The following is a 143,497-nucleotide window of genomic DNA, read 5'->3' as shown; positions in this document are numbered from 1 at the left end:
TACAACCTGAAATCTGGCATTGTGATGCCCCCAGATATGGTTTTCTTTTTTAAAATTCCCCTGGCTATTCGGGGTCTTTTCTGATTCCACACAAATCTTAAAATAATTTGTTCCAATTCTCTGAAGAAAGTCCATGGTATTTTGATAGGGATTGCATTAAACATGTAAATTGCCCTGGGTAACATTGACATTTTCACAATATTAATTCTGCCAATCCATGAGCATGGAATAATTTTCCATCTCTTTGTGGCTTCCTCAATTTCTTTCAGAAGTGTTCTGTAGTTTTTAGGCTATAGATCCTTTACCTCTATTATACCTAGGTTATTCCTAGGTATCTTACACTTATGCAATTGTAAATGGGATAGACTCCTTAATTTCTCTTTCTTCAGGCTCATTGTTAGTGTATAGAAATACCACTGATTTCTGGGCATTGATTTTGTATCCTGCCACACTGCCAAATTGCTGTGTGAGTTCTAGCAATGTTGGGGTGGAGTCTTTTGGGTTTTCTATGTACAGTACCATATCATCGGCAAAGAGGGAGAGTTTGACTTCTTATTTGCCAATTTGAATGTGTTTTATTTCTTTTTGTTGTCTGATTACTGAGGCTAGGACTTCCAGTACTATGTTGAATAGCAGTGGTGAGAGTGGACATCCCTGTCTTGTTCCTGATCTTAGGGGAAAGGCTCCCAGTGTTTCCCCATTGAGAATGATACTTGCTGTGGGCTTTTCGTATGTGGCTTTTAAGAAGCTGAGGAAAGTTCCCTCTATCCCTACACTCTGAAGAGTTTTGATCAGAAATGGAAGCTGTATTCTATCAAATGCTTTCTCTGCATCTATTGAAAGGATCATATGGTTCTTGTTTTTTCTCTTGCTGATATGATCAATCACATTGATTGTTCTACAATTCAGTGTTGAACTAGCCTTGCATCCCGGGGATAAATCCTACTTGGTCATGATGAATAATCTTCTTAATGTACTGTTGTATCCTATTGGCTAGTATCTTGTTGAGAATTTTTGCATCCATGTTCATCAGGGATATTGGCCTATAATTCTCCTTTTTGGTGGGGTCTTTGTCTGGTTTTGGAATTAAGGTGATGCTGGCCTCATGGAACGAATTTGGAAGTACTTCATCTCTTTCTATCTTTCCAAACAGCTTTAGGAGAATAGGTATGGTTGCTTCTTTAAACGTTTGATAGAATTCCCCTGGGAAGCCATCTGGCCCTGGACTTTTGTGTCTTGGGAGGTTTTTGATGACTGCTTCAGTTTCCTTCCTGGTCATTGGCCTGTTCAGGTTTTCTGTTTCTTCCTGTTCCAGGTTTGGTAGTTTGTGGCTTTCCCGGAATGCATCCATTTCTTCTAGATTGCCTAATTTATTGGCGTATTGGCGTTCATAATATGTTTTTAAAATCGTTTGTATTTCCTTGGTGTTGGTAGTGATCTCTCCTTTCTCATTCATGATTTTATTAATTTGAGTCTTCTCTCTCTTCTTTTTAATAAGGCTGGCTAATGGTTTATCTATCTTATTAATTCTTTCAAAGAACCAACTGCTGGTTCTGTTGATCTGTTCCACAGTTCTTCTGGTCTCGATTTCGTTGAGTTCTGCTCAAATTTTAATTAACTCTCTTCTTCTGTTGGGTGTAGGATCTATCTGCTGTTTTTTCTCTAGCTCCTTTATGTGTAAGCTTAGCTTTTGTACTTGAGTTCTTTCCAGTTTTCGAATGGATGCTTGTATTGCGATGTATTTCCCCCTTAGGACTGCTTTTGCTGCATCCCAAAGATTTTGAACGGTTGTATCTTCATTCTCATTAGTTTCCATGAATCTTTTTAATTCTTCCTTAATTTCCTGGTTGACCCTTTCATCTTATAGCAGGATGGTCCTTAACCTCCACGTGTTTGAGGTCTTTCAAACTTCTTGTTATGATTTAGTTCTAATTTCAAGGCATTATGGTCTGAGAATATGCAGGGGACGATCCCAGTCTTTTGGTATCGGTTCAGACCTGATTTGTGACCCAGTATGCGGTCTATTCTGGAGAAAGTTCCATGTTCACTTGAGAAGAATGTGTATTCAGTTGAGTTTGGATGTAAAGTTCTGTAGATATCTGTGAAATCCATCTGGTCCAGTGTATCATTTAAAGCTCTTGTTTCTTTGGAGATGTTGTGCTTAGAAGAACTATCGAGTGTAGAAAGTGCTAGATTGAAGTCACCAAGTATAAGTGTATTATTATCTAAGTATGTCTTAACTTTGGTTATTAATTGATTGATATATTTGGCAGCTCCCACATCGGGGCATATATATTGATGATGGTTAAGTCCTCTTGTTGGATAGATCCTTTAAGTATGATATAGTGTCCCTCTTCATCTCTCACTATATTCTTCGGGATAAACTTTAGTTTATCTGATCTAAGAACGGCTACCCCAGCTTTCTTTTGAGGACCATTTGAATGGTAAATGGTTCTACAACCTTTTATTTTCAGGCTGTAGGTGTTCCTATGTCTAAGATGAGTCTCTTGTAGACAGCAAATAGATGGGTCCTGCTTTTTTATCCAGTCGGTCTGAAACCCTGCGTCTTTTGATGGGGTCATTAAGCCCGTTCACGTTCAGAGTTACTATTGAAAGGTATGAGTTTAGGGTCATCATGATATCTATTCAGTCCTTGTTTTTGTGGATTGTTCCACTGGACTTCTTCTTAAAGGGGAATTTTAAGAGTCCCCCTTAAAATTTCTTGCAGAGCTGGTTTGGAGGTCACATATTCTTTCAGTTCCTGCCTGTCTTGGAAGCTCTTTATCTCTCCTTCCATTTTGAGTGAGAGCCTTGCTGGATAAAGTATTCTTGGTTGCATGTTCTTCTCTTTTAGGACCCTGAATATATCCTGCCAGCCCTTTCTGGCCTGCCAGGTCTCTTGGAGAGGTCTGCTGTTACCCTAATACTCCTCCCCATAAAAGTCAGGGATCTTGTCTCTTGCTGCTTTAAGGATCTTCTCTTTATCTTTGGAATTTGCAAGCTTCACTATTAAATGTCGAGGTGTTGAACGGTTTTTATTGATTTTAGAGGGAGGGATCTCTCTATTTCCTGGATCTGAATGCCTGTTTCCCTTCACAGATTAGGAAAGTTTTCAGCTATGATTTGTTCAAATACATATTCTGGCCCTCTGGCCCTTTCGGCGCCCTAGGGGACCCCAATTAAACATAGATTTTTCTTCCTCCGCTTGTCACTTTTTTCCCTTAATCTATCCTCATGATCTTTTAATTGTCTCTTTTTTCCTCAGTTTCCCTCTTTGCCCTCAAATTGTCTTCTATGTCACTCGTTCTTGTACCTCGTTTACTCTTGTCGTTAAGACCTCTAGGTTGGATTGCATCTCATTCAGTTGATTTATAATTTCTGCCTGATTAGATCTAAATTGTGCAGTCATGAAGTCTCTTGAGTCCTTTATGCTTTTTTCTAGAGCCACTAGTAGCTTTTTAATTGTGCCTCTGAATTGGCTTTCTGACTTTGAATTGTACTCCAAATTCTGTAACTCTGTGGGCGAGGGGACTGTTTCTGATTCTTTCTTTTGAGGTGAGTTTTTCGTTCAAGTCATTTTGCTCAGTGCACAGTGGCCAAAAACAAGTTGTATTGGGAAAAGGAGAAAAAGAGAGAAGAGAAAGAAGAAAAGAAAAAGAAAAAAGAATAAGAAGGAAAAAAGAGAAGAAAAGAGAAAAAAGGGGGGTGGGGGGCAAACAGAAGTCAAAAAACGAAAAACAAGGGGGAGTATCCTCTGGTTCTGTATACTGTAAGTCCCTCGACTTCTCCTGGAACTTTCCAGTGCTGTTTGGTCAATAATTTGTTTTTCCCCTGTCCCTCTAGCTGGTCTTTTGTGGAGGGGCCTGTTGTGCTGATTTTCAGGTGTTAGCACTTGGGGGAGCTGCTCTGCCCCCTGCCTGGTGCAGGGCTCAGTGGGGGTTGTTTACCCCCTGAGGCCGCAGGAGGAACAACCGCAGTGGCGGGGCCAGCTCTGGAGCCCTGGAGTCAGCCCCCGCAGTAGCTCCGGAGCTCTCCGTCTGCAGGGCCTGGAGGCTCGGGGCGGGGCTGCTGATCTGCTCAGCTCGGGGCAGGAGCGTCCTCGCTGTCCTGGGCCCTCCCGGCCTCTGCCTGTCCCGGGGGAGGCGGGATCCTGGGCTGTGTCCCCGCGCCCTGTGCCCCGGGGCCTGCGCTGTTGGATTCTCTCCCGCCCCGCAGCCCCCTCCGCGGAGCCGCCCCCGAGCCCCCCGAGCTGCTCCCGCCCCGCAGCCCCCTCCGCGGAGCCGCCCCCGAGCCCCCCGAGCTGCTCCCGCCCCGCAGCCTCCTCCGGGGAGCCGCCCCCGGGCCCCCCCCGAGCTGCTCCCCCCCGCAGCCCCCTCCCCGGAGCCGCCCCCGAGCCCCCCCGAGCTGCTCCCGCCCCGCAGCCCCTCCGCGGAGCCGCCCCCGAGCCCCCCGAGCTGCTCCCGCCCCGCAGCCCCCTCTGTAGAGCCGCCCCTGAGCCCCCCCGAGCGCCCCCCGTGCTGCTCCCTCCCCCGAGCCCCCCGAGCTGCTCCCGCTCCGCAGCCCGCGTAGCCGCCCCCGAGGCCCCCCGAGCTGCTCCCGCCCCGCAGCCCCCTCCGCGGAGCCGCCCCCGAGCCCCCCGAGCTGCTCCGGGTCCCCCCGTGCGCGCTGCAGCCCTTAGGGAGCTCGGCGCACTCTCCCGGGGCGCAGGTGTCTGTTACTGTCCCGGGAGCCCGAGGGCATCCCCGCCCTCCTGGGTCCTGCTCCACCTCCCTGGAGCCCCTTTCCCCCGGGAAGGTCGGTGCAGCTCCTGCTCCTCCGGGACGGGGCTCTCCTGTCCTGGGGACACTCGCCCCGGCCTCAGCCCGGCTCCTCGCGGGCCCCTCCCCCTTGGAGGCCTTTTGTTTCTTTATTTCTTTTTCCCCGTCTTCCTACCTTGATAGAAGCGCGAACTCTTCTCACTGTAGCATTCCAGCTGGTCTCTCTTAAATCTCATCCGAATTCGTCGATTTTCAGGATGATTTGAAGGTTATCTAGGTAATTTGGTGGGGACAGGTGATTGGGGACCCTACTCTTCCGCCATCTTGCCCCTCCTCCCCTCAGGAGCTTTTAAAATGTTCATTGCCTTGGGGAGCCTGAGTGGCTCAGTGGGTGAAGGGTCTGCATTCAGCTCAGGTTATGATCTCAGGGTCTGGGGAATCAAGCTCATCCGGCTCCCTGCTCAGCAGGGAGTCTGCATCCCACCCCCCTTTGGAAATTCTGCCACTCCCCCTGCTTGTTCTCTCCCTCTCTCTCTCTCATAAATAAAAAATCTTTAAAAATAAAATAAAATGCTCATTCCAGCTCCACACTCAGATCCACAGAATGGGGGTTCACAGAGAAGCAAATGGGCTACGTCTTTACCAAGTTTGCAGGGCTACTCTGATGAGCAGCCACCACAAAAACCAAGAATGACCCTGGAAGCTCTTGTGCTCTTGAGGCCCCACCCACACCCCAGTGCCTCAGTGCTGACAGGACACTACAAGCACCGAATCAGCCAGGGGACTCTCTTCCTGGTCCTGATACAGCCTATGATCCTGAGGCTTCCTTTCCCTCAAGGTCACCAGCTCTGAGACCCCCCCCGCCCCCCGCCATGTCCAACAAGAACCTGCCATGAGCCCACCCTGAAAGCTGTGCCCCCGCCCCACTCTCCAGTCATATCTCCTTGTGTGGAAATAAACAAGACCATCCAAATGAGAACAAGCAAAACCTACTTTTTCAGAACTTTTGAAAGCAAGGGAGGTCAGCCACCATCTCCTGCCCATGGCAGATAGTGGAACACAGGTTGTGGGAGAGGTATATGACAGGGAAGAGAGGGGAGGTTTGGGGTTGGTCTGCAGGGCAGGCAGATGACTCGATGTAGGGCAACCCACGTGACTGGTTAGGGAAGCATATCTGCTTTCTTGTCTGGTTGATGCTAAGTTGGATACAAGGACACGAATTAGGGAAGTGGGCAGTTATTGACCAAACCTGACTGTTGGGCCAAGTGCTACAGAGGTTGTGGTCTGGCTTCCTGGGCTGGTGTTGCAAGTGTGGGGTCAGGATTCTATTGTCACGTACAGTCTGGCCACCATCTGTTATGTGTATGCATCTCTCACTGGGATCACCTCCATGATATGCTGAGTACCCTCCAACCTTTGTCTCAGGGTCTATCCCAGGGGACTCAGCATAAGACCTTCCCTGAAAGACAAGGATGAAGCCTGAGTGGTTTCTGAGACAGTGAGCTGGAGGCAAGCCCCCAGTGGGTGCCACCTTGCAGGCCACAAGGGGGCTTGTCCAGTGGGGGGTCGGCCCTAAGTATGGCAGCAATGAAAGGAGGTCTTCCCCTTCCTGACACACCCTGTGGCTAACAGGGCAATGGCCCCCAGAGATGCCCAGGCCCTGACAGTGAGACTAGTTAATATGGCCCTTCCAGGGCAAAAGGGATTTGCAGATGTGATTCAAGATGGTGACGTGGGGGAGGGGAGTGGCCCTGGTTACCCAGGTGAGCCTTCAGTGTAATCACACTCGTCCTTAAGGAGCAGAGAATCTGGCTTTGGTCAGAGAGACGTGAGGGGGAAGACAGGTCAGAGACACGCCTTCCTCAGCAGGCAGCAGTTCCCAGGGACATGGGCTGCACTGGGCTCTAGACCCTGAGGCCTCTGGCCTTGTGCCTTTTCCTCCTCATCCTCTCTGGTACCAGCCTCTTCCAGGGATTGCCCAGAGTTCCACCTCCAAGCCCCAGAGAAGAGACTACCCTGGCAGTCCCTGCTCATGAGAGCTTGATTTAACGAGCTGTAGCTCACGGGGGCATCTCAGCAGGGTGGGTAGGGGACAATTTAGGGTGACCACACAACATCAATGTCTACACATGGCCCTTGGCTCTCCCAGGGCCAGGCCACAGGTCACACTACTGTCACTGTTCTGCAGGGTGAGGCTTGAATGGCCTTGCCAATGACTATATAAAACTAAGTTCACTCTCAACAGCACCACTTGCTCCCCCAGGGTCAGGCAGCTCCAAGAATGATCCCAAGATCCAGGACCACATGATGAGGCCTGCACTGGCCTCCACTGTTCCCAGCTGTAGCCACATGGAAGCAGCGTGACCTGTCCTAACAAGGAGCACCCCAACACCTGCACACCATGCCCTTGCTGGTGCTCTGCCATAAGCTCTTACCCTTTTCTCCTCCTTCCAAGAAAACTCCCACCTAATCATCAGAACCCAACTTCAATATCCCTTCCAGGGAGATAGTACATCCCACCTGGTACGGAGGAGTCTTCTGGGGAGCAAATGAGGTGGCGCTGGGTGAGCAGGAGCCTGCTGGGGAGTGAGGATAGTTGGAACTCAGGAGGAGCAATGGGCGTGCAGTGTCTGCCATGAACCAAGTGGACTCAGGCCACCCTGGGAAAGGGTGTGACCCTGGCGCAGGTGGCTCTGTGCAGCCAAGGACAACCCTCCTGGGGCTGGGTGAGTGAGTACCTTGGTCCCGCCTGGGGGCCCAGTGGTATCCTCCCCCGTCCCTAGCAGCCGAAGCACAGTGAGCAACTCCACCCTCTGCTCTCACCAGCTATCCAAGTGACACCTGCTCTCCCCTCCGCTGAGTTCTTTATGACCAAACCTGGGCCTCGGACATCCCTCAGGACAGGCACAGAGAGCTCTGCAGACACAGCTCTGGTCTCCAGACACCCACCTCGATCCGACTGAGGGTCTGCTGCCTTCTTCAAAAGGCTCACAAATAACATAATGTCATGAGTAATTGTCATAGTGACAAAGCCAGGTGAGGAGTCCAGTCCCCGCACAGGTGAGCATGCATCAGGGCTTCCGAGGATATTTACCCACAAAACATAAGTGTGAAAGGAGCTCATCCTGTCAGGACCAGGCTCTGTTCCTGCTCTGCTGACCAACCCATAACCCTGGGGCTGACCCACCAGGACTTTGGGCTCCAAATCCCCAAGCTGAGAGCTCCCCCATTCCACACAGAACAATCACGTGTAAAGACTGGCAACTCTGTCCCACAAAGTTCACCAGGCTACTGACAGGTAAGGGTTGCCAGATTTGGCAAGTAAAATACAGAAAACCCAAGGAAATCTGAATTTCAGATAACGAATAACTTAGTCCAAGCACGTCCCATGTAATATTTAGGATATACTGACAATTCACTTGTTGTTTCTCTGAAATTCAAATTTAGCCCTATATTTTAAGTGGCAACCTTAGGTAATGGGAGTTAGAAGACATGCCATGCCTTAAAGTCACCTCCACGCAGATGCCACAGCACTGACCACGGGGAAGACATGTGTCAAGCCTCCAAGAACCAATCCACTTCAGTGCACTGAAAATTGACTGTTCTTGTGGTGCCTGAATTCAGTTTCACCCTTCGATCTAGGCTTCCATCACCACTGGCAAGCTTCTCAGTCCTCCTGGTGAACAGCATTACTACCTTCTGCACACTCCCTGATCAGCTGACCACTGCAAGTACATACCCTTGATACTGACCCAGCCACAAACCTGTTTCCCATTTGTGTCAGTTGGGGCCCTTTTACATTAGGGGGAAAAATAAAGAAAAAAACCCTTGAAAATCCAACTTGAATGGTCTTACAAAGTAAGGCTTTTATGGGAACTGATAACTGGAAAATCTAGCAGTACATGAGCTTCAGGATGCGTTTCATCAAAGGGTTGCCACAGCTGAATCTTTGTAATTCTCTACCCTCTTCTGGCTTCCTCCGCAGCCTGTCTTCACGTAGCAAGACACCTTCTAGCTCTGGGGGCTACATACTTCTTTATTCACCCACGGGAGAAAGAGAGAAGGAAGGAGAGAAAGCAGGATGGAGGAATGAGAAATAGCTTTTCCTCCCTCAGTTAAAGAAAATAAGCCCTTCACTGGACTCTGATGGAGCCACCTTCAGTCACTTGCCCACCTGAACCAACAGAGTTGACATCGACCAATCAGAACCCCTTCCATGAGCTGGGGTGGTGGTAGCCCCTCCGAACCACTTGGCTACAAGGCCAGCGTGCCTCCTGCCCCACTGCTCCACCCAGGCCATGCCCAGCATGATGGCAACAGACAGCACCTTCACTGGGTGGATAAAGTCAGGGAGACAGGGGCCTTTCAAAAAGGTTTGGACCTGAATTCTTTCTGGACACACTTGAGGCAGATAACTTGCCCACATCCATGTCCCCACTCCCACATGCTTTTCTTTTTTTTTTTTTTTTTAATTTTATTATGAATTCATAAACACTGACCTCACTGACTCGTCAGTGCATAGCTTAAGTTTCATTAGGTTTTAGTTGTAATCACCCACATGCTTTTCTTATGATGTGACAGTAACACTGTGTCACTGAAAGGTGGAACTGAGTTTGTTTCCTACCCTTTGAGTCTAGGTGGCAGAAGTAACACTACGCTCATTCCTTGGATCACAGCGCCAGCATGTGGATAAAATTCTCCTCACACTCCCAGCAGCCCTGGAGAAATGTATAAACTGCATCCTTTGTGAACAGAGAAATAAGACAAAACAAGTGTCTTATGGGCTCACCACTCAGATAACCACCATTGACTCTGAAAAAGAAAGTATAAGCAGGACATAAAGGTATGAGAAACAAGCAAACAAACAAAAAGAAAAAAACTACAATGGCAAAGAACATAAAGGTATCAGAGGCCCAGCAGATAATCCTCTCCAGGGGCAACCAGTTTTTGTTTCTGCCATTCCTTGTTTATGTTCCCCCCCCAAATATCTCTCACTCGCACAGCACACCAAAACTCCCAAGGCCACTGCTCCCTGCTCTACAAGGCCCTGTGACTTTTCTGCTTACCATCATTTGGAACCACCTGCCCTTTGAATCTGTCTCGGTGCACTGGGCCACCATCAGAGACCCCCATTGACAAACTGGTGTCTGCGCTGACCAGAGCCTAGGAGTCAGTGCCCGCTCATCCCAGCCAGGCACAGATCCTCAAGGGCCAGGCAGTGGGCCCAGCAGGGGAAGGAAGAGGAGAGCAGCAAGTACCCAGAAGCCACAGCCATACTGCCAGGGCCTATGCCCCTGCTCTGGTCTTCCTGCAACTTCTCACCCTCCCCGTGCCTCAGTTTCCTGCCTGTACAGAGAAGACAGGGATTAACTGAGATAGTACCTAGCGCACAGTAAATGCTTTCCACATCACCTTCTCACCATTACATTTCCACCACTCACCAAAGGAGCCCAGAGACCTGGCTGTGGCCGAGACAGGCAGCACAAGGCAAGGCTGCTTGGGATCTGGAAAAACAGCAGGACAGTTCAGATGTCCCTTTGGCTTCTCAGCTGCGTGTCTAAGAATCTGGGGACAGCGCAGTGTTACAATGGGATGGTTCAGGTCAGCTGAGCCACACTAGGCACAAACAAGCTGGGTCTGGGACAGGTACTCGGCCGTGAAGCCAGGACCCTCCACCACTGCCCGGGTCTCCCCAGCCCCTCAGAAAGAAATTAAAAATCAATTGAATGAGATGCAATCCAAACGAGAAGTCCTAAGGACGAGGGTTAACGACGTGGAAGAACGAGTGAGTGACATAGAAGACAAGTTAATGGCAAAGAGGGAAACTGAGGGAAAAGGAGACAATTAAAAGACTATGAAGATAGATTAAGGGAAATAAACGACAGCCTGAGGAAGAAAAACCTATGTTTAATTGGGGTTCCCGAGGGCGCCGAAAGGGACAGAGGGCCAGAATATGTATTTGAACAAATCATAGCTGAAAACTTTCCTAATCTGGGAAGGGAAACAGGCATTCAGATCCAAGAAATAGAGAGATTCCCCCCCCAAAATCAATAAAAACCGTTCAACACCTCGACATTTAATAGTGAAGCTTGCAAATTCCAAAGATAAAGAGAAGATCCTTAAAGCAGCAAGAGACAAGAAATCCCTGACTTTTATGGGGAGGAGTATTAGGGTAACAGCAGACCTCTCCACAGAGACCTGGCAGGCCAGAAAGGGCTGGCAGGATATATTCAGGGTCCTAAATGAGAAGAACATGCGACCAAGATTACTTTATCCAGCAAGGCTCTCATTCAGAATGGAAGGAGAGATAAAGAGCTTCCAAGACAGGCAGGAACTGAAAGAATATGTGACCTCCAAACCAGCTCTGCAAGAAATTTTAAGGGGACTCTTAAAATTCCCCTTTAAGTCCAGTGGAACAATCCACAAAAACAAGGACTGAATAGATATCATGATGACACTAAACTCATATCTGTCAATAGTAACTCTGAACATGAATGGGCTTAATGACCCCATCAAAAGGCGCAGGGTTTCAGACTGGATAAAAAAGCAGGACCCATCTATTTGCTGTCTACAAGAGACTCATCTTAGACAGAAGGACACCTACAGCCTGAAAATAAAAGGTTGGAGAATCATTTACCATTCAAATGGTCCTCAAAGAAAGCAGGGGTAGCCATCCTTATATCAGATAAACTAAAATTTACCCCGAAAACTGTAGTGAGAGATGAAGAGGGACACTATATCATACTTAAAGGATCTATCCAACAAGAGGACTTAACAATCCTCAATATATATGCCCCGAATATGGGAGCTGCCAAATATTTAAACCAATTAATAACCAAAGCGAAGAAATACTTAGATAATAATACACTTATACTTGGTGACTTCAATCTGGCTCTTTCTACCCTTGATAGGTCTTCTAAGCACAACATCTTCAAAGAAATGAGAGCTTTAAATGATACACTGGACCAGATGGATTTCACAGATATCTACAGAACTTTACATCCAAACTCAACTGAATACACATTTTTCTCAAGTGAACATGGAACTTTCTCCAGAATAGACCACATACTGGGTCACAAATCAGGTCTGAACTGATACCAAGAGATAGGGATCGTCCCCTGCATATTCTCAGACCATAATGCCTTGAAATTAGAACTAAATCATAACAAGAAGTTTGGAAGGACCTCAAACACGTGGAGGTTAAGGACCATCCTGCTAAAAGATGAAAGGGTCAACCAGGAAATTAAGGAAGAATTAAAAAGATTCATGGAAACTAATGAGAATGAAGATACAACCGTTCAAAATCTTTGGGATGCAGCAAAAGCAGTCCTAAGGGGGAAATACATCGCAATACAAGCATCCATTCAAAAACTGGAAAGAACTCAAGTACAAAAGCTAACCTTACACATAAAGGAGCTAGAGAAAAAACAGCTAATAGATCCTACACCCAGCAGAAGAAGAGAGTTAATAAAGATTCGAGCAGAACTCAACGAAATCGAGACCAGAAGAACTGTGGAACAGATCAACAGAACCAGGAGTTGGTTCTTTGAAAGAATTAATAAGATAGATAAACCATTAGCCAGCCTTATTAAAAAGAAGAGAGAGAAGACTCAAATTAATAAAATCATGAATGAGAAAGGAGAGATCACTACCAACACCAAGGAAATACAAACGATTTTAAAAACATATTATGAACAGCTATACGCCAATAAATTAGGCAATCTAGAAGAAATGGACGCATTCCGGGAAAGCCACAAACTACCAAAACTGGAACAGGAAGAAATAGAAAACCTGAACAGGCCAATAACCAGGGAGGAAATTGAAGCAGTCATCAAAAACCTCCCAAGACACAAGAGTCCAGGGCCAGATGGCTTCCCAGGGGAATTCTATCAAACGTTTAAAGAAGAAATCATACCTATTCTACTAAAGCTGTTCGGAAAGTTAGAAAGAGATGAAGTACTTCCAAATTCGTTCTATGAGGCCAGCATCACCTTAATTCCAAAACCAGACAAAGACCCCACCAAAAAGGAGAATTACAGACCAATATCCCTGATGAACATGGATGCAAAAATTCTCAACAAGATACTGGCCAATAGGATCCAACAATACATTAAGAAAATTATTCACCATGACCAAGTAGGATTTATTCCCGGGACACAAGGCTGGTTTAACACTCGTAAAAACAATCAATGTGATTCATCATATCAGCAAGAGAAAAACCAAGAACCATATGATCCTCTCATTAGATGCAGAGAAAGCATTTGACAGAATACAGCATCCATCCCTGATCAAAACTCTTCAGAGTGTAGGGATAGAGGGAACATTCCTCGACATCTTAAAAGCCATCTACGAAAAGCCCACAGCAAGTATCATTCTCAATGGGGAAGCACTGGGAGCCTTTCCCCTAAGATCAGGAACAAGACAGGGATGTCCACTCTCACCACTGCTATTCAACATAGTACTGGAAGTCCTAGCCTCAGCAATCAGACAACAAAAAGACATAAAAGGCATTCAAATTGGCAAATAAGAAGTCAAACTCTCCCTCTTCGCCGATGACATGATACTCTACATAGAAAACCCAAAAGTCTCCGCCCCAGGATTGCTAGAACTCATACAGCAATTCGGCAGTGTGGCAGGATACAAAATCAATGCCCAGAAGTCAGTGGCATTTCTATACACTAACAATGAGGCTGAAGAAAGAGAAATTAAGGAGTCAATCCCATTTACAATCGCACCCAAAAGCATAAGATACCTAGGAATAAACCTAACCAAGGAGCTAAAGGATCTGTACCCTAAAAACTATAGAACACTTCTGAAAGAAATTGAGGAAGACACAAAGAGATGGAAAAATATTCCATGCTCATGGATTGGAAGAATTAATATTGGGAAAACGTCAATGTTACCCAGGGCAATTTACACGTTTAATGCAATCCCTATCAAAATACCATGGACTTTCTTCAGAGAGTTGGAACAAATTATTTTAAGAATTGTGTGGAATCAGAAAAGACCCCGAATAGCCAGGGGAATTTTAAAAAAGAAAACCATATCTGGGGGCATCACAATGCCAGATTTCAGGTTATACTACAAAGCTGTGGTCATCAAGACAGTGTGGTACTGGCACAAAAACAGACACATAGATCAGTGGAACAGAATAGAGAACCCAGAAGTGGACCCTGAACTTTATGGTCAACTAATATTCGATAAAGGAGGAAAGACTATCCACTGGAAGAAAGACAGTCTCTTCAATAGATGGTGCTGGGAAAATTGGACATCCACCTTCAGAAGAATGAAACTAGACCATTCTCTTGCACCATACACAAAGATAAACTCAAAATGGATGAAAGATCTAAATGTGAGACAAGATTCCATCAGAATCCTAGAGGAGAACACAGGCAACACCCTTTTTGAACTTGGCCACAGTAACTTCTTGCAAGATACATCCACGAAGGCAAGAGAAACAAAAGCAAAAATGAACTATTGGGACTTCATCAAGATAAGAAGCTTTTGCACAGCAAAGGATACAGTCAACAAAACTAAAAGACAACCTACAGAATGGGAGAAGATATTTGCAAATGACATATCAGATAAAGGCTAGTTTCCAAGATCTATAAAGAACTTATTAAACTCAACACCCAAGAAACAAACAATCCAATCATGAAATGGGCAAAAGACATGAACAGAAATCTCACAGAGGAAGACATAGACATGGCCAACATGCATATGAGAAAATGCTCCGCATCACTTGCCATCAGGGAAATACAAATCAAAACCACAATGAGATACCACCTCACACCAGTGAGAATGGGGAAAATTAACAAGGCAGGAAACACAAATGTTGGACAGGATGTGGAGAAGGGGGAACCCTCTTACACTGTTGGTGGGAATGTGAACTGGTGCAGCCACTCTGGAAAACTGTGTGGAGGTTCCTCAAAGAGTTAAAAATAGACCTGCCCTATGACCCAGCAATTGCACTGTTGGGGATTTACCCCAATGATTCAGATGCAATGAATCGCCGGGACACCTGCACCCCAATGTTTATAGCAGCAATGTCCACAATAGCCAACTGTGGAAGGAGCCTCGGTGTCCAACGAAAGATGAATGGATAAAGATGTGGTCTATGTATACACTGGAATATTACTCAGACATTAGAAACAACAAATACCCACCATCTGCTTCAACGTGGATGGAACTGGAGGGTATTATGCTGAGTGAAGTAAGTCAATCGGAGAAGGACAGACATTATATGTTCTCATTCATTTGGGGAATATAAACAATAGTGAAAGGGAGTAGAAGGGAAGGGAGAAGAAATGTGTGGGAAATATCAGAAAGGGAGACAGAACATAAAGACTCCTAACTCTGGGAAAGGAACTAGGGGTGGTGGAAGGGGAGGAGGGCGGGGGGCGGGGGTTAATGGGTGACGGGCACTGAGGGGGGCACTTGAGGGGATGAGCACTGGGTGTTATTCTGTATGTTGGTAAATTGAACACCAATAAAAAATAAATTTATTAAAAAATAATAATAATAAAAATAAAAAAATAAAAAATAAAAGAATTGCGGATGACAGTTTCTCACTGGCTGACTTGCTGGGGCAGTAGATTTCTCACAGGAGATGCAGGGGTATCTTGTCCCTCTTGGGGCCTGTAATTGCTTTTTCCTGCTGAGGACTCTTCCGTGGGGGTCTGTATTTGATAACTCCTCCTGTAACTGGTGGTGAGTGAAGGGCTCCCCCTTCTATGCCCCCACTCCACTTCAGTGAGGTTTCCTTTATTGATTTTCAGTCTAGACCTCAGGCTGAGCCTCAGAGCTGGTGTCAAGCCCAGCATTAGAATACCATGTGACTTCCCTTCCCTGAACCTCAGTCTTCTCAGCTGTAAAGGGGGGACACTGACACCCATCTTAAATACAATACCCATCTTAGGACGGCAATTAACTGAGCCCGTTTGCTAATGTGCATGCAAGAAGTGAGCAATAAACATCAGCTCTTTTGATTATTTCCATCCACTGAACACAGCAACGCCAGGCACTCTCAGACCTTTTCTGCCTCAGCCTGGCACCCCCATCCTCCATAGCTCTGGATCAGCTGGCCTCCCACAGTGTTGGGAGAAGGCCACTCAGCTACTAGTCTAGCAAGTATTGGCAAACAAACCTTTGCCCTGTTTTTCAAGGGTTGTGGCTTTTACAACCTTGTAAGTGTCCAGCAGGCACTGTCTCCTCTACCCTCCCACAGATGCTATGAGGCGCATGTTGCATTGCCATCTGTCTGCAGGTAAGGTAGACCTAAGTTCCAATAGGCCTCAGGTCTACCTTCACACATGCTGAGATTGGAATCTCATGAATCACAAAGAGCCCAGCTTGTGCCCTTTGAGCACCTGAGATTCTCAAGGCTGAGAGAGCCTGAAGTCATTTTTTAGGACATTCTCACTCCCTTGCTGGCTTTAAGGAGGCCAGTGGCCAGGTGGGAAGGCCGACATGGCTAAGACCTGAGGATAGAGAAGGAGCACATGAGCTTGAAAGAGGATCATTCCCCAGTTGTGCCTTCAAATGGGACTCTGGAGGGTATTATGCTGAGTGAAGTAAGTCAATCGGAGAAGGACAAACATTATATGGTCTCATTCATTTGGGGAACATAAAAAATAGTGAAAGGGAATAAAGGAGAAAAAATAAGTGGGAAATATCAGAAAGGGAGACAGAACATGAAAGACTCCTAACTCTGGGAAACAAACTAGGGGTGTTGGAAGGGGAGGAGGGCGGGGGGTGGGGGTGACTGGGTGACCGGCACTGAGGGGGGCGCTTGACGGGATGAGCACTGGGTGTTATTCTGTATGTTGAAAAATTGAACACCAATAAAAAATAAATTTATTAAACAAACAAACAAATGGGACTCAGCCCCAGATGGCACCTGCATCGTAGCCTGGGGAAGCCCTGAAGCAGAGAACCCAGCCAAGCTGTGCCCAATCCTGACCCACAATTATTGTGAGACAGTACAGCAGATGTTTCAATTTGCTAACTTTGTAAGTGTTCGTTTATGCAGCAATAGATAACTAATCCAATAACTAGAGGCATGTCATTGGATTTTTTTCTTGCAAACTGCAAAGAAAGCCACAGCGCTGAGAGCAGGGTCTGTTGGGAAGTTCACACTGTCTGTGTCACGACAGACCATCTGAGTAAAATTCAGTGTGTTTGAATTGGCTGTGAGGCTGCCAACTGTGTCCCAAGTGCTGCAGAAGCTGAGGTGGCAGGATAGAGGAACATCAGAGTCAGGGAACCAGGCCACCCAGGGACCATTCCACCTCCCTCTTTCTTACCCCAATGGGGGGCAGGGAAGAGCTCCCAGGAGATCCTGGGAGAGAAGGAGCCAAACCTAGGTCTCCACCAATGTCTGCAATTCCTCAAATTAGACAGACAGCACTTCCTATCCACTCAACCAAAGATACGAGGCTCCCAGCTGGGCAGGCTGGGCCTCACAAGTCCTGGCTCAAAGGCTCAACATCTAACAAAACTAGATTCCATGGCTTCATGCCCAGCAGAAGGATAGATCTGGGTGTGCAGCCACATCTATTTGAAGGAAGAACACCAGTCTGGGCTTCACCAAGCCAGGCTTCCCTAGCCTGCCCTATGTCCCTCCGACACCCATTCACACCAGAGAACTTATGTAGGAGCTCTGCTTTGTGACCAGTTGGTGGGCAAAGCTGTGTTCTTCACATGGTGGTATAGTGCACAGCCAAGGCCAGCAACAGGTGTCGTGGAAGCCAGAGGGTGTCATGCATGCCAATGAGACAGAAGGGAGAACAAAATGCGTTCAATCAGCACTTCCTGGACATTAGGGACCAAAAATTCTCCGAGAGCTTGTGAAAACAGATTCCTGGGCCACACTCACAGAGAATCTGATTCAGAAGGTCTGGGGAGGGGCCTGAGCATCTATCTCCATTTCTCTCAGATTCCCAGTATCTCCAGTTGCAGGCAGCACACTTCCAGCAGTAAGGGGTTGAAGGATGGATGAATGATGAATGGATGAACAGGACTCAGCAGAGAGCCTCTCACCCCTGCAGCAGTTCAGGCAGGCCTCAGATGGGACAGGAATAGTGCGTGCAATACACATGCACACAGAGACACATATGTATACAAAGCCTTTCACCCAGACTCACAGAAACACACACAGACACATGAACATGTAGACGTGCAAGCACAGACACAGACATACAAACAATACACACACACAGACACACACACAGAGACACCTGTAGGTATAGACATGTACACAAATGTATCAGGGTTCTCCAGAGAAACAGAACCAATAGGATCGGAGGTGCAGGTGTTTGTGTCCATGTGTGTAAAGAGATTTATTGTTAAGGAATTGGCTCGGGGTGCTTGAGTGGCTCAGTCAGTTGGGTGTCTGCCTTCAGCTCAAGTCATGATCCTGGGATCCTGGAATCCTGGAATTGAGCCCTGCATCAGGCCCCCTGCTCAGTGGGCAGCCTGTTTCTCCCTCTGCCTCTGCCCCTCCTCACACTTGTGCCCTCTGGCACTCTTGTTTTCTCTCTCTCTCTCACTCAAATAAATAAATATCTTTTTTTTTTTTTTTAAAGAAGGAAATGGGCTATATGATTATGGAGACTAAAAAATCCAGACCCAGGAAAGCTGGTGGTATAATTTCCAGTTGAAATCTGAATCCTAATGCAGGAGAGGACTAATGCCCCAGCTTGAAGACAGTCACACAAATAGAAAATTCTTTCTTCCTCAGCCTTTTATTCTACTCAAGCCTTCAGTTGATTACACAAGGCCCACCACATTGTGGAACACAATCTGCTTTACTCAGTCTACTGGTTCAAAAGCTAATCACATCCAGAAACACCTCCACAGAGACATGCAGAAATAACATTTAACGAAATATCTGGGCACCCTGTGACCCAGTCAAGTTGACACATAAAATTAACCATCACAACATATATACACAAACACACACACACACTCCAACAGACTTACACACTTGCACACAAGCACATGCACACTTTCTTTTTGTGCACTATCAGAATATACTTATGCACATTCATACCTAAACATATGCAAAGACTGAAATAAAGGCAGACTTAACACACACACATACACACAGAGGACAAACAGACACGACAAACACATTTACACACACACACACTTTTCCCCAGAGAACCCTGAAACAATGCTGCTGTCAAATAGCTCTCTCCTGCTGTGGCACTTTGTGATTTAAGAGGGCCCCCTTGTGCCTTGCCCAGAGGTACCAGCCTGGTGACCATCACCACATTCATAGATGGAAGGGCCGAGGCCCAGAGAAGATGCAATAAATGGGGGCAAGTCTCCAAACCACTCTGAGCTTCCCTTAGTGCTTCTGAAAGGGAGAATAGACCACAACACTAACAATAAGCAGTTACAGTGGTTACCTGCCACTTGAGTTGAGCAAAGACACCAATACCATGACACCCACCTCTCCTCTAGCCAGGCCCCTGCTGAGGATGAATACTGAACATGGCACACGTGATCCGGGCACAGAGTCTGGCAAGGAGACGCCACCCTTGAGCCCCTGTGTCATGGCCATAGACAGCCAGAGGGTGAGTGTCCAGGGCCCGCACAGCAGACCCAGCAGAACATGAGGGTACATACATACAACAGCCACTATTTATTGACTGCCACCGGCTAGCTACCATTGTACCAAATGTGCTTTGCTAATTACAGCTCTCATGACAAATCTCTGAGTAGCCAGGAAACTGGGAGGTCTCAAGAGTTTACGTGGCTAGTCTAAGTCACACAAACCTGGATCTCCTTTGCCAAAAGCTGGTATGTCCCAGCAGGGCTCATCTTCAGTCCTGAAGTCTGGGGGGGTGCACAAATCACCCTGAAGCTAAAGCCATACAATGGGTCCTATCCCCATCCTGATCATTTACATTGAAGAAGTTCCCAAGCCCTCGTCACAACCATCAGAGGGAAACTGAGGCACAGAGAGGCCATTCCTCACCTAAATCACCCAGGTGTTAAGAGGCAGAGCGACAGGAACACAACAGGGATATCCACTCTCACCACTGCTATTTAACGTAGTACTAGAAGCCCTAGCCTCAGCAATCAGACAACAAAAAGAAATAAAATGCATTCAAATTGGCAAAGAAGAAGCCAAACTCTCCCTCTTCACAGGTGACATGATACTGTATGTCGAAAACCCAAATGACTCCACCCCAAGATTGCTAGAACTCATACAGCAATTCAGAGCAATTCGGCAGTGTGGCAGGATACAAAATCAATGCCCAGAAATCAGTGGCATTTCTGTACACTAATAATGTATACAATGTATACAATGTATACACAATGTATACATTGTTTATGTATACAATGGAATATTACTCAGCCATTAGAAATGACAATAATAATGAGACTGAAGAAAGAGAAATTAAGGAGTCAATCCCATTTACAATTGTACCCGAAAGCATGAGATACTGAGGAATAAACCTAACCAAAGAGGTAAAGGATCTATACCCTAAAAACTACAGAACACTTCTGAAGGAAATGGAGGAAGACACAAAGAGATGGAAAAACATTCCATGCTCATGGATTGGGAGAATTAATATTGGGAAAATGTCAATGTTACCCAGGGCAATTTACACATTTAATGCGATCCCTATCAAAATACCATGGACTTTCTTCAGAGAGTTGGAACAAATCATCTTAAGATTTGTGTGGAATCAGAAAAGACCCCGAATAGCCAGGGGAATGTTAAAAAAGAAAACCAATGCTGAAGGCATCACAATGCCAGATTTCAGGCTGTACTACAAAGCTGTGGTCATCAAGACAGTGTGGTCCTGGCACAAAAACAGACACAGAGATCAATGGAACAGAATAGAGAACCCAGAAGTGGGCTCTCAACTCTATGGTCAACTAATATTTGACAAAGCAGGCAAGACTATCCACTGGAAAAAGGACAGTCTCTTCAATAGATGGTGCTGGGAAAATTGGACATCCACATGCAGAAGAATGAAACTGACCATTCTCTTACACCAGACACAAAGATAAAATCAAAGTAGATGGAAGATCTAAATGTGAGACAAGAATCCATCAAAATCGTAGAAGAGAACACAGGCAACACCCTTTTTGAAGTTGGCCACAGCAACTTCTTGCAAGACACAGCTATAAAGGCAAGGGAAACAAAAGCAAAAATGAACATTTGGGACTTAAGATAAAAAGCTTCTGTACAGCAAAAGGAACAGTCAACAAAACTACAAGACAACCTACAGAATGGAAGAAGATATTTGCAAATGACCTATCAGATAAAGGGCTAGTTTCCAAGATCTATAAAGAACTTATTAAACTCAACACCCAAGAAACAAACAATCCAATCATGAAATGGGCAAAAGACATGAAGAGAAATCTCACAGAGGAAGACATAGACGTGGCCAACACGCACATGAGAAAATGCTCTGCATCACTTGCCATCAGGGAAATACAAATCAAAACCACAATGAGATCCTACCTCACACCAGTGAGAATGGGGAAAACTAACAAGACTGGAAACCACAAATGTTGGAGAGGATGTGGAGAAAAGGGAACCCCCTTGCACTGTTGGTGGGAATGTGAACTGGTGCAGCCACTCTGGAAAACTGTGTGGAGGTTCCTCAAAGAGTTAAAAATAGACCTGCCCTACCACCCAGCAATTGCACTGCTGGGGATTTACCTCAAAATTCAGATGCAATGAAACGCCGGGACACCTGCACCCCGATGTTTCTAGCAGCAATGTCCACAATAGCCAAACTGTGGAAGGAGCCTCGGTGTCCATCGAAAGATGAATGGATAAAGAAGATGTGGTCTATGTATACACTGGAATATTACTCAATCATTAGAAATGACAAATCCCCACCATTTGCTTCGACGTGGATGGAACTGGAGGGTATTATGCTGAGTGAAGTAAGTCAATCGGAGAAGGACAAACATATGGTTTCATTCATACAGGGAATATAAGAAATAGTGAAAGGGATTATAAGTGAAAGAAGACAAAATGAGTGGGAAATATCAGAGAGGGTGAGGGAACATGAGACTCCTAACTCTGGGAAATGAACAAAGGGTAGTGGAAAGGGAGGTGGGCAGGGGATGGGGTGACTGGGTGATGGGCACTGAGGGGGGCACTTGGCAGGATGAGCACTGGGTGTTATGCTGTATGTTGGCAAATTGAACTCCAGTGAAAAAACAAAACAAAAAAAGAAAAGAGGCAGAGCCAAATCCAAACAAATTGAAGCCAGGTGCTCCAGAGCCCCTACTCTAAACGCTGGGCTAGGCACGCAAAGGGAAACCTGATTCTGAAAAATCTGTTCTTCCCCCTGTTTTGCCAGAGTGGAGCTGAAGCTGGGAAGTAATCAAATACTGAACCAACCAACACTTTTGTATGCCAGTGTCCAGGTGCAGACGTCACCCAGAGGGCGCATGTTTCCTGGCAATGTCTATTCTCTGAGAGTGCAGTCTGCACCCCCACTTTCCTGCCCACTTCTAGGGGGGTGGTGCCCCTCACACCAGCAAAGGACAGTCCCTGGTGGGGGCCACCCAGCATGCCCCTGGGAAGTGTGTCCTTTGAAGGAAACCCAGATGATTCTGTTTCTGAAAATCCCTGCTAATTTTTTTTAATGCAATGTCTACTTCATGTATATTTTGAGGGTAGAAAATTGCAGAGGTTCTGTTCACCGTTCTCATTTCTGTTCCTCCTCCTCCCCTGGCAAATGCATAATCGCTGTTTGGAAACTTTTATAAAGGAAGCGGTTGACTTTGCAGCCCATACAAGTGCAGGTGACAAGAGCTTCTGGTCAAAATGATTCAGCAAGAAACCATCCCGACCCGCACCTCCCCCATCAACCCGCCCCCGCCCCCGCCCCCGCCCCCGCGCAGCACCCAGCCCGGCGCGGCGGCCCCTCCCGCTCTCCAGCACAGCCCTGGCCGCAGGCCCCAGCACCCACCCGACCCGTGGACCTCGGCTCGCAGCCATGCGGCAGGACGGGCAGCTGCTGCTAGCCTTGTGCGGCCTGCTCTGGAGCACCACCACCGGGGGCCCTCCTGCAGGTAAGAGCAGGCTCTCCCCGGGGCGCTCCGCGCGGGGCTCCCAAGGCAACGTCCCCAGGTAGCCAGTGGTGGGGCGTGGCCTGAGCCTCCTGCCTGGGTCCCCAAGGCACACTGCTGGCTGGCCTGCCCCAGGTGACCTCGCTGTGGCAGGGGCAGTTGCCTGTGCGGGGCCCAGGGAAGGGCCTGTGGGACCTGCCTGGTGGCAGGGGTGACAGAAGCCTACTGTCTCCCCACCCCAGCCCTGTTCCCGAGGCTTACACAGGGCCCGGGAACCTTTGGTCCCAGGAAGGCTCCCCTGTGGCCCCCCCATGCCGAGGGCTCTGGGAGGCCCGCGGTTTGTCAGTCTCTATCTGATGTCTGCCCTTCCTGCCCACAGACGGCTGTCCTGTGACTTAGGCTAAGTCCCCAGAGCCTAAGGATCAGATGCTTCCTGCCCACCCACCCAAAGCTGGGGGACAAGGGGAGGGAGGGTGCTGTGGCTGTGCTCCAGGAAACTGAGGCACAAGGACACTGGGTGACATGCCCAAGTTAGAAACCCAGGAACACCTGTCCTCACTAGAGCACAGAGGGGCAAGTGATGCCCCCCCATCACTGGGATCACAGGTGGTGGTTGCTGGTGGAGATGTAGAGAACCCCACCCCACCTCCTTGAACCTCTCAGCTGCTAGAGGGGTCACATGCTCTCATGGAGACACTTGCCTCTGGGCCCTGGATTGTCCCGAGTGGGTGCTGCACTTGGCCATCACAGGGAAAGGACACCTGCCTCCTCTCTCTCCCCAACCCTCATTCTTTACTCTCATTGTGAAGATACCCCTTCCCTGCCTCCTGGAGGCCTCTCTTCAGGATACCACTGTCTTCCTGTGCCCACCCCCATACCCATCCCAGGGGGACAAGTCAGGGGAAGAAGCTGGATGTTCAGAACAGAAAAGCACACTCCTCAAAACCTTAGTGAAGGCTCTCCTGGACACATGTGGAGCCTGCCATCATAACGGCACGGAATTTAATTATTAACACTCACTGTCAACTGCTTTGCCCAGTTCCTTCTGTTTGTCTCTGTTTCCTCACCAGAGTGGGAACTGCATGGGGAATACAGAGACAGGTGGCACTGGACAACGGTTAGTGTCCTCTCAAGGGCAGGGCTGCCTCCCTCTGCGGCCACCTACTGCTGGACCAAACCCTCTCCAGTCCATGCCCACATCAGAGCACCTGCCCCATCGGAAGGTGGCGGAGACAGGCTCTCCCGAGGCAGCAGCCCTCCCCTGCTGCTCTCAGACCTGCTCTCTGCCACTGAGAACCAGCTACAGAGTCCAGGGCCCACATTCACATGCAGAGACCCTTGGGGTACCACAGACTCCTCAAATCTACTAGCTGTGGAACCTGCAGCCTCCCTTAGCTGCAGGGTCCTCATCCATGAGATGATGGACGGTCCTCAGCACCCTTGGGCCTTGAAGAGGTCTGCAGGCAGTGGCCTATAGAAAGCATTCTTGCTGGGCTCGGGGTGCTTGGGAGCCACTTGCCCACATCCCTGCTCCAAGTATCTGCCACACTGGTAGCCTTCCCCCACACCCTACCTCTGCCCCTCCGAGGCAATCCCTTCTGGTGCTTCCTTCATTTGACAGATGCGGACCCCAGCAAGGGCCTGAGAAAGAGGGGCTTAGAGGCCTCTCTGGTGGTTGGAAAGAGATGGGAGCTCAGCCCAGAGCCAACTCTGTCCCCATGGCTCCCACAGCCTTTCCCTTCCCTCCTCTGAGAAGAGACCCCAGTGCCTTCCCGTGGTAGGGGGGCAACAGAGCCCCTGATAGTGGTGCCCTCTGGGCATATGAACCTCCCCATGCCCAGATGCTAAACTGCACTTATCTAAATGCAGAGCCCCTTGGCATCTTCCCTCCCTAAGCCCGTCGGGATTTCGGAAGTTGCCACATCAGTGTCCTCAGCCCTTTTATGTTCGTTGAAACCTTAAAGTCCTTCTTTCTCAACCTGTTACCTTCCCTGGGAAGCTCCACTGGGCTGTCCTGTCACACTCTGCCCCCTTCCCCTGCCCCCAGCCAATCTTGCAGTGGCCCATCTTCTCATTACAGGCCTTTACAATTAGTTGAACCTGGTTTAAACTCACCCTGCACTCTTCTGGGGTCCCAGTGTCTCCCCTGTAGAATGGGGATGCACACTTCCCCAAGAGTAGTGACAAGAAAGGAACAGCTCTAACTGTCCTGCTCCCCAGACTTCCACTGTGCAGCACATGCCCCAGATCACTCCCTCCTCCATCCCTGAGGACAGCCCACGCCCCCCTAGTGGGGTTGGGACTGACCCCTGGCAGGGTCCCTGGGCCAACCAGCCCATGGTGTCTGCTCAGCACCCACTTGGTGGCTTCCATTCTTCCCTGAAGGAGCTTCTTTGGGATGTTTATTCTCCAAGAGAAGGCTTTCCCTGCTGATTTCTCTTGAAGAATCCTAAAAATAGATTTTTTTTTTTTTTTTCTAAAAATAGATTTGACTTCCAACTTTTTAAAAAAATTAACAGTGGAGCTTTTATTGTTTTTTAGACAACTGCACGGATGAAGCTTTACTGACATGAAGCCCCATTTTAGGAAAACATGTAGTCAGATAAAAATAAACCAACTTAAGTATTTTCCCTAAACTTTTGGTAACATTATTAAAATCCTTAGGAAGTGACATGGGTTCCAACGAGATACGCATCTGAGATTCAGCCTCACCTACTTTCACTTCATTTTTTTAAAAGATTTTATTTATTTATTCATGAGACACACAGAGAGAGGCAGAGACACAGACAGAGGGAGAAGCGGGCTCCCTGCAGGAAGCCTGATGTGGGACTCAATCTCAGGACCCTGGGGTCATGCCCTAAGTCCAAGGCAGACGCTCAACCACTGAGTCACCCAGGTGCCCCCCTTTTTTGAAAAAGAGACTGTGGGAGGGGCTAAGGGAGAGCAAGAGAACACCAAGCAGAATCCCCCTTCAGCAGGGAGCCCAAGTTGGGGCTCCTTCTCATGACCTGAGCTGAAACCAAGAGTCAAATGCTTAACCAACTGAGCCACCCAGGCTCCCCTTTCATTTCATTTTTAATCTTGTTCAATTCAAGCTAAATCACATTTAATACATTTTATTTTAAAAGTCATCAACAGTGGTTACTAAGAGTGATTTCTAATTTGGGATACTAAGAGTGATAACTAATTTTGTTTATACTTTTCTGTATTTCTCAGATCTCCTACCAAAACAGGTAAGCTTATAATCAGAAAAACCAATAAAGGTAATTTATACAAAGCAAAAAATAAAAGCTATTTTGATCCCCAGTAGGGAAAGGGGGGGATCCTCTACTCTGACAGCAGGAATACACTAGAGGCCCCATCCCTTCTGTGAAGGTGGCTTCTTTCTTCTCTGCCATCACTACAGTGAGGAGCAGAAACCAAGCTTGCAGTTGTTTGTCCAGATGGTTTTTTTTTTCTCAACTACAAATCACACTCATCTTGGTGTGGCAAGCGGGCACAGGTGCTGGAGGAGCAGCCCTTGGGCCGGCCCCTCACTCCTCATGTTAAGGCATCTGTGCACCAAGGCCAGGAGACCCCCGCACCCCCACTTACATCAGAGCCACGTGAGTAGTTGGGGAAATGCAGGTTCCAGGGCCCAACCCATCCCAAGAGCCCAGCTGCTAGCACTCAAGGAACACAAGCAGCTTTCCTTGTTTCCATCTCTGGAGACTCTGAGCAAAGACTCTCCCAGGAGGGATGGACTCTCACACAGGAGAATCCCAGTGCTGGTCAGGGACAGAGCTGTGAGGGAAACCAGCAGATAGCCATGACTGCCCATGTTGAAAAGGGTACCAACAATATGCTGTTTTCATTGGGGACAGAGGACCAGGTCATGGGGCTGTTGAAGCTGAGGGAGGCTTGCCGAAGAATCATGAGCTTAGTCTTGATGTTTTGGCTTTGAGCCCAAGGAACCAGCTGGGGGAGACCCATTTGCCATGTAGGGCCCTGCTGGGTCAGGCTGTCCCTCCCCAGACCGCAGGACACCCTCCAGGGTCAAAGAACGCACACAGACCCATGCCTTCTCTACCCACTCTCGGTGCTCCGTCTGCTGTACCACACACAGGGGACACAAGACCACCCAGCCAGGTGCCCCCTGGCTCTGTCCTGGTTCTCACCATAGCAGGGGCACGGCACACAAGGCGCCACCCTGCTAGGCAGTTCCCTAGCCTTGCCAGCCCTATCTGACCCTACACCCCATACCAGTGAGGGGTATTTCCCTCAGCCCCCTCTGTCAGCCCCCATGAGTAGGGGATTCCTTGTCCCCAGTGGGACATCCCAGTGCAGGTTCTGTTAAAGCTTTCATGTCCTGTTGAATTCATGCTGCCAGCTTCTTCCCCTAAAGTGGAGATTTCTTCCCCAGGAACAGCTGGTATCTTGCCTCCTCCAAAGCCTGCATGCTTGTCACCTTTACTTTCCACCCCCCAGACAGACTGGGGTGTCTCTCAGGAGGGGACAGGGCAGGGTGGGCACAAGTCAGCACCAGTATTCTCCCCTTACATACGCTCAGCCCGGAAGCCAGGTTACGACTGCCGCTACCCACACACCCCGAGTCTCCACTTCCTGCTGCCTCAGCACCTCTGCCTTGTGCTAAACCCAGACTGAACACTGATGCCTGCATAAAAGTACTCCCTCACAGCAGAAGGAAGCAGAGAGAAGTCCCAGGGCAGTGCAGTCCCATGGGGCCCTCTGCAAGGACAAGGCGTCCCTACCTGCACTGGCCGCCACGACCACGAGTGGCTCCCGAGCACCTGGGATGGGCCGTGCCACTGAGGACCTTGCCCTTCACATTGTTTTAGTTAATGAAATAAAGCGGCTCAGCTCTGGATCAACTCTGGCACGCTAACGTTTCAGGAACATCTGGGAGAATGTCTTCATCAAGAGAAGCAGTTTACAAATCTAAAAACCCTCTTCCCCTTCTCTCTCCCCCCAGTTTAATTCCTCCCTCCAAAACTTTGACTTTTTGTTATTTTTTAAAAGATTTTATTTATTTATTTGAGACAGAGACAGAGCACAAGCAGGGAGAGGAGGAGAGGGAGAAGCAGGGCTCGAAAACAGGACTCTGGGATCATAAGCTGAAGGCATACGCCTAATGGGCTGAGCCATCCAGGTGCCCCTCTTTTTATGTTAATACATCAGTTGTCTACTGTAGAAAAACTGACAGAAACGTAAATTCACCATGAGTCTCCAACCAGAGAAGGCCATCATTCACTTGTTGCTATGTGGGAAAGTGGGGCTTTTCGCATTCCTGTTTTCTTACTTCATCTGCTGCTCTGGGGTTTGTCTGGCCTATTTCTTTACTGGAACATGAGCTCCAGCGAACATAGGCCTCTACACCCCCTGAGCCTGCAGGATGAGGGGGGCTCCCGAAGTGCCAGTGAGTGAGCTGGACAGAGGAATGAAGTCAGGTTCTCCTTCAGGGGGCCTTGGGGTGTGACCAGACTCTGCTTCTCTGGGGCCTGGGAGCAGAGAGTGTGGAGGGAAGAGAAGGGTATGAGGAACCCTGGTTCTGCCTGGCTCTGTCAGACACTGGAGGACCCAAGTGCTGGGAAAGAGGGCCCTCATGTTGCTGACCCAGCTTTTATCCAAATATGGGCCTCCTCCGAATAGGGAGAGCATGGAAGGATGAAAGAGAGCCACTCATCCCTCTGTCCACCACGTGCCAGCTCTGCCATGGAGCTGTGCGGGCTGAAGTTGCCCAGGCCTGACCCCCATACTCATACTTGCACCCAGAACAGCATGGAAGGAGTCAGCACGTGAGGGGCATAAGGTGCTTTACTGCTGCCAGGTGCTGGGGCCTCCTGCAAGGGTGTCCCTGGGAGCTGGGGCCCCCTGGAAGGCCAACCTAGAGCCTGGAAGCTGGGTGGATTCTGACAAGAACCACTGAAGCAGAGGACGGCACCAGCATGCTCACAGTGAGAGGGCAGGATGGGCCTCTGGGCTCTTCTGCATGGCCCACTCATTGAGGCCACACTGACGGGCTGGGTCCGGATGACAGCAGCCTCAAAGGCCAACCGGGGTGCCTTCCTCCAACCCTTGGAGCTGCATCCTATCCAGAGGCTCCACCACCTGAAGACATGTTCAGGTTTTCTTTAACACGTTAGAAATGACCCTGGGTTCCGAAAAAGACTATGTGGTAGGCACAGTAAGATGGGACTATGCAATTCATCACTGTACCACCCGCTGTGCCTTGTCCCCAGCTCTTAGTAGGGAGCAATCATGGGGAGGCACAACAAAGACACTGTGGGGTGTGGGACATGGGCTGGCTGGTTGAGAGGTAGGGCGATGGCCAGCGGCCATACCGGGAGCAGGAGAACCAAGGTGTGAGGTGCAACCTGCTAAAAGCAACGTTCTTGTCTGGTTCTGTGCTTCTCTGTTTCAGAGTTTTGTTCCCAGATCCTTAGCTCTGATGTGAAGCCAGGATTTCCCAAAACAATAAATCCTCATGATCCCGGAGTCCTCCAAGCAGCCAGACACAGCGTTGAAAGGTTCAACAACTGTACAAATGACATCTTCTTGTTCAAGGAGTCCCACATCAGCAGGGCCCTGGTCCAGGTGAGGGCCAGGGACACCCCTAGAGGCCAGGCTGCAGTGGCTCCCGTCTTACCAGGGACCAACCCACTTAGTGCCCATCCACCTAGGACTCAGGCCCAGGCTGGGATGGTGACAGCAGCGGCCACAAACAGTCCACGAGTGGCCAGAGCCAGAGGCACCCAGGGCACATCTAGAAGGTCCTGAGCCACCTCTTAGGAAAGCATGCCTCTCCCGGGCCATCAGCACACCTGGAACTGAACCCAGGAGGGCAGGGCAGGAGAGGGCCTCTGCAGCTGGGTGAGCTGTGGGCGGGGATGGGGGAGGGAGTGGGGTGGGGAAGCAGCATGCTGGCCCACAGGAACCCCTGGCACCGCCTGTCAAAGTCCCCACCCTGCACCGCAGCCACGAAGGACCTCTTGCCGTTCTCCGTCTGGGCCCCATCATCAGAGCTTTGCCCAGACCTCTCCCCCTTCCCCACATAACCCCCCCAGGAAAGATGGGTGAGGTGTCCCATTCTAATGCTAATAATTTTTACACATACTGATATTGGTTACCTCTGTAACAGGATTATTGGAAATTCTTATAATCCTTATTCTTTTCAAAAACTGCAAACTTTTTTAAGAGCAGCCTATTTTTATGATTAGGCAGCATGTTGTAGAAAGGCAGGCTGGTGTGTGTGAGCTTGAAAAGCCTATTTCCCAGGGAAATCGCCAGTGTCCTGTCTCCAGGGACTCAGCCCCAGGGGCCATGGGATGGTCCAGAGCCAGGTTTGCACATCCTGCAGGAACACAAGCCCCTGATGCTGTGCCAGGGCTCAAGGGCCAATGAGCAGGGAGGGTAGGGTGTTACCCCTCAGTGATACTGGGGATTACTTTATTTCATCTGGTACTTGTACAGTCGAGGCTTTATTGAGAGACCACAAATGACAATGAACCAGGTTGCTGGTTCCACATGCAAGTGGAAAAGGTCTATTCTGAAACTGGGAGAAAAACAACCGACCACCGTTGGGGGGTAGGGTGGGGCAAGGGAGCAGGGCAGGGGGTACGGCAGGGCAGCACAAGCCACAGGTGGGTGTTGGGCCTGGAGGGAACATCACCTCACCCTGGTGAGGCACAGGGGCCGGCCCTGCTCATGGAGAATTCTGGGTGGGAAGGAAATGTCCTGAGGACAGACACAGAGCCCCAGGCTCACCTGGGGACCAAGAACTGGAGCCATGAGCAGGAAGGACATGAGTGGGTAAGAAAGGAAGGGGGGACCGGGGACCCAGCAGCGGCTTCCCTCCCGGTTCTCTAAGTCCCAGACAGGCCTCCACACCCTCGGCCCATGGGGGGGATATCCCAGCATCTCTGTCCCCTGCCTCCATGCCTCCTCCTGCTGGTGGAGGAGCAGCCACCCTAGCCACCCTGCTGTCCTGGACCAAGTAACACAGGTAGGGCCCTTTCTCCCCTTAGATCGTGAAGGGCCTGAGGTACATGCTGGACATGAAGATTGGCAGAACTTCTTGCAAGAAGACCCAGCACCCTAGTCTAGACAACTGTGACTTCCAGACCAACCGAACTTTAAAACAGGTAAAGCAAAGGGGTCTCACCTCCCTACACCCACTCCCCAGGGCTTTAGGAGACATCCCGTTATCACCTCCCTGCCTGCAAGGTTCCAGGTCTCACCGACAGCATCCGCGCAGTACCCACGGACCAGGGGCACACCCTACATGCTGGGATGCGGCAGGGGACGTTAGAACAAAAACAGCTTCCAGAGAGTTCAGAAGCTACAGACACACAGACACACTCAGGGAGAGAGCAATGCGACAAAGCTTAGTTTGCAAATGAAAGTGAAAAGCATATATTCCCAGATCTCTCTCTCTCAACTTCTCTATAGAGGTGAAATTTTCCAAAATACCAACTTGGGGTGGGAGGGCCATCATCAGGAAGAGGTGCATGCACACAGGCCCCAGCAGCGGCTCAGGGGACTCAGCCCCTGCAGAGCGGGGCAGGAGGGCCGCAGCAACAGAAGGGTCTTAGCGTGCCCCTCTTTGTTTCAGACTTTCAGTTGCTACACTGAAGTGTGGGTCATCCCCTGGCTCCAGAGGTTCGAGGTGCCCCTGCTCCACTGTCACTGACTCCTGCCTCTCAGCCAGGGGCACCTGTGCTCTGGACCATGCTCCGTCATAGCCCCGCCCTGGCTATCACAGGCCCTCGGACTTTCTGGAAGTGGTATCTCCCCAGGGAGCAGAATGGAAGTGCCCATGGATACATTGCAGAACAGCTGGGGTGGAAGACCGACACTGCCTGGGGTTATGTTATGTATTTCACTTTTCTTCTAAATCTAATTTTACTAATGCTTTGATGGGAATTTATCAGATTCCGGACCCCTGAGGGAGGCGTTTTCCTGTGCCCTCCCACCTGACTACCCGGTGGTCCCACATACAGCAGTGAAAGCCCAGAGATCTACAGCACTGGGCAGGGGGACCAGGTCAGCTGTTACGCATCTGGACTTTTGGGGATGAATAAAATTATGAATAAATATGAAGAACTGACCAATCTCAAAGCAACAGCTATTGCTTTTGCCTGTTAAAGGACAGTCGGGAAGGCAAGGTGAGTGTTGTGAGGGGTCCCCCTCACTGAGTGGTCTAATGACTCCCATAAAGCCCCTTGGAGGCTTTTCCAGCCTTTCACTGCTAGCTAAAAGATACTAAAGACAGAACACCAGAAATAGGCCAGCCTGTGTTCACATCATGAACTGGTGGGGCAGGGAGCACCCCACCCAGAAGGCACTCACCTCCAGCTAGGCTTTCTTCTCACCAGGAGCCATACACTCAAGTTCTCTCCACTGCCTCTGAGGCTCAGCATGTGCAGAGATGTCCCCAGGCAGGTGGGGTAAAGCAGAGTGCTAGGACCACCCCCCCACAGCCCCTCAGGAAGGGGGGGCCCAGGTTTCAGCTGTACGTGCCGTGCCTGGGAAGAGGATGAGGAGACTACTGTGGGCTGGCAGGCACTAGCATCCTTGTAAAAGACAGCGCTCGAGCTGGTATTGTTAACAGTGCAAGGCTGGGCCACGGACATGCCCAGGAACCTACAGACAGAGATGGGCTTCACTCAGAGAAGACACTCGGCCTGCTACTGCTCCAGTAGGCCTGGGTTTGAATGTGGAGCCTCTCACTTTGGACTTCTTCCTCTCCAGGCCTCTTCAAACTATAGATTAGTACAAAATCCACTGTTGCCTTTTAAAAATGTATGGACTTGGGGCACCTGGGTGGCTTAGTCGGTTAAGCCTCTGACTCTTGATTTCGGCTCAGGTCATGATCTTAGGGTCGTGAGATGGAGCCCAGCTCCACACTCAGCAGGGACTCTGCTTCAGATTCTCTCTCTCCCTTTCTCCCTCCTCCCTTCCTCTTTCTGTCTCTCTAAAATAAATAAGTCTTTAAAAAATATGGTCTTGATAATTCATAGGAAACAAAATCAGTATTAATATGTATAACAATTTAGTATGCAGTTGTAAACTTGATCAGTATGTACAAGCCAAAATGAATTACCCTTTGGCTTCCTTCAGTGAAGAGAGAGCTTTAATTCCAAATATATTCGTTCATTTTTGCTGGCTCGAAAAATTTCCTCGTCATTTAATTCAGGGACATTGGTGACAACTATGCCAACTAGGCCACAAGAACTTTACTTGATGATTCTAAAGGCCATCCTTTCATTACGATAAATGAGTTCACCCAGCACTGTTGATCCCATACACACATACACAAGGTGACAGGAGCACCAGGAGTTAGAGCTTCAGAGTCAGATGGGCCTGGGACACAGCTGAAGAGGCAAGACTATGCAGCCAATGAAGGATGGAACCCATGCTAACTCCCAGTCAGTGCTCATTAACATTTCAATACAGCCCAGAGCACAGGAAGGCCAGGCCTCTCCTTAAAACTTACTTAGGCCTCCAGGCCTGTGAGGCCCATTTGGCCTCACCTGGCCTCAAGGTCAGAAATGAGAATGCACACACAGGTGTGGGGGAGGGTAGCCTCACCGCATTTCTGCTCTGAGCTGAGTTGCATATGAACTCCCCCTTTGCCCAGCCAGGAGCTACGGCTGACCTTCCCTCTGGGGACAGAGAGGGAAACCTCAAATATGAATCTCAAAAATCTCAGTTTTCAACTGTAAATTATGCCCACAATATTCAAAACATCATTTGGGGTCAGGTATCTAAAATCTCTTCCTATAATGTAAACAGAAATCTTAGAACTAAGGCTAACCAGCTACTGCAGAAGCCAGTTGACCATGTGTCCCCCAATCTCAGGCTTCTGCAAATCTTCTCTACATGGAGGCCTCGGGCCCTGAACTCTACTTTAAAATACATCAGCTGCTTTATTATTCCCAATCTGCTTTATGTACTATACCTCACAGATGACAATGCTGGACTTTAAATAACTCTTATACCAACCAGTGACACCAGAAGGAAAGGAGCTGAGCCAGTGAGCAAGGGTGGGGCTACTCTGATTTGTGGAAGCCAACAGCTGATGTGCCCTGTCCTCCACTGAGACACATCTACCAACCACACTACCACAGACGTTTTGCTACAGCTTCCTATAGAGCAGGTCCTGTGGGCACGCTGCTTGTTCTATCAATGTTAACTTTGCTCCCCGTGAAAGACTGCTCTCCAGACTGAGCACACCAAAATCCAATCTGACTGGCCAGATAGCCACCTTGTAGGATTCAAACAGATGAAACAAAATGCCCACATGGTGATGGTATAACTTACCTAGGTAGCAGATATCAACCAGTGACCTGAAGTCTAGCATTGCCAACCCAATTTTACCTATTTTAAACTTAGAGCTTCACCCGGACTCAGAGGGAATGACTCTGACCCAGAAGGAAGCTGTGACATCACCTAATGTTAGTCTCACTGAGAAAATGTAAAAGTTAAGTACCCAGGATTCTAAGACCTACCAGAATCAGGACTGAAGAGAAAAAATAATAAAGGTCTCAAAAACTGAGCAAAACCAGTCAAAATTCTAACAGTCTTGCCCAGAGTGCTCTAGAGCTTTCCCTGGCCATGTCCCACACCTCCTCACTAGCTATACACAGACCCTCAGGGATTCAGCTCTACTGCCCTCCTACAGGTATCCACCCAGCTTAGCCCCTCTTTAGGGTACAAGTGGGCCCCAACAGTGATGAGTGCCCCACCACTGCCACAGGGACCACTTGTGAAGCTTAAAACCACAATGATGCCAGGCCACTCCAGAAGACTGGGAACCCCAGAGGACTTTTTTTTTTTTTTTAAGATTTTATTTATTTATTCATGAGAGACACAGATTGTGAGGCAGAGACATAGGCAGAGGGAGAAGCAGGCTCCCTGCAGGGAGCCCAATGCAGGACTCAAAACCAGGACCCAAGGGTTGCGCCCTGAGCCAAATGCAGAGCTCAACTGCTAGCCAGGTGTCCCACTCCAGGGGACTTGGATGTGCAGCCAAGGTCCAACCCCTGGGCTGGGCAGTGATCACCACAGAGCCGGGTCCTGGGAACACCACCCTGCCTCATCTCCCAGCTTCCCCAGCAGATTCTGAAGTCAGAGTATGGGTCCTGACTCAGCAGTGTGCCGGCACTGTGTGCCCAGGGAGTCACCCTCACCCCCAGCCTCAGTTCCCCCCTGTAAAACAAGTTTATCTCCTCCCATCAGTAAGAGGTCAGTGTCTGTGAAAACACTTTCTAAACTACTCTGCTAATGTATGTTGATGATAAACATCTTAAAACGGCAGTACCTGAGTTCCACTGGAGTTTTTGTAATAGATAATAAAGAAGCACACAATGAATGAATCACTTGATTTAATTTTAAAAGCATGTTAGTAATTCACATTAGAACAAATCTGCATGATGTTTACAACAAAAGCATATCACATATTTAAACCTAATAAGGCTATACTTTGCCCCTCACCATGGCAAATTACCAGATAAAACATAGGAAATGACACTGAGACAGAAAATCAACATCTAAGTAAAAATCAAGACTCCTTTGCTGAACACTGTGAAAAGCAACTTACCAGCTTCTTTGCATTGGTAAAAAGCAAGCACTAAAAGCAAAGCACTTTGTTCTCAATCAAAAAGTCAACTTATATATGCTCCACACGCTTTAAATCGTTTTTTATGACAAAATGATCAGGTTTTACCTTATTCCTGGACAGCTAATAAATGGGTTGCAACATTATCTATTAAAAAGTATTTAATAATCTATACTCAACTTTTTTTCCTCTAAAGTAACATAAGTAACATTGAGTCATCCACCTAATACATTCTGGGTCACATCAACTGGACTGAAGCTGATCTGAGTCTGTCCTACTGCTACTGCAAAATAAAGGCATCCCTGAGCAGGCAAAACAACAAAATGAGCCAACTTCCAGATCCCGACTCTTTCCCCTAAAATGAGGCCAGATCAGCACGGGGGAGGGGGATGGCCACTGTTGGGAAAGGAAGCAGAGGGGATGCTGCCAGCCAGTGCAACCTGACACACACAATGCAGATGTTACCACAGCTATCAATCTTCTCCCAACTGTAGTATCATTACCTACGTAAAATATTTCCTTATCAAGTAACTGAAAACCATTCCAGACACAGGGTCTTCTGGGCTCTCACAAACACCCAGGACAGAGAGGAACAGATACCAGCCCCATTCTGTAGGCTGGAACAGGAACACAATATAGTATCAACTTGCCCAAGGGCGAGCACTGCCAGGAGGTGATGGCCAGAGGTGGCTGCCCTGTGAGGGACCCTGAGCAAGCCAGATGGACTGAACTGCTTGTCCCTAAGCAAGGTCCTGGTCAAAATGATCCTCTCATATCAGCCCTCAATGGAATCAAACTCCAGTCACAATTAATATAATTACATTACAGGCAACACCATCCAAAGAGGGTAATGACCAAGTCAATTTAATTATCATTATTATATGAGTCCCCTGACAAAATTAGGACCAGTGTGTAGACATACTTATCAGAAAATACAGCAAACTTCAAGCTTGTGACACTCTAGCAAATGACATTAACATGTGCACCGTTCACCTGTTGGTCTAGAGGTAAAGAGCAAAGGTGTGTCAACAGGACTCCCCTAGATTCTGCCCTGTAGTACCCAGCTGCTGGGTGGTAGATTGTTCAACAGAGAGAAGTCCGGCAGGTCCTCTCTGAGCTGATGGGATCAACATGCTTCTTTGTTTTTTTTTTTAAGATTTTATTTATTTATTTATTTATTTATTTATTTATTTATTTATTCATTCATTCATTCATTCATTCATTCATTCGAGACACAGAGAGAGAGACAGAGACACAGGCAGAGGGAGAAGCAGGCTCCATGCAGGGAGCCCAAAGAAGGACTCGATCCAGGACCCTGGGATCACACCCTGAGCAGAAGGCAGACGCTCAATCACCCAGGCGTCCCAATCAACATGCTTCTATGCACTTACTCAGGTCCTTGCCTTTAAATGGTTGATAGGGACTCAGGAGTCTTGAAAACCCTCTGGTTCAAAGTGGGGCTGAACTGGAGTAAGCTGGAGGGTATGAGCTACGGAAGGGAATGTCCATGTCCCACATAACTCTGGAGAATACAGCTCTATCACTTGCACAGCTCCACCCACTGGCCTAGACACATTTCTGCACTGAGCTCTCCTTGCCCTTACTGTGCCACTCCCCCCAAAGACCAGTATTACCCCATTTTATAGTAAAGATACTGAGGATGGCAGGACAGGCCAGTAGCAAAAACAAAATCCCTGGACATCTCATCTACTGCTCTATTTACCAAACCCTGAGGCCTATTATAAGTGCATGGAGTCTCCTAAGTCCTAGAGAATCACTGTACTTAGATTTTTTTTTAAAGGGAAAATGGTTTAACATGTACTTATTATCCTTGTGGCATATTATGCTTCCATCTAAATGCAATATCCAACCCAAGTGAGGGGTATCCTATAGGAGCCCAGATATCCACAGGGTCTCACCATCCACTTCCAAGGACCAACAGGTGCAGGTAGAAAGGGCTGTGTGCATGGTATCTCCTGGACCAAGAGTGGTGCCCAGTGTGAGGACTCCTGGCACAGCCATGGTCAAGGCTGCTAGACAGACTGGAGGCTGAGTCTGCAGAGGAAGGGGGCCCTGAAGGAGCCCAGGTATAGGTGCCCGTTGTACTCGTGCACTTCGCTGACGTAGGAGGCCACCTGCCCAGTGGGATCGTGCAAGCTTCTCCGGAAGGCCCCGCTGTTGCTGAGTTCTAGTACGAGGCTGTACCGTGGTACAAACTTCATCACAGTCTCCTGACTAAACAGCTGGGAGGGAAGCACAGTGTGAGGAGAGGTTAATTTCTGACCAAGAGAGCAGCGTGAGCAGATCAGGCCTTTACTCAGTTGAATTTTGTTTTTCACAGATGCCATATCCCCTCACCATCTTGTAAGGACCCAGCTCCTCCAGTGACAGGAAAGCTGCACAGAACAGAGCCAGGTTAAACCAGCTCCCTGCCCCTGGCAGAGGGCCTGTTGCTCTGCAGGCCTCTCCCACTTCTGCCCCCAGGCAGAGCAGGCCAAGGAGACTCCTGTCACCTGCATCCAGAGCAAGGCAAGCCCAGCACAAACTTTCCAACAGTCCTCTCCATGGTGCCTACCAGACCCAATGCAGTGCCACTCTGGATGACCTGGCTGAACTGAGAGAAGGATTTAGGGCTCCTCACATCCAAGGAAAACATAACATTGAAGCCAAGGCCACAGTGACGTGGACCCCAGAATGCCAGGTTAAAACCAGCACAGTCTAACCAGAATAAACGCCAAGCCCTCAGGCTAGATATAGAATATTTCATATGTGCAAGGTACAAATGATGGAGATTGTGAGAGTGGTTCATGTTAAAGAGAAAAGACCTGGACAGGTTAAATGAATGTGTCCTTGCCCTCCACCGCTTCCCTGCTGCTGATCCCTGGCAGCTCTATCTGAGGCCAATGTAGAGATAGATGGAGGGAAACACCTCCATGCTGAGCGAGGCACCCTCTAGGAGACCTGTGGCTCAGCTGGGTCAAGGGACACACAGGGCTACTGAAGGGTTTTAAGGAGAGAAACCGGAGAGTGAGATGTAATTTCTGACAGAGCAGGACACCCGGGAGGAAATGATGACAGTATGCTACTGCATAAGGCCAATGAGTGAAAATTAATAGGCAGATGTCTACCTTTTAATGTAAGAGGAAACAGCCAAACAACTGTAAATATCCAATGAATAATGTCTCCTAATCATTGGAAAGGTCTAAACAGTCATACAAGTTGATTATGTTCTAGAAAGTTCTATGGCAATCAAAGTTGATTATAGCTTAAAATACCCCATAAGGCTTCCCATAGCCCATGAAATGCCACCTACTTCAGTGCTAGGTCCTCTCTTCTCTGTTCTCCCCATCTTATCCCCTAAGACATCACACCCTTTCTCCTAGGTTTAAGCTGCTTTCCCAGAAAGCTCTCAAATCTCCACCCCAATTTCCAACCCCTGGTACTGACCCATCTTCACTGGGACTTTCTAACAGCTCTTCAAACTTGTCAGATACCTTGGCTAGGGAGACAGGGCCCCTGACATCATCTGCTGATGCTGAGAACCCAGCCCTCATGCCTGATCCCTTCTCTCCAGAACCTGCAAGCCCGGCACCACCGGGTCTTGTCATGTACTATGTACCACCCCCCACTCCAGGCTCTGCCTCACCACCTTTCCTGGCTGCTGCAGCCTCCTCCACACCAGGCTCTTCATAGCCAGAGGAGCCATGCTATAGGCTGCCCTTCACATACTGGTCTCTTTAAAACTTTGTGCTACATAATGCCCTGAAGTGGCTTATAGGGCCCAGCAAGGTAGGTATGTGCAGAGGCTGGAACCACTTATGGCCCAGACCACAAGTCAGTCCAAGCAGGGTTAGGGAGAGTCCACACTGGGGGAAGGGAGAGGGCAGTAGGGCAGTGGCACAGAATAGGGCCACAGGGGGTGGCCTGGCACAGGCTGGCAGAGCCCAGACAGCGTAAGGAGGGTGTTTACCTGGTGCCAGTCAGCACAGCCATCAATGGCCTCATGTGGTTGAGAAGAAAGGCCCAGCATGGGATGCTAGAGTCCTAGCAGGGGCCGTGTGATGGGGGACAATGGCCACAGATGGGTGACGTTCAGGACATCTGATCAAGCAGGTATGAAGGATAATAGGATCTAGATGTTTCACTATCAGAGAAGGGAAGTACTAATATGGAAGTGGAGAAAACTAGAATCCCGTAGTATGGAACTGGAAGCCAAAATAGCATCTATTATAGTTTTTAATTAAAATAAACAGATGATAAATAAATGAACATGTATAAACATGTGTATGTACACCATATATATATTTGACCCTTGAACAACACCGGTCTGAACTGTAGGAGATCTACCTATATGTAGATTTTTTGGATAAATACAGTGCCATAAATGTATTTTCTCTTCCTTATAATTTTTTAATAATATTCTTTCTCTAGCTTACTTTATTGTAAGAATACAGTATATAATACACATAACATACAAATTATGTATTAATCAAGTGTCTGTTATTGGTGAGGCTTCTGGTCTACAGTAGGCTGTTAGTAATTAGGTCTTCGAGGAGTCAAAGATTATATGCAGATTTCTGACTGCACAGGGGCCAGATCCCCTAACCCTCATGTTGTTCAAGGGTCAAATGTATTTTTATATCTATGAATATATGTGCATATGTTCCCGGCTTTTCTGTTGAGGGGGGCTGGGGGCAGCAATACACCAAAAGCAGTGTGCACGTGTAGCACTAGATCCCTCTAGAAGGAACCAGGGCTCCTGCAGAAGTGGTCAACTACAGAGCTGAGGCATGATAAGCCTGAACAATGAACGGTGCCAGAGACTAAGGAACCACTCCAAAACTGGTAGGGACATGTGCAAAGCTCAAGGACCACCCTGAAGAGACTCCCACTGGCCACAGCCAGACAATTTGAGCCTCAAAATAAATAATGGCAATAACAGCTTATAACCCACTGAAAAAAGGATAGGCAATCATGAGATTATACCGATATTTACTTATTTAGAAAGTACCTCCCCACAAAATACTTTTTAATTAGAAGTGCAAAAAGAATGACTTCACAGTGGGCTTCCCGGTGGCATTCAGCACTGAATCAGGTGGCCAACACTGCCACCACCAGTATGGGACAAGCTGACATCACATGCCTCCTGACAGGACATACTGAGAACACACATCACTTCTGTAGTCTTCCCACCACAGATGTAGAACCTAAATCTAATCATGAGACATGCCAGATGACCCAAATGGAGGAACACTGTACCACATAACTGACCTGTAATTTTGAAAAAGATCAAGACTGAGGAGCTGTCCAGACTGAAGCAGAATAAAGAGACATGACAACTGAAGGCCACACCTCATCCAGGTCAAATATTCTGTTATAAAGGATATCACTAGAGCAAGTACTTGCCCAAACCCTAATGATGACAGGGCACCAGGTAAGCAACTTATTTGCAAATACTTCAAGGAAAGAAGTTCTTTGTATCCTCTTGCTACTTTTCTAAGTCTGATACTGTCTCAAAACTAAAAACAAATACAAATCCTCAATAATTTCAATTACATTTACGGTAAGATCCCACAACTGGCCTGGCCTTCTTCAAAATCCCTGTCCTAAAACAAACAACAACAAAAACCAACAACAACAAATCTGAAAAAACTCAAAAAAGAAAATCACCTCACCATTCTGCCTCGTTCCAGGTCCCAGTGGGAACAGATGCTGGCTCTCAAGCCAACGAGGCAAAAAGAAAGGATGTATTATTTTTGAACAGATGGGGATTTTCCACAGTGACTCACGGAACTTGAAACAAAAAGGAAAGCCATGGGCCAGCCTGACAGAGCAGGTGCCTGCAGCCCCTCCACAGGGCCTAGACACAGGGCCCAGCTCTATGCAGACTCAGTAATTGCTGCCTGGTACCTTCAAGGGCCTTAACTTACAATTATTTTAATATCTACTCAATATTCAATATCCAATACCAATTTCACACATCTATTCAGCCTGTGAAATGGAGCTTGTTGGAAATGAAGATTTCTGGATGATGGAAGTACCTATACTGAGAGGCTCCTCATCCACAGTGTAAAATGTGCAGTTACACTGGAAGTCACTGGGGGAAAGGCTGTGTTAAAGGGTCTGAGTGGCTGGCCATTTGTGAGGGTGGGTGATTTTTTGTTTTTTTTTGTTTTTTTTTTTTTTAATGAAAACGAGTTTGGTGTGTTAAGAAGTAAAAGGTCAAGATCCTATGCAGGTGGGGGTGTATGGCTGACATGAAGGTTTCAGAAGGCAGGAGGAGCCAGGGTGGGTTGGGGGCCAAGGACAGTGGTCTCCATGTGAGGCCGCAGGAAGGCATGCTTGGTAACATTTGAGGAGCGACAGCAGTGTGGTGTGCAGGGCCCCATTTGAAGGCCAAGTTGCAGGGTATATGCAGAGGGGAGAAGGCCTGTGATAGCCATCACAGAGGGGCACGTGTGATTGACAGGACATGACAGTAAGGAGGATGGTAAAAATATCCAAAGAAACCAGAAGGGCAACATCAAAGAGTTCAAGTGTTTCAGTTTACATCTCAGGCTGAAGCATAAAATGTGTTTTAAAGAAGTCACTAAAAGTGGGGTGCCTGGGGCTCAATCGGTTGAGCTTCCAACTCTTGACTCTGGATTTCAGGGTGAGGCATGATCTCAGGGTCTTGAGACTGAGCCCTGCATCAGGCTTCTTGCTGGGTGTGGAGCCTGTAAGATTTTCTCTCCCCCTCTCTCCCTCACCCCTCCCCACTGCTTGCTCACACACATGCTTGCTCATTCTCTATATTAAAAAAAAGTCACTAAAGTACAAAATATAAGCAGCACAAAAATTTTTAGAGCTACAAAGTTCAAAAAAGATGTAATCAGATGCATTTTCATTTTGTTTTTTAGAATTATAGTTTTCATAGTTACCTTAAAAATCATTCTTTTAATATAGGGTCTCTCAGATAAGAAATCCAACATAGAAAACCCAGGGTTGGAGCGAATGGTTGCCATGCCGACCCAGTACCCTCCAGAGCTGCTGGGTCTGATGTTGTCTGGAAATCCAGGCAGGTTCTCCACGAACAGATCAGCCCCTCCCTTCATCAGGCCTGACACGTAGAATCTGAAAAATTCACCCAAGCAAGTGGTGAGCAGTGGCCCCCCAACTTAAGGAAAAATTTTAGTCAAGCATCAAAATGGTCTTGGTTTCCAATTGATTTACAACTGTAAATGTGTCCACCCTGAAGGAAGGCACAGGATGCTGAAAGAGGCCCTCACCAGCCTGGGGCACAGCTAGAAGCAGTAGCAGGGAGACAGTCCACCCCATAGGGAAAGGGACCAGGATGTGTGGTCAGCATTAAATCAAGACTCTCCCAGGCTACAACTTTCAAGCAGGCTGAGATGGGAGAGAAAGAAAAGCCATCCCTGAATTTTACTGCCTCCATTACCACACAAAGAAGGTGCCCTGCCCCATTTCCAATCAAGTAGCTCAACATCTCCTAGCCCAAACCTGGCCGGGCCAGGGCAAGCAAGCTCTGGCACACTCCAACAGCTCGGCAGGTTGCCGCACGCACCTTCTTATCCTCGCCATTGTCGTCTCAGCCACCAGGACAAAGTCCTCCTCAGGAGAAAGCTGCACTCCGTTAGGGAACCGCAACTGGTCCAGTAAAACCTTCACTTCCTTGGTCTCCATGTCATACTCTAGCAGACTGTGGGGTGCCAACAGCAAACACTCAGGTGGGAGAGTCCAGGACCCCTGCCAAGTTGGAGCCTCACTCCCCTCTGAGCCACAGGCAGTGTGCCTATGAAGGGGATCCTCACAACCCAGTGACAAGGCCTCTGGTGGTCCTCTGCCCAGACCTGACTCCAGGCTGCCCCCTGGAGGCCTCTCCCATGCAGAGCAGACCTTAAGCATCTGCCCCCCACTTCTCCCGGCCCCAGTCCGTTTCCTCGCTGAGATGGGAGCTGGTTTAGCACCAGGGAGGGCCCCCATGGCTCCAGCCTCAAAGATGTCCCCCTTGGGAGAGATGCCCTGAAACCGAGGCCAGCCTGGGAGGTGTCACCCAGAGTGCCTAGACCACATGCTCAGATGCACTGGCCTGTTTTAATTTCATTTTTTCAAAGAGAAAGTGAGAGCATCTTGCTCTGTTGTGTTGCATCCATCACCTCTTTCCAGAAGTCATGAAAGTCCTACCTCAAAAGCTGCAATATCATGCTCAGAAATACTCCAATGACTCCCACAAATAAGCTGTGCCGAAGTCACCCTGCCTGATGATCTCACTGAGTAGAAGATCTAAAATGAACACTCACCGCCCATCATCCGTTCCCTCCATAACCAGAAGCAGATAATCTCGTCTCTGCCATTTGCTGCTAGAATCCGTAAAATAAATCTTCTTCCCATCCTGAGTGATTGTAAGATCATTCACAAAGGACATTTTCCTCCCCTCAATGGGTATCTCAGAGGAGACGAGCAGTTTCACTTCACCTGAAGTAGGAAAAAAGGAAAGGGAGGAGACAGGGAGTGTGGGAGGAGCAAAGAAGAAAAGAAAGAATGAAATAATGGAAGAAAGAAGGAAAGGAGGGAGGAAAAGACCCGTTTTCATTCTAAGAACCTATATGTCAATAATTTTAAAGTCTCAATCAGCCTACCTGATTTAAAAGGAAAAACTAAAATGAGCTTCTTCCCCATGTCATATGCCAGTAAATTTATTCCCTCTCCCAGTAACAAAGTGTCTTTCTTTCTTTCAGCTGTTAAGTGATGAATGTTTTTACATTGACTTCATTAAGGGCAGAATCCTTCCTATAAAGATGAGGCCCTCTTTCTTTTATTGAGACCAACTGATTTTCAAAAATCTATTAAAACTCTTAGGTGAAAGGCAACTAACTATTTTTTGGTTTGCTTGAGGGAAATACAAATTGTTCCATTTACCTGGTTTTAAATACAGAAATAGTGACAGCTTTTAAAAATAGAAGAATAAGGGATCCCTGGGTGGCACAACAGTTTAGCGCCTGCCTTTGGCCCAGGGCACGATCCTGGAGACCCAGGATCGAATCCCACGTCGGGCTCCCGGTGCATGGAGCCTGCTTCTCCCTCTGCCTGTGTCTCTGCCTCTCTCTCTCTCTCTGTGTGACTATCATAAATAAATAAAAAATTTTTTTAAAAAAGGAGAATAACCATGTATGGAGTGCTGCGCTATCTCTATATACAATCTCATTTATACCCTCACATAATCCCACAAGGCAGGCACTACCATTAGCCCTGTTTCATGGATAAGTAACCTGTGCACAGAGAGGTTAAAGCACCTGCAGGGTCACACAGCCAACAAATGACAGAGCGGTGCCACCCAGAGCCCCCAGGCACCCCCCAAGATGACAAGTTCTCCTGCTGAAGCATGTACAGAGAGAAAACTAGGAGGACATGGACAAAGAACAAAGGAAAAGACAGACACAGAAAAGAAACAGGAAGGGATCCCTGGGTGGCGCAGCGGTTTGGCGCCTGCCTTTGGCCCTGGGCGCGATCCTGGAGACCCGGGATCGAATCCCACGTCGGGCTCCCGGTGCATGGAGCCTGCTTCTCCCTCTGCCTGTGTCTCTGCCTCTCTCTCTGTGACTATCATAAATAAATTTAAAAAAAAAAAAAAAAAAAAAGAAAAGAAACAGGAAGACAAGACAGAGAGAGACACCGAAAAATAAAGACACGAAGAGGAGTTCTAACCAAACATTTTGAGGAATAGACCCTGTGGCTAAAAAAACAGGAAATTAGGATATTGACCAAATGCAGTCATGAATTCCATGGCCGCTGATATGTGCAGACAACACTTCCAGTACTATTCAATGGATTAACAAATATTAGAGAGTCTCCAGTAGTCTGAACAAATTCCATTGGATCCACTTATGCACTTATCGTTTAAAACATCTGAAATCATCACAGAAGAAAATAAGGCATTGTTACATACGTTTCCAAGGATTTACTTCAAATAGTCCCTTATATGCATCAGCCACAAATAGGGTTCCATTGGGTCCCGCCCGGATACCCAGGAGCCTCCCACAAGCAGGCTCATCATCTCGGGTTTCTAGGGAAACAAATGGGTAGGAATCAGTGGCTGGTCCCAGATTCTACCTATGCCTCCAAGTATTTCATCCATCCCTTCCCAAATACACATAGTGCTATTCAAAACAAAAAAGCCCATGGCATTAGACACAGACCCACCCCCTAGTATTCCAGCCCCCTCAGAACTCATGACAACTGCCTGATGGATCCAGAGGGACCACCTGAGAATATGGATCTGAACATATGAACGACAGCTGGTACCCAAGAATCGCATTCCCAAGACTTGAACAGTTAACTCGGGGACTTCATCAGGAGCCAGGGCCCAACTCTAGATAGAATTCCCCCAGGGCCTCAAGAAATGGTGAGTTTATTTTATTATTTTTTTTTAATTTTTATGTTTTAGAAATGGTGAGTTTAATCCCAATAGTCTGATCTGAACACTGTGCTCATTTAGGGTCTTAGCAGTTTTCCCTCCACCTGGCTTCAAGGGAGAACTACTATTTTATTCCTCAAATTACTATCTATACCCTTTTAAACCTGTGGCAATACAAATTTATTATAGGTGTGTTTACTGCAGGGCTCTATATGCAAGGGTGCTTATGTAAGCTGCAGGGTACTTTCTGTGGGGCACTTACTGCAGGGTTGCTTACTGCAGGGTGTTCAGTCCAGGGTGCTTTCTACAGAGGTGCTTACTGCAGAGTGCTTTCTATGGGGTGTTCACTGCAGAGTGATCTAGTGCAGAGTGCTCTAGTGTAGGGTGCTTACTGCAGAGGTGCTCAGTGTAGCATGCTTAACTGCAGGGTGCTTTCTACAGAGGTGCTTTCTATGGGGTGCTTACTACAGAGTGCTCTAGTGTAGGGTGCTTTCTGCAAGGTGCTGACTGCAGAGTGCTCAATGAAGGGTGCTTTCTGCAGGGGCACTTACTGCAGAGGTGCTTACTACGGAATCCTTACTGCAGGACATTTACAGTATCGGTAAACTCCCAAAATAGAGTTGAAAAGGCAGCTTGAAAAAACGAATATAGAGTATGATTCCACCACAAAACCACAGTACTCATGAACAAAAAGAGATCTGAAAAGCTATGCACTAAAATGAAGACTCTGAGGTGACTTTTAACTTTCTTCTTTGTACAGTGAAAATGCATCAGGAACAATGTTTCCGCATGCAAGTAATAACATAGCCAACTAACCAACTACTCTTCCATAGCAGCACTCTCACAATAGCTATTAATCTTCAAAGTTACCTCAAGTGTGTACACAGGCCACTACGGAATGGAGGGGAGGAGGGGGTCCATAAAGTAACCAGCAGGTGTGGGCCACTGCCTGGCTGGCAAATTGCACCTGCACAGTCACAATCAGGTACCATGAGGTCCAGGGACCACATGGCAAATGAAGAGCTGGTGGTAATGCCCAGGTCAGACTCTATCTGCTAGGTGGTCAGGAGCTCTATTTCTCCAAGGGTGAACCTGACTTCTAGCTCCGCACAGCCATTCAGCACCTTTCTCAGTGATGGCAGACATACGGGGGAGGGTTGGCAGTCACTGACTTACTGCATGGGCCTGAACCAAACCGGGCGATGGTCTCTACTTCACCATTTTCAAGTTTTACAAGCCGGCCATCTGCTGTACCAGTAAACATCACATCTGTTTTAAAAAATAAAAAGGAATGAGAGAGTTACTAGATTTGCCTAAGAACTGTGATCATACTGCCTTCTATAGCAGAGGTGGCTTGTTTGTATTTTTCGTCTCTAAAAGAAAACGGCAGCTCTGAAGATGAAGGAAAAGTGATGCCTGAGTCCTTAAAGCACACAGTGATAAAGCCATGGGGGCCTGGGGCACTGGCATGTGGATTTGAACCTGACACTCGAGCAAGGGTACAGAGATGCCAGTCTGAAGAAAACTGTGAGGATTTTCCACTCTCAAAAGAGCATGGACTCTCAGGCTGACACTCAGCACTCAGGGAAATGTGTTCATGTCTGCCTCAGGCTGATGTCTGCTGCTGATGCTGATTATATCCAACTAAAGGGGAAGAACTGCTAAGAAGTCCCTTGGGATAAAACTAAAGCACAGTAAGTGCTCAGTTTATCAATACATATACTAGAACTGGAACAATATAGATATTAGCATGTCCCTGCATAAAGATGACATGCAAATTCATGGAACAGTCCATTGTTTTTGAATGTATATGGGCAAATTCTATGGCAACTAGTAAAACAATTTTTTAGAAAAAAGTATAATTGATATGCTAAGCAAGAAGGCAAAATGGGATCATAAAATGGTCAATTAACACTATAAAAGTTAGGGCAGCCTGAGTGGTTCAGTGGTTTAGCGCCGCCTTCAGCCCAGGGCGTGATCCTGGAGACCCGGGATCGAGTCCCATGTTGGGCTCCCTGCATGGAGCCTGCTTCTCCCTCTGCCTGTGTCTCTGCCTCTCTTTCTCTCTCTCTGTGTCTCTCATGAATAAATAAATAAAACCTTTAAAAAAAAACTATAAAAGTTAGCTATACTTGTGAATACAGCATCATGTCTAAACTTGTCAAGTCACTAAGTTGTACACCTGACACAATGTAACACTCTGTGTCAACTATACTAAACAACTATAAAAGGCAGAATGTGAAGACAAAAGTAGGAACAAAAAACAAAGGAATAGAAAATGGTAATAATTATGGTAAATGTTAATCCAACTGTATCAATTATCACTTTAAACATCAGTGGTCTAGGGACACCTGGGTGGCTCAGCAGTTGAGCGTCTGCCTTTGGCCCGGGGCATGATCCTGGAGTCCCAGGATCAGGCTCCCTGCATGGAGCCTGCTTCTCTCTCTGCCTATGTCTCTGCCTCTCTCTCTCTCTGTCTCTCCCATGAATAAAAAATAAAAGATTTTTTTAAAAAAAATCTATAAACATCAATAACCAATTAAAAAATAGAGACCCTCAGAGTAAATCAAAAAACAAGATCCAATTAATATCATACAGAGGAAACCCACTTTAAATATAAGGACACACTTAGATTAAAAATAAAGATAGAGTAAAATATGCCATGCCAATACTAATCAAAGGAAAGGGAGTAGCTGTATTAATCTTAGACAGATCCAACTTCAGAGAAAAGAACATTATCAGAGATAAAGAAGAACATGACACACAATAAAGGGTCAATCTTCCTAAAAGATATAATAAGCTTTAACATGTATGTGCCTGATAACCAATCATCAAAATCCATGAAGCAACGTTGATAGAAATGCAAGAAGCAACAGATAAATACACTATGAGAGTTGAAGATTTCAGCATCTCTCAATCAGAAATGGACAAGTTCTATAGACATAAAATCAGTATGTACGTAGTTGAACGCAACAGCATCATTGAACTAGATACAATTGACCTCTATCTCCTACTCATCCAAATACAGCAGAATACACATTTTTCTTAAGCTCACATGCAACATTCAGCAAGACAGACCACAATCTGAGCCATAAAACACAACCTTAACAAATTTAATAGAATAGATATCATACATTGCTCTCAGAATATAACAGAATTAAAATACAAATTAATACAGAAAGATGGCTGGAAGCTAAAATACTTGAAGATTAAACAACACACTTCTAAATAATTCACAGTTCAAAGAAGAAATCTCAAGATACATTGCAGAACATTTTGAACTAAATGAAAATAAAAATACAACTTAGCCAAACCTATAGGATGCAGTGAAAGCAGTGCTTAGGGAGAAATTTATGCAGCATTGAATGCATATATTAGGAAATAAGTAAGACCTAAAATCGATCACCTAAGTATCCATCTTAGGAAACCAGGAAAAGAAAAATAAACCCAAGATAAGCAGAAGAAAGAAATAATAAATAAAAACTAGAGCAGATATCAATGAAATTGAAAACAGGAAATTAAAAGAGAAAAATCAACAAAACCAAAAGGTGGTTCTTTGAAAAAAATCAATAAATGATCATCTTTTTGCTAGGCTAAGTTAAAAGGAGAAAAGATACAAATTACTGACAACAGAAATGAAAAAGGGAACATACTTACAGACCCTGTGGACATAAAAGTATAATAAAGGAATATCATAAATAGTTCTATGCTCACAAATTTGGTAACCTAGATGAAATAAACCAGTATTTTGAAAAACACAATCAACCAAAACTCAAACAGGAAGAAACAGACTATTTGACCAGGCCTGTATCTATTGAAGAAATGAGTCAGTAACTAATAACCTTCCAAAAGAGAAAGCACAAGGCTTTCACCAATGAATTCTACCAAACAATTAAGGAAAAAATGACACCAATTCTCTACAATCTCTTCCAGAAAATAAATGGGAATACTTCCTAACTCATTCTATGAAACCAACATTATCCTCATGCCAAAACCAGACAGTCATTACAAAACACTACAGACCATAAATGGGTGTTGAATTTTGTCAAATGATTTTCTGCAGCTGTAGATATGATCATGTGACTTTTCTTTAACCTGTTGATATTATGGATTTTAAGTGATTTTCAAATGCTGAACTAGCCTTGCATGTCTGGGATAAATCCCACTTGACTGAGGTATACGATTCTTTTCATATATTGTTAGATTTGATTTGCTAATATTTTGGTGAGGATTTTACATTTTTTATTAAGATTTTATTTATTTATTTGAGAGAGAACATGAGCATGAGCAGCAAGGAGGGGCAGAGGGAGAGGGAGAGGCAAACTCCCTGCTGAGCAGGGAGCCGAATGTGGGGCTCAATTCCAGACCTGGGATCATGACCTGAGCCAAGGCAGACACTGAACAAACTGAGCCATCCAGGTGTCCCAGATTTTTGCATTTGCGTTTATGAGATATCTTGGTCTGTAGTTTTTCAGCAAATTAGAAATAGAAGGGCACTTCCTCAACTTGACAAAGAACATCTACAAAATACCTACAGCTAACATCATAATTATTGTTGACAAACTTGGAAGCTTTCCCACTAAGATGAGGAGCAAAAGCAAGGATGTCCTTCCTCACCACTCCTTTATAATATTACGCTAGAAGTCCTGGCTAATGCAATAAGAGAAGGAAGAAATAAATCTGTCTTTGTTCACAGATAATGACTGTTTATGTAGAAAATCACAAAAAGTCTACAACAAACAACAACAAAACTAGAACTAATAAGTGATTATTATAGCAAAGTTTCAGGACACAAGGATAATATGCAAAAGTCAATTTTTTCCTATATACCAGCAACAAACAAGTAGAATTTAAAATTAAAAACAGAATAGGGCAGCTTGGGGGGCTCAGCAGTTTAGCACCACCTTCAGCCCAGGGTGTGACCCTGGAGACCTGGGATCAAGTCCCACATCAGGCTCCCTGCGAGGAGCCTGCTTCTCCCTCTGCCTGTGTCTCTGCCTCTCTTTCTCTCTGTGTCTCTCATGAATAAATAAAATATTTTTAAAAAATAAAATAAAATAAAAAATAAAAACAGAATAGCATTTACATCAGCACCCAAAAGAATAAAATATTTAGGTCTAAATACAGCAAAATATGTATAAGATCTGTATGAGGAAAACTATAAAACTCTGATGAAAGAAATCAAAAAACTAAAATGGAAAGATATTCCATTTCACGGATAGGATGATTTAATATTATGAAAAGGTTAGTTCTTCCCAACTTGATTTATAGATTCAAATCAATCCCAATCAAGGTCCAGTAAATTATTTTGTATACATCCTAAAACGGATTCTAATGTGTTTATATGGAGAAGCAAAAGATCCAGAATGGCCAACACAATACTAAAGAAGAACAAAGTCAGAGGACTGACAGTACCTGACCTCTGGACTTAATATTATGCTACAGTAACCAAGACATTGTGGTAATGGCAAAAGAATTAGAATAGTTCAATGTAACAAAATAGAGTCCAGAAATAGACCTACATAAATATAGTCAGCTGATCTCTCAGAATACAATCTTACACAATATATTGCAATACAATGGAGCCATTTTCCACAAATAGTGTTGAAACAACTGAACATCACATGCAAAAAGATGAATCTGGACACAGACATTACACCCTTCACAACAGTTAACTCAAAATAGATCAGAGACCTGAATGTAAAACATGAAAGTATAAAACTCCTAAAGGATAACATAGGAGAAAATTTAGGTGACTTTGGGTATGGTGATGACTTTTTAGATACAACAGTAAAGGTATAATTGATGAAGAAGTAATTGTTAATTTCATTAAAACAAACAAAAAAAAAAAACTGCTCTGTGAAAGACACTCTCAAGAGAATTAGAAAACAAGCCACAGACTGGAAGAAAATATTTGCAAAATATATAAACAAAATAATACAAAGAACTCTTAAAATAAACAATAAGAAAAGGAAACCAATTTTTAAAATGGTCAAAAGCCTTAGATACCTCACCACAAAAGATATGCAAACGGAAATTAAGCATATGAAAAAGATGCTCAGGGGCAGCCCCGGTGGCACAGCGGTTTAGCGCCGCCTGCAGCCTGGGGTGTGATCCTGGAGACCCAGGATCGAGTCCCACGTTGGGCTTCCTGCACGGAGCCTGCTTCTTCCTCTGCCTGTGTCTCTGCTTCTCTCTTCGCTCTCTCTGAATGAATAAATAAATAAATCTTAAAAAAAAAAAGAAGAGAAAAGAAAAGAAAAGGAAAAGAAAAGAAAAGAAAGAAAAGAAAAGAAAAAAGAAAAGAAAAGAAAAGAAAAGAAGAAAAGAAAAGAAAAGAAAAGAAAAGAAAAGAAAAGAAAAGAAAAGAAAAGAAAAGAAAAGAAAAGAAAAAGATGCTCAACATCCCATGTCCATTAGGGAACTGCAAACTGAAACAATGAAATATCACTATACACCTATTAGAATGGCCAAAAAAATCTAAAACACAGACAATACCAAATGCTGATGAAGATGTAGAGCAACAGGAACTCTGATTCACTGCTGGTCAGAATATAAAATGGTGCAGACATTTTGGAAGACAGTTAGACAGTTTCTTACAAAACTAAACATAGTTTTACAATCCAGCAATTGTGTTCCTTGGTATCTACCCAAATGAGGTGAAAACATAAATCCACAGAGAAACCTGCATGTGGATGTTTATAGCAGCCTTACCCATAATTGCCACAATTTGGAAGTAAACCAAGATGTCCTTCAGTAGGAGAATGGATAAATTGGTACATCCACACATGGAGTATTACTCAGCAATAAAAAAGGAATGAGCTATGAAAGCCAGAAAAAGACATGGAGGAACCTTAAATTCATATTACTAAGTGAAGGAAGCCAATCTGAAAAGGCTTCCTACATGCTACATGATTCCAATTATATGACATTCTGGAAAAGGCAAAACTATGGAGACAATAACAAGATCAGTAGTTGCAGAGGTTGCAGGATGGATAAGGTTAAACATGTGGAGCACACAGGATGTTTTAGGATTTTTAGGGCAGTGAAACTACTCTATATGATATTATAACAGCGGATACGTATCATTTGTACGTTTGTCCAAACCTATAGAATATACAACACCAAAAGTGAACCCTAAGGTAACCTATGGACTCCAGATCATAACAACATGTCACTGTAGGTTCATCAATTATAACACATGTTCCACTCTGGTGCAGGGTGTTGATAATGGAAGAGGCTGTATATAGTACTCAGAGGAAGTCTTGAGAGAATAAATGATAAATCTCTGTACCTTTCCCTCAATTTTGCTATGAATCTACAATACTCTAAGAAATAAAATTTATGGCGTACCTAGGTGGCTCCGTTAGTTAAGCGTCTGCCTTCAGCTCAGGTCATGATCTCAGGGTCCTAGGATCAAGCCCCAAGTTGGGCTCCCTGCTCAGTTGGGAGGGGAGCCTACTTCTTCCTTCCCCTGTGCTTCTCTCCCTGCTTGTGCTCTTTCTCTCTCTCTCTCAATAAATAAATAAAATCTTTAAAAAAAAATTGTTAAAGAAATTAAAGCATGTTAATTGGTGATTACTTTCTCCTCATACCCTCCTGAGGCTCCAATGTCAGCAACATGCCAGCCATCCTCCAGGACAACTTCCAAGTGAAGTTGAAAGCAGCAGCCCCCTGGGGCTTCCCTATGGTTCTATGCAGGGGGGCATAAGAGGCCCCCACTGTGCCTAATCAGAAATGTCACAGAGAGAAATAACCAGTTCCTTTAAGGGAAAAAAGGCAAGCCGTGACGCCATGGAGCAATGAGGTGTCAGCCCAAGGGGAAAGGGAAAGGACAAGGAAAACATTCTCTTTGATAGATAACAAAAAATATTACTGTAACTCCTTGAAGTTCTAATTTTAAATACCAGTATTTGTTCTTTACCAAAAGAACAAAATTTGCAAAATTTATTAATAAATGTCAAAGTCAGGGCACCTGTGGCTCAGGCGGTTAAGCGTCTGTCTTCAGCTCAGGTCAAGATCCCAGGGTCCTGGGACTGAGCCCCATGTCAGGCTCCCTGCACAGCGGGATCCTGCTCCTCCTCTCCCTCTGCCACTCACCTTGCTTATGCTCTTTTGCTCTCTCTCCTGCCCTCTCTCAAATAAATAAACAAGTCTTAAAAAAATAAAATAAATAAAATAAAGTAAAATAAAATAAAATAAAATAATAAAATAAAATAATAAAATAAAATAAAATAAAATAAAATAATAAAATAAACATCAATGTCTTTTGAAGTGAAACTTGAAGTTCTATCATGAAGTGCCTATCCCTCTTACAGTAATTTGACTCTGCCAGCCCAACAAACCAACTGCCAAAGAATGCACCAGATTTGGTTCCATATCCAACAGGAGGGGAAAGAGAAGTGGTCTGTGCCACTGGGGGACCACCTGCCCTGCCCAAAGTGAAAGAGCACACTGGACACAAAGTCCACCACCACTTCACAGAAGCACACCATACTCCAGGATGAGGGTGGCCTGCCACAGTAAGCTGCTCAGAAATCCTCACACCATTTTCAGTCCTGCAACTTCTCATTAACTATGTCTTTTGATCCCTGAGGTTCATCTTCATTCTAATAGGCAGAAAATGCCTATTGGCTAGAGACTTAAGAATTAGAATCAGACCCATGTCTAATTCTCAGATTTGGGCAAGTCTGAAGCAGACAGTTAAGTTACCCTTAAACTTATCCAACAAAGTCAGCTTCAAACAAAACGACAGTGGAAATACTGAGAATCATTTGTATTCTTTTCAAAAATGGAAGCTACACAAAGACAAACTGAAAGACAATATCTTATCAAGTAATACCTGCCTTTCATAAATGATCTAAACAACATGTTTTTCCTTTTTCCTTTCAATTTAATGGGTCCAACACTTTGAGCAGAATCAAGTGCTTCACAGACAAGAACTCAAAACCACCCAGTACTGAAATAACCTATAACTCAGAAAGCTGAGGGTTGTCTGCTCGATAAGCACGGCGCATCTGCAGCTGAGGACATCCAGGGCCCCCCACCCAAGAGCAGGGTACATCACGGCTGCTCCAGCGGAGTTCCCCCTCAGGGAGCCTTGAAGTTCCAAGGGTTTACTTACCCCCAATATTTGCTATGGACTCTGGTCCAATAAGTTGATTTTCAAATAGCCTTTCCGCCTGTTGTAACTTCGTATTTGGTTGGAGAACACCAAGCAAGAGAGGGGGTTCTTTGAAGCTGTAAAATAATGCAATTATAGGGATTTGTCTATAAGAAATACATAAAGAGGGAATCCCTGGGTGGCTCAGTGGTTTAGCGCCCACCTTGGGCCCAGGGCATGATCCTGGAGACCCAGGATCGAGTCCCACATCGGGCTCCCTGCGTGGAGCCTGCTTCTCCCTCTGCCTGTGTCTCTGCCTCTCTCTCTCTCTCTCTCTCTCTGTCTTTCATGAATAAATAAATAAAATATTAAAAAAAAAAAGAAATACACGAAGAAAGTGTTTACTGAGGACCTTCATGCATAACTCCCCATTCTTTGACAAAGAGGGCATGTTGCAATAACATCTTCAGTTGCCAGAAACATGAAGGTTAAAGAAAAAAAACCATTCTAGGATATCAGAAAAGGTCATAGTATAAAAACAATCAAAATATGATTAAGACTAAGACAAAAACTTTGGTAATCACCTAAGAGCATGTGGGGCCTCCACTTACCATGCTCCAGTCACAGCCCAATGCTCCAAGACAGGTGTTTTTTTTTTTTTTTTTTTTTAATTTTTATTTATTTATGATAGTCACACAGAGAGAGAGAGAGAGAGAGAGGCAGAGACACAGGCAGAGGGAGAAGCAGGCTCCATGCACCGGGAGCCCGACGTGGGATTCGATCCCGGGTCTCCAGGATCGCGCCCTGGGTCAAAGGCAGGCGCCAAACCGCTGCGCCACCCAGGGATCCCTCCAAGACAGGTTAAACCTCCTCTCACTCTCTGATTCACATGCCCTGGCATTTATTGTCCCAGTGTCTGTCCAGTCACTAAAATCTAACTGAGACAAAGGAGAGTGGTGTTGATATTTCATAGCTGACAGCCTTGCTTCCTGCTTCACAGAGAAGACAGGAGAAATGAAGGAGTCCATCCTGGGGCTGGCACCACCAGCCCATCATCCAGTACAGGTGTGGCTCTGCCTCCCACCCTGTCTCTCTTAGGGCCCAGCCTGACTTCTCTCTGAGGCCAGCTTCCACTGGGCCCTGGACCCTTGTCCTGACAACAGACTCAGCTCAGAGATCATCCTTCTCTGCTGGTCCTTCCCATCTACACCTGCTTCTCCCAACCCATCAAATCCTCCTGGTCACACCTTCAGAAGACAGACATGGTTAAAACCCTTCTCCCCATGTCCTCTGCTGGTCCAGGCCACCATCTTCCCACACCCACTCCCTCCCTTGTTTTCTACAGTGTATCCTCAACTCAGCACCATGCACCTTGCGAAATACAATCAGATCACAGCATTTGCCTCTCACAGCCCTGCAATGGCCCCATCTCCGCCAGAGCCTATGACCTTGCAGGGATGCCCCTTCCCCTGCAGTCTGGCCAGTCACCTCTCTCTGCTCCTCTCCCCCTGTTCACTCTGCCCTTCACAGGCCCCTCCCTGTTGGTTCCTGACCTAAGAGGCACCTCTCACCTTAAATCCTTGGCACCAGCTCCTCTGTGCTCTGCCTTCACCTTCTCAGGGAGGCCTCCTCTGACCACACAATGTAATACTCCAGACATCCCCCAAAAGCCCAACTCGCTACCCTACTCTGTTTTTTCTGTAGCACTTGCCAGTTTCTCATTTCTCTATTACCTATATTGTCTGTCCATCCCCACTAGAACACATGGCCCATGGGATCAGGAATTTGTTTGTGTTTTTCAATGTTGTATCTCAAGCACCTGACATGCAGGAAGCTGTCAGCAAACACTGTGGGAGGGAGGAAAGGAAGGGGGAGGAGAGAGGGAAAATATTTCCCAATTCCCTCCCTACCTTGCCCTCAAGCAGGGCAGTTTCCTAGCCAGCCTACCAGAGTAGGAGAGCCAAGAGGGAAGGGATGGCTGAGACTATGAAATGATGATGAATCTTCGCTACCTTGCCCAGCAGAGCACTTCACTTCCTATTGCCTCCTCTGAGTCAGGCATATACTTAGGACATAGCACAATTTCCTCTGAATTAAACACTGCCCCCACCCACCTCTTCACTGCTTCACTCTGCCCTGCCTCCCAGTTATGGCCTTCTGCCTGCTTTAAAAATATATTATTGATTTAAGAGTTTTATTTCCAATGGAACAGAGCAGGACTGCAAACCTGCATACTTCGGTGAGAAAAGCCTGGGATATGGAGATGGACGACACAGCTGGGTTGGAACTCTGACCTCGGGAAGGTCAGCCCTCCCAACGTGCATGTGAAAACCGAATGACAGACAAGCATGTGCAGCCCAGGGATAGAGGACAGCACACCTTCTGCCCCTCCTGCCCAGTCCTTAAACCTTGTCTAATTCCCTACACAAAGGAAGTCCTCAAGAAATATTTGTAGCATCAACCTAATCAGTACATCATGCACTGTCCCTGCCAACAAGAAGCCTGAGTATGATCCCAATAGGGAGCCAAGAAGAAAACCCATATGAGAAAATGCAAGAAAGGGACCACATTCCTGAAGCCTAGGCAGCAGAAGCATCAAGGAAGAATGGACTCAGGAAGTCAAGCCAGGCCACATGGACCCTTGCAAAAGCCTGTGAACTTGTAAACTCTTATTAACTCCCTGTTAACTCCTAAGTCCTGCTACCTCATATTAAGTCCCATTAACTCTATGTGTCAAATGTATCCTGAAAGAACTAACCAACATTCTCCAGAAATCAGAATGTCATGTATGTCATATCTACCACTATCATCCCAATTTCCAAATAAGGAAGAAGAGGTTGCATTGTATGGCAGGTTTTTGACAAAGCCCTATGACCTTCCTGGTAACCGCTCCCTAGAACTGAAAGCAACTGCGTAATACTCCATTCTGGAAGGGTCTGCTCCTGTCTTTATCTTTCTTTGTGATTTCCTGGTGATTTCTAAGTGTGGTCTGAGCTCTCACAGGAGATCAAGTACACCAGAGGGAGACTCTCTGAGGCACTTCCATCAGTGGTCCTCCCACCGAGCCAGTTGGCCTTCCTGTTCTGCACCGCACCTGCTGGCGGAGAAAAGAGAGGTGCAGCCAAAGCTAGTAGCTCTGCTTTCCTATCATAGTCAACACTACAACCACTTACTTAACTCCAGACAGCACATTTCCTCCTTCCTTGCGCTTTTTGCTCTGAACAGTTTGAAAGAAGCCCTTTTTGCTGTTGTCCCTAGCATTTTCCTCCAAACCTCAGGTCATTTCTGTTCTTATACCTCTGCCAGTCTTCTGCTCTTGTTCTGCATTTTGGGGTTGCCCCTTCCAATTCTCAAGCAAGTCATTTCCTAAGTCTGAGCATGGCAGAGATCTCTGTCAGCCACCCTGATTTCACTGGGCTTCTCCTCATGAGGCTCATTTACTCTGTAGACAGAACACACTTTGTATAACTTCAGATACTTAGTGGGTCACGTTCCCTTTCAGTTTCTGGTTAGGAGCACACACTTATTTTTCCTTTGAATTACTTCAAGCTTTCTGCACATAAATTCACTTTTACTGAGATCAAAGGTCTCCAGTCACTGAAGCTCCATGTACCTCTGCTCTTTCCACTTTCCTGCTCTTTGCCAAGGCTAAACTCCCCAGCCCAGGTTTTGATCCCCAGCTGTGGACACAGTTCACACTCCCACCTTAGCCACCTAGATTATCCAGAAAGTCCAAGGTCAGTTTCTATGTGGGGTGGGCTGAGCCACATCCTTCTGCATGTTGGCAGGGGTTGGCAAGAGAGAACCACTTTACCCCCCAACTGTGTCCTGGGGGCCCCACCACCCCCAACAGGACACCCAGTATGCTCTTGGGCCCAGCTCAGCCAGAAAGACATGCAAGGGTCCACTGACACACCAGGAATAAGAAGCCAACACTCGTATGAGCCCAGAATGCCAAGGCCTTCACCCAATCTCAATCTTATGCAAGCTAATTATTTTTAACAGCACCTTGTATCTTTACTAATTCTAAATCCAAAAACAAAAGGTTGACTCTTATATATAAATGTCAATCTAAAGTAAGAACTATGTCCTCTTTGTATCTTTGTAACCAGCTGGGTACCTACCTCAAGCATTCTAGATGCTGAACACATTCTCAGTGAATTGAGTCCAATATAAAGCCCTAATTTTCATTTATAAAACACCAACACATTATTCAATGTTATATTCATTTATAATGGGACATAGTTTTGTTTGAAGTTTTTAAAATCACTTAAAATAAACTTCCAAAAGCTTCACCTCTCTGGAAAGTTTCAAGAGGAAAGGGGAATCTACTTATTGAATCAGACTGTACAACCCTTTCAGCATAAACTCAACATCAGTGTCATAGATCATCACACCAGTAAGAGCCTGGCTCTGCATTACTATAATTATAAATGTGAATACATTTCATGGGGTCCCTAGGTATGCATTACTATAGATGCCCGCTGATGAAAGGTAACTTAGGAAAAATAGAATCCTCTTTACAAGGCTTCTGAAAAATCTGTACTTATAAAATTTAAACAAGGTAATTTAACCTTTGTTAACCTTTTGTCACTTCAAATGAATTCATGCTAATTAACACATAAGCTTCTCTTATTTGTGATTTTCTGGTTTTTATATATGATCTGTACAGTTTTGTTTTTGAAACCGTATCATGAACAATATCATTCACATATTGTGTCAACATCTGATTCCACACAAAGCTGAAGCACTAAAGAAACCACAAATCTCTCTCTCTCCTAGTAACTTACCTTTCAGAAAAATTAGTTTGTTACCCTAGACACCATCCCACCTACCCTATTTGCCAAGCAAGCCCTCCCAAGAATGGCCAGGATAGCTCACCTGAGAGGCTGTGGGTCTATGGGAGAATCCAGCAGCAGCATGGCTCCGAGCAGGGGAACCGTGAGAGAGACAGCCAGCATCAAGAAGGTCACTAGGAACACACGGCCACTAAAGGAGCTGCCAGAGATGGAATATACAAAGGCGATCAGCAGAGGCTCAGCCAGGACAAGCTCAGCTGGTCTCAGAATGGTCTCACCATGAGACTGCTGACCTCTGTGGCTTGTGATGAAACTTCAGGAATCCTAGCAAACATGCTTTGTTCTTTTTAATCTTCCAGCTGTAGGGGAAATGCTTATCAGTTATTTGCCAGATTGTATTATAAGCTGTACCTTCAATCATCTAGCGGAGTCTCAAAAAGGGCAAATCAAAGAATTAATAAACACAAAAATGGAAGAAAAGAGGTGCAATGAGGTAATGGAGACATACTCATCTACAGAGATGATGTGTTTCCCAAAAGCCACTATTTCCCGGTACATGGATTCAAAGCAGCACCACTCAGTCCCTAGGATTCCCAGCTTTGGTGGATAAAAGACAGAGATAAGTTCATGAAGTAAAGGGAACACAGAACAACTTGCTGAGTGTCCAATTCTCCAATCATTTTGCCAATAGCACCACACCTTCAAGAACTCAAAAGCAAATCCCAGCTTTCTACCTGGTAGAAGTCTGACAGACACTGACAGTTACTTACAAAGAATCTATACAATCATAATTCCAAGTTATCACTACTAAAGCCTTGGGAAGATCTAAAAACTGTCTTGGGAATCTTGTATAACATTTTTGGACAAATGACCAACGGTAACTAAAATATCGCTCAAATGATCCTCACATACATTACTTATCTGATAAATAAATGAGCATATTTAGCCTCTTGTTACATCATAGGATCATTATTTGCTTTAAGTGCATTCAAATTTACTAAATACATCAAGATTAACTTAAAGAAAATAAAATCATGAGCTCCTAATGTAGAGAATCCTTTTCTATCCAAAAAAAGCTGACTTAAAGAAAAAAAAAAAATCAAGACTCATACTTAACAAACACTTCATTGAAGGGCAGTGTTTTGTTTGACTTTGGACAGGCTAGTCTTCTGCGGTATAAACCTGATTCCAGGTATAGTACAGAAATGTGGGGGACTAAGGGCCAGTCTTAACTTTCCCAAGTCAGCTATGCCACTTCAGCCAGGTTTCTTCACACGCCTGGGTTCCCCACTATGAAATGGTGTTTGCGGTAGAATAACCTCAAAATCCTACCCAATCTGAATATACATGACTTCAATAAATCAATATAGCAGAAAATGCCTGTTTCTACTGGGTGGAAATAAAAGGCAAAGGGAAAGAAAAAGAGGAAAGGGAGGGAGAGAGAGAGCAAGCGAGCTTTCATTGCAGACATCTGGACATCTTGCAGACACCTTGCAGACATCGGGACAACACAACTGAAGAGTGTTTGACTTCTGCCAGCAATGTGAATGGAAGGAAATAGATTCTCCCCTAGTGTCTCCAGAAAGGAACTTGGTCAACTTGATTTCAGCACAGTGAGACCTGTCTGGGACTACGGACATCCAATACTGCAAGTTAATCCAATTGTGTTATTTAAGCCACAAAGTGCATGGTCATTTGTCATGGCAACCATGGAAAACTAATCCAGTTTTCTAATTAAACTATTTTTGTTGCCTGGAAGTAGGGTATTGCTGTAACAAATACCTAAACATGTAGAAGTAGCTTTGGAATTGGGCAGCAGGTAGAGGAAGGAAAAATATTGAGAAGGAGGATAGAAAATTTTGTCCAGATTTCCTTAAACAGTCTTAGTAGAAAACCAGATGTTAAAGACTCTGCTAGCAAGGGCTCAGAAAGGAGCATGGTAGAGAATGCCTAAATTGTTGGGAACAGATGGACAATGAGGTTGCTGCTGGTAAGGGCTCAGAAGGATGTCCAGAACAAGTTACTGGAAACTGAAGGAGAGCAGATCCTTATCATACTGTGTCCTGTAGCAGTGTAGAAAGCAGAGCTTGTAAATGAGCCAGGACACTGAGCTAATCCCTTTCCAAGCAGATTGAAAACCTCTACCTCCCAGCCCTGTCTCCAAACCCCAGGGCCACACAGTCTTCTAATGCAGCTGACTGATGCCAGTCAAGGGTGCAAGAGCACAGTACATGAAAATGCAGGTGCGACACAGATCAGCTATGAACCTGACATGACAACAGGCCAATGCAACCTGCTGATAGGTCTGAAGCAGGGGAAGGAGTAAGGGCCATGAGAACAAGAATGATAAAAACAGTGACAATACGAACATGCCATGAAATATGCTTTATACATGGGTAGCTAGGTAGAACTATGTATCTCTCTACTTTCCAAAGGGAAAGTGGTCAGAGAAAGACAAGTGGGCCCACAACCCACTGCCAGAAGTGGAAGAGCAGAACAGAGGGCCAGGTCTGATTCTACGGCTGCAGTCACCATTCATTAACAATACAACCTGCCAAGAACAAGCAGAAGGGGAGAGAAGTCCAGACCTAAAGCCCCTAGAGCTAGGGTTTGAAAAACACGGCCCAACTTAATCGTGACATTATTTTGGACATTTCACATATATGGGATCATATAATAAGTGACTTTTCATGAATGGCTCCTTGCACTCAGCATATGTTTTGAAGTTCATCCAGGCTGCAGTACATATCAGTACTTTGTTCCTTTCCATGGCTCAATATTCCACTATAAATATATATATATATATATATATATATATATATATATATATGTATGTATTTACAATATATATATTTATTTATATACATAAGCTTACTTCATTTTACTATGTTTCACACATGTGGCTTTTTTTTTTTTTTTTAATAAGCTAATGGTTCAATACTTCAGTGGAGGAGGTCACTGCTGATGTGGAAATTAGAATCAGAAGTGGGACCTGGAGATGGGGCTGAAATGTCGCAATCTCAGGATAGAACTTTCACAGATAAAGAGTTGCTTCTTATAGATGAGCCAAGAAAATGATTTCTTGAGATGGGATCTACTCCTGGTGAAGAAGCTGTGAAGACTATTGGAATGACAACAGAGAATTTCAAATAGTACATAAACCTAGTTGATAAAGCAGTAGCAGGTTTTGAGGGGATTGATTCCAATTCTGAAAGAAGTTCTGTGCGTAAAGTGCTATCAAACAGAAATCATTGTGAGAGGAAGAGCCAATTGGTGTGTCAAATTTGACTTATTTTAAGAAATTGCCACAGGCACCCCAGCCTTCAGCAACCACCACCCTGATCAGTCAGCAGCCACCACCATCAAGGCAAGACCAGTAGAAAGATTAAGTCTTGCTAAGAGCTCAGATAATGGTTAGTATTTTTAGGCAATAAATTATTTTTTTAACTTAATGGTATATGTACATTGTTTTTCTAGACATAGAAAACCATTGCACAGTTAATAGAATATAGTATAAACATAATTTTTCTATACACTGGGAAACCAAAAACTTCATCTGATGCACTTTATTGAGATAAAAGTAGTCTGGAGCTGAACACACAATTTCTCAGATATATGCCTATATCACAATTTGTTTATCCACTAATCCACTGATGGACATTTGGGTGAAAGAGAGAAATAAGGAGTGACAACTTAATAGGTACAAGATGTTCTTATGGAGTGATGAAAAAGTTTTGAAACTAGAAAGTGCTGCCCAACACTATAGGTCACTAAACTGTATATACTCTAAAGCAGTTAACTTTATATTATGTGAATTTCACCTCAATTTTAAAGAATATTAACAGTGATGAAAGTGTTCTAAACTTAGATTGTGGTGATTGTTGCAAAACTCTGAATATACTAAAAACCACTGAATTTAACATTTTAAAATGGGTGAATTTTGTGGTGTGTGAATTTTATCTTGTTCAAAAAAAAAGTCAATGACTCAACTATGCAAACTGCCACTGAGGCTAGGACTCAGTTACTCAAGTGATTCTTTTAAGTGTCCTGAAATCCCAATACAATAGAAATAACAAAGTATCTATATGGTAAAGCAAGGCTGTTTACAAGTGTAAATGACAGAAATGACTAATTGTGTGGTTTTTTTAAAAGCAAAATTCCAAAGAGAGACAAATGCAAAGGCGGATGGTGAAAATATGTGGCTGGACTGCACAAATCATTTGGGTAAGGTCCAACAAGGAAGTCCCTGTCCTTAAAAGGAGGCTGATGTAATCACTCCTCTCCCATCTCCTCCAGTAGAGAAGCAGTCCCTTAAGGGAAACCATACTGTAAAATCTTTCACCACAGAGCTGTCCTCAATACAAGTGGTGACACTCTGGCCACTGTGCTACCTTACCTTTTCCTTACCTAACATGATTCTACATAAACACAGCCTTCTCATTTGTCAACTGTAAACTCTCCTATACCACACACTGTTGCATATGTTTTTTAAATCTCAATTTAGTCATCCAACTCACAGATGGTGACACCCCACTTGAATACCTGGCTGCCCCTTCCCCACAAGAGTAAAGGCTCACTGGTCCCCAAAGGAAGTAGCCCAGCCAGAACTGAAAGCGGGTGCTTCTGGCTAGAAAGGCAGCCAGAAATTGGGAGCCCATCCCTGCCAGGGTTCCAATGAATACCCTCTTGCAATCAGTCTAAAAAGCTGAAGAAAAATTCAGAGGTCAACCAGTCCAGGGCTCCCAAAGGTGGCCAGTCCCTGGACCACCTATACCAGATGAATGGGGCAACTTCAAACAAGGCCCAGAAATTCTGACTGGGCAGGCCAGTGTGGACCTGAGGACACTTTATCTTCTCTAGTGCTCCCCAGCTGTCCCTGATGTGCAGCTGGATAACACCAACTCTATCCAACTCCCTGCCCAGTGATGGATGTCCATCAACAAACCCCCACCACCACCCCGCCCCAGCTGATCATGAGACACAGCCTCTACTGGAAAGCTCTGTGGTCAGGTTTTATAAACAACCACTTTAAACTCCTTGAGCAGTGCTGTCCAACAGAACTCTCAGCAATGCTAGCAATGCAGTAGCCACTAACTCTGTGTGGTAGCTGAGCACTTTGGGACAGGACTAGCATGTTACATAAATGAGTCAAAGATGGCCTCCATGTATTGGCCCTATATTGTCTCTTCCCTGCAGGCTGAAACCCATTACCTCCAAAGGCCCACCAGCACCAAACTCAAACTTTCACATACCTGGTTATTTAAAAAATAGTCAAATAGGCACATTTCAGCCATTTAGATGAACTGTCTGCTTTGCATATTCTGTAAACCTCAGCAACAATAGTTACCCATTGGTAAGAGTTTCAAGGCCTTGAGCTATTGCTGCTGCTGCCCCAGAGGTTCACCTGGATAGAGGCTCTTCTCCTTCCCCCGCCCCTCCCCTCCCCTCCTGGGCTGTGGCCCCCTCTCCTGCCACGAGAGACTGTTCCCACATGCAAACCTGTCCAAGTGTTGCCCAATAAAGCTCGTGCGTGCCACTGCCATCTCACAGTCATCTTTTTCCTTGATCTGCCCCCAAATCCCTCAAACCCCCTACATAGTACAAATGGGAAACTGAATTTTTAATATTAGTCCAGTTAATTTAAATAGCTACATACGGCAAGTAGCTACATCAGACAACACAGCTTCAGTTCATTTAATAGTCCTTCGCACACAGCATTTAGTAGTCAAGTATATACATGTGCCAGGTACTATCCAAGGCCTTAGGAGGATAGCAATAAAAAAAGGTTTCCTGCCTTCTGTATATTCTAGTAAATAAGCAGATACCAGAAAGTGACACATGCAATCAACCACCCTTCTAGGTCAAAGAATCTCCAGTCCTACAGGTGTCCCTCAGATGGTGGTGGGGCTTGCAGAACTTTCCTGGTTGTTTCAGTTTGTCAAAATTTCCCATAAAATGTGGTGCCCAAAACTCAAAGCAAAGCTCTAGTCTAAACCATAACTGTCACTCCACAAAATGGCTTTAATTATCATAACTGAAAAATACGGAGTTTTCACATAAAAACCTGGGTATCCAGCTTCTCTTGAAAAAGCAGATATCCATAAAACCTAAGGCTGCAGGGGCAGATGTTCATGGCTTTCTACTCTTCAGACAGATACACAGGTCCTCTTTTCCCAGCCCCACACCTGCTATAGGCCTTACCACAGCAAGATTTTATAAGAACTAAACAAAGTGACCAATGTACGTGCAATGCTAAGACCAGGGCCTAGAACATCAAAAGTGCTCCATAAACAATAAGTAGCAGGAATGCTGCTCTCCTGGGAGGCATCTGAATCTGTGACTGCCTGGCAATGGGACTCTGTACCCAAGCTCTGGGCAAATTTATTTTAGCTCAAGGTTCATTCCTGCAGACTCACAGTCACTTATAATTCTGCTTTTCCTGCCTGTTTGTCCCCAGCCTCTGCACACCTGCCTTACATTATCTTAAATAAAGGACACTCCATGTATCCCTATCTATTTTCACAAAGTGCTGCACATTCTCGTCATAGTCTCTTTCCAATCTGTGCTGACACATCCAGGAAGGTTGGCAACTTCCCTTCCAAATGCAGTTTGGCAAATCAAGTTGTTTGCTCCAATCTCTTGGAAGTGCCCTAAGCAATGCCCTCCTTGAGGACATCTGCACCCTGAAATTTCCTACATTTCTAAGAGCAAGAGAGCAATCATGGTGACTCAACAGGATTTGGCAACTACTATTGGCTCAGCCATGTTTTGCAAAATCCTCTGTAACTTCACCAGGCAAACCTAAAAGGTGTTCTCCATCCCCTTCTGCACACAGGACATCAGGGTCTTGAGTTGTAGACTGAAGGCTCTATGAGATCAAAAACAATCTGTGATTTTGTGGGAAAACCTATGGACCAGAGCCCCAGGTATCAAGGTGACCCTTGGAACCTAAGGAGGTCAAACAGCACCAACCCCAGTCTTTCAACTGATTGCACCTTGAATTTGTTGGTTTCTCACATTCCTTTAAACTGGGGCTCCCTGACTGTAGATGTCTTCATTTTAGCAATGAAAACAAGTTAGAAACAAGTTAAAAGAGCCATTTGAAACACACACCTTGGGGGAGGGCTGAGAAGAAAACATTGATTCCTGACTCCTCATTACCACAACTTTATGATGGTCCCATCTGTCTCTCCATCCTGCCTTCCTTACTTTTCGGTCTTAAAAAGTGAAAAGGAAAATGAACGTAGTACAGACTTTTAATTAGCTTAAAATCCTTCAGAAGTTTATTGAAAAAGTAGCTTCTAATTTTCAATGTATTCACTCTTCAATCCTTAACTTTTATATAGAGACATTAAACAGCTATTCTCTCTTCCTAGACTGAACTATGTTCCAAAAGAGAAGGAGTATCAGTGTTATTATAATCATGCTGATAGAGTTTATAAAGCATTTGGAGAAACTGATGCCAAATAATAAGCTTGCACTAGTATGTTAAAGTGCTTAGCTCATCTATATTCCACACTGAATAAAGGGATTTAATGACCACATTCCCCATTATAGCTTAAACACAAAAATTCAAGAGCTTTGCCATAAAAACTTGTTTCCAAAGCATAATTTTAAGAATATGCTTCTCAGTCATTGCCCAGCTGCCAATGCTATCCTTATTCATTCCTTTCTGCTTCTCTTTTGACTCCATTACTCTAACTTTATATAAACCACTTCACTCACATAGACCTCAGTGACTTCCGCAGCCAAGCAGAGCTAACATCACATTTCATGGCAAGAGTCAGGAGACAACCTAAAGTATCACTAGGTGTCTCTTCCACTAAAATCTACTGACCTACTTCTGTTCTCTTGATTGAATAACTTATCATCCAAGTTCATGGGGGTTTTTTCCTGCTTAGCTCATCTAAAGTTTATTCTATAGTTCAGATTGCTTTACTTCACTCACTATACACAATGCTTTCCTGGCTTAAGGTGAACCCTCAACTTTTAAGGTAAATCTAGAAGACAATGAGGTAATAAATGATCACAAGAGAAATGAAAAATAGAAAAGAATTACATCAGAAAAAAGAAAAACAACTACAGTGTCACAATAATAAAAGTAGAAAAGGTGAGAACTCACTTTGAAAAAAGAGACCATTAACAGATATATAGAAACGGGATCAAATACATAAGAAAAGAAAGAGTTTAGTTAACACAGGAAAATAAGAACAATGTTCATCGACAGGGAAGTCAAGAAAATGTCTTATATAAACACAGTTTTATAAAAGGCAAAGTGGAAAAGATCAGCAGCAGATGATGATTCTGAAACATCCAATTAGTCCTGCCATTAAGTCAGAAATCCCACAGAGGAACTGAAAAAATAATGTACTTAAGTCTGCCCCTGTGCCCTGCAGCCAGGAGTTGGGCCCACCCAAGTGCCCTCAGGTGCTGTATGCCCTGATTTTCAACACCCTGCACCTCAAGGTGAACTCACAACCAGTTGCTCTTTCATTTCTCAGTAGAAGTGTAGGAGAAAGCCTTGTTTTCATGGTTTCTGTGGTAAAGAACTGCCAGTCCTTACATATTCATTCTAAAAGATTCCTCAGTCATCAGCAGACCATGTCTTCATAGTATCCACAACCAGTAAAGTGACCAACTTGTCCTGGTTTGCCCAGGGTGAGCACTGAAAGTCCTCCGTCCCTGGAAACCTCTGAGTTTATTCAGTATATTCCTTACCTTTCCACGGCCCAAGGGGTCAAATATTACCAAAATCTCTTCTCTGCAAATTGCCTTTCTGAAGTCAAAGCGCTCCTCTTTGCGATAGCCTTCCTTCAAATGTGGTCCTCATTATCATTAGTGAATATTCAGTCTGTTCCTACAAAAACTAGCCCTTATTATGTACCACACCCCTAGGCACACCAATAAATATTTCCAATATTTCTATCAACTTGTAATCAATCAGTTGATTGTTGATTGACTGTAGTCAATCAGTTCCATAACTTTGAGGCTGGTCTACATGGGGCCTCTTGGTCCTCCCTAAAAATTCTCAGGAGACAAAATTCAAGAGAGAAACTTAAGTACATAAGTATATTTTTTAAATGTATGTTTAAGGATCCTGCTTTGGACTGTTGGGGATTTACCCTAAAGATACAGATGCAATGAAACGCCGGGACACCTGCACCCCGATGTTTCTAGCAGCAATGTCCAATGTGGAAGGAGCCTCGGTGTCCATCGAAAGATGAATGGATCAAGAAGATGTGGTCTATGTATACAATGGAATATTCCTCAGCCATATAGAAACGATGAATACCCACCATTTGCTTCGACGTGGATGGAACTGGAGGGTATTATGCTGAGTGAAGTAAGTCAATCCAAGAAGGACAAACATTATATGTTCTCATTCATTTGGGGAATATAAATAATAGTGAAAGGGAATATAAGGGAAGGGGGAAGAAATGGGTAGGAAATATCAGAAAGGGAGACAGAACATGAAGACTCCTAACTCTGGGAAATGAACTAGGGGTGATGGAGGGGGAGGAGGGCGGGGGGCGGGGGTGACTGGGTGACGGGCACTGAGGGGGGCACTTGAGGGGATGAGCACCGGGTGTTATTCTGTATGTTGGCAAATTGAACTCCAATAAAAAATTAATTTATTAAAAAAAAAAGGATCCTGCTTCGGTTTTTAGCTAACAAAACATGGTGTATTTAAATTCTGGAAGGTTGGGAGAAGCGAAGGCCAAAAATCTGAGATTTCTTTATCAACTACTTTCCTGCGCTTCTTCGTCCCTATCAGGAAAAATCTGCAAGCCTGAATTCCCACAAAAGTTGCTTAACGAGCGCACTTTCGCTCTTCACTTTTTCCCGAAAACCACTGCGGACTGCGGCCGCGAGCGGTGGGCAGGTGCGGAGGCCGGCGCTGCCCGGAGCACCAGGCGCTTCCGCAGGAGGCCGCGAGCGCGGGGCCGGGAAGCCCTAGGACCCCGGCAGGCGGCGGACCCCGGGGTCCGGGAACCCAGCAGGAAGGTCGGGACAGAAGGGGCGAGGAGCTAGGGGCAGGCGAAGGAGCAGCCGCTCCGCACACTGGGAGGAGCAGGGGCGGAGGAGACGGACTCTGAACCCGGGAGCGAGAACGAGCGAGGACGGGGCGCAGGGGCGCAGGGGCGCAGGGCGGCTCTGAGCCCGTCTCCCGCTCCCTGGGTGAGTTCTGCCGGGGGCCGCGGGGGCGGCGGCTGCAGCGCGCCCACGGCCGACACCGCGTCCTCGTGGCCGGAGTGGGGCCCGCCGCCCGCCGCCCGCCGCCCGCCTCACCGCCCCGGCCTACCTGCCGTCCTTGGCCGCGGGGGCCTGGCCGTCGTCGGTGACGATCTGCGGCCGCAGCGGCCGGCGCTGCCGCAGCCCGTCCGCCTCGCTCATGGCCTGAGGAACAGCGCCGACCCCACGGCCGACCCGGGGCAGCAGAGCGAGAGCCGCGCGGGCCCAGCCGGATCGCCGCCCCCCGCGCCGCCCCCCGCGCCGCCCCCCGCGCCGCCCCCCGCGCCGCCCCCCGCGCCGCCCCCCGCGCCGCCCCCCGCGCCGCCCCCCGCGCCGCCCCCCGCGCCGCCCCCCGCGCCGCCCCCCGCCGCGCGCGGAACTGACGTCACCGCCCCGCCCTTTCCGGCGGCCGGCTCGGTGGCCCCCGGGAACCGCTCCGGGCTCTCCCCGCGGGGTAGGCGTGCCGAGGCCGGGTGCCTGGCCGGGCGCGGGGCTCAGAAGCGATCCCCGAGCGGTGCGGACGCCTCCGAGGCCCCGGAACGTGCGGTTCGGCCCCTGCGCTCCTGTCGTCGCCGGCGCCGGGCCAGAGTGGTGGCTGAGGAACTGCGGCGGGGGCTGCCGGGCCGACGGAGGACCGCGCCGCGCCGCGCGTTGCAGCACAGCGGCCCCGGGGCGCCCGGGCGGGCAGAAAGTACCAAGCTCGTGTTCTCGGAGGCCCGCGGCGGCAGGGACACCACCCGCACGCCGGGGTCCTCAGCCGGCGGATCCCGTTCAGGGGAAAGCGTGGGGCAGACGCGGCGCTGTGGACTAAGGCCGTTGAGCACTAGGGCCTTTCGTTAAAACAGAACTTTAATGCGGTTTGTAAAGGGCTGCCCTAGCAGTAGACGCGGGCCACGGCAAAGCTACCATTAATCACGACAGGTGAGGTCCAGGAAACTCGGGGCAGTCGTGTGTCGGCGGCAGCTCGGTCAGCTGGGGGCGCTGCGCGGGCCCCGGCGAGCTCCCTCACGGAAGCCCTGAGATCGTCTTTAAGAGGTTATGGAAATGCGAGACGTGGAGCACGACATGACAGGGGAGTAACACGGCCTCGGGAGAGCGTTGGTCAGACTGAGGACCCAAGACGTGCCTGGGATTCTGCGGAGAAGCAGGATTCCCGGGGAGAGGAGACCGAATGCACGGACTGCATCGTCCTGAGAAAAGGCATGTTCGAAATGAAGTATTAGGAATTGATTTGCTTATTGCACTTGGAGGCTCCCCTTGTCGCGCAAGCCATTCGTTGCCTTTCTCAGTGTTAGATGGCACCAGAAGCGCACGGGGCCGCTTTCAGTGAGAGATGAAGAACCAGCGTGAGGGAAGTGAAGAGCTCTGCAGGGACTCCGGGCCGGCCGGGCCGGATTCGTTAAGGCCTTGGCAGTAGCCTCTTTGATTCCCTGTCCGGTACCACCAGTAGCTGTTGAATCCGGGATCGTTTAGACAGCGCTGCCCGAGCTGGCCCCTTCCTGCCCATCTGGACTCGCCTCCCGCCCCGGGTCTCAGACGCCCAATCAGCATCGCTTGCCATTCCGGAGTCCCTGCCTCCCTGCCTACGTCTGTATTATTCGTTCTTGTGAAAGTGCTTTCCTTCACCACTTGGCCAAAAAACTTTTTTCATTCAGGACCCACTTCAAGCATCCTTGCTGAAAACTCTTCCCCTGATTTCTCAAGCAGAACATCTTTGAGTCTAAACCACTTTGAACATGCCCCAATTATAGGACTTAGCTCATTGCATTGGAATTATTTGTATTCCATGCCCAGTTTTAAAGCCCACCAACCAAAAACAGCCAGGAGCATACCTGCAAAAAGTTAAGTAATGGTAATAAAGTTAGGTTTATTGAACTTGTTGCAGCAAAGAAATTTCAGAGGACTTGTCAGGCTCCTCAAAAATGGGAGTTATGGATGGGTCCTTGAGTTAAATGTTTGTGACAGATGGTCTAGGCAGGGATGGGCCAGCATTTGTAATTAGGAGACTCACTGGAGGAGTCAGACCTGGGACACATGAGTCCATATTGAGTTATTGGGAAATCAGCTTGTCTTATCTTGGTTCAAATGGTCTGAATAAACTAAATGCAGGGGTCTGAGCTTACATTATTTCTGTGGAATGGCACAGTTTAGTACCATTTTTCACAGTGAGATCCACATTGCTGGTTGTGATTTATTTCAGTTCTCTCCCCAGGCTCCAGCCTCACTGCCTCCCAGTTCTTAGCAGGGAGATGGGACCTGTGTAATTGATTAGACCAGATTTCTCAACCTCAGCACCACTGATATCTTGGGCCAGATAATTCCTTGTTAGAGATGGCAGGGAGAAGCTCTCCTGTGTACTGCAGTATGTTTAGCTGCATCCCTGGCCTCCACCCACTAGATGCCAATAGCATCGCATCTAGTCACAATAATCAATAATGTCTCCAGACATTGCCTTGTGTCCCCTGGGAGACAAAATAGCCCCTGGTTGGGTTGTGAGCCACTGGGCTACACCGACCAGAAGCCACCCCCCTGCACCCTGAGAGTAGGCATGGGGCCCACTTGCACTGAAACTCTGGCTCATGTTGAAGGCATTTATCTCAACAAATCACAGTTCCAGCATGGAAAGAGAGGCACTGATGCTGGACAAGCAGCCAGTAGTGTGCCTCACAGCTCAAGGTAGAAATACTCCCTATTTTCAGTCCAGTGCTTTTTCTCAGTCCCATGTTGTTTCCATTTCTTTTGCAGGTATCTCCTGTCAGGTGCTCAACCAAGTGCTGTGACAAAGGTGAAATAAGGTGAGCCAATGTGCATACATATTATAATCTCGGAGATAAGCATAATTGCTATAAAACAGTGCAATGGAGGAACCACAGTGTATTGGGACCACAAAGAATAAGTCCCATCAGGTAGCAGTGCCCAGAGAAGGTTTCATGGAGGAAGTGACCTGTGAACCAGGCCTTGGATAAGTAAGATTATAATGGGCAGGTTGAGGGGATGGACAAGGACAAGAAACAGGCTAAGAGGGAAGCATGGGGTATCCAGAGATTGGTCAGCATGGGGGTGACAAGGTAGACTGCAAGATTGTGAGTAGTCAAAAAAAAAAAAAAAAAAAGATTGTGAGTAGTCAAGGAAGAAGAATAAACTAAAAGGTGTTCTAAAGAGGTGAAGGAGAGCTGCAGTAGACAGAGCCCTTCTCCCTGCCCTGAATCCAGGAGAACAGGAGTGACTTGCTCCAGACAGGCTTCAAACGAAGTTGTTGTGTTGTGATGGGAAAGTCTGGTGTCAGCTCAGGTGGGACAGTGGAGAGTGTAAAGTGAGAGAACGTAGAGTAGCTTGTTCAGAGTAGAAAAAGTATCTTAGAGATCATCTAGTTGCCAGACACGGACATCTACAAAAGCCCACTTAAGATGAAGGAGGGACTTATCAGAAGGATATGAGGGTATCTCGTGGAACTCCAACACAGAAAATACAGCCTGGCCTCACAGGGACTGGTATGAGGACCTGGATAAACAGAAGGTCTTCCTCTAAGTATCCCTGATACCTCGCTGTGTGTTTTTGTTTTGTTTTGTTTTGTTTTTCTCTTCATCCCTCTGTGATTCTGTGGCAAGCCTTTTTATGTCGCTGCCCATCTTCTTTGCTGCCCTCTATTATAGCTGGATACAGTGTCACATTTCCAGCTGTTAAAGCTAAGGTGGTCACAGGTTAGATTCTGGCCTTGAGTTAAAAGTTAAAAGTTAAAATCTAGGGTTTCTTTTGGCATCTAGGAAAAGTTCCTGGTTTTCCAATAAAAAGGAGAGAGAGGGTCCTGCCCTTTCTTCTGCTCTGAACCCTACAGTTATGCTTAGAATGGCAGTAGCATCTTGTGACTGTAGGAAATCACCCTGAAGTCGAAAAGACAATACACCGAGAACAGAAAACCTAGGCTGCTGACCCATGCCAGCAAACACATACCCCTGGGCTTCTGGGTTACATGAGGAAAACAACCCCTTGGGCATCTAAGGTCTGGTCAGCTGAGCACTTTGTGCTTGTACCTGAATGTATCCCATCTGCTGTGTCAGCAGTGTCCACTTGGACATGCCCCCATGTCAGAAAATTGTTGCCTCAAGCCCAGGTCTCCATGACTTCCTGTTTTGGGTATCCCACCAGCTAACTACAGTCTCTTTGTCTTAAGTCCAGCTCCCTGGACTGAGACTCTGATATTTCCAACTTTGGTGAGGTGCTCAAGTCTGATTGCTGTGTTAGAAGACAGGATCCCACATTCTACTGCACATACAGGGCAGGGAGGAACAAGAGCAGAGACCAGGCAGCATAGGCATGAGCAGGGCAGGCTGCCACTCTGATGTCTGCCCCAGTGAAAAGCAGGCAGGGGGAGAGGTAAAGATTATAAATAAGTTGACTGGAGAAAACTGCCTTAATTACCTAAATGAGGATGCTAAGGTCAACCCTGACTTGGTAAGAAAAGGTGCTCAGTAGGAGAGACATTGGCCAGTCAGCATCTGCATGGACACGGACATGAGCATTCATTATTGTTACCTCTGTTGGGAAGTGAGCTCATCTGCTTCATTGCTTCCTTGGGAATGTTAGCACTGACATTTCCTGGTTGGCACAAGTCACTTGTCAATCACATTTCGTTACACCCAGAAACCATTTCTTGAAAGCAGCTAGTTATTTCCCTTCAGACAATTTCTGCTCTGCCTTTTTGAGCAAACGTATGCAAACTTATAAGAGTGAGGTGTTTCCTTGACTCAGGAATACAGAGATGTGTGGTTGGGCTGAGATGATGTCCTTTGGGAAAGAATCAGCCCAAAATGTCTGTGCATCCAGAAGGCTGCTCAACAGTTTAGTCTGCAGGAGCAAGGAGACTAGGCATAGTTACCTAGTTGGTGGCTCTTACCAAGAACATCCCAACCTGTCTGCAAAAGAAGTTGGCAGGCCACCTATTCCAACAGACTTTCTAAACTCATCAGTACTTACCAGTTTGTTGATGATGTCCTAGGACAGCCAGCCCCAGGTTTCTTCCCCTTTGCTCTTTCTAGGTTTATTTAGAGTCAGATTTTTGCTCACTGGATTGTCACCTCCTTGGCCATAGTTGGTACCCTTTGGTGCAGGTGCCAGGGGCACTAACCAGCTCCTTCTCTGCTGTTTGGAATAAAGGCTAGTACAGGCAGGAACTTCAGCTTCACACTTAGCAAAGGCCTCCTGTTGGTGTGCTTGGAGGGTCACAGCTTGCCTCTTGCATGGCTGATTGGGAACAAATTTCAGGGCATCCTTGTCCCCGTATCCTTAAGGCCCGGAGAAGAGGAATCTGGGCAACTGAGCAAAAGAGTTTAGAAACAGGCTTTTTTTTTTTTTTTCTTCCCCTCTTTTCTCTCCAAAGAGTAAGGTAAGAGAACAAAAATGATACTCCAGTACTTCTAAGCCAGGGCAGCAGGTAGAAAGGGCTTTTTTTGGAGATAGGTTCAGGGAGCTGAACCCAGTGAAGAGACCCACTTTATCCTGAGTGCATCTGCAGGTTCCAGAGGAGAAAGTTATGAGGCCATGCTACGTTTCAGACAGCTTGTTCTGAGTTGGGTCAGAGACCTCCTGATGAACATTCCTACTGAGTGATTCTATCATGTGAGATAGAGCAGTGGTTCAGTGCTGGCTGACCCAGCACTGCGCCTGCTTGCTTGGTTTTCCTCCTGTATCACAGCTCCAGTCCTCACACCTGTCCCTAGAGTCACATTCCTAAGCAAATCATCTGCATGCAAGCCCTCATCTCAGGTTCTGCTGTCAGGTGAGACATTGGAGATGAAAGCAGTAAGCGATTTAGAAAATAGAAGGTGAGAAGTTCCAACATATGGGAAGTTTGGGATCCTTAAAAAAGAAAACCAAATAGGCAAAAACTATATTTGAGGAGATAATGATTGAGGTATTTCCAAAACTGATTAAGATGGATATCAAGCTACAGATCCAAGAAGCCTGGATGAATAAAGAGCCCAAACAGGATGAATAAAATCTAGTCAATAACAACAAAAAATAATAATACTACAAAAGCCAAAGAAACGTCGTATTCACAGACCCAGAAATTACATATTTGCTTGATTTAATCCTGTTATGTAGCAAAATTCCCAAAGTGGTGAAGGGAAACTCCAGTGAGAGGTCACTAAAACTCAAGTTGGCATCACCCATCACCACTCCTCCAAAAACACTGTCTCAAGAAAGCTTCCTCTTGGCCTAGCCAGGATACCAGTTCATAGACCTACTCAGAGGTCAACAGTAAAGTACCTTAAAAAAATAATAATAAAAATTAAATGCCACTGATATTCTTCAAAGCTCTTGGAAAAGGGGCCACACCTTTGGTTTGAGCTCAGGGATCAAGAGTGGAGCCAGAGAAGCTCCAGCCACACCCCAGCTGTGCCTCTCCCCACCTCTGCCTCAGAGGGCCATGCACAGAGGAGATGAGGGGATAGAATCCAGAACCTTCTCAGGGCTTCCTTACACACAGTGCCCAGCAGTGTGACCATTGCTGCTGCTCTTTTCATGTTGGGTATCCTGAAGGTGGTTGGTGCAGTGGGTGCAAATCAGCCCTGCAGGACTAAGAGCTCACATTAATTCCACAGCCGAATCTCCTCTCATCACTCAGGCCCAGGAAACAGTGAGAATTCACACTCTTTTGTCTGCACCGTGAACTCACTGCTCTGGATAAACTAGGGATGAGTGTGCACCTGATCAGCTCATAACTCCTCTTTAGATAAACACTGTGCACTTATGTCATGAACATTAGCCATGATTTCTTTTTTCCGTTTTTAGATTTAACAGGGACATTTTCCCTTTAGGAATTATGTTGAAAAGCTGAATTTTCCCTTTGAGCACAACTTTTGTTTTCTTTTAGCTACTCTAAATGAGAGTTATTCTTCAAAGATACCCCATACTGCTTCTTTTCTGAATCTGAATAGAATTTGCCTCTGGGATTTATGGTTATTAACAAGTTCATGCTGGCCTGGAGACACAATGAACACTGAGATTAGCCGTCTCTGGATCCCAATCCAACCCTGTATGTTTCCATGCCATCAGATGTCTCCTCTTTGCTTTCACTGTAGCTGCCTGCTCTTCTGTTTCTCCATGGCCCTGACTTGGTCTGTCAGGATATCTCATTTATGACAGAAAATCCAGAGCAAAAAGTGATGTTGGGGTCAGGGCAGGCCTGATACAGCTTGACTAGCCTGTGCACCTCTCCCTCCAGGCTCCCATTTTTTTCTGTGCTATTCTGTTCTCAAATAGTCCCTGCCCCCAGGGCAGCCAAAAGCCTCCACATCCTGTCTTGTGGCTACAGACTATTCCTGTAAGAGAGTAATCATACCATGACACCCCACCACATCCTGGAATCAAAAACGTCTCTGCACAGTGAGTTGCCTTTCCATGCATTGGCTCAGGCCCCTGGATATCCCCCCCCCCCCCCCCATCTTCCTGCCACCATCTCCAGAGCACAAGAGCAGACCCTGTCCCCGGGCACAGCCATTCCCAGCTCATTTTATATGCAGCAGTTGGTCCAGTCTTTGGGAGCCACCCAGACTGGGGCCTCTCATATCCCACCTGCCACCACACCAGTTCAGTGCTATTCTCCTAAAATCATCTTTTCTGGTCAGTGAAGGACATAAACCTCATCTACCCAATCTAAAAAAAGGATAACTCTGCATCATGGGATGTCTCTCAGGCAAGCCTATGCTGCTCACGGATGCAGTCTGTGACACCAAGATTGTTTCTGCTTCCTCGTTCTTGTCGGTGTTCCAGACTAGCACCCACCACCAGAACTCTGTGATGGGAATGCTGTTGTCCAATCTGTTAGCTTTTGGCCATGTGCTACTGAGCATATGAACTGGGGCTACTGGCATTGTGGAACAGAATATTTTATTCCATTCTACATATATATTTTTTTACTTACACCTAAAGTGCTACATATAACTAATGTATTGGATGCACAGCAATCTAGACACAGGTAGGTTTACCAAGTAACAATCTGAGATAAGTGAGTTCTGAGTGTATATTTCTTCCCTGTAATGAATTTCCTCCCCAGTGGATTTTTTAGTGTTCTCTTTTGAATGAATAGGCCCCTTCCAGTTTTGTCCTTAGGATCATATTCAGCAACAACAGGAGCATTATTTGATCAAAACATCACCACAGAAAGAAGAGAGTGAACAAAATAAAACTTTATTTGTACTGCTCTGGTGACTGTCCAAGTTTATGTCCAAGCCATTTCATAAATAGTGTCATAACCACAGTCAGCCAGGTCCACCACATATGCGGTAGGTCCAAATGCATGATTCTGTGTTGCTAAGCACTGCTTATTGCTTTGCAACAGACAGCAGATCATCACTCTCTATATCTGTGGGCTACAGCTAATAGCCATCCTGTTGGTCACAGGCATACTCACCTAATCAGAGAAGCAAGCACAGCTATGACCCATAATAGGTGTTCAGTACCCCAGACACCCCGTGAACACCTCCACAGCTGCAAGGCACCATATAATATGGGGTATAGATAAGGACAACCTTTTCCTGTTCCCAAGGACCCAGCTCAGTAGGCTGCCTTCACCTGTACTTCATGCCATTGGCCCCTGCATGCTTGGCTAGTAAAGAAACACTTTGCAACCTAATGATTTATGTCCACTTGCTAAGGTTCAGATGACTTAAGGCATACTTTAAAAAGCCTTGATTCAGAGTTGCAAGTCTCATCCTTGAACATCTGTGGTTCTTCCCATACCAACCACAGAATGAAGGACAGGCAGTTTTGAAAGACCCATTTCTAGCCAAATTAGTGCCCTAACAAGGAGTCACTTGAGTTTTCGTGGGCTTCCCCTTAACATCTCCACATATGTGGAGCATGTTGACCTCCAAGGTATCCAAGATGGAGAGGGAAATCTTTCCACATCTTAGCTTGGAGAAACAATACATGAATGGTTCTAGAGCTAAAATCAGAGCTCATTCATACCCTCACTTTTAAGAGTTAGGTTTCATTACACATAAACCAAAGGAAATAGAAATGTATCAAAAAAAGGATACTACAAGTTTGAAAGTTATCAAGATAGCTATATTTAGACAGAGATACAGACATTTCCAATACAGATTCCTTAGTATGCCAAACATTAAAAATTCATCCTCTGACCTCCATATTTCCCCATAAGCAAAGGCACAAAAGGAGATTTTCATAACTCTAAATGTTACGAAGAACATGTACATATAAATCTACACACTACATGTGTGTATTTGCACATTCTTCCAAAATTATAAAAGTATAAAAATAAAATTTCTGCCTTTTTGTATCTAGAAACATCCGGAAAAAAACATTGCTTCTAGTTCTGTGATCTAAGCAGACATGCTTTACCAGGCTTTTCACCTTCCTGTGCTGTCTGGAGGCAACAGAAATGGAGATGACCATGGCTTTTCATTCCAGGAAACCAAATTTGGGACAAGGGGAACAAATGCTAATAAGCATGTCTGATAGTACCTCTTCATGGTTCTCAGCAGAAAGAAGGCAAGGCTTAGCATAGGCTTCACATTGGGGCAGTATGGGTTATGCTCTGGAGAGTACTGCTTCTGAGATAGCAGGAAATAAGCAAATCTGAGAGCTACATTCTGTTAGGGGTGTGGACACTGGGTCTTGACCAGAGCTCGTCACTGAGAGGAAGCTTGCTTGTCTTTGTATTTCTGGTAGGCACTCAGGATTTCTGTGATGACACTGGGGTCCTCCAGGGTGGTGATGTCCCCCAGATCTTGAGTTCTGCCTGTGATTATCTTCCTCAGGAGCCTCCGCATGACTTTTCCAGACCGAGTCTTTGGAAGACGCTTCACTACCTGGAAAGGAAGGGGTGCACCATTCAAGTTTGGGTGGTGCCCAGACTCCCTGCAGCAACCAAGTGTGTTGGGATAAGAAGGGCTCTGCCCAGCAGATGACACCCTCACTAAGAACTCAGTAATGAATGACTGAGGTGCCCGACTCACCCCAGAGATCATGGGGGTCTGTGATTTCTGGTTTTATCTTCCCACAAATCTGGACATAAACTGAAATCTACCTGAAGGTCAGAATCAACCATATGTTAGATTTTACTGAAGCCCTCATTCAGGCAGGGTCTGCCCATACCGTGGTTACCTCACTGCCAATACCTCTGTCTTCCGTTTCCTACATTGCTGAGGGCTCCCAGGTAGCAAAAGAACCAAACACAGGCCATGGCAACTTGTCTCCGCCTACGGGCCTGAACCAACACTGCTTTTTGCTGACATAAGAGCTACTTTAGAGAAAAACGTTGTCTTGTTCAGCATTTGAACAGTTTACATTTAACATTTTCATACAACCACAGCCTCTTTTATGTCAAGAGCAATACGCAAAGAGCTGTGTTTGGGGCTCATTGAACAGTTACTCATCTTTTGAAAGGGTTGGTTCACCTAGGGGAGCTCAAGTCTCCCTGAAACTCTGGTCCAGGCCAACAGCTTGACTTTGTATCACACCAGGTAAGGCTGAGGCTGCTCCCACCTCAGAGGGCCACCTCTGAACCAAGGAAGGCTGTGGGGGAAGTGTTAACAAAGAGGAATGGAAACCTAATGGGGCTAGAAAGGTGGCCCCATTCTTCCCCAGACCCAACTCCAACACAGATTCCCTCAGAAAGGGGTCTGGCAGTATCTCCTGCACTGACATCAGGAGATGTGTTCAGAAACCACACGGGCTGGGGAAAGCTGGCACTTTCCACATGTTTCTTTAGTTAAAATCTCTAATTTTTAGAAGATAGAGACTTACACTAATGAGAGGATGGAAGAATTTATCCCAAATGAAATAATATAAGGCCACAGCCAGAAATCTAAATGAAACAGATATAAGTAATGTGTGATGTAGATTTTAAAGAGACAATCATAAGGATACTCACTAGATTTGAGAAAGAATAGAAGACTTCAATGAGAACTTTACCACAGAAATAAAAGAGTTAAAAAAGAATCCTAGATGAAGAATGCAATACACAAGATTGGAAAGGCATGATACAATTAACAGCAGACTGGAAGAAGCAAAGTAACCAAATCAGTGACCTAGAAGACAAAATAGTGGAAAATATGCTGAACAAAAGAAAAAATTAAGAAACGAGAACAGACTTCAGGAACTCAGTGACACCAACAAATGTAATAACATTTGTATTATAGGAGTCCCAGAAGAAGAGAGAAAAAAGGGGGCAGAAAATTTGTTTGAAGAAATAATAGCAAAAAACTTCCCTAAGCTAGAGAAGGAAACAAACATCCAGATCAGGAGGCACAGAGAACTCCCAACAAATTCAACAAAAACAGGCCAGCACTAACATGCTATAATTAAACCTGCAAAATATAGTGGTAGAGAAAAATCTTAAAAGCATCAAGAGGGATCCCTGGGTGGCGCAGCAGTTTGGCGCCTGCCTTTGGCCCAGGGCGCGATCCTCGAGACCCGGGATCAAATCCCACATCGGGCTCCTGGTGCATGGAGCCTGCTTCTCCCTCTGCCTGTGTCTCTGCCTCTCTCTTTCTGTATGACTATCATAAGTAAATAAAATTAAAAAAAAAAAAAATTTAAAAAAATAATAATAATAAAATAAAAAATAAAAAAAAATAAAGCATCAAGAAAAAAAATCCTTCGTTTACAAGGTAAGAGCCATAAGGCTCGCTGGAGATTACTCCATAGAAACTTGGCAAGCCAGAAGAAAGTGGCATAATATGTTCATAGTGCTGAATGGGAACAATCTGCAGCCAAGTATACTCTGTCCAGCAAGGCTGTCATTCTGAACAGAAAAAGAGATAGTTTACCAGACAAAAACTAAAGGAGTTTGTGAACACTAAACCAGCCACGCAAGAAATATTAAAAGGGACTCTTTTTTTTCTTTTAATTATTTAAATTCAATTTAGTTAACATATACTGTATTATTGGTTTACCAGGATAGAATTTAGTTGCATATAACACCCAGTGCTCATTATATATCAAGTACTTTCTTTAATGCCCATCACCCAGTTACTACCCCTTCCCCCCATCCACATCCCCTCCAGCAACCCTCAGTTTGTTTCCTTGGGTTCAGTGTTTCTTATGGTTTGCCTCCCTATCTTCATCTTATTTTTCCTTCCCTTCCCCTAAGTTCATCTGTTTTGTTTCTTAAATTCCACATGAGTGAAATCAATGTCTTTCTCTGACTTATTTCTTAGCCTAATACCCTCCAGTTCCATCCACATCATTGCAAATGGCAAGATTTCATTCTTTTTGATGGCTGAGTAATATCTCATTGTGTATATATACCACATGTTTATCCATTCATCTGTCAGTGGACTTCTGGGCTCTTTCCATATTTTGGCTATTGTGGATATGGCCGCTATAAAGAGTTGGGGTGTATGTTCCCCTTCAAATCACTGTTTGTATCCTTTGGATAAATATCTAGTAGTGCAATTGCTGGGTTGTAAGGTAGCTCTATTTTTAACTTTAAAAGGGACTCCTTAAGTGCAAAGGTGAGACCAAACATGACAAAAATCAAAGAATCAGAAAATCTCGATAAATGACAAAACAAGTAATAAAATAGCAATAAATATATATCTATCAATAATTACTCTGAATTGGGGCACCGAGGTGGCTCAGTCAGTTAAGCATCTGACTTTGGCTTAGGTCATGATCTCAGGGTCCTGGGATCCAGCCCCACTTTGGGCTCTCTGCTCAGGGAGGAGAGTCTGCTTCTCCCTCTTCTGCCTCTGCTCCTCTCCCCTACTTATGCACGTGCTCTTGCTCAAATAAAATCTTTAAAAAATAATAATTACCCCAAATTTAAACAACCAAACACTCTGATCAAACGCCATATGGTGTCAGAATGGATAAACAAGACCCACCTATATACTGCCAACAAGAGACTCACTTTAGACCTAAAGACACCTGCAGACTGAAAGTGAGGGTGCAGAGAAACATCTATCATGCAAATGGATGTCAAAAAAAAGCAGGAGTAGCAATACTTATTTGGACAAAATAGATTTTAAAACAAAGACTGTGACAAGTGACAAAGAAGGACACTATAATCACAGAGGAGTATCCAACAAGAAGATATAACAATTGTAAATATTTATGCCCACAACATGGGAGCACCCAAATATATTTTTAAAAATTAGTAATAAACATAACCTAATTGATAAAAATCCAATAATAGTGGGTGACTTTAACATCTCACTTACACCAATGTACAGGTCATCTAAACAAAATCAATAAGAAAACAATGGCTTTGACACTGAACCAGAGGGACTTAACAAATAAATTCAGAACATTCCATCCTAAAACAGCAGAATACACATTCTTTCAAGTGCACATGGAACATTCTCCAGAATAGATCACAAATTAGGTCACAAAACAAGCCTCAACAAGTACAAAAAAACTGAAATCATACCACGTACACTTTTTTACCACAACAGTATAAAACTAGAGATCAATCGCAAGAAAAATTTTGGAAAAATCACAAATACATGGAGGTTAAACAACACTATGAAACAACGAATAGGTCAACTAGGAAATCAAAGAAGAAATTTTTTAAAAACCATGGGGAACAAATGCAAACAAAAACATGAACAGTCCAAAACCTTTGGGATACAGCAAAGGCAGTCCTAAGAAATAAGTATCTAACAATATAGGCCTACCTTAAGAAACAGTAAAAGTCCCAAATAAACCACCTAACTAACCTTAAACCCAAAGAAGCTAGAAAAAGAAGAACAAATGAAGCCTAAAACCAGCAAAAGGAAGAAAATAATAAAGGTTAGAACACAAAGAAATGATATAGAAACTAAAAAAATACTAGAACAGGTCAATGAAACCAGGAGCTGGCTTTTGGAAAAAATTAATAAAATCAATAAACCTCTAGCCAGCCTAAAAAAGAAGGACCCAAATAAATAAAATCACAAATAAGAATAAAATAATAACCAACACCACAGAAATACAAACAACATTATAAGAATATCATGAAAAACTTATATGTAAACGAATTGGACAACCAGAAAATTGGATAAATTCCTAAAAACTTACCAAAACTGATACAGTAGAAAAAAAATTTGAACAGACTGATAACCAGCAAAGAAATTCAATCAGTAATCAAAAACCTCTCAACAGGGATCCCTGGGTGGCGCCTCGGTTTGGAGCCTGCCTTTGGCCCAGGGCGTGATCCTGGAGACCCGGGATCGAATCCCACATCGGACTCCCGGTGCATGGAGCCTGCTTCTCCCTCTGCCTATGTCTCTGCCTCTCTCTCTCTGTGACTATCATAAATAAATAAAAATTTAAAAAAAAAAAAACTCTCAACAAACAAAAGTCCAGGCCCAGATGGCTTCACAGGCGAATGTTACCAAACATTTAAAGAAGAGTTAGTGCTATTCTCAAATTATTCCAAAAAATAGAAAAGGAAGGAAAACTTCCAAATCCTATGAGGTTAGCATTACCCTGATACCAAAGGACAACAACAAGAAAAAAGATGGTGGAAAGTCAGCCAAAAAAGACAAAAGACCTAGTGAACAAATCTGGAAGTAAGGCCAAAAAGTAGTAGTAGTCTAAAGGCAAAGTTCAGAACAAGCTCAATAACCTGGTATTGTTTGAAAATAAGACATATGACAATCTCTGTAAAGAAGTTTGCAACTATAGCTTATTATAAACTCTAGCTATTGTCTCTGAGAGACTCAAGATTTGAGGTTCCCTGGCCAGGGCAGTCCTTCAAAAGCTTCTTAGTAAAGGACTCATTAAAAACTGGTTACAAAGTACAGAGCTCAAGGAATTTACACCAGAAACACCAAGGGTGCAGATACCCCAGCTGCTGGTAAAGAGACATGAACAGATCCTGCTAACTGTATATTTTGGAAAATAAAACTATTAAACCCAAAAAGATGGGACACCTGGGTGGCTCAGCAGTTGAGCACCTGCCTTCAGCCCAGGGCATGATCCTGGGGTCCCAGGATGGAATCCCACATCAGGCTCCCTGCATGGAGCCTGCTTCTACCTCTGCCTGTGTCTCTGCCTCTCTCTGGGTGTGCCTCTCATGAATAAATAAATAAAATCTTTAAAAAAAAAAAGATTCCACTAAAAAAAGAGAACTAAAGGTCAATATCCCTGATGATCTTGGATGCAAAAATTGTCAATAAAATACATTTTAAAAAATTGTTCACCAAGTTCAAGTGGAATTTATTCCTGGGTTGCAAGAGTGGTTCAATATTTGCAAGTCAGTCAACGTGATACACCATATTTTTTTTTGATACACCATATTAATAAAGGATAAAAACCAAATGATTTCAACAGGTGGAGAAAAAGTATCTGATAAAGTACAGTACATTCATGATAAAAATCCTCAACAAAGTAGGTTTAGTGGGAACATACCTCAGTATTATAAAGGCCACTTACAAAAAACCCACAGCTAGTATCATTCTCAATGGGGGGGAACTGAGAGTTTTTCCTCTACAGTCAAGAACAAGACAGGGATGTCCACTGTGACCAGTGTTATTTAACACAGTACTGCAAGTCCTAGCCATAGCAATCAGAAATAAAAAGAAATAAAAGATATCCAAATCAGCAAGAAGTAAAATGTTCACTATTTGCAGCTTACATGATACTCTATATAAAACCCAAAAGACTCCAACAAAGAGCTGCTAAAACTGATACATGAATTCAGTAAAGTTGCAGGATATAAAATCAATATAGACACTTCTATACACCAATAATTAAGCATCAGAAAGAGAAATCAAGCAATCAATCATATTTACAATTGCACTAAAAACAGTAAGATATCTAGTTATAAACCTAACCAAAGAAGTAAAAGATCTGTACTATGAAATCTATAAAACACTGATGAAAGAAACTGAACATGACACACAAATGGAATGACCTTCTATGCTCATGGATTGAAAGAACAAATATTGTTCAAATGTCTGTACTACCCAAAGCAACTACACACATTTAATGCAATTTCTACCAAAATACCAACATTTTTCACAAGAACTAGAACAAATAATTCTAAAATTTGTATGAAACCACAAAAGACCCCAATAACCAAAGAAACCTTCAAAAAGAAAAGCAGAGCTGGAAGCATCACAGTTCTGGACTTGAAGTTATATTACAAAGCTGTAGTGATCAAAACAGTAAGGCACTGGCACAAAAATAGACACACAGATCAATGGAACAGAATCAAAAACTTCAAAGTGAACTCACAACCATATGGTCAGTTAGTCTTTGACAAAGCAATCTTGGACAAATATCCAGTGGGAAAAAGACCACTTCTACAACAAATAGTGTTGGGAAAACTGGACAGCAACATGCAAAAGAATGAAACCGTACCACTTCCTTACACCAGACACAAAAATAAATTAAAATGGATTAAAAACCTAAATGGGAGACCTGAAGCTATAAAAATCCAAGAAGAGAACACAGACAGCCTCTTTGACATCAACTTCTGTCTAGATAGGTCTCCTGAGGCAAGGGAAACAAAAGCAAAAATAAACTATTGGGACTTAAAAGCTTCTGCACCGTGGAGGAAACAACAAAACTAAAAGGCAACCTACAGAATGGGAGAAGATATTTGCAGATGAATTGATAAAGGGCTAGTATCCAAAATCTATAAAGAGCTTATTAAATTCAACACCCAAAAAACAATCCAATTAAATGGGCAGAAGACATGAATAGACATTTTTGCAAAGAAGACAGTACTGATTGATGGTCAACAGACACGTGAAAAGATGCTCAACATCGCTCAACATCACTCATCATCAGGGAAATACAAATCAAAATTACAATGAGGTATCACCTCAAACCTGTCAGAATGGCCAAACTCAAGAACACAGGAAGCAACAGATGTCGGTGAGAATATGGAGAAAGGGGAACCCTCTTATACTGTTGGTGGGAATGTGAACTGGTACAGCCTCTCTGGAAAACTGTGGAGGTTCCTCAAAAGTTAAAAATAGAGCTACCCTACAATGTAGCAGTCACACTACTAGGTATTTACCCAAAGAAGCCAAAAACACTAATTCAAAGGAGTACATGCATCCTTAGATATTTAGAACAGCATTATCTACAATAGCCAAATATGGAAGCAACCCAAGTGTCCATCAACTGATGAATGGATAAAGAAGATGTGGTATATATATATCCAATGGAGTATTACCCAGCCATAAAAAAGAATGAAATCTTACCACTGGCAACAACATGCATGGAGCTAGACAATATATGCTAAACAAATCAGAAAGACAAAAACCATATGATTTCACTCATATGTTGAATTTAAGAAACAATACATGAGCAAAGGGGGAAAAAAAGAGAGATAAACCAAGAAACAGACTCTTAATTATAGAAAACAAACTGCTGATTACCAGAAGGGAGGTGCAGAGGGGTGGGGGGGGTGGGTAGATGAAATAGATGATAGAGATGAAGGAGTGCACTGGTTATGATGAACACCAGACACCAGGTGATGTATGGAAGTGTTGAATCACTATATTGTACACCTAAAACTAATATTCCATGATATCTTAACTGGATTTAAATAAAAACTTTTAAAAAAGTAAATAAAATCTCTAATTTTCTTCACTACCTAGCCCTGCTCCTATAACTAGCCTCCACATGCCAAAGGGAGCACCTAATCCTGTCCAGCATGATCCTCTTAACAGGTGAGTTGTGCAAATGTTTGCTGTGAGGCCTTCTGGCCACCCCCTCCTCCCATCTGAGGATACAGCAGCTCACCATCCCCACCTACATCCCAGGAAACCTAATAGCTGATATCCATTTTGCTGCTGATGGAAGGGATCACTATTGTTTGTTAATTGTGGGAAATAGAGGAGGCGGCTTATAACAAGCAGCGCCATCACACCTAGGAGCAGGTGCCACTCACCAGAATCTGATCGGGCACAGCATACTTGGCAATCTTGGTGGCCACTGCTGACTTGAGCTCCTTCACCACTGCATCTGTGTCACCTGTGTTGTCCTTCAACACGATGAAGGCAAATGCACCTGAAAAGAATCAAACTTTCAGGGTGTGTTCCACACCGAACCATCTCCCAAAGCAGAGCATTGTAGACAGTTATAAAAAATCTTAAGGATCTTTAAATCATATGTTGGCAACTTGTAGCAGTTGCCACTTCTAGTTGCAGCCCTAAAGATGAATTTGTTTCATTCAAAGTGGGAAGTCATTCTTTTCTCTAAATGGAAACAATTCTAACAGCTCTCTGAACATCCCAGTGAAGCCCACATGTAGATAAGAACTCCTTTTGGCTCTGGTGTTGACTGCATGGGAACGTCACCTTGGAGGCATGACTCAACCTCTCCTGCTATCCCTGTATCTGTGAAGTAGCCCATAATGTGGGCTGACAGGAGATGTACTATCCAGTCCTGTGACATGGTACATGGAAACATAGCACATGGCAATTAATTTTGTGGGTATGTGTCCAACATGGTGGGCACTAGCCACAGTAGCTCTTTAAATGTAAATGAAATTAAGGTTAAAATGCAGTTCTTTGATCACATAAGCCAGCTGTAGCTTGTGGCTACTGTCCTGGACAGCACAGATGAAGAGCAAAAGCTCCATCTTGGCAGGAAGTTCTGTTGGGCAGTGCTGGCCAATCAATTATTTTAGCATAAACATTAAATTTTGTTTGTCAGTATCCCACCATGTTCCAGAAAGGATTAACAGTGGTTCCCACAGGTATCTACATTCCTTTTCAATCCACCTGGGATCACCTTGCAAATGTGGGACATTAGAGATCCAATTCTATTGTCTCCCCACATGAGTGATCCCAGCACCACCATGGTCAGTCTGTCTTCCCTCATGGCCTGCGGTACTCCTCATACACGAAGCTCCTATGTATGTGCGGCCTGGGTATACTTCCTCCGATCCCACCCCATCTTCATTACTTCTCCCCATGGCACGTGCTGCCTAACCCACTACGTAGTTTCCTCATTACTTGTGTTTATTGCTTATTGTCTGTCTCTCCCCTCTACCCCCTGACCCTCCAGCATGTAAGCTCTATGAGGCAGGACTTTTGCTCACCAAGTTTGGGTTGTAATCAGACAAGACCCAGGGGCTCCCCTCAGTCCAAGTGCAAACACAGGAAATGGGAACAAACAGGTACCAAACAGCTTTTGCTGTTGTTCATGTATTACCAATGAATAGAGGCTCAAAGTTGTTAGAAATCAGAAACGTCTTTCATCATACCCATGATGCACACATTCTTCCCAGCAACCTGATAGGTACTAAAAGGCCTACTGATCCCAGAGTTACTTCGGCTGCAGTTTCTGCTAATGGGGGTGCAAGGTGAACCAAGGCTTCTGAGTGTCACACAAGAGGACCTGTTCCCATCTCTGTCCCCTTCCTATCCCTGACTGCTCTCATGCATTTTCCAGTCTCCTGCCAAGGAAGGGGCAACAGCCTCATGGACGACACATGCTTCTCACAGCAACTGAAAATGCCTTTTCAAAAGTGTTTAAATAAATGTTAAATTTTACAATGGGTCAATCTGGATTAAGTGTTTGAGTAAATACTGGAACCATGGCACACAATGTGGCAGGAAGGCAGATGACATTGGAGGACACTGAAACAGGATGTCCTGACAGTAAGAGGGCAAGCACCCAATCCCAGGCTGCTTGGACAGGCAGTGAAGGACAGTCTTCCCAGCAGTGCAGTATAGAGTCAGTGAGTGTCCAAGTCACACAGGCCAAGTGAGTGTGGCCACACTGCACTGGGCACTACAATACTCAGGTGACCCTGCCCCTTCCCAGACCCACCTGCTTAGAAACTGGCAGGCCTTGGAACAACATGTGTCCTCCAATAAAGACTATCCTGAGGGACACCTGGGTGAGCTCAGCAGTTGAGCTTCTGCCTTTGGCTCAGGTTGTGATCCTGGGGTCCTAGGATCAAGTCCTGCATCAGGCTCCCCACAGGGAGCCTGCTTCTCCCTCTGTCTGTGTCTCTGCCTCTCCCTCTTTGTCTCTCATGAATAAATAAAATATTTTTTAAAAAAAAGATTATTCTAAAAAAAAAAAAAATTATTCTGATTATCAATCAGCATTCCCCTGGCCTGTCAGCCTGCAGTGGAAACCACAGGTCAAATTCCTACAAAAACATGGGACACCTGGGTGGCTCAGCAGTTGAGCGTCTGCCTTTGGCTTAGGGCATGATCCCGGGGTCCCAGGATAGAGTCCCATGTTGGGCTCCCTGCATGGAGCCTGCTTCTCCCTCTGCCTGTGTCTCTGCCTCTCTCTCTGTCTCTCATGAATAAATAAAGTCTTTTAAAAAAAAACATACACACAAATTCCTACAAAAGTAATCCCAGAGCGACAAGAGGGCCCACTCCGAGGCACTCCTGTCTGCCAGACGCTGTGAGCAGGACAGGGTGTTTCGTGTGAACCCTCCAAAACTGGGCTGCCACACAAATGTGGACATAGGAGGAAATGCCTAAGCACAGCAGGGGCCAAATAGGTCCTGGCTGCTTGTGGATGTGTGTCCTTAAAAGACATCAGAGCTAGGACATTGCAGAAATCTGACCCTCATCTAACATATAAGCTATCTAGTCTCCTTACCCAAAATCTCTACATGGGACAGAAAAAAGCAACAGCTTGACCCATAAAAACCCCTACCACCCACACCCAGGTCCATTCCTTTTACAAAGTGCCACAGTGTGCATGAGACCAGGAATGAAGAACACCTTTTGTGGGCACTCACCCTCTCCTTTGATGTCATGCGGGTAGCCAATGACGGCGGTCTCTGGCACAGCAGGGTGGTTAGCCTGTGCAGAACACAAAACAAAACATGCAAATGAACCACCTAAGTCAGCACGCAAGGAGATACAAGGCGTCGTGGACACACCCAAGCAAAGGAGGCCCAGCTGCTCACCATTGCATCCTCGATCTCTGCCGTCCCCAGCCTGTGGCCACTGATGTTGATGACGTCATCCATCCGCCCTGTGATCTGGTAGTAGCCATCCTCTGTCCGGTATGCCCCATCACCAGTGAAGTAGTGGCCTGCACCACAGCAGAGGAATTCAGCACCAAAACCTTGGAACCAGGACCCGGCAGGGCCCCTATCCGTCCAGGAGGGACACAGCAGGACACACACCAGGGCCTTGCTCAACAGAAGAAAGCTCCGAAGCCCCAGCTCTGCGGACTTCCTGCCTGCCTGCCCTCCTGTCAACCCCTCAGGGAAACGCTTCTCTAGACGGTGCCATCTGGCTGTGTGCTAGGGAAAGGGCAGTGGCTCCAAATCAGCAGAATTCTGACATCACAACTGCAAACATCTGGGGAGTAGATGATATACAAGGAGCGCACCCAAGCATCCCCAAAAGTGACTCTCATTCACAAGCTTAAGAATAAAGAGGATGGGTTCCAATAGGCAAACTGTGTATATAATCTAACCCAATGACATAAAGCAAACCAGGAAAGAGATAAAAAGCCAGAAGAAAATTCGCAGCCAGCCATCATGCCAGTGTTCCAGAGTGATTTCTTCACTCTTCTTTCCTAGTAACCTAAGACATACAGACCAAGGGCCAGGCACTTCAGGCTCTGCATGCACCCCCACTTATACCCCAGGGACTCTTCTCATTCCAGAGACCAGGAGGGTCAGGGAGGGAGAGGAAGCAGGACTCTAACTCCATAGTGTTGCTGCACTACACTCACTCATTGTGACCTTAAAAACATTTTCTGTGCCTATGATTCCCAGTGTATGCAAATGCAATCCACTTTATCTGGCTCACCTGGGTAAGGCTTGAAGTAGGCCTCCATGAATCTCTGGTGGTCTCCATAGATGGTCCTGGCCATGCCTGGCCAGGCCTGGGACAGGCACAGAGCCCCGGAGATGTTACCACCCTCCACGACCTTTCCCTATAGACCCAAAGACACATGTGTGAGAGAATGCACAGATTCTGCTTGAGAAGCAAAGAACCAATGTTCTGAGAAATGACAGAGGGAAGCATCAAAGAAATACATGAAAAACAGAAATGTGAAAAATGACAAGCATGCCTCCAAAGGAACTGCCTTTCTCCACTGTAAGGAACCAGTCTGTGAGGGCTTCCAGGAGGACCCTGGGCTCACCTCATGCAGTGATTTCAACTATGTGTCCCTGAGGAGATGCTGCAGTGAATGCTCCACCTTCTGCCCCCTACCACAGCCAGGCACGTGTGATGTGAGTCAGCGGGCAGAGGAGGCCAGGAGGACAGAAAGTGCCAGGAGCTCTCCAGGGCAAGTGTGCAGGAAGGGCATGCCTCTGCAAGGCCCTTACCTTCTCGTCCATGAGCACTGGGACAATGCCAAAAAAAGGCCTCATCGCCATGCCAGGGAGGATCTCTGCCCCTTCTTCTGAGGGCCGTGGTGCAATGCAGATGCCACCCGTTTCTGCAGGGAGAATGGGGAAGAAATGCAGGCTGGGCCTAAGGGCTAGAGATGTTAATCTAGACCATGCCATCAAAGGGTCCATGGAAGACACACAAGTGCTCTTTCAGGGTGGGAGGTGGATATTTGTCCCTGTTTGGCCCCCAGTGACATAAAGATATCTTTCTGAGACAAGACCAGACTTAGGTTCTGGTCCTTTCATCTGCAGAAACAAGATGCAGGCCCACGGCAGAGGAGCCAGTCCTAGGAGCTGCAGTACTCCACGGAGGCAGGTGCTGCCTCCCCTCATCCTTGGCTCTGCAGCAAAGGACAGAGCCCACCTACTTGCATAGGAAGACAGGAAATGAGTTGCTTCTGGGCGCGCGCACGCGCACGCATACACACACACACACATACACAAACTATGTAAAGCAATACCCACAATTGTTCTCAAGTATTTCTTTGGCACTTCCCTCTATCAGCCTGTATGGAAATGCCTCACAAGACTCACTTGTAGAGTCTCCATCCTGGGCCTTCCCAAATGGAGGACAGAGCTATTTGCAACCTCACTTTATGACTTCTTGAAGAACGAGATCCCAGTTGGCTACATTTATTACATCAGTGGTAGTCTATTGCCCTGAACATCCTAATAAGTCAGATATCCCAGAGGAGAGGGGGCAAAGCAAAACAAAATGGCACAGGAAAAAGAAAATGGCCTTTTTCACTAAAATCTAAATTTAGAGTCTGGTCCTTTACAATAGGGCCCATTTGCATCAGACATACTTGTGTTGGGCATGTGGCCCCTACAGGGAAAAAGAACATTTAGCTAATCACCTACTACCTTTCAGGCCTTGGACAATATACAGCACTTGTATCACCTCTTTCTATACTTTCTATGCTGTAGTGGAGCATCCCCATTTCACAGATGAGGAACCCAAGGCTCAGAGAAATCATTACACATCCTTGAGTCTTACAGCTACAAGCCAGCAGCCAGGCTCTGACTCTCCTTCCAGACAATGGGTTTTCCAACCACCACATATGCATGGGGCTGAGGCATTAGTGGTGTTGGATGGCAATCACAGAGCCTCACTCACACTCGACCCTACAAAACTCAGGCTCAGCCACAGGTCCTCATGTGCTGTCTGCACAGCAAGCAAGCCTGGCACCAGGTTCCAAAGTCATGCCTGGACCCCTTCTCCTCAGGGATTCTCACCTGTCTGCCACCAGGTGTCCACCAGCGTGCATCTGCCGTCCCCCACCACTTTGTGGAGCCACTCCCAAGCCTCGAAGTTGATTGGTTCTCCCACTGAAATCACACACAAAAGGAAAAACAATATAATAAATCTCAATAAATCTGAAACCAAAAAGGATAGGTTTTTATAGGGAAAACAGCTCTGTAATTTCCCTAAAGGACATAAAAGGAAACTAAAAAGGCAGTGAGATTCATCACATTAACGGCTGCCAATGAAAACAAACTGCAAGATATTTTCACCATCAGGTGAAAAATTAAAAAGTTGGCAAGAATGTAGGAGAAACTATCACATACACTACAGGAGTATAATTTGATATGCAATTGGGGAGCAACTGGATGTTTCTCTTGATATTAAGAAGTGCATACTTGATACAACTCCTTAGAAAACTGTGGTTGAATCTACTAAAGCTAAATCTACATTTATCCTATTATTAAAAGCATCCCTCCTGGTTAAAAACCTACAGAAAAGGGGGATCCCTGGGTGGCTCAGCGGTTTAGCACCTGCATTTGGCCCAGGGCGTGATCCTGTTGTCCCGGGATCGAGTCCCGCATCAGGCTCCCTGCATGGAGCCTGTGTCTCTGTGTCTCTCATGAATAAATAAATAAAATATTTTTTAAAAAACTACAGAAAAGAATATATATGTGCTCACATACAAAGATGATCACAGCAGTTAAAAACAAAAACTGCCATCAAGAGGGGAATGGAGAAATAAACTGTGGTATATTCATGTGATATACAGGCACAAGAACACACAAACCACTGCAAACACACAGCAGGGCTGACCTGACAGTCATGCCCCTATAGGCACAAGAGTGGCACATACCACATGAGCCCATGTGTACAAAGTTCAAGAACAAGTAAATCAATCTATGCTGACAGTGGTCAAACAGTGGTTGTGACTGGGGGTGACTGACCTTCTGGGGTCTGGAAATTTCTACAGCTTGATCTGGGTAATTTTATATACATGTACACAGTCAATAGTTGGACCACACAGGGGTTGGAGGCACCAGCATCCCATGTAGTCAAAATTCTGAGTATAACTTTGACCCCTCTAAACTACTAATCACCTACTGTTGACCAGAAGCCTCACCAATACCATAGCCACTTACCCTGTATTTTATATGTTGTATGTGTTACATACTGTATTCTTACAATAAAGTAAGCTAAAGATAAAAAAATATTAAGAAAATAATAAAACACATTTATAGTCCTGCACTGCATTTATTGAAAAAAATCCATGTGTAAATAGGCCACCCAATTCAAACCCATGTTGTTCAAAGGTCAACCATATGTATAGGTAACAACTGTTACATGTATACATATATATGTATACACACACACACACACACACACACACACACGCACTTGTACCCTATGACTACCCCCCAATTTCTCAGTGTCTACCTACCATGACCTCAACATCTGTGTCCCCCTAAGATTTCATACATTGAAATCCTAACCCCCAAAGATGATAGTATCAGGAGGTAAGGCCTTTGGGAGGTCATGAAGCCCTGAGGAATGGGATTAGTGCTCTTATAAAACAGACCACACCAAGCTCCCTCCTCCCTTCAACCATGTGAGGACACAGAGAGAAGGCATCTATGAACCCAGGAAGGGGGCCCTCACCAGAAAGCAACCATGCTGGCACCTTGACCTTGGGACTTCCAGGCCTCCACAACTGTGAGAAAGAAGTTCCTGTTGTTTATAAGCCACCCAGTCGAAAGATGAATGGATAAAGAAGATGTGGTCTATGTATACAATGGGACATTCCTCAGCCATTAGAAATGACAAATAGCCACCATTTGCTTCGACATGGATGGAACTGGAGGGTATTATGCTGAGTGAAGTAAGTCAGTCGGAGAAGGACAAACATTATATGTTCTCATTCATTTGGGGAATATAAAAAAATAGTGAAAGGGAATAAAGGGGAAAGGAGAAAAAATGAGTGGGAAATATCAGAAAGGGAGACAGAATATGAGAGACTCCTAACTCTGGGAAACGAACTAGGGGTGGTGGAAGGGGAGGTGGGCGGGGGGGGTCACCCAGTCAGGTCACCACTGACTGGGTGACGGGCACTGAGGTGGACACTTGACAGGATGAGCACTGGGTGTTATTCTATATGTTGGCAAATTGAACACCAATAAAAAATAAATTTAAATCAAAAAAAAAAAAAAAAAAGCCACCCAGTCAGTGGTATTTTGTTATAGCAACCCCAATGGCTAAACTACTACCCTAACGAAACAGCCATACAAGACTGGCACTCGGCCAGAACTTGCCAGCTTAGACATACTGCTGCTTAAACAGTGAAATACTCTCATGCCGGTTGCCTCTTGCTCAGGACCACCCACGAGGCAGCAAGTAGAGGAGGCCTGACCTGGTGGGGGCCTCCCATGCTGGTCACATGGGCACTGGGTGTTGTGTGCACTACCCCTGCACTCACCCACACCCACGCCCACAAGGAGGTAAGAAGAAGCCATGAGATAAGCTGAAAACTTCCAACAGCCCGGATCTCCAACCACATGGTCAACACTACCAGACCACACCCACGGCAACCACCACTCGAGGATAAAATTAAGTTCTCAAACCACAGAGCAGAGCCATATGGAAAACTACATGCTGCTGAGGTCAAATAAACACTAGGATGATAGCACAGTGTGATCATGTTCACATTAAAGACATCTTGGAACCACGCTGTATCTGTCCCAGGAACGTAACTGTGCAGAAGGCCTCAGAAGGTGCACAAGTAGCAGGGTCACCTGGAGCAGCACTCACAGGGGACGTCAGTTTTCATGACCATGTTCCAATTTTTTCTTCCTAACAAGAGGATAGCTGTGTGTTGCTTATGAAATTAAAAAGTTAAAAAATAAATCTTAACACAAATCTTGGGGCTAAAGTCCTGAGTAAGCTGGATTCTGCTGGCTAGGAGGATTAAATGAAGTCAATGCTCCCACAGCCTGGTGTGCTGTGAGGACTAATCCAGCCACCTGGAAGTAGCTCAAGCTGTGGAAGCGTAGTGAGAGACCAGCACCACACTGGCCCTGGCCAAGGCACTAAGCTTACTGGTTCATGGTCTCCTCCGTTTCCCCCATGCAAGGAGATGCCAGGTGCTGTTTACCTGCCTGTCACCACTGCTTCTTGATAGCCAGGCCCCAGGAAAAGCCCTGTAGGACTCTGCAGTTGGGGCTGGTTATTTGGCAGGAATGTGCCTCCAAGACCAACAAAATACAGAGTCCAGGGAGGGCTCTAGGTGTGCTTCCTGGTGGCGAGCTGTGCCACACCTGCTCTAAGAGAGCAAGTGGATCTGGTTACATATGGCCTGGCTGGCAGAGGGGATGCCTGGCTGGGACAGGACATGCACCCCCACTCTAATGCAGCTGCTGGGCACCTCCTTCTGAAGCACTCAGAGCACATGCCTTATCATTGGGGTCCTTGTGAAAGTCTTCCTTAGTAGCCAATTCTCGTGAGTGCAGCGGGAAAACCAAACCTCCCTTAACCCCTACCCTGACCTAACTCCTGGGCCCATTCAGGTGGCCTGCAGATGGCATCTGGAGGATCTGAATTTCTGTGGCCCTCTACTTGCCCTCCGTCCCCAAGCTTTGCCTGGCCCAGAGTGCAGGGGCACATCACAGCCCCTATGGTATGGAGGGAAGGTCTTTTCCATCCACATGGCTCCCTTCAGGACATGCAGGCTTCACCCTCCACAGCTTAAATGTGCCAAGAGATGCATCTCAGACTCACCATCTAGAAAGGGGCCCCAAACTCTGCTGACCCCACCTGGAAAATTCAAAAGTACTTGGTCATCCGGATACCAGGTGACCCTAACCAGAAGGCAGACCCTGAGGACAGGGGAGCTAGGCACCTGAAAACATGTCTCCCAGGCAAAGATACAGGCCATCCTGGGCAGGAGGCAGCACTGCTGGGTAGCATCTGCCCTGGAGATGCCAGCATCCAGGTGTCGAGCCCTCAGTGCACCACCTAGGCCTCCTGCTCATGGGCCTGCCACTCAGCTTCAAGGTGAGCAGCCAACCCTCACTGACCCTCACTGCCCCACACTGGGGTGCTGAGGACACAGATGGCTGGGACTTGGAGAGCCCACCACCCAGTGAAACAGTCAGCATGAGAACAGATATCCCAGAAGAACATATAGATGTGTCTGAGAGCAGAGAGCCTGAGGTCCAGAGCAGCCAGGGAACTCCACCGGAGAAGGTTCACAGAGAAGGGCCCTGAAGAAGGATGGAGTCCTCAGAAGTGGGGAGGGGCAGCAAGGCACTGCAGGCAAGGGAACAGAATGAACCAGCGCACTAAGACCTGTTATAGCGCTGCACACGAACGTCACTGAGGAGTGACATGTACATGTGGACCTGAGCTCCCTTCCTCATGGCTTCATTTGGCAGCAAGACACATCCCTGGTAGCACCTGCCCCACATGCTTCCTTTGTGAAAAACCACCAAACAGATCCAAGTATTCACCCAAGGAGCACAGAGGGCTTCCCTACCCTTGTTTTCCCTACTGACAACATGTGTAGGGGCAGAAATGAAATGAATCAGGAAAAAAGAGAGAGAAAAGGCATGGGTACCTTCCACCCTGCCCGTATCATCTGAACTAACCCCACATCACCTTTCCAAAATGCTTTTGTATGACTTGGTAACATCTATCAAAATCATAAGTGGAGACAATTTTTGGTCTCCCAACCCTCTGCCTTAGAAATACCTACAGCCAGAACAGCACACAAACACAGAATGGTGTTTACTAGTCCTTGGGACCAGTCGGCACCCAGCATAGGGAAACACCTTTGTGAACCATGCTCAATTCCCACGCTGCAATCCTAGGCAGCCACTAATGAAGACTGGGGCCACTTTACCAGATTTTCATAATAAAGATGAAGCACAGAATTCAGGCACAGAAACATCCAGAATGTTGTGCCCCAGACTATTATCAGCTGGGGCCTCCAGGAAGCTTCTTACGGGCAGGGACGTCTGCTTCCTATTCAGTCTGGCACTGTTTGAATTCACCACAGACACAGCCACACAGCTGTCACGATCAAAGCCATCTACAAGCCTGCACTGACTCTGCCACATGGCACGCACCCTCTCCTGCAGCATGGCAGGCCACTCACCTGACCCCAGGGTCCTCAGGGAAGAGCGGTCATACTTCTTCACCCAGGAGTCGCCGTATTTCAACAACAGCCGGACAGCCGTCGGGGCCCCATAGAACTGATTGATCTTTAACCTCTGCACCATCTCCCAGTATCGACCTACAGAAGGGCCCAAGTTCAGTCAGTCTGAGCCCACCGGACATTATCTAACTTATTTAGATATCAGTCAACAGTTACTGGGCACTGGATACATGCAAACACCTGTGTTCACAGAAATGGAACCCCAATACCCATCAATGGGATGGGAACGGAGCCCTCTGAGAGGGAGTTCCCTGTGGCAACCATTTCCTAGCACACCCCACATTTGGAAGGCTGGCACATTTGGAAACAGCCTTCACCTGGCTCTAGGCACTTGTATTCACATGGTGTATCCCAGAAGATATAGCAAGGATCAGTTCAAAGGGATATCACTGTGAATTTTTAAAATAACCCGTGTAGCACTAACAGAACTTGTGCTCAGTCACACTTAAATGATCTCTAAGGGGGTGATTTATAATAATGCTTCCCCTGGAACAGTGGCAGCTGCCACTGAGTGAGCCCTGGGGCACAGGGCAATTGTCCAGCATACACACAAACTCCTGGTTTCCCACAAACCCCCACAACTTGCTACCGTGGCTCTTACACACAGAATGAACTGAGCTTTGAGGGGTGGAAGTGACGTACATGAGATCATACATTCTTCCTAGAGTGCATCTAGCCCATCAGGAGGCTGGAGAGGCATAGGGAAGGTGTCAAAGAAGTTGCACACACATCACTGTTCAAGCTGTGGAATGCCTGGCAAGAGCCTCCTGGCAGGGCCACCACCATTTGACTGCATTACAGCAAACACTTAGGGTTTTGTGCTGTCTTGGAGGAAGATGCCAAGGTGAGATGTGGGTCCTCAAAGTGATCTCAACTCATGGAGGTTGCTCCAGGCCACAGGCAACACTCTCTGACAGATGGCCCTGAAGGCATAGGCAGCAGAGCTGGAGAAAGTCCCCTCTGTCTGGGATAACAGGAGGTTGGCAGCTGGCCTGGGTGTTTAAAAAGGGCTGGATCTGATCAGGTGGCCAGAGACATGAGAGGAACAGTTCTAAAGGGATGGCCCAAGGCACCCAGTTTGCTAGAAGGACAGGAATGCTGGAGTGGGTTGTCCTGAGATGCCTTCCAGTGACAAATCAGACTGCCATCTATTGCTCATCTGATCTCAGTGCAGACATTGCCCCTGGTCCCAGGCCACGTGGTAGGGCAAGGCTCAGCAGCTATGCCACAGGACCACTAGGACCATAGCCAGACAGGAGCAAGGGCCTCTACTCCACCCTCCTGTGAACATCTCCTCCTTCCTCAAGCTCCCTCCTGGAGACCCTCTATGGGTCCCCAGTCCTCACCAGCATCGGGGTAAACCGGGGTGCTCTCAAAAAGGACGCTGGTTGCTCCATTGCACAGAGGTCCGTACACCACATAGCTGTGTCCTGTGATCCAGCCAATGTCAGCCACACAGCCAAAGACGTCACCTGGCCGGTAGTCAAACACAAGCTGCAGAAACAGGAGAGGCCATCAGGAGCATGTCACTCCACGTCCCCACATGTCTGTAAATGCAAAACACAGCTGCTCCTAAGGCCACCAAGAGCAGAAAGAATAAGTGCACTCCCAGGGTTCCATGTAGCCACAGCAGTGACAAGACAGAGTTACTGCTACACACAGCACTCTCTCACAGACCACAGTGAAAGAAGCCAGACCCCAGGTGTATACCGCATGAGCCCCCGCCAAGCAAAGTGGATCTGTAAGCTGGAGGTCGTGCTTGTACCAGCCCTGCTCAGGGACTGCCTGCCAGGGCCCTGCCAGTGCCTCCAGGAGCTGGAGATACACCACATCCTGATGCAGGTGGTGGCCTCATGTGTACCACTGGTAAAACCTCATCGCGTTGTATGTCTAAAGTAAGGGCAGCTTTCTGCATTAAGTTATACCACAATCTTTTCAGATCCCTTAAAAATTGCAAAAGAAGGGATCCCTGGGTGGCGCAGCGGTTTAGCGCCTGCCTTTGGCCCAGGGCGCGATCCTGGAGACCCAGGATCGAATCCCACATCGGGCTCCCGGTGCATGGAGCCTGCTTCTCCCTCTGCCTATGTCTCTGCCTCTCTCTCTCTCTCTCTCTCTCTCTCTCTGTGACTATCATAAATAAATACATAAAATAAAATAAAAAATTTAAAAAAAAATTAAAAAAAAAAATTGCAAAAGAAGAAAGCCAAAAAGACCAAGAAAAGCTTCAAGCAGCATCAGCTTCTGAGAGCCTGAGCAGAGAGCCACATATATATATCTCCTGCATTCTTATCACAAAGTCCAACCTGAGCCCCACCCGCCTCTGGATCCAAATGCCCTATGCAGGAAACACAGAGGATAGAGGGACAAACCGCCAGGTGCCACAAAAAAGTCTAAGGAAATGGAAGGGATGGAGGAGGAGGACCAACAGGTTAAAAAAGGCTTAAAAGACTTCTCAAAAAACCATCAGAGGGGAGGAGTAAGCTACAGTATCAGGGGATGTATGTTGGGCAACAAAGCTAGAAGTGCAGAAACCCGGGACAATGACGCTATCAAAGTCAGGATATGGGGAGGGGGTGTGGTCAGACAGGCAGGGAAGGGCTTCTATGACTGAAGTGGGGCTTGCCTTCTAATAATTCATTAAGCCACACATTTGATTTGGATGGTTTTCTGGTTTCTATTCTGTATTGTTCTATTTTGCAATAAAAAAATCTTTAAATCTCTGGATGAGTGGCCCAGTTTCTTGCTACGAAGATGAACCCTGAGATTCTCCGGAGTCCCCATACAGCACAGTGATCTTGAGACAGCCAGGGCCTGGTGCAGGTGTGTCCCACGGAGGAGGGAGGATTCTCTCAGGGAGGACTGTGCTTTCACTGACTGGAGAATTGAGACACCGATACCCAAAGCTCCACAGCATTCTGGGACTGAAAGGATTTTCAGTACAACTTGAACCCAAATTGCCAACTCTTTCATGGGGCTAGAGACTTCTCTCCCTGCAGTTCTAGAAAGGGGAGCAAGTGCCTGGGGCCAGCCAGGCTCCAAAGGGCCCAGCAGGCAGCCAGGGCCCTGACCCTCTGAGACACATCTCCAAACTCTGCTCACATCCGTCATCCTTTCAGAGCCCACTGTCCTTCTCCCTGAAGAACCCACAATCCTAATGTCCTCTACATGTGTGCATACTTTTATCTTACAGAAGGCTGAAAGTTTCTACTCCTAATGCTTCAAAAAAAAAAAAAATCTCTTATTGCAATGAGAAATTCAAAAGACACCTATACCCTGACTTCTTTTGCTCATGTAGACTGGGTCCTGGTAACCCTTTGACAATACAAAAACTAATCTCTAACCCTATTATAGCTTAGCTTCCCTAAGCTCACTTAACTTAACTGTAAACTGTTAACTTCACTGTAAACCAGTGGGAAAATTTTGGTCTACTCTGTTGAAGTTCTTGGTATTTGGTCTCAGTAGTTAAATTTCCCAAGGTATTTTCACTTGATGTGTCAATCTTTGCAACACTGCCACCAAGAGCTGAGGAAGGATGGGGTTTTCCAGAGAACACTGAGGTCAAGAAAGGTTCTGTGGCATGCTCAAGGTCATCCAGTGAGAAGATAACTGCTATAATATGGATTTGGGTTCAGGTAATACCTTGTCTGTTCAGCTTGAATCTATACCATATGTCTTTCTGGCTCACTTTCAACATTTTTCGTCCTGGGTATGAGTGGCTGCCAGTGGAATGGGTGCATCGCCACTCAGACTATGTCATGTGTAGTGTGCATGCCTACTACGTGCCTCCCAGCACCTGCTGCTTGCCACACTCATTCATGAGCTCACCCCCTATGTGACCATGCCTGGCCAATCAGCACCACCTCCACCCCCAGCCACAGTGACTGGGTCAGAATGGGGCCCTGGACTGCAACCAGGCCAGTGATTTTGCTGGGATTGTGAGGTTCTCTCTAGCCCCTGGGGAGGGATGTGGTCAGCACAGAGGAAGGAGGCCAAGGCAGGAAAGACAGCACCACCCAGGACCAATGTCTGAGCCCTTCCTGGATAACCCTGGGATGGCTGGTTACCTGGCCAGTCAGTTCCTGGTGCTGCTGGCACCAGCTAGAGCAGAGTTTCGCTTTTTGTGACAGGTCCATAAACTCTATCTTAAAACCAAATCTTACCTGGGAAGTGAAACTATTCCCCAAGTGACCAGGGATGCCAATTAAACCACAACCGCCCACAATTCCCCCACATTCAAATAAGTGCTGATTTTTAAATGCATTTATTAGAATAAAAATATGCCATACCATCTGCTTTATAGGCCCTAGAGGGTAGTCCACTATTTTCCGTATACTGAACTTAAGTTTCCTTAGAAAAATAAATATTTTTCTAATTTTACTTTTAAAATGTGGCCCTAATGAGCAAACCCCACATTACCTGTGGGGGTGTACCAAACTGTTTTACTTTCTTTTTTTTTAATACCAAGAGAGGAAAAAAAGATCTTTTAAGTAGCAGTAAGCATTTTAACATGTAAAAGCAACCTATCCATCTCTACACAATTGAGTTGTAAATTATAATCGTAACATTTTTCACGGAGGAAGGGGGCCAGGAAGGCCTAAGCTCCTGGGCCCTGGAGTGTCACAATGCAGCTGTACCAGGTTGTGCATCCAACCTGGGGAAGGGCTCAAGTCCTTCAGAGGAGATACCAGTGCCGAGGGGCTAAAGGCCAGCAGTGAGCTACAGACCAGAAACCTAGATGAGCACAGAAACTCAGTCCCCACACCAACTTACTCACTGTGTCAGTGCCACAACTCACAGCATTAGGAGATGCATTAGCCCCTCACACAGACGGGCACCAGGTCATAATAGGAGTTCTAGCCTCATCCAGCCTCTGGCTCCCTACTCAGAGCCCTGCACAGAGGCACAACACCTGTCACCCCAACACACCAAGGAGCATACCTTGTGTGTTAGGGCAGCATACAGCAGGTAGCCCGCCTGGGTGTGGACGAGTCCCTTGGGCGTCCCAGTGCTCCCTGAAGTGTACAGCAAGAAAAGCATGTCCTCACTGCCCATGCTCTCTGGGGCACACACAGGATCCTCCTTGGCCATCTCCTGTAAGGGGGAAGACATAAACGGCCCCATCCAAGGCAGTTACCCTCTGCCCCCATTTACCCTTTCTGAGAACCCCTCTTACCTGGCCGCTACAGGACCTGGCAGACTGGGTTTAGTTCACCTTCTCTACCCTACCCTAGTTCAACTCCAGATGCAGAGAGAGCACAAAATAAAAGGAAGGATCTGATCATTTCTGTTATATTAAGTGTCTCAGTATGTTTGTGGTATTTGAGTTCCACCTTCCCAACCACGATGTAAGTCCATCAGTTACCACTAGGGAACCCTGAGCACCTCTAGGGGACCCAGGTTGAGGACCACAGTCTGACAAAACTCAGACCCAGTTAACCCAATAATTACCTCTCCTCCTCCAACTGTACAAAGTGAGGCAAACCCACCTGCTCGAGAGGGATGTCCAGATGCCCCATGTGGACCTTGTTGTCCGTCCTGTGAGCCACCAGGACATGCTGGACGGTCGGGCAGTGCTTCACGGCTTCATCCACGATCTTCTTCAGCTCCACCACGCGCCCTCCCCGGAGTCCTTGGTTGAAGGTGATGACCACCTTGCACTTGGCTAATGGAGACAAAAAGGTATGCTGACATCTGCCCTGGGCACTTTCCCAGAGGAGAGGCCGTCACACCGTCCTTGGCCACAGCCACCGTGGTGGCAGAGCATCACCAAGATGCTGAGACCAAGCCCCAACATGTCCCATGTGCCCCAGCCCTGTGCAGGGTCAAGAAGCTTCAGTGTCCAGAAAACAGAGGCCACACCCCCAGGGGGTACCAGGAGTGACAAGCCCCCACCCTCGCCTTTAGCAGAAGGCCCTGCAGGTCCACACCTGCTCTGCAATGACCAGGCAAGGCTTGGCCAGGCCCAGGACAAGGCTGGGGAGGCCCAAGCTCCCACAGCTAACTGACGGTGAGGACCTGAGCAGGGAACTGAGTACAGAGGCAAACTGGGCTTCAGAACCATAGGCAAAGGAAGGACCCTCCACGGGATGCCTGGGTGGCTCAGCACTTCAGTGTCTGCCTTCAGTTCAGGTGGTGATCCCAGGGTCCTGGGATCGAGTCCTGCGTCAGACTCCCCGCAGGAAGCCTGCTTCTCCCTCGGTCTGTCTCTGCCCTGTGTGTGTCTCTGCCTCTGTGTGTGTGTGTGTGTGTGTGTGTGATGAATAAATTAAATCTTAAAAAAAATAAAAATAAAAAGGAATGACCCTCCATATTGTGCCCCAACCTGGGATGACCCAGAGGAATCAAGGCTGCAGTGGACTGTTCTATAACTGGCCCATAAGGAGGAGCCCGGAACAAACACCCAGGTACAGTAGTGACTGGCAGGGCTCCACACACAGCCTCAGAGCTTTTATCACTCTTCACCAAGGACTTCTTCCAAAGTCACAGGCAGAAGTGCCAATGGAATGCCCAGCCCCAGCAGCCCTCCACAATGAGTCAAGGGTTGGAATGTAAATAACCCCACTCCCCCCACCCCAGGAGCCTATCCTGACGCATGTGTCTCCATCACCCCCAGGGTTCCCTGGAGAACTGAGCTCCAGGAACCATCTGTGGAAGCTGGTCTGGTGGATTCCCCTTGCCCAGCCCCACTCCCCACCACCCTCTAGCAGTTCCCAGGACTACCTCCCAAATGAACTGGCTACCCCTGACCTTTCATTTCAGGGTCTGCTTCTGTGGGGGCCCTGACTGAGGCACCCATCTCCTTCAGCTTTTCAGTTGGAAAAGTACCCTCTAGCAACATATTCTTTCTTCATCCCAAGGGACCTAGAGAGGACATGCCCTCAAAGGCCACCTAAGAATTCTCTCAGCCCTTGGCTGGGTCATCTAAGGGTCAGAGGCGTACTCTAGAGTGCTTGGAGCACCCAGGGCAGTGTCATCGAGCTCTGTATGCCAGGGGACCTCAGCTGTACACTCTGCTCCTCAGCCTTGGCCATCGGTCACCCTGGGGAAACGAAATCAGCTGGGCAGCCTGTCCGAGACCATCGTGGCCTATATCCCAGGTGCTGACACTGGACCAGGTAAACTCCCTATGGGGCAGGAAGGGAGATGATTCATCAGGTAGAAAGAGCCCAGCCTCAAGGGGATGACAGACAAAGAAAGCTCAGGACCCTCCAGGAGAAAGCAGTGGCCCCAGCCCATCCTGCATGTTAGAACTGCATTCTGTGGACTATAGCCCTCTGCAGCTTCCCATGGCACATGCCTAGCTTTTGGCACTCATTTGTCTGAGGCTTTCCACCCAAGCAGTTGTCCAGGGCAGGAACCTCTGTGTATATACCTAGTTCCTAGGAGGTGCTTGGAAGCATGTCTCACTCTGTGGTTCTCCCTGAAGCTGGGTGATGGGTACAGGGTGTGTGCACAGCATCAGGGCACAGGCCAGATCAGCATGACACTTTATCTGGGAAGCTCTGATTTTACCAACCTGGTTTTTGAGCTGGTATTAGCATCTGCCTTCATTTTTTATTGCTCCCATAGCCAATTACCACAAACTTAGGATCTCGAAAACCCCATATTTTAGTGCACAGTTCTCTAGTCCAGGTGAGCTTGGTAGGGTTCTTTTCTTGGAGTTTCATGTTTAAAATCAAGGTGTGAGAGAGCAGAGCTCTTATCTGGAGGCTCTGGAGAAGAGTCTGCTTCCGAGCTATTCAGGGTTGGCAGAACTCAGCTCCATATTACTTTAGGACTAAAGTCCCCATTTCCTCATTTCCCTTGCTGTTAGCCAAGGGTCATTCTCAGCCTTTAGAGCCACCTACATCCCCTAGCTTGTGACCCCCTTTATCATCAAAGCCAGTAAAGGCAGATCAAGTCCTTCTCATGCTCTGATCTCTCATTCTGCCACATGTCCTCTGCATCCAGCCAAAGTTCTTTGATTTCCAGGGCTTACATAATTAGATATCCAGGGCTCACCTGGATAATCTCCCCCATTTTAGGGCTCATCCCATTCACCAAGCCCTTTTGCTGTGTAAGGTAACACAGTCCCAGATTTGGGGGGATTAGGGTTTGGACATCCGTGGGGGCCATTCTTTGCACCCATCCCCCAAGCCCCTCAGAATCATTCTCTGGCCCTCCACCCTCCCCCACCATATTGCCCTCTCTCTTCACTTCTCACACACCCTAAAGCAAGAGAGAAGATAAAAGTGAGGGGAGTGGTCAGAGACTGAAAGCCAGGCCAGGGGACAGAAACTCTAGAATAGAACATATTGACTGAGGTGGCTGCCTAGCTCATGATGAGACCGTGGTGGCCATGCTCACATTCCCCTCCTCCCCCTCCCAGTGACGGATCAAAGAGTTGAAAATTCTTTCATCTAGTCTCATACTACTTCTTAAGGAGAAGTAGGGTCTTGATCTCCTCCCCTTGAATTTAGAATGATCAGACTGGTTGGACCAATGGAGTATGGCAAAAATGACACTGTGTATTCTGGACCTGGACTTTAGGACAACTGGCAGTTTCTACTTCCATCCTTTTGGAACCATAAGCCACTCATGTAATGAGTCTGACTGCCTGAGGCTGTTCGAGCTAGTCATGTGAAAAGACTAGATGAAAAGAGGTGCTTGGCAGTCGCCAACCATGCAAGCCAACCCAGCTTATGTCCCAGATATCATGGAGCAGAGAAAAAACATTCCCACTAAGCCCATCCGATTCCTACCCCCACAGAATCATGAAATATAACAATAAAATTTATTGTTTTAAATACTAAGTTTTAGAGTAGTTTGTTACACGGTATTAAAAAACCAAAACACTCCCCTTGTTGACCCAAGAGAATGTAAACACCTGTCCCAACAGAGCCTAGTCCCCAGAAACTGACATCTGAATAGCTGGATGTAGAGGGCTGTCAGGGTGCGTAAGAACCTCTTAATTGCAAAGTTCTAGAGAAAAGTTATAGAAGTTTCCCCTGCTGAGGGCCTCAGCACTGACCTGGCCCCTGCCCTTCTGTGGCCTTGTTGTTCAGGGTTCCTGAAGTTCTGGGATCTGCTCTAGCACCCAGCTACTAAATATCCAGGGCCCACTGCTTTTGCTTGTTTTAAAGAATCTTAACAGAAAAACTTGGCAGCCGTGACCAATGTCATCAAGAGAAGAAAGCATCAGCCTAGCATAATGTTAAAAGCATGAACTCTGATGGCAGAATGGGCTCAAATGCTGATTCTGTCAGTAACTAGCAATGTGACCTTAGGCAAGTCACTTAACTGGTTGCTCTGTGCCTTGGTTTCCTCATCTTCAAAAACAGTAGCCTCCCAAAGAAGAAAAGCTCAGGAGTAGATGGTATCACTGGTGAATTCTACCAAACATTTAAAGACAAATTAACATCAATCCTCAAACTCTGTCCAAACACTGCAGAGGAGGAAACACTTTCTAACCAATTCTGCATGGCCAGTATTACCTTGATACCAAAGCCAGACAAACGTATCACAGGAAAAAAAAAAAAAAAAACTACAAACCAATACCCCTTATGAACACTGATGTAAAAATCCTCAACAAAATGCTAACAAACTATATCCAGCAGCATAGTAGCAGGATTACACATCATGACCAAGTGGGATTTATTCCTGGAATGCAAGAGTGGTCTGGCACATGAAAATCAAGGACAGATATACAGAGCATAGGAATGGAATAGAGAACTCAGAAATAAGCCCTCACATATATGGCAAATTAGTCTTGACAAAGTGCCAAGGGTAACAGGCTCTTCAACAAATGGTGCTGGTACCACTGGATACCCACAGGCAGAAGAATGATGTTGAACCTCACACCATATACAAAAATTAACTCAAAATGGATCAAAGACCTAAAAAGTTTAAGACTATGAAATTCTCAGAAGAAAACACAGAGACAAATCTTCATGACACTGGAATTGGCAATATATTCCAAAACCACAAGCAACAGAAGAAAAAATGGATGACCCAGACTTCATCATTAAAAACTTTTCTGCATCAAAGAACACTACTGAGAGAATGAAAAGACAACAAAAGAATGGGAGAGATAATTCCAAATTATAAATCTGGTAAAATTCTAGCATCTAGAATACAGAGAGAACTCTTACAACTCAACAACAAAAAAGACAAACAACCAATTTAAAAATGGACAAAGGACTTAGACATTTCTCCAAAGAAGACGTACAAAAGGAGAAGCACATGAAAAGATGCTCAATATTAGTCATTAGAAAGGCAAATCAAACCCACAATGAAATAGCACTTCATACCTACTAGGATGGCTATAATTTTTCTTTTAAAAGTGAGATAATAAGCATTGATGAGGGCAGCCCAGGTGGCTCAGAGTTTTAGCGCCCCTTCAGCCCAGGGTGTGATCCAGGAGAGCAGGGATTGAGTCCCATGTCGGGCTCCCGCATGGAGCCTGCTTCTCCCTCTGCCTGTGTCTGCCTTTCTCTCTCTCTCTCTTTCTCTCTCTCTGTCTCTCATGAATAAATAAAATCTTTAAAAAAAAAAAAAAAAAAAAACAAGCGTTGATGAAGATTTAAAGAAACTGTAACCCATCATACATTGCTGGTGGGAATGTACAACAGAGCAACTTGGGAAAACAGTTTTGCAGTTTCTCACTAACTTAAATATAGATTTACCGTGTGTGCCAGCAATTCCAAGCCAAAGTATATGCATGAAAAACTGAAAGCAAGTGTTCTCATGAATGTTCACAGCAACTCTATTCAGAAGAGCCAAGAAGTATTAACAAGTCAAATGTCTATCAACAGATGAATGGATAAACAAAACATGGTATACCTAACACAATAAAATTTTATTTACAGAAAATGAAATGAAGCAATGATACATTGTAAGTAGTCAAAAAAGTCATATACAAAAGGCCACAAACTGTATGAGTTCATTTATATGAAATATCCAGAATATGCAAACCACTTCACATAGAAAGCAAATCAGTGGTTGCCAGAAGCTAGGTGGAGGGGGAAATGGGGAATACCTGCTTAATGGGTATGAGATGTCCATTTGGAGTGATGAGAAAGTTCCAGAATAGACAGTGATGATGACTGCACAACATTGTGAATGTGCTTAATGCCGTTGAACTATACACTTTAAGATGATTATAGCTGTCAGAAAAAGTGGGGGAAGGGAGAAATAGAGTACTGTCGCCTATCATACTTATGAAGACTAGCTTAGTTAAGTTAAAAGGGATGACTTTGGCAAAGTGCTTAGAACAGTGCCTGGCACATAGTAAGTTTTACAAAGTTGAGAGAGAGAGAGAAAGAGAAATGAGTGACAACACCAACCCCTGAAAGTGGAGGGAGAGATATAGAAAGGGAGTGGAAAGAAGGTGGTCAGCCCGGGTCTGAGAATTCTGCCCTTTAGCTCTGTTCACCACCCAAAGGCAAGTCTTCAGTGAGACACAAAAAATTCCCAATGGTCCCTAAAAGCACCCTTCTTGGTGATGCAGCTCAGGGGACTCTCTAATATCTCAGTGAGCAGGGGTCAGACCTTGAAGACATGGGGTCACCATCTAGACACTCAGCCCTCCCACATCAAAGAAAAGGAAGGAGACAATATTGTTCTGGACACTGTCCAGGAAATTCTCACCTACCTGCAGACAGAAATCCATAAGGATGCACTATAAGCCCCCATACCTGACTCCAGGCCTCCGGGAATGGTCCACCCCACCCTCCCTCATGATGGAAGGCTTCTAGCTGTTGACCTGTGAGACCTTCCCCATACATTCCCAGCCTCATCTCCTCCCACACATTTCTTCCCTCCACCACAGCCATGCCAGCCTCCTCCCACCAATCAGCTGGCACCTATGCTGTTCCCTCCACCTGGAATCTTCCATCTTCCTTTCCTTCTTCACCTAGTTAATCCAGTGCCATCAGATCTCAGTTCACAAAAAAAGAAAAAAAGTCTCAGTTCACAGAACAAATGCTCATTCAGCCATGTCCCTGTCCCTGGTGGTATCTGCCATTTGTCTGTGTGATCTGTATTAATGTCTGTCTCCACTCTAAATCCCTGATGGCCAGGCCCAAGGAACAAAGGCCAAGGGCCTCCAGGTTTCTCCCTCCCTCCCAAAGGCTCACCATCATTGATCCTCCCAGCCAAGGACTCTGCACTGAAGCCAGCAAAGACAACGGTGTGGACGGCTCCAATCCTGGCACAGGCCAGCATTGCAGCCACCGCCAGTGGGGAAACAGGCATGTAGATGGCCACACGGTCCCCTCGACGGATTCCATGTCTCTTCAGCGTGTTGGCCAGGCGGCATGTGGTCTCCAGCAGTTCCCTGAAGCATAAGGAAAGAGGCCATCAGAGATGGAGAGGGCCTAACCGCAGAGCAGCTCAAGGCGGCATCATTCTGCAAACAGCAAGCCCTGTACCCCAGCCGGGCCGGGAATGAAGCAGGCACCCAAGTGCTTGTCGCCGGGCGAGCTCTCTTCCAGAAGATAATGTTCTCAAGTTCGCAGGTGGCAGTGACGGAGATCCACGGGCCCTGCTTGGTAGGTGGCCGGAGCCTCAGGCATCACAGCCCTCAGACTTCTGGAAGCGTCCGCCCTCAAGGGTGATCTCCTAAGTCAAGTGGGGAAGGAGGGGTCACGGGGAAGTAAGACCCCAGTTTTCTGAGCCGGCACAACCCAGTGGCACCAAGGAGGCTGCAGCTGCGAGGTCCTGGCTTATGCCACAGACTTCTCAAGTCTGTGCGGCCAGTGAGTCAGAGGGAAGACCCGCGGCGCGACGACCACCGCCCCCCAGCGCCGAGGAGCCGGCAGCGAGCGCACCCCCCCTGCGCGGGCGGGGGCGGGGCGGGGGCGGGGCGGGGGCGGGGCGGGCCGGGCGGGGCGGGGCGGGCGGGGGCGGGGCCGGGCGGGGCGGGGCGGGCGGGGGCGGCCACGCCCCACACCCACCCGCCCCGCCTCTCCGGTCCCCGTGGCCCCGCCTCCACCTCCCAGCCGGGCCAGCGGATTGGCTTCCGGGTTGGCACGTGACCCAGCCCAGCCCAATCGGAGCCAAGGACAGTCCACGGCCGACCCCGGAAGGGCAGACGGGAGGCGGCGCCGCGCCCGTGCCGAGCCCCGGCCGCGAGCAGAGCCGACGGGAGGGCGGGCGCCCCGGGGAGCGCGACGCCGGGTTCTGCGTCCTCACGGCTGCCCCGGGGCTGCGCGGGCAATCAGTCGTTTTGCCTTGTTTGCTGCAACTCGATTTTGATTTGTTATCTGATGACGGAACTACCATGGGAAGGAAGGCCGGCTGCAGGGGCCGGGCGGAGAGGCCCGGCTCGAGCAGCCCGCGCAGCCCGACCGCCCCCGGCCCCGCCCCCCGCCCCGCCAGGCTCCTCGCCGAGGGCCGCGTGCGCCGGCGTCGCCCCGGAGGACCGCCCCGCTCGGCAACAGTCGCCCAGAGGCAGCGGCCGGATGGAACTCAACGCCACCCTGTCCCGGCGGAGACTCCGGGGGCCTCTGCTCCTGCCCCACGCCGCCCTGCGAGGAGACCTGTGCAAACCAGGGCACAAGGGCAGCCTGCACTGCGCCTCGCGACCCCTGCACGCGCCGGCTCCTGCGGGCCCCTCCTCCCTCCTGCGGGGCGGCCCCTCCTCCAGCTCTCAGCCGCCGCCCGGCACCCCGCGCACCGCGTCCTGAGTGTGTGCTGAAGAGCACAGCCCCAACACCAAAGCCGCCAGAGTTCGGCGCCCAGAACACTCGCGGTAGCCCAGGGAAGCAGGTTGGGGCAGCCCATGCCCGCACTGAGGACGCGGCGATGGTGGAGGACGCAGGTCCAGGGCAGGCCCGATTTCCATAGCTAAGGATGCAAGCCTCTGGGCAGGGCTCTGGGAGACGGAGGCTTGAATGTGTGTTGCTCAGCGCTGACGGGATTCAGCGCTTCTTCTTAGACCAAGGCCGCAGTCAGAAGTCAAGGAACAAATAGGAACTGTCTAGACAGAGCATCCTGGGTGAGTCTTCTACAGTAGCTGCATTAAATGTGGCAGCTGGCCTTTCTCAACAGCCATGTGATCATCTGAGACAGCGGGTGCCATGCATCTTGTGTACCTGTCTCACATGTTCAGGAGAAGCATCACCTACCCAAGACCCTGCCAAACATTCAGTAGGTATTATCTTTCCCAACAGATCTCTTTGTCATCATTTTCTAAAATTATAAAAATCATTTCTAAAATCACATAGCTGACTGGTAGGTTCCTAAGATGTTAAAGATTCCCTTCCAGACACCATGGGGATGAGAGGGAACATATCCTCCAGGGCCACGGCTCCAGCTACAGAAATGAAGGCACATGCACAAAAGTGTGAAGGGGATTTATCACCTCAGCTTGGTGTTGAGGGCAGCAGGGAGAACTTTCTGGACAGGTTGGCTGCAGTGAGGAGTAGCAAAGGAGCAGGGGGGAAGGAATGGTGATTTTCCCCCACAGTGGCAGTATTTGCCCCACTACTGTAGGGCAGTTGAGCAATTGCCCTGGAGCAGGGTCTGGCAACCAAGCTGAGGCAGCCCATGAGTTCCCTGGAGGATCGAGAGGTGTCAGCATGTGCTGGACCTGGAGCTGTGTCCAGTGGGTCCCATACTCTTGCTGCTACGTGCAGTGATTTCTGATGAAGAATTTGATCTGGGTAAATCTCCAAGCACACTCCCCTTGCTATCCACTCTGCCAGAGCCATAAACCTCAAAATCAAAGGGCTCCTTGAAGGTGAGGTCGTGCAGTCTCCCTTGAGGTCAAGAAATCTTGTTGCCACACTCTTGCCAACAGTGGTCCAACCTCTACTTAAGCATCATACTGCTGAAAGTCACCACCTCACAGGGCTGACTCTTGCTTTGTCATTTTAGCCCTAGCTCAGTCCTTTAAAGCTGGATAAATCAAATTTATCATTCAATGACAGTCCTTCGAACTTCTCAAGACCCCGTCACACCCCAAGAAGCCTTTCTTCTCCCAGTTCTCTCATCCAGCCATCCGTGACCCCACTTACTCTCTGCGTTACTAAATGTGCCCCCACATCCCCATGGTTTTTGTCTAGAGCAGGATATGGGTACCCAGGCCCTTGACCTCAACTGTACATTTAATAACGTAAATTAGGAACACATTGATTCCTCCACACTTTTGCCACTGGAAAATATGGTCAGCAAACCTAGGTCTTCAACTCATTGAAAAATAGATGTTATTTGAGCAATCCTATCATTCCACATAATCAAAAACTGTTCAAAAGCATGTTCTTGGATACTTGTGACCTCTCAATGACTCCCCACAAAAAAAAAGACTCCCACAAACTGAAACGCTACTATTTCTGTATCAAAAAGATAATGCAGCCACTCGGAGGCTAGTGCTTTGGGCTGTCACTACAGGAAATATTGGCTTCCTCCTGATTACAGGGTCTTCCCTTGCAGCTTTCTGAGAAATGATCTTACTGAAGTGGGTTAGAGTCGTATTTTCAAGTGCAAAGAAAAAAAGTAACATTTGTTAGTCTAGGACTGAGTAAGATATCTAAGTTTGTCTGCATTGTAGACTCCTCAGGGCCAGACTTTCAATATGAACATATGCAGGTAATGTACACAAATACAGAAGTTTGGCATGGTGCTAATGAGGCTTCACAACATGCTGACTGGCCTTGGGTGAAGGGAAAAGACTTTCTATAGCCAACTATCAACATCGGCAGGGAAGAATGTTTATCCAATGCTAAAGACATAATCTGACCTCAAGTATTTGTAACCAGACACTTGTCATGTCTCATCAGTATAAAGGCCCCTGGCCCTGCTCAGTCCAAAACAGGACATAGCTGGAAATAGAGTTCAGAAGAAAGACAGGAAGATATACACTGGTATTTATTTATCTGTACTCTAATCAAAACTTTTTGCATGGTTATCGTTCAAGAGTATCTTTCCCTCCTAGCCATTTCCCAATGACAGCCCAGGGAAGTAAGATAAGCCGCATGTGCATTCGTGTGTGCATGTGTGTTTGTGTGTGAATTCTATTTAAGAAATAAATTGGAGGATCCCTGGCTCAGTGGTCTAGCGCCTGCCTTCAGCTCAGGGCATGATCCTGGTCTCCCGGGATCAAGTCCCACATCGGGCTACCTGCAAGGAGCCTGCTTCTCTCTCCCCCTGTGTCTCTGTCTCTCTGTATGTCTCATGAATAAAAAATAAAATCTTAAAAAAAAAGAAAGAAAGAAAGAAATTGGGAATACATGATTTGTTCACTTTCTACAATTACTCTGGCTCTTAGTTTTCATTAAATAAATACCACCTTCATTGCCCAGATATCTACTCTGCTAAGTACAAGATCTTCTTGGGCAGGGATTTGGGGGTTATTGCCTTCTCCCTGGGGCCTGCAGCTGAGCCTAATTCATAGAAGGCTTGATAAATATTTGTTGAATGAATGGGAATAGCAGATAAGCGAGCAATGACAAGAACTCTGGCAGGCGCAGGACTCCTCAGGCCCGTGCTCTCACCGTGAGCGCCTGTCCACTCTACAGATACCTTTTTCTCCCTGCACTGAGAGAGGCAGAGAGGGCGAGGCTGACGATCATAGCATCACACAGGCAGGAAAATGTCCTACCCCTTTGACAGCAGATGAGAGGGACCACTCCTACTGATAAACCACCCACAGCTACCTTTCTCCTAGTTTCTTGTGCCAATGAGGGAAATAAACCCATGTGATCATGTTGATACTGTGACTGTAAGGCCTGTGACAGACACAAAGCATTTCAGAGTCCCTGCTTTCTCCAAGCTTGAGTGCTGACAGAAGAGGGGTTAACTCCAGGACCTAGGTGCAGAACCTGAAAGGCCACTCATCTTGCTTCTATGCAGTTCAGTATTTTCTTCAGCAAGCCACTTCTGGAAGATGGGGTAGTAAAGAGGAAGCAGAACAAAGCAGGAAGGCCCCTTTCTCACACGGGGCTTGCATGGAGGGCCAGGCAGGGCACATCGAAGTAGCAGTCACACGGAGCCTTTCTTGTAATCAGGATGGAGGAGAACAGGAGAGAGGATGGGGCTGGGCATGGCCTCTCCCCTCATGATTCCATGTTTGGCTCCACATTGAGGAGCACCTGCCCAAGAATACACCTCACTAGGCATATTCAGGTTGAACGACTCCTCCTAAGGCTTTCTCTCCTGCTCTGACAAAACCCTATGCAGTTGACCTCTAGACAAACCCCTGAGGAATTGAAGTAAGATCAGACTTGAAAAAAGTCCTGTCCTGATTAATGTCTGATTTCCCCTCAGACCTCAGCACTTGGCCTCCCACCCAAGTCTTGTCTCCAGAAAAGTTCTTCCTTTCCAGGCCCAGAGCCCAGCTCACAACACTGAGGGAGCCAGATGCCAGGCTGGCAGCACTGGACAAGACTGGTCCTGGACACGAGCCCAGAAAACAGCTGGTGCCCTGGCAGGACATTCATCCACTAGCCGGCCAGGCTTGTTTACTTCCCGGGGAAAGCCACAGAAGTGATGTCCTTCCCCTGGTGGATTCTGGAACAGGGTGTAGATTTTAACTTTCTAAAAACATTCCCTTTTCCCTAGTTAAAAAAAAAAAAAGCCACTGCATGTTTTTCAGGTCCCACTCCACGTTGACCCGTCCCATGTGGCCCAGCAGGTCCTTCTACATTGCTCCAAACAAACCCACTGGGCAGCAAGGGAAACAGCAGGACTTGGGGCAACAGAGCTCACATGGAGACTTTCAAACCAGACACGAGCTAGGGGTTCTCTATTTCCAAACTTTACTGTGAATCCACAGAACATTCCAAATTCGCACACAGAGGCAAGTAAGCAAGGAGACACAGCCACCCAGTGAGAATCCAGAGGCTACAAGAATTTGGTGCAATTGCCTCAGGCCAAAGTGGTTTCCTGGTCTCTTGATAGCAGCTTAGAGAAACTGCTAAAAAGAAAAGGAGGTCCTGCCAAATGTTTAACAACCAATTTTCCCCGGGGGAAAAAAAGCCCTGATTTATGGCATTTGCCAATTATTGTAGTATGAATATTCCCTCTGTGGAGGATTTCCAGCTACCAACATGACTTACTGACCAACTGAGCAAGGGACTGAGAGGACAAGCCCCTTTGACAGCAGAACCAACCTCATGAGCCCTCAACACCCTAAAAGCTGCCTGTGACCCCCATTAAGGCTGTCCTTAAAGGTTATGTCACCTGTTTCCTTCGTAAAACTGTTGATGGGATGTGCACTGGGTGTTATATGTTGGCAAATTGAATTTAAATGTTAAAAAATGTTTAAAAACTTATTTAATTAACTCAATAATTGTGCATTCAATAAACAAATGATTGCTAATAGAAATTTAAATTGTTTGGAAGGAGGAGAGTAGCAAAATGCACACCCCTTTCATGCCACCCAAGCTTTCTCCTTTTCCAAGGCCTTGGTCCCCCTGACCCTGGGTTCAAGGCGGAGCGCTCTGTATGAATTCGGCAATTGGACTTCCTGAGGCTCTCTCCACAGGTGCATGTGCTCCCTGGCAGCCCTGTCACTGGGGCAACTGCAGTTGGCACAGTGCAGCCCCTCTCGAAGGCACCTGCCCCAGGACACTGTACTACATTCCAGGTTTCCTACCCCTTCTGAAGGACACCTTCTGGCAGTTCCACAAAAGCACCCCCGTTTGCACCAGCTCCTAACATGCCAAAGACCTCCTCATGTAGAACTTTGGGCTGGATAAATATCCCACAAATAGTAGGCATTAGTCCTAAAGCCCAGCAAAGGAACAGGCTTATGATGTGAAGTTAGGAAAGTGCTTTTGGAAAATAGCCTGGCCTGCAATGACTCCACATCTGGTTGGGCCGACCTGGGTGGAAGGACTGAGTGACGGAGGAGAGATCAGAGCCTACTATCTAGAGTAGACCTTGAGCAGCTGTGGTGCACATGGGAGTGACTGCTGCACCAGGAGGAAGGACCATGAGCCCACCCCTCACACATACATACACACACACACACACACACACAACCCACCCCAAGTGCCTGGGACCCGGGTAGTAACAGGCCCGGTACTCACACTGCTCCAGTCAACCGCCCAGGAGTGGAGCAGAATCGGGTCTGCAAACCCACCCTGCATAGACCTGCCTGAGGTCGTCTGCCCTTCTCTCACTCAGCATCTGTTTGAGCCTCCTGGGAACACACCCACCACCTTGGACGCCTCACACCTGGGCTGCTGCGTGCGACTCAGCTTGTGCCAGATAGCTGCACTTGAGGAGCAGGTGCAAGGTGGGCTGTGCGTTGCTGCAGCTTAGGAGGGCTGGGGTTACCTGGAGAGATTCCATTTGCTGCAAAGATGTCAAGAGAAAGCCGAGCACCTGAACCAGCAAAACAGTGGTTTCCTGGCAGAGGCCCTGCACACCCTGTTCTGAGAACTCCGCAGTGCTGCGGGGTTTCTTGAGTCCATATCGATTGTGCCAGAGTAGGTGCGGGGAGTCCACCCAAAGGCTCTGTAAGCACTCTGTGTAAGCATCCTTTCTGCTTAAAAGAGTGTCTCTGACTTCCCTTTTCTAGAGCTGAATCCTGCAGACACATTCCCCCTGACAGGGCAGGCAGCTGTGTTACTGGAGATGTGTTTTCAAACCAAGTTCCCAGAATGCCCGGGGAGATCTTGACTTAGCGCTGAGCTTACTGTTGCAAACCTCCCCAGGAGACTAGGGCTCCCCCGAGCTGGCAATCACTGTGTTAGCTGCTTCCTGAGCCACGCATCACTGATGTGTGGAGAGCACACAGAATTTCTGAGGTTGCCTGCATCCCTGCCTGCCCTCTTCCAAATTCCATGTCCTTGTCACCTCATTCACTCAGTCAAAGCTCCTTTCCCCGAAACCTCATCTAAGTAGTACCAGCAGGGAGAACGGGCAGGTGTTGGATCAAGTGAGTGTCACCTTATTTGCCAAAGGCTCAGAAACCTCACTCCAGGCCAAGTGGAAGTTTATCTGGACTTGTTGATGGGAAATTGTCAAGCCTCTCACCCAACCTAACCCACTGCTATTACCACATTCCGATCAGGTGCAAGACAGGCCTGGGGGGAACAGGCAGGACAAAGAATGAAGGATGAGGGAGTGCCAGCCCAAGATTCCCCTTCTGAGAAGCAGCCAGCACCCTTCTGGCACCCCTTCCTCTGGCACCCACGGTGTCCCCCACCCTGGCCTCTAAGGTGCTCCAATGCCCAGAGCGCCCGGTAAGTACTCTGCTTCCTGCTCCTCACTGTCCCACAGTCCCAGCACGACTCCACAGCTCTCGGCCCCACCTTCTTCTGCAGCTGACCCTTGTCCCTCTTCAAGGCCACCTAGAGCCTGCCAGCACTGACGAGCCGCCTCCTCCCTGGCTGAGGTTAGCACTTCATGTGTCTGCTTATGCAGAGGGTGGGAGCAGACATCTAAACACAGCGTCCTGGTTAGTGAAGGACTGTTGTCTGCACACAGCAGTTTACCCTCTCCACACAGCACCAGGAGGCACCAGGAGCCACCAGGAGCCACCAGGTATCCGGCCTTTCACCAAGTTAGTGCTGCAGAGCACTTACACTGTCACCTCCGCCCTCCCGGGATGGGAAGGGAAGACTCAGGTTCCTCGGTACATTGACTAGAGTCACACAAACCTGAACTCAAACCACATTTTTGACCTTTCCAACTGGGTGAGCTTGAGGACCCCAGAAGTTTGCTGGGCATCGGGTCCTGGGCTTTAAAACCAAGTATGACCATGAACGTGAGCTGCGAGCATCAGTGTCAGCTCCTGGCCAGTGGGCTAGCAGCTGCCCCCAGACAGCAGGCTCAGGTCCGGCTCCTGGAGGAGAGGGTTGGGACACCCTATTGTGCAGGACGGTCACCAGGAATCTTCCCAGAAGTTGTTGCTGGTGCCCTTTCTTCTAGGTAGGCAGTGGACAGAGGGGTCCAGCCTGGCCAGCCCTGGAGGCTGGTGCTGTGCTGAGCACAGGAAGGGGCCACCTGGGGCACATCCACATGCCTCTTCTCAGCCCTGCAGGGACAGGGTGCCCAGACACCAGCACTATCCAGGCTGCCTTGCTGGGGACTGCCATGGGCAGGGGCATGCGTGCCTGCCAGCCAGGAGCCAGGCATCCTCAACCTCCCCAGGGACCCAGCCTGCTGGAGGCCCGCTCCCATCTAGCTGGGCATAGATTTTCAGCTCTGTGTCAGACAGCATGTTTAACCTCATGGTGACATTTCCCTTCTGTGTCTACCTAGCATAATAAGAGGAGGAAATGGGTACTTGCAGGGAGACGGGGCAGGTACGAAGGTGCACCCAACCCCCAGCCTGGGCCTGATGAGCACTTCTGGACAGGTGAGGACATCCAACTGCTGCCCTCTGTGCCCACAGCATTGCCCTGCTGAGAACCATGTAGGGTAGGCCACGGGACACCACAGCACTACCACAGTGAAGCTATGAGTCAGGTTTTTCCCACTGTCTTGAGCCTCTAGCAACAGAAAGTTAAAAAACAGGACCACAGGGAATCCCTGGGTGGCTCAGCGGTTTAGTGCTGCCTTTGGCCCAGGGCATGATCCTGGAGTCCCGGGATCGAGTCCCACGTCGGGTTTCCGGCATGGAGCCTGCTCCTCCTTCTACCTGTGTCTCTGCCTCTCTCTCTCTCTCTCTCTCTCTCTCATGTGTGTCTCTCATGAACAAATAAATAAATCTAAAAAAAAAAAAAAAAAAAACAGGACCACAACGCCTAGTCCTAGAAGACTCTTCTAGCTGTGGCAGGAAAGTTATCCCCAGTCCTCAGGAGCAGGCACCGAGCCCCTCCCAGCCTACCCCTCAGCTCCCCTCCCTCTCCTACCCCAGGGCCCACACTGTGCCGTCACCAGGCAATGCCCCTCCATCTCCCACAGTGCAGCCAGCCCCCAGATAGCCCCTGTACAGCAGGAGAGAGTGCACAGAAGCAGGGATCCAGCTCCAAGGGAGGCGTTTGCTTACATGCTTGCTGGGGGTAAACCTCTGCCACTCTTTGTCCCCAAAAAACTATCGGAAGGGTCCCCATCAGGGAAGTTTCCCTGGCCGTAGACACTCTTGAGGTGAGTCATTCCTGCTGCAGTCCCAAGATTTGGCCATTCTAAAATATAAAATTCCAAGAGAGTTATCTGATCCAAAAGAAGGACAAGAAGGATAAGTGATCATATATAGAAAGATTCAAAACACTTCCCAGTTTCACCACCGGGAGCCAAAGTCTTAAGGAAAGGTAAGTGTACAATCCAAATGACCCAAGGTTTCCACAATTCCTGGCAGTCAGCACACCGATTCCCAACCAAGTTTTGCAATCACAGTTACTCACAGGTCAGCAGGGGGAAGAGTGTATCTGGGCACCTCCCTCCTCTTAGTCAGGGAAGCCAGGACAGAGCACATGAGCTCACGGCCTCTGGCCTCTCCTCCTCCACCCCGAGGAGCCCACTGAGCAAACTGACTTTGCCCTGTGTGATGAATGGCTCTTGCCACAGGAAACCTCACTGATCACGGGGCTGTGTCACCCCAGAGCACCCCACTCAACCACCTCATTATGCCCATTAAGGATCCTTACCTTCAATTACCAATTATTTTAATGAAGGAGTTGCTCATTAAAATAATTAATTTGTGGATGAGGAGAAGAGCAAAGAACAAGGATCAGGCCCACGAGAAGGAGGAGGGGCTGCTTTTTAGCTAACTAGAGATCGTTCTCCAGAGGTAAAGTCCCTGCTCTGAAAACACCACCCCCAGCCTCGCAGCCCCAGCAGCCACAGAGCCACTCCATACCCTTCCCTCATCAGATCTGGAATCCTCGTCTTCCCAGGCCCTGTTCTGGGCTCTCATCCCCCATGTGCTGTTCCACACTCAGCCATCCAGCAGAGGACAAGCATGTTGCCATTTTGCAATGAGGAAACAGAGGGTCAGTAAGGTAGAGCGACTTGCTCAAGGTCACACACCGCCAGAACACAGAGCAGGCATAGAGCACAGCTTCCACCTCCACCCCCCCCACCCCCCACCACCTTACCCACAGTGCACTCACCTACCATTGCTCTGCTGTCTTCATCATCACACACACACACCCCTTCCTGTGCCTCTCAAAATCCAACCCTCCTCAGAACTTGCCAAAGCCTTCTCCAACTGGGTGCTCATGTGGAGACTTCCTGTTGCTGGGGCCCACAGGGACCCTCCTTTCTATGACACTCAGGGCCAAGGACACAAAAAAGGCTCTGTGGGAGGTGCCTCTAGGCTGCAGGCCTCCCCAGTTCCATGTGTGTTGATCAAGCTGCCCCAGAGGGAGAGGTACCCCAAAAGGCAGACCCCTCTTGTATTCTCTGAGAGCCCTCCACATTAGGCACCAGGCCATGTAGAGTCTCAGTAATACCCAGGGCCTGACCCAACGTGTCCAGAAAGAAAGCTGTCCCCTCTATGCCCACCCAGGGGTGCTGAGGCAGGCAGGGTAGAAGGAGGCCTGACATCCCCTCTGCTCCTCTGGACAGGGGTTCCTCGCTGTATACATCCCACCAGAAAGAAGCTGGAACAGCCACAGAAACCACCCCTTCCAGGGGCTTGACCCACACTGAAAACTATACTCAGTTCACATTGTGGGCACACCCGAGACTCCTGTCCTGTATGGTATGGCCTGTATGCCAGGCCCTATTGTACTATGTTGGTTGTGACTACCACACTGAGCCATGCCCGCTCCTGCTGGAACAGTGCTGATCTTAGCACTATTGAGGGACCATCATTTTATAGCTGGGGACTGTGAGGCCCAGAGTGACAGGCCTCAAGTCACAGAGCTGACCAGGGCTAAAATTTGGTCTTAAGCTTAATTTCTGGGATCAAGTTCAAGTTCAGACCTCTTTTTGGAGCACTCAGACAAAAGATGAGCGAAGCCTTGGTAAATACTCCAAGGAAGACACCCACAACCTACCGTCAGCTCTGTTTCAGGGCACCCACAGACAAACCAGCCATGGGGCCTCCATCGGCTCCACGCCATGTCCAGCTTGAAAATCCCTAGCCCAGACCTCCAGGCTCCAGGGAGACAGTAGTCTGCCACATAATCTACCTAGTACCCCACCACCAACTTCCCAAGGACAAGAATTTGTGTTTCTCTGCATCCCCACCTCGAAGGGCCCCTAGAATCTATTTGAACTAGAGGTGAAGCATAATCTTCTAAAAAGGCACCACTGGAAGAGCACATGTGCACAGTCGGAAGGAGCAGCACCCAGGGTGCTATTGAGCCGCACAGCCTTGGGGAGCCACCCAGGTTATCTGTGCCCTGCCTGGCCTCGGCAGCTCCTGCCCTTGGAGGCCTCAGACCCGTAGGCCCAGCCTCAGGGGATGTAGGAGGGGCCCAGGGTTTGCAGTGTGCTTGCTCACGAGGCTAGAACAGCTTCCTCGGGCAAGCTCTGAACATACCTCTCTGGGCATTGGGCTGGGGCAGCCCTCTGGCCCCGGCTCCAGCCTCAGTTCACAGGCTGCCCTCTGCTCAACAGTTGATTGAGCAACAGCCTCAGCTCAACAGGCTGCCCTCTGCTCACAGTCCTCCTCCCAGAGCCCTGTGGCCAGCACTGGGCCCACCTTCGAGCTAAGTGCACTCCCCCAGCTTCCAGGCCTGTCTGGCAGGGTGCTCCTTGGAACCCATGCCAAGTGATAGCACAGAGGGAAGGAATTAGCGGGGCAGGCCATGGGGCTTCCCCGAGTTCCCAAATCCTGCCAGGCCTCCCCTTCCCAGTATTCAGAAGAGTGGAGTCTACTCACAGGCAACACGAGCCACAATTCCCAGAACAGGGGTCAGAGCCCTCACCACCATCCAAGAGCTTGTTTCCAAGGATGGACCCTAAACACAATGAGCAAGTTGTAGAAATGTGCCTTGAAAACGAGCACACTGGGCAGCCCTGGTGACGCAGCGGTTTAGCGCCGCCTTCAGCCCAGGGTGTGATCCTAGAGACCCGGGATCGAGTCCCACATCGGGCTCCCAGAAGCCTACTCCTCCCTCTGCCTGTGTCTCTGCCTCTCTCTCTCTCTGTCTCTCATGGATGAATAAATAAAATCTTAAAAAAAAAAAAAAAATGAGCACACTTAAAACGTATGTGTATGAGTGTACATGGTGCCTTCATATATGTACCCACACATGTGTATGTGCACGAGTATGCCTGTGTCCGCTTAGACATGTGGTTAAGTGGTAGAGATTCTGGTGAGCAGGATAGAGGGCTCACTAAGGGTTGCTGGGCAGGAGCTGCTGGTCCCCACTATAAGCTCTACAATGATTCTCCAGAAATATACCTCCTCAAAAAAAATGCAGCAGCCCCAGGTGGGAGAGACCTAGGCCCCTGAGGAATGAGACACCTTGTAACCATTCCCTAAGAGCTGCAGAGGCCCATGTGGTCAGTTTGAAAGGCTGCATCATCAGGCCCCAGTGGGGCTACTGATCATGACTGCAGTAGGTGATGGTGCCCGCGGGGGATGAGGATCCACTCTGACCTTGCTGTCCCTAGACAGATCTGCTCCTCTCTCTGAGTCCCCTCCTTATCTCTATTCTGTATCTCGAGAGGCATTTTGAGTTACACAGTTGTACACATCGATCAAAACTCAGCAAATGTACATGTGTGCATTTCATTGTATATAAATCTCACATCAAAAGAGAGAAAATAAACACACAATGAACTCCAGTTAATGCCATGCTGTCAATGGGATGCCTGGGTGGCTAAGTGGTGGAGCGTCTGCCTTTGGCTCAGGGCATATCCCGGGGTCCTGGGGTCGAGTCCCACATTGGGCTCCCTGCAGGGAGCCTGCTTTTCCCTCTGCCTGTGTCTCTGCTTCTCTCTGTGTCTCTCATGAATAAATAAATAACATCTTTAAAAAAAATGCTATGCTGCTGAAATGCACCCAAAAAATAAGATGGACTGACCCATGGAAAGATGGATACATAAATCACATGTGATTAAAAAAAAAAAAAAGGCATTGTAAACAGTAAAGGTAGAACCTAGGTGCTAGATACACAGTAGGTACACTGCTTGAAATTTTTCGAGTTATGAAATTTTTCATAATAAAGTGCTGGAAATAACAATAAAAACAATAGTAATTCCTATCTAATCAGGCCGTGGTATTTAAATAAAGTAACTCTGGTACAATGCTTAAGACAGTCCTGTACTCACTTGCAGAAAGTACTGGATAAAGTCACTGCTGTTGTAATCATCACTGTTATTTAGGGCTACCTTCACCTCCAACACCTCCTCCTATCACAGCCCTGTGCCTATGGGTGGAATCACTTTGGTTATCACAAGTACCCCACTCTACAGATGGAGGACTACAGGCCTTCCCTGAGGCCACTTTCCACCAGCAGAAAGTAGCCTCAGGACAGCAGAATGCAAAGTCCTCCATATCCATGTCCAGGGCAAAGGCCACAGTGCTTGTCCCGGGGGTGAGTCCTAGACTTGCCAACATGCCACCTGCCTTTTCTTTTATTTATTTATTTTTTTTATTTTTTTTTTTTTTACTTACTATTTATTATTTATTTATTAGAGAGAGAGAACACAGCACATGGGCAGGAGGAAGGGGAGTGGGGAGGGAGGAGCAGGCTCCCCACTGAGCAGGCCACCCCTGTCCTGGGGCTTGATCCTGAGGCTGAAGACAGCTGCTCCTTTAGCCAAGCCACCGCGTGCCCCCAACCTGCCACCTTCTGTGCCTGACAGCATATAGTGGAGGAGGAGTCGGGATTGGCTCCCCCGACCTCCAAACAGACAAGGTAGCTGTGGTCCCCAGCACCCCAGGCTCTGAAAACCACAGCCCCATAGAGTGTCTTGAAAGGGCTCAGGCCCCAATTCAGAACATGGACAAAGGCAGCTTGGCAGCCACCATGTGAGACACCTGGCAGGAAGCTCTTTATTTTAGTGGCAGTTTATATGCTGGCAGCACATCCAGCACCAACAACTAGGTGGCTCTCCTTTAAGCGAAGAGAATGAAAATCTCATGTCAAAAACCTAAAATGACCAGAACAACAAACCAGGTCTGTCAAAAACTATCTGTGGTTTCAGATGACCATACACACACGTCTCTTCTTACTCCAACAGCAGCTAGAAACAGGCATCTGGCGCTGTACCCAGCTAATGGTTTGTAAAACCATTTCAGGCTAAGGCTGCTCAGTTATAGAGGGAATAATAAACCCTTTGCCTGTGTTCACGAGCACATCCCTGCTTTGGTACAAAGAAACTGAAAGTGTTGTGAGCTACAGCCCTAAAAGCTCCCCTGCGGCTTATGTTCAACCCTGCACCCCACCCCCAGCAGGCCAGTCCAAGCCCAGCCGCAGCCCACTTGACCCTGCTGACCACTGACTCAGTGTGTGCATGGGGGACATCCAGCCCAGGGGGGTCCTGGGGCCCAGGCAGTGACAGAAAGAAGAGTGGTCCCCAGCAATCAGTCGGTAAGCCCATGTACCTCCACCCAGAGTCTTATTAATCTTTTACTAAAGAATCAAACATAAATCAAGTTGGGCCAATAATAGTTACAAATGGTGAAGCCCATCTGTCTGTCAGAGCAGTGCTCCCCAAACTCCAGTGTGCACAGAGCCTGGGGATCTGCCTCAGCTGTCAGGGTGGCCCAAGGCTCCCAAGGCCAGTGCTGGGTTGGTGGGCTACATGGAGGCCAGGCAGCAGGGAGACAGGTCAGCAAACCATGCAGAGGCGGGGAAAGGGCATGACAGGCGAGGGTTGTTGAAACGGGGTCGGGGGGAATGGTAAGATGGTGCCCACGAGGAGCTGCAGCAGATTATCAAACATCAGTTGGCTGCATCCAAAAGTCACATTGAGTACAATTTTACCAGGTTTGGTGAATTTGGTCTGTGATAAAACCTGAGTCTGAGAAACAAACAGAAACCTAGAGGTGCCCAATGGCCCCCAAGTCACTTACTTGAGTGGCAGGGGAGTCACTGCTGCTCCCAGGCCCCTGAACAGCCTTCCTACCACCCCTGCATTCCCAATGCCCCAGCCACATGCACCCCCTCTCTGTTCCCAGGTCACTGTCACTGATTCACAGTCCTGCATGGGCCTGGGAGTTCTTCCTCCAATTTTGGCTACAAGACCTCAGTTCTGATGTCACCTCCTTGGAGAGGACTCCCTGACTATTTAGTCTAAAATGACCACCCAACCACCCCCCACCATGCACCTGGGGACTGTTTGTTACTATGACACACCCCAACCTGTCCTGACGGATACAGTAGCACTCCGTGAAACCTGTTGAATGATCGGGCAAGAAAAGTCACAAGCTGCCCACCAGGGAGCAAGCATCACCAGATGGGGAGGGGTGGTGCTGGTGATAACGGACCCACCTCAGGTTCACAGTGGCTCTGAGATAGCACTGGAAAGGGACGTTCATGTTTAACTGAAGTGGGTTTTACCCCCTGAGAAGGAAAACCAACAGCCTGCAGTGACAAACGTTAGAGATCCCTGGGCACAGGCTGTGCCTTGGAAAGCCGGGTTACTATGCCTGGGTGCTGGGTTCCTTCAAACACCCAACATGCGGGCAGCTTCCAAAAAAGTGCTTGACATTCAGAATGTGTGAAGAACTTATCTAAAGACTCAGAGAACACAAACGTCAGGAGGACCCCTCTTTAGATGGCTTTGACCTTATTCATGCTCCCCCTCTCAGCACAGAGAGAAAAAGGCTGAGTAGGCTCAGTTGTTTATCCCACCCAGCAAGTATTTTATTCAGTTTGCATTCATGTTTACTTTCCTGGGACCAGAGAACATTTCCAAAGCTGAAACATGCCCCTTGATATACAGATGACCTCTGCCTAGAACCAGACAGAAGCACACAGAACTGTGCCACAAGCCTCCCTCTGCCTTGAACACTCATCACATTTGTGCCCAAAGACCCAGATGCTTCTGTGGGATCCGAAAGGCACCAAGTATTGCCAAGGTGAACAAGAGGGGCAGCCCTCCTCCATGCTGGGCAATCTTGCTCCTGTTAACAACCCAGCAGAGGTGTTTGGTGCTGGTGTCTCCCACAGAGACATATATTCCCAGGAGACCCACTGGGCACTGAGATGTTGTCAGGGGACACACAGTACCTGTATGTGATCCTCACTTCAGTTCCAGGCTCATCCCGCTCCCAGATCAAAGCAACACTCTCCGGGGACTTCTGAACATGCTGATCCAAGCAGTTGACTGCACAAAAACAGGTTTTACAGATGTTACACTGGTGGGTTTTTTTTTTTTTTGGGGGGGGGGGTTATTTATTTATTTATTTATTCATGAGAGACACACAGAGAGAGGCAGAGACATAGGGAGAGGGAGAAGCAGGCTCCATGCAGGGAGCCCAATGCAGGACTCGATCCAAGGACCCTGGGATCATGTCCTGAGCTGAAGGCAGATGCTCAAACACTGAGCCACCAGGTGCCCCATACCTGGTGCTTTTAAATTTGGGGAAGGGGTAGGTTTGGTTTGCCATGGCTTGTGATACTCTACTGATGTAAACCCTACCTTCCTCAAAGACAAGGGTTCTACATCCTTGCAAGGAGAGTGATCATCAGAGCCTGCCGAACAAGACAACCAGTACAGAAATAGCATCTCACAGGTGCAGGGTGATCCCTTGGGAATACTCTGAAGCAGTGCTCCACACTTGTCATCCCAACTCCCGCCACACGTAGGCATCACCAGGGCCACCCCCAGGGACAATGGCCCCAATTGGCCCTGTGCTTTTCAAGGCTCCCTGGGTGGTTCTAACAGGCAGCTATTGCGGAGCACTGTAACCTGAGATCTTGGAAAGAATGCTAATGCAAACAGGCTGCCTCTGATTAGGTACACAGTTCATGCAGCAGTCTCTCGAGTCCACGGGAGGTGCCATCTAGGACAAGGATTCATATCCCCTCTCAGATGTCCAGCCAGCACCCCACAAACCAGCCTCTGCTCCAACAAGTGATGAAATGTTGGGGAAATGCCATGATAGTTTTCCGGAAGACTCTGCTTCCCGCCCCCTCCGTTACCCAAGCTCAGACCACATGAATGCCTGCAAAAACAGAAGGTCAGTTCTGACAATTTACTGTAAACCTGTAGGATCAGGCTCATTTGCTACTATCCTGTTCACTCCTCTTGATTTCAAGGTGAGCTTCAATCTGGTTCGTGTTGGTGCCCCTTCCTGTTAGCCTTCACAGCCACATTTCGTGACTCACTTTTCCTTCAGCAGGAGAAACCAAGACTGCAAATAGCTTTTGGGGCCAGCAGCCCTCTGTCCACCTGGTCTTCAGAGTCACCCCCCAATGTCTAGGTATATAATTTTTTTTTCTTTTTTCTTTTCTTTGAATGCAGTCACTTATTTTCTCCAATTCAATCTCCTCCCATACAAATAGGCTGTGAATTATCTACCATGTCTAATCACAAGACTATGACAGGAATCTAAAAGACCAAAGTTGAAGTGCTATTGTATGACTGCAGGGTACTGTTATCAACTGATAATGAGCTACAGGGCCCTGAATATTTCTTGATGGGGTAACTGTCCTGACAAAAGTTATGGGAGCTCATACCCATAAAAGATCATGTGACTCCCGTAATTCTTGAAAGGATGAACCCACATGAAAATATTTACATAGTCCAGCTGTGTATGTGTGTGTGTGTGTGAATTACATTTTTTTTCCTATTGGGATATTTTATCTATCATTTACTCTTACAGTAAAAAAAAAAAAGGAATCATTTGAACTTTCTGGCTCCTAACAAATATGTAAGTCATACCTCAAAAAATCTACTAAACAGGGACCCCTGGATGGCTCAGCAGTTGAGCGCCTGCCTTCAGCCCAGGGTGTGATCCTGGTGTCCCAGGATCGAGTCCCACATCGGGCTCCCTGCATGGAGCCTTCTTCTCCCTCTGCCAGTGTCTCTGCCTCTCTCTCTCTCTGTCTCTCATGAATGAATAAATAAAATCTTTTTTTAAAAATCTACTAAACAAAGAAGATGTGTCATCAGGAAGAATCATTAACACTATAGGCGAGGTCTTTGAATTACTCAAAAAGTGGAAAAGAAGAAATGCCATAAAAGTAGAAGATAGAAAATTCTAGAAGTCAAACTGAGAAGGAGGTTGGTGGCAAAATCTGGATTTACACTAGAAACCTGATTGTGTGTGTTTGTGTGTGTGTGTGTGTGTGAGAGAGAGAGAGAGAGAGAGAGAGAGAATCAGTCCAAAATTTAGAAATGAAGAGTTTTCACGCTAAAACCACAGATTTCTGGCTTCTCTTGAGCAACTAGCAGATGAGGCCACATCCTTGCCTGGGCCTTGAAGCACTGACCACCCCCCAATAGGGCTGCCCCCCTCCTCCACTTCCTGACTCCCAGCACCAGCCCACCACCCCCGCCACATCACTCCTGCTGCCTGGCCCTGGTGGATCTAAGTGATGGATCAGGAAGAAGTGACCCTGGGCAGGTCACAACAAGCCAGGGAGGTGTACAGCTTTGCACTGAGTGGGGGTGGGTGGTCCAGCCGGAGGAGGGAGCTGCTCCCACCTGCGCATGAGTGCTTACGGGCCCCTGGCTGCTCCAGGCATCACAAGTGAGCTGGTTACAGGAGCAAACACTCAGCCTCACCCCAAACCTGCTTCTATCCAAGAAGCCTGCTCTAAAATACCTTCTCCCACTCCGAGTTTGATCCTTGGAGTCACCCTGAAAAGTGGGCAGCTCAGATGTACCCTGGGAAACAGTCTCCAGGTGCTCCTGGTGGTCCAGTGACACTGTCCCCGCCCCCCCCCAACCAAGGCCACAGCCAGAAAGCAGTAGGAAGGGCTTCAAACCGCACATAACACCTCACCCAGAGTTCAGCTCCCTGCATTGCCTGTTCCCACAGCAGCCAGGGCACCAGGACATACTTCTTACCCCATGAATGACCGCCCAGCTTGGAGCCTCGGACCCCAGCAGGGCATCCTGCACCTGGTTTACACCAAGCAGGAAGGCAGAGCTGCAGAAAGTAGCAGAGGGACACCTGCCACAGGATGGACACTGGGTATCCAGGGTGCAGATGGGTGGCCAGTGAGACCAGCCATGTATCTCTGTCTTCCTGGGGCTGAGGGACGGCAGGAATTCAGGCAAGTCAGCACTGAGCCTCAGGTACCGTGTCCCCTATGCGCCTTCCCAGCACACAGGAAGTGCTCAACAAGCAGCCACTAGGCTCCATGTGATCCACCTCCCTCCACTGATCATGTTGAGTCCGGTGAGCTCCTTCCTTCCTGCCTCAGGGCCTTTGCACTGTTTCTCCTTATGTGTGGGACACTGTCCTACTGTCCACACTGCTGCCTTTCACCTGGTGTCCATACTCCTGAAGGTCTGGCCTACACATTCCCACTCTGAGCACTTTACAACCCGTGGACCTCATGCCTCCTTCTAACTTTCCCTGAGATATTATACTTGCTGCCCCTCTAAGGACAGGGATCCAATTCCCTGTCCATATTTGTACATGTGCAGTCTAACCTGTAGCACAGAGCAAAGAAGCACCACAGCTCTGAATGATGGATGGACCACTCAAGTCCTCAAGCTGGAGGGCAAAAGTGCAATGTGAATGATAGATACCAGGTTGGCTCCATGCCCAGGGAGGGAACAGGCCTCTTCTTGTCTTACTGGGTTTATCCCTCAAGGTCTCTTTCTAGTCTAAATTAGCGTTTCTGAATCCCCCAGAATCCCCAGAGGGATTGTTAGCACAGAGAAGGCGAGGCTGCACCCTGAGTTCCTGAAGGACCAGGTCCAAGTGGGCATGTGCATCTTCACCTCTAGTAAGATCCCATGTACTGCTGCTGCTGCCGGCCCAGGACGCCGCTCGGCAGACAAACCTGTGTGCTTACATCTACACATATTCTATTTCAGATTCAGGGTTGGGGGTGTGTGGCTTTCTTTTTCCTCTGGGGACAAGAGTAAGTAAAGACTCCGTAAGACATCTGGCCAGATCTTTGCTGGATAGCAGCCTAGAGTCAAAGGGAAAACCCAGGCTCTGGAGTCTGGACCTTGTCCAGCCAGTCTTGAAGCACAGACAGTGCACTGCTTATCTAATTTAAATCTCATTTTCCTCAACTATGTGGGGGTGATGGCTCCTGATTCACAGACATGCTAGGAATTAGATGCTTTTCCAGTTTCCTGGATGAGGTCAGATGGTGCTGCTGTGTTCCCAAGAGAAACACTCTCCACAGTTGCCACAGCTGACACTCAGATGACACCAGCATGTACACAAGGCACAGTGCAGGACCTGGGGTGACAGTAGCCCTAAAACGCTGTGGATGTGTTAGCTTTTAACACCTGCTATTGCCTCAACTGCAGGGAGGAAAAGAAAGAAGGGAGGGAGGGTAGAAGGAAGAAAATTCTTCCTCTTCCACATTTAAAAACAAACCCTCCACCCGAAGACCTGGGCAGCGGGACAAGAAAATTCCATTTCCAAGAACAAGCAGTCAAGGACCTGGTGTGATCCAAGGCTCCGCTCAAACCCCACCTCCTCCTGCAAGCCTTTTCCAACTCCCCAACACACAGTGAGCTCTGGCTCCCTGTCACCTGGTAGCTCACACCATCTAATGCTTACTTACCTGCTCAGTGGTCCCCACTCTGGGACACAATGCTGGCTTTGCTAAGTCCTCCTCGTCTAGGTTACAAGTCCCTGAGGACAAGGACCATGTCCCTAAGATTCCTTTATCATGGGGTTGGGGTGGGGGGGATAATTCTCCCCTTAGCAGCTACATAACCTTGAGCAAGTTACCCCAATGTGGATTCACTTGTCACTGATGTGTGGTTCATCTAGATAGAATGCAGGCCCCGGGGCATTGGGCATCTTCTGTAGTGTTCATCGCTATACATGAATTGGAGCCTTCACTTCCACATCTGTGCAGTGGGACCACCAACCACTTCACATCAGTGTCACAAGGATGAAGTGAGATGAGGCTCCATCGTGTTCCTAAGAACAGGTCTGCACCCTCCCTAACGCAACTCTGCAAACAGTTAAGCAAACGCCTACTGGTGGCTCAGGGGTTTTGAGGGTTTGATTTGATTTATTTGGGAGAGAGAGAGCACAATCGGGAGGAGAGGCAGAGGGACAAGAAGACTCCCTGCTGAGCATGGAGCCAGACCTGCGCAGGGCTGGTGGATCCCAAGACTCTGAGATGAGGACCTGAGCGGAAATCAAGAGTCAGATGCTTAACTGACTGAGCCACCTGGGTGCCCCTGAGTTTTGTTTTTAAAAAAGGATTACAATAGGATTATCATTTCCATTATAAAGATGGCACACACTTATGTAGGAATTTTCAAAAACTTCTTGTCATTTGTTTAAACACATCTCTTCCCCTCCCTGACTCTAAGTGAACCCACGTATGGAAATTCAATTTTAATCAAAAGAAATGAAAGAGTTAATATTCACAAAAGGATTCACAATGCACTTTCTTTAAATAGAAATTCTCCCTGGCACATTTTAAGAAATTACATCAGTCACAAATTGTATTTGCCAACATTTCCAGAAGCATCTGCTATTTAAAGTAAGTCATGCATCTGACAACTGGGAAGAATCCAGTCTCCTCAGGAAGACCCGCCCCCTAGGGCCAGGAGTCACACTTTCATTTAAACTTCCGCAAAAATAAAAAAAATAAAAAATAAAAAAATAAAAAAATAAAACTTCCGCAAAAATAAAAGTTCATCCCTGAGAGAAAAATGAAGCACAGAAATGCAGCATCTTGCCAATCTCAGTGTGTCTACCTTCTGCATTATGAGAGGTACAGTCATAAAGAGGAGAAAAGCACAGCAAATGGTTTCCATAGTTTCAACTCATGCTCCAAAAAGAATCCAGAAATCTCTGTATTCAATGGCCAAATAAAAATAGTTTTTCTACACCCTTGCTTAGAAGTAAGAAAACCCTTATAAAAAAAAAAAATCTGACTCTGAATTTGGTCCTTATAAAAACAGAACTTAGGGGCACCTGGTAGCTCAGTCAGTTAAGTGTCTGGCTTCAGCCCAGGTCACGATCCCAGGGTCCTGGAATCAAGCCTCGAGTCAGGCTCCCTGCTCAGAGGAGAGTCTGTTTCTGCTTCTCCCTCTGTCCCACCCCCTGCTCATGCTCTGTTTCCCAAATAAATAAATAAAATCTTTAAAAATAAGAAAGAAAGAAAACCTAATTTAGCTGTGCGCTTTGAAAGCAACACACGTGATTACTCTCCAGTTCTATATTTGCAACTTCCTGACATCCTGACTTTATGTGCCACAGAGCACAAACTTTTACCTGTTGAGGGCTGCAAAAGACAAAGCCAAATTTTAAAGACTGGTAAGAACTCTTTTTAGATACTAACCCTTTATCAGCTATGTCACTTGCAAATATCAGGGGGGAGGTGTGTGAAGGGGATGGGTGAAATAGGTGAAGGGGATTAAGGGTACATTTATCTTGATGGGCATTGAATAATGTATAGAATTGTTGAATCACACTATATTGTACCCCTGGAACTGATATAACACGATATGTTAACTCTACAGGAATTAAAATCAAAAACTTAATTTTAAAAAATGTATCCTTTTTAGATCTTGGCTTTCCAAAGAACCTTCTGCAAAGTAGTTTACATAAATGTAATAGAAGCAACTGGAGGCTGTCCTTGCCCTGCCCAGGAGGCCTCTGACACCATGGCCCCACCTGGTGACCTGCCTATTCCAGAGACCCAGGATGAATTTTGAGAGTCATGTTGGCCACCTGCATGCCTTCCCTAGCCTGCTTCCCGCTTATCCCAGACTGATCACATGCAAACCCATGTGGTTCTGTTCAGAGGAAGCAGCATTCCAGTAACACTGCTGAAGGCCAAGTTCAAGGCTGCAGTCTTCCCCATGATTCATTAATAAATAACAAAAGCCAGGGGTTGGGTGCAAGGAATGCTTTACAAGCGTTTTCTCCTTTGCTGCTAACAACAGTCCCAGATGTCCCCAGGTCGTACGTACATCGCTGGTCAGAAGAAGGCTAGCAGCTTGGCTCTGAGTATTGGTCTCTGAGACCTCTGGTCACCCATCCTGTGACAAGCCCTGTGGAGGTGCTTCCGGCCACAGTTCCAGCTCGGCGCAGCCTGCAGTCATCTCAGGCCAGGCCTCAGATTTGGGAGTGAGAAGCAGGGCAGCTGCAACAGCCCCAGACAGCCTTCAGAAGCAAAAATAAGCCAACCCCTAGAGCTTACCCATCATGCCCTGTCCAAAGTCCTGACCCACAGAATCCGGGAGAATAATAAGACGGTTGCTGCTTTATGTCACTAAGCTTGGGGTGGTTGGATAGGCAACAACAGTAACTAGAAGAGAGTTTAGTTGCACACTATCTTTACAGATGAGGAAACGCATGCAAAGAACACTAAGGGGAAAGCAAGGATTCAAACCTAGGTGTGACGCTAGATATATCCCGGACCATTATACCCATTCGTTACCCATATACCATTTTTGTTTGCTTCAAGGAGTCATCTCCAGGACACTAATCCCAATCCTGACTATTTCAGAAGTACCTTCATTTGCACTGGTCTGGGGTATAGAGAGGTCGGTGGTTCTACACCTTGAATGTGCATCAGGAGCACCTAGAGAGCTTGTTAAGAACACAGATGGGGGCACCTGGGTGGCTGAGTTGGCTAAACATCCGACTTGTGATTTTTAGCTCAGTTCATGATCTCAAGGTCATAAGGTCAAGCCCTGCATTAAGCTCCATGCTCAGTGTGGAGTCTGCTTGTCCCTCTTCCTCTCATGCTTGCTCTCTTTCCTCATAAATAAATAAATAAATACATACATACATAAATAATAAATAAATAAATAAATAAATAAATAAATAAATAAATAAATAAATAAAATCTTTAAACACACAAACACACAGATGGCAGGAGCCCACTCCCAAGGTTTCTGATTTTGATAGTCTCGGATGGGGTCTGAGAACTCGTGTTTCTAGATGATATTAATGCTACTAGTCTGGGGACCCCACCTTGAGAACTGCTAGCACAGATCCTCCTGAAGAGGCTAATGGCAATTTTGAGAGCAACGCTTCTTTGGAACAAACCATCATTGTTTTGACTAAAGATCAGGCCAACAACTTTTTAGGTGCTTCCCAGGTCCCAGGGCAGCTACAGCCTAGCCCTTTACCATACTGTCACCTGTGTGGTTTGCAGACACTAGCAAAGGGCAGAGCTTTCCTGACAAATGAGTGCGCAAGCATATGCCCTAGAGGTAGGAAGTTGCGAAAAGCTGTCTTTCAACACAACAGTTTCTGAAGCTCAGCTGCTTTCTTTGGTAGCCGTAAAGGAAGAAGAATTGCTTGCTGACCACACCCAGTCCTGACTGAGTGAGGTTCACAAGGGCCTTGCCCCTGACCCGGGATGTCCATCCCCACTGTCTTATCAAAGAGTGAGAGGCTACAAGTGGACACAAGCCAGCCGTGAATGTTCACAGTGGCCTCAGGCCTCCCATTCCAGAAGCAGCCTCTAGGAGCTGCACTTTCTGCGCATTTCTGCTGTGGGTTGCTCTCCTTCCCTTTAAAGGCACGTTCCACCAACTCTGCAAACCTAAGGGTTTACTTTTTTTTCTCACTAGTTCAAGGACACTTGCTGCTGACTCAATTTTAGAGAAAACACTTATCTAGTAAGTGGCTCATTTTGATTAAACCAGCAAAGTAATACAATACGAAAAAAACATAGATCTGGTCCAAAGTTCCCTTAAGTTTCTTTGTCTGGAAGTTAACTGGAACACACTACCCATAATTTTATAGCTATTTCTGAATGTAATAACTTGAATTCACCACTGCTTACTGCTGACCAAGAAGTGCTGGGCTGTTGCCCACCTTCTAGCACTGCGTTCTCACAACCAGACTAGCGGGTGGGCATGATTGCCCAGTTTATATGGGTAAGGGCGGGGCCTGGGGGGGACGGACCAAAGTTCAGAGGAGTAGAAAAACTGGGCCAGTGCGTGGCGGAGTTATGCCAGACACCAGGTCCTACCTGGCAGTTCAGGCCCGGTCACTGCCCTGCCTGAAGCTGTACAGGCCCTTCCCTTGAAGCTCCTGGCCTCCCTCCAGCGCCGCGGTCCGGGCCATGGGGCGGCCCTCTGACGACCGCAGGTGGCTGCAGGTCCCGTCCTGCCCCGGGGGCCTAACCGCACCCCCCTCCTCCCGGCCTGGCCAGGACCGCCGCCGCCCCTGGGCCTCCTCCTTCTGTGGCCCGGGGCGCAGTGTGCCCACCGCCTCTCGCAAGTCTTCAGGGAACGCTGGTGGATCCGGGGTTCGCGGCTGCCGAAGACTGGCTGGCTGGCGGGGCCGGCTTCTGGGGCCTCGACCGCCGGGAGGTCCCGGGCAAACCGCGAGGGTCGGGAGGCGCCCACTGCCCGCCCGCAGGCCGCAGGGCGAGGACAGAGCTGACTCCTGCTACTGGCGGGACGTTTCCCTGCCCCGCTCCCGCCCCTCGGTCCGTCCGTACGGCGCCTTCTCCCCACGCGAGTCGCTGGGAACCGCAGCGGGGGCCCCGCCGCGCCGCGCCCCGCGCCCTTGGCCCCTCGCCGCAGGCCGGCCCGGGGGAGCCGCAGCCGCAGCCGCGCCCCGAGCGCACGGAGCCCCGCGCCCAGCTCTGCGGGCGGTGGATGGAGGCGCGGGCGGCGGCGGCGGCGAGGCGCACGGCTGGGCAGCGGCCGCAGGGGCTGCACGAGGGGCCTCGCCTGGACCCCGCGGCCCACTCACCGGACACGTTCAGCCGGCCTCCCAGGAACCAGCCGATCCTGCCGCTGCCGAAGTCACAGTCCCAGACCGTGTGGTACGGGGCGTCCCACACCAGCGCGTCGCGCGCCAGCGGCCCCCAGAAGGCGGCGGGCTCCCGCGCGGCCAGGGCGCTCCGTGCCTCGTACGAGCCCGGCTGCGCGGCCGCGGGGGAGGCGCTGAGCCCGCGCGCCGCCCGCCCCGCCCGCCCCGCCCGCCCCGGCCGCCCCGGCCGCCCGCACAGGCCGCGCACCAGCAGCCCCAGGCCGCGCCCCAGGCCGCGCGCAGCCATCTCGCCCGACGCCCGCGGCGCTCCGAGCCCCGAGCCGGACCACGAGCAGGGGCCGCGGCTCACAGCCTCGGGCCCCGCCCCGTCCCCGCCCCGTCCCCGCCCCGTCCCCGCCCCGCCCCGTCTCCGCCCCGCCCCGTCTCCGCCCCCCGCCCCGTCTCCTCGCCCAGCGCCGGCCGCCGCGGGACAGGGGGCGTCGGGGCGCGGCCGGAGGCTCCCCCACGTGCCGGGCGGGGCCTGACGCCGGGCGTCGGGCCGTTTCGCTTTCAGTTCGCGGCTCTCCGGGACCCCACAGCGCAAAACAAAACAAAACAAAACAAAAAACCAAAGACACCAGCGACACGTGCGTCGCAGGCCCGGCCCGGCCCAGAGCGGCTCAGTAGGTCTGAGGCCACCAGGGCGAGGTCCTTGCAGCATCTCAGAGGCCGAGGTCAAAGCATCGACCCTCTTGTGCGCCCTGGAGGGTGAGCCTGTCAGCGAGCCGGGCCAGCCTGCCCCCGCCCTCCAGAACACACCTAAGCCGCCCCCTTGGGCCAAACGAGCTGGGTACCGTCGCTCCAGCATCTGTGGCCTGGGTTAAACCTTGACTTTTCCAGCTCTGTGACCTTGGGCAAGTTTCCTAAACTCCCTGTGTCCCTGTGTTTTCCTTTCCTAGGAAACAGGAGTAACACCTCTTTCCCCTGGGCCGCAGTCAAGATTAAATGCGATAGTATCTGTGGACGGACGTCTGGCCTGCAACGGGCACACAAGAAGCTCAGTACTGGAGACCCTGTTTTTGTTGTCACGCCAAGGAAGATAGAAGGAAACTCATAGGAAGTTGCCTCAACCCGATTCTTAAGTATTTCAACACCCAAGACATAAAGGCATAATAAAGAAGGCAAATAGAGGAGAAAGGGGATTTGGAAAACTGGTTGGTTGAGTTCCTTGGGTCTAGAAAAGATTCCTTCCTGTTAGCTATAAAACCTGCAGAGGGAACGACCTGGCAGGAGAGAATGTCTCAGAAGAGCTTCCACTGGAAGTTCAAGTCCACGCCCTGCTGTGTGTGTGTGTGTGTGTGTGGTGTGTGTGTGCTGTGCCTGTCTCCTGCCAGAGAATAGAGGATTTTAAGGCTGCTGAAGAGTCACAATAGCTAGCATTAGACATGTGCCTCGCTCTGTGCCAAATGCATTGTTTACTTAGTTTAAAAATTATCTACAGCTATCAAGTCCCACCAATTACCAGTGCCCTGGTGGAACAAATGAGAAAAGGGATCCCAAAGAAATAAACAGGCTTACTAAAGAGCACACGGTGTTCAGGTAGAAAAGCAGCACTCACCCAGCATTCCCACTCCCACCACAGTATCTGCTTCACCATTTGGCCTGAATCCTCATTTTTAATAGAAGATTACAAAATTGTTGGGGCCCCTGGGTGGCTCAGTCAGTTAAGCATTTACCTTCAGCTCAGGTCATGATCCCAGGGTCCTAGGATGAAGCCCCATATCGGGCTCCCTGCTCAGCGGGAAGTCTGCTTCTCCCTCTCCCTCTGGCCCTCTCCCCGCTACTCTCCCTCTCTCTCTCAAATAAATAAATAAATAAAATCTTTTTAAAAAAAAAAAAAAGGAAAATATAAAATTGTCAGTGAAGATTATAACTGTGGCAGGCAGTCCCAAAGACTGCCACTAACACTTTATCCTGTGTGTGTCAGTGATAGTGGGCTGCTCCATTAGGAGGAGGAACCTGCCCGCCACATCTCTCAAATTCAGGCTGGTGGGTTGCTCTGATGCTGGAAGGTGGGAGGCATTCCTCCCTACAGACCCAGACCTAGGCCCTGTGAGGCCCCAGCTGCAGCAATGGCTTTCTTGGAAGTCAGCAGTGATGCCATAAGGGAGCCCATGTAGCCTTCCAGAGGAAGAGATCCCATGAGAATGATGAGAAAAGTACATAGAACTGACTCAACTTTAAAATAAAGAAGAACAAGGGCACCTAGGTAGAACAGTTGGTTAAGCGTCCAACTTTTGGTTTCAGCTCAGGTTGTGATCTTAGGGTTATGAGATCGAGCCCCACATCGGGCTTCAAGCTCAGTGGGGAGTTTGCTTAGGACTCTTTCTCCTTCTCTCTCTGCCCCCTCCCCCACCAAATAAATAAACCTTTTTTAAAAATCAAGAAGTACACAATTCTTGTTTCCTTCAGTACACAATTCTTGTTTCCTTCAGGTTGGGTAAAGAGAAGTGATTATGTGTACATAAAACATTTCAGAATTCAGGTGGTATAGAATTGCACTTCCTGCAGCCCATTACCCAAGAGAGGACCTGGGGACCTTCCTTCTGAGTGTCACAGCCCTGGGGGCCCCTGAGGCCAAGGCTATCCTTTCTGCGCCCAAGAAGCACATGTCCCAGAACTAGAACAAAGTAGAGCCACTGACTGCCTGGCCCCGCCATATCCACAGGACTGCTTCCATGGGCCCCCAGTGGTGCTAAGAGAGCAGCAGACCATCCAGGCAGTGCTTGTCACGTTTTCTCCCCAAGAGGCCCAGAGCAAAGGCCTTGGAGCTAAAAGCTGTACATTGGTAGATGCAGAAGTAGAGAGGCCTGGGAGGTTTCCCCTGAGAAGCTAGGGCTTACTTTACATCTTAGGCCTGATGTTCATTTTGGAGAGAATAGCCCACCAACAGCCCCTTTGCCATTTGCCTTCTTAGGCACCTATATTACCCGGAGCACTTGGATTTCCTAAGAAACAGTTTTGTTAATAATGGGCCTGGGAGAGCTGCCTGTTCCTAGCCAGCAAGACCTAGCACTGATTCACCAAATCTTCACCATAAAGTCAGGTGCCCCCCAAAACCCTTCACACCTCTCTGCTTACCCACCTTGCATCTCTTCCTTTCCTGTTCTCTTCACTCCACACTTCTCTTCAATGACGTGCAAAGGATATCTGTGGAGCCCCTCCTGTGTGCAGGGCCCAGGGCTAAGAGCTGACAGGGATGAACCAAGCACAGCCCTTGAGTTTAGGGTTGCCACTAGGGGGGAAAGAGGCGATGAGAAAGACACTGGCTCAGGTCACTGAAATACAAAGTAAAACCAAAACAAAAATTCAATAATAAAAGCCTGAAGCAGGTCAGAAGAAGGAGAACACCTGGTTGGCTGGAAGTCTGGGAGTGGTTTCCCAAGGGTGTCAGGGAAACCTTCCCCCCAGGCTCCCCTTTCCCAATGTTCCCATGACCTCAGTGGTAATAACAACGTGTGGGGAGGTTTGTATCCGTCCACTTCAGCAGTGGGGACTCAATGATTCCCATACAGCTGCAGCACAACCTTTGTCTCCCATCCTGTAACCCGGCGCACCAGATCCCTGTGGATAAGCTGCCCAACCCTATGGCCTGCGGGGTTCACCCAACAATGCACAGCCACCACAGAGTGGGAGGGTTCACCACCAAAAAGCAAGACAGGATCTGAAAACCAGGACCAACACCAAGTGGCACTGGGCTGGCAGCCAAATGTCCCCGTGGAGCTGGGGGACCTCTTATCTGAGGGCAGTGCTGCATGAACAGCAGCCAGACTTTGTGGTGGGGTCTGTTCTCTGTCAGTTCTAGTAATATGCTAACTCAATTTCATCAACACCAAGTTCTGGAAACTGAGCTTCCCCTAGCTCTCCATGAGTATGAAAAGCTAGGGGTGTCATTTATCCACAAACCTGCAGAAAGAACTTCCATCCCTGGGTTCACCTCCATGAATTCCCCACCCCACCCCACCCCACCCCATACACGAGCATCGTCAGTCAAGACGGTGGCATCTCGTGTGACTGGTAGTTGTTGACAGCTGGAAGAACCAATCCTCTAACTGCTGGGGTCCACAGGGCCAAGAGAAGGCAGAGCAAGGCCCCCCATGCCCACGTCCCCTCTCTTCAGTATCTGAGCTGCTTCTCCTGAGTGGACAATCTTACTGTGCCGACAGCACCTGCCGCTCTCACCCAATGCCAGGCTGGTGATTATTAGTGCTAATCACACAGACACATGAGGGTCCCTCCGAGGGCCAAGCTGTAAGAACTTTGAGCCATGGCCACCATCACCCATAGATCAAACCCTGGCTTCCTCCTTCATCAGCCCTTGAGGAAGCCAAGTAAACAGACAGCATTAGACAGGGAGCTAGGAGATGGGACCAGACCCTCTGCTCTACCCCCAGCTCACCATGTGGCAAGTCCCCTGATGTCTCCAGGACTCAGTTTTCTTTCTCTTCTTTCCCCTATAGGCCTCAGTTTTCTTATCTACAAAAAGAACAATTGTAGCCAAATTCTTAACCCTTTAGCTCTAAAATTCCAAGTGGTATATTCATCCCCATAAAAATATGCCAGATTTAATATCCAAAGGTTTTCTTTTTCAGTTTTTACAAAAATCACAGCTTTTGCCAGTGTGGGAGACTCCATGATATGTTTGATGGCTGCACTTCAGCTTTGGAGATCTCATGCCCTGCCTTCTCCCTATTCCTTGTCTTTCTTTGGCTTTGCACTCAGTAGACTGCCTCACCTCAGCTCAATGGGCACTGCCCCCGCCAGATGAAGACAACCACTGTTCCTCACACTACTTTAGGGCTTCAACAGAGACATCACATCTGCCCCAGCTCACACCTGACTGATGCAGTCAGGAGCACAGTTTGCGGTTTTCTTTAAAGCTGGCCCAACTAGAAGTGGCTTCATCTTGGACAGAAGTGCAACCAGGGATTGGTGGCCAGGTGGGTTTCTAGTCCAGCAGCTTCTGAGAATGGCAGCCGGTTTTGCCTGGGAAGGTTTGTATTTCAACTTGCACAAAATAAAATTGAGGGAGTGGACAGCTAGGGAAAAGTATTCTCATCTCAATCTTGGAGTTCCCTCTGAGCTCAAATGGTGACTCGGTGGGGAGGTAACAGGAGAAGGAGGCTTATATTCCAGAAGGCAAAGTGGACGAGACAGCCAGGTCAGAGAAACCAACTCCCAAACTAGGACAGTCATCCTGAGCACTGTGTGGATTTCCCACATGTGCCAGGATGGCCAGGAGTAACTTGACCTCATAGTTCATCTGGTGATTTCATCCTCTGGCAGAGGTCTGCAAAGTCCACTCACTCCTAATCAAAGGCCCACCAGCAGCCTACCCTGTCCCCTTCATGATCTCAGTGCAGTGAGTATCCTTGCTCAGACACTTGCCTGGCAGTGATCACTCTGGACGCTTGGATCCTCCATTGTGAGAGTCCACAAGGGAGGAAGGGAAACAAAGGAGCAGTCTTTGGGCAGGTATGAATCGTCAGGCCCCTTTTCCTGCCCCAAGAGGGCAAAGGCAGCTGAAACCACTCTTCCTATCTCTGCCAATGGCCTCAGGAATGCTTCTATGGGCTCCCCAGCTTCTCAACTCAATCAACCCAAATGTGAGGGTCTACATACAAGCACAACTTTGAGACAAAGACCATGGCAGGAAAGAGATCACCTGGAGTGGACACTGCTTTCTCTGGGGCCAGTCCCTGGGGGTCCCAACGACAGATTAAACAGGATCCCCAACCCTGAAAGCATCAGCTGAGAATCCAGGAGGATGTATACACATCAATTGGATCAGAAAATCAGTGATAGAAAATATAAATCTAGTATCAAATTTCTGACAGCGGGGAGTTTTGATAAATTTAAAGCTAGCCAACACTGCCACCTAGTGATGAATTCTGCATTTAACTTTATTTCATCATAAATCTAGTTTTTATTCCCTATCCCCCCATTTCACCCACTCCCCCCACCTCTCCTCTGGTAACCATCAGTTTGTTCTCTATAATTAAGAGTCTGTTTCTTAGTTTTTCTCCATTTCTCTCTCTCTCTCTGTTTCCCCTTTGCTCATTTGTTTTTCTTAAGTTCTACAT

At 47.3% G+C, this 143,497-nt stretch overlaps 3 protein-coding genes, 2 long non-coding RNA genes, 1 other non-coding gene and 1 pseudogene across 8 annotated transcripts; 5 read left to right on the top strand and 2 right to left on the bottom strand.

The window, feature by feature from the left end:
- Nucleotides 1-22,649: 22,649 nt before the first annotated feature.
- CST7 (cystatin F) lies at nucleotides 22,650-31,931 on the top strand. The gene is made up of 4 exons (XM_077866048.1): nucleotides 22,650-22,817; nucleotides 29,236-29,408; nucleotides 30,839-30,955; nucleotides 31,426-31,931. The coding sequence occupies exons 1-4, from the start codon at nucleotides 22,742-22,744 to the stop codon at nucleotides 31,501-31,503; spliced, it is 444 nt and encodes a 147-aa protein (XP_077722174.1). The 5' UTR covers nucleotides 22,650-22,741; the 3' UTR covers nucleotides 31,504-31,931.
- A 3,252-nt stretch (nucleotides 31,932-35,183) lies between these two features.
- On the bottom strand, nucleotides 35,184-70,223 carry APMAP (adipocyte plasma membrane associated protein). The gene is made up of 9 exons (XM_077866047.1): nucleotides 70,053-70,223; nucleotides 59,832-59,948; nucleotides 54,972-55,087; nucleotides 47,024-47,116; nucleotides 45,380-45,496; nucleotides 43,734-43,908; nucleotides 42,998-43,132; nucleotides 42,354-42,546; nucleotides 35,184-37,676 (listed from the first exon to the last, which is right to left on the bottom strand). Exons 1-9 carry the CDS (start codon nucleotides 70,142-70,144, stop codon nucleotides 37,467-37,469), a joined length of 1,248 nt encoding a protein of 415 aa, XP_077722173.1. The 5' UTR covers nucleotides 70,145-70,223; the 3' UTR covers nucleotides 35,184-37,466.
- LOC144294452 (U6 spliceosomal RNA) lies at nucleotides 47,546-47,648 on the top strand. The gene has a single exon (XR_013361830.1). It is a non-coding gene; the product is annotated as a U6 spliceosomal RNA (small nuclear RNA).
- Nucleotides 70,224-70,379: 156 nt separating the features above from the next.
- LOC144294228 (uncharacterized) lies at nucleotides 70,380-89,929 on the top strand. Of its 3 annotated transcripts, XR_013361685.1 has the most exons (5): nucleotides 70,380-71,823; nucleotides 72,728-72,777; nucleotides 79,765-80,039; nucleotides 87,550-87,621; nucleotides 89,187-89,661. It is a non-coding gene; the product is annotated as an uncharacterized LOC144294228 (long non-coding RNA). The 3 variants fall into 3 exon arrangements; XR_013361687.1 differs by lacking the exon at nucleotides 79,765-80,039 and having other exon boundaries at nucleotides 70,380-71,834; nucleotides 89,187-89,929; XR_013361686.1 differs by lacking the exon at nucleotides 79,765-80,039 and having other exon boundaries at nucleotides 89,187-89,926.
- Nucleotides 79,030-137,676, bottom strand: ACSS1 (acyl-CoA synthetase short chain family member 1). Its single transcript, XM_077866046.1, has 14 exons — nucleotides 137,355-137,676; nucleotides 127,753-127,849; nucleotides 110,854-111,053; nucleotides 104,224-104,399; nucleotides 103,676-103,828; nucleotides 100,084-100,231; nucleotides 98,678-98,815; nucleotides 93,522-93,614; nucleotides 92,220-92,332; nucleotides 91,696-91,822; nucleotides 90,840-90,967; nucleotides 90,669-90,732; nucleotides 87,843-87,961; nucleotides 79,030-79,815 (listed from the first exon to the last, which is right to left on the bottom strand). The coding sequence occupies exons 1-14, from the start codon at nucleotides 137,659-137,661 to the stop codon at nucleotides 79,636-79,638; spliced, it is 2,043 nt and encodes a 680-aa protein (XP_077722172.1). The 5' UTR covers nucleotides 137,662-137,676; the 3' UTR covers nucleotides 79,030-79,635.
- On the top strand, nucleotides 82,325-87,525 carry LOC144293600 (small ribosomal subunit protein eS25 pseudogene; annotated as a pseudogene).
- Nucleotides 137,677-137,838: 162 nt separating the features above from the next.
- Nucleotides 137,839-139,261, top strand: LOC144294403 (uncharacterized). The gene is made up of 2 exons (XR_013361796.1): nucleotides 137,839-138,122; nucleotides 138,314-139,261. It is a non-coding gene; the product is annotated as an uncharacterized LOC144294403 (long non-coding RNA).
- Nucleotides 139,262-143,497: the final 4,236 nt, after the last annotated feature.

The sequence above is a fragment of the Canis aureus genome, chromosome 22 (genome assembly GCF_053574225.1).
Source record: "Canis aureus isolate CA01 chromosome 22, VMU_Caureus_v.1.0, whole genome shotgun sequence".
In the NCBI taxonomy this organism is placed as follows: Eukaryota; Metazoa; Chordata; class Mammalia; order Carnivora; family Canidae; genus Canis; species Canis aureus.
The sequence above is the reverse complement of the archived record's forward strand: the minus strand, read 5'-3'. Positions and strand labels throughout refer to the sequence as shown.

Bases quoted from the DNA above. Each gene is read 5' to 3' on its own strand.
- CST7 (XM_077866048.1), top strand. From the start codon at position 22,742: ATGCGGCAGGACGGGCAGCTGCTGCTAGCCTTGTGCGGCCTGCTCTGG. The intron at 22,818-29,235 runs GTAAGAGCAGGC...TCTCTGTTTCAG, and splicing joins CACCGGGGGCCCTCCTGCAG to AGTTTTGTTCCCAGATCCTT. The intron at 30,956-31,425 runs GTAAAGCAAAGG...TCTTTGTTTCAG, and splicing joins CCAACCGAACTTTAAAACAG to ACTTTCAGTTGCTACACTGA.
- ACSS1 (XM_077866046.1), bottom strand. From the start codon at position 137,661: ATGGCTGCGCGCGGCCTGGGGCGCGGCCTGGGGCTGCTGGTGCGCGGC. The intron at 92,333-93,521 runs GTGAGAATCCCT...TTCTCCCTGCAG, and splicing joins GGACACCTGGTGGCAGACAG to AAACGGGTGGCATCTGCATT. The intron at 91,823-92,219 runs GTAAGGGCCTTG...TTGGGTCTATAG, and splicing joins CAGTGCTCATGGACGAGAAG to GGAAAGGTCGTGGAGGGTGG.
- APMAP (XM_077866047.1), bottom strand. From the start codon at position 70,144: ATGAGCGAGGCGGACGGGCTGCGGCAGCGCCGGCCGCTGCGGCCGCAG. The intron at 45,497-47,023 runs GTAAGTCAGTGA...TTGTTTCCCTAG, and splicing joins GTTTGGTTCAGGCCCATGCA to AAACCCGAGATGATGAGCCT. The intron at 37,677-42,353 runs GTAACTATGAAA...CTTCCCTCCCAG, and splicing joins TTAAAAGAATGATTTTTAAG to CTGTTTAGTCAGGAGACTGT.